Here is a 144179-nt window from a genome sequence, read left to right on the forward strand (position 1 = left end):
AAGGAAGTTGAGCAAAGTTTCAAACATATCACATATATGCTACCCCAGATAATCAGAAAAATACTTTATTGAATTACATTACTTAATTATTTCACCAAGAAAAAAGTACAATTGCATTTGCTGCCTAACATATCCATCCTGGTGGGCTGGCTGAGGAACTAGAAGACCAAAAGATCATCTTTCGTGTGTAAATCCCCCAAGGTAAGCAGGTCCTACAGGAAGCATCGAGGGTCATAATAAAAAGACGTTAACTTTGTCTTTGAAATGACTTCAGAATTTTATACTGTTGAAGAAATCAAGAATGCAAATGCCAAATAAAAAAAATAAGTTGGGGGAAAAGAGTTCATTACTTTAAATATATATATTTTAAAATTCAGATATCCTACAAATCCTTTTATAAAGTGTTATTAATATATTTAAGTCATAATTTAAAAATCTATAACAAATATAAAAATGAGAATTATTGAATTTCTAAACTACTAAAGAAATACAATTCTCAAGAATATTTAAAGTTTTGTGTCTGCCCTTGTCACACACAGTTAAAAATTTTATCCAAGACAGGCATTTACTTTTCAAAGTTGGCTGAGCACTTGCCTAAATACTGCCTCTGCAGCAGGCCCGAGATGCTGATTGGCGGCCTGGGGGCCGGGGCTTGGGAGGGTGGCCCGGCCTGGGAGCTTCTGAGGCTGGGAGAGCCCCCTCTTCCCACACTACCTGGAAACTGAGATGCTGGACTTTGTGACAGTCCCTTGTAGGGGATCTGCAGCGGTGGAACCCTGATAAATTCAACAAACACGAAATCATGAATGCTTTAAATGTCCTTAGTGACATGGTAACTGCATTATTCTGTGCTGTTTTACAGTTTTCAAGGCTGTCTGTTGATTCGGAAGCACCTTCTGAGTGCCCGGGCTGAGCAAGGCCCGTCCGTGCCCCTGCCAGGCAGACTCTCTTCCGGAGGCCTTCTCTGGGCGGAGATGCCTGCCTGTTACCAGTACTGCACTCCCCACTGGACCCCTCCTTTGTGCGGTGTTGACAACAGTTAAGAGGTACAATCCATAGCTTTTCCCAGGGTCAACATTAATAAGCTAAGCAGAAACAACAGGGGCAGGAGTCCAGGGTCTCGTGATCGCCTGCACTGCCAAGACCGACTTCAGCCCGGGGCCCATAGGCCGTGGCCACTGTTCTACCCAGTCCCCAACCCTCTGGCTTGCTGAGTGAGTCCAGCACCTTCTCACCATGTGGCCCCATGTGGTCCTCCTCAGTCCCAGCCTGCAGCTTGCCCTCTGGTCATCCCTTAACCTCGGGGTCCTTTCAGGTCCTACCCTGAGGACTCTGACGGTCTGGAAGCTCCCGTGGCAAGTCTACTCATCCTCACGCTTTGGCCATGCCCTCCAGGTGACGACTCCTGAATCTTGGGTCCAGCCCACACCAGCCTGCAGGCTCCACCCAGGGCTGTGGTTTTACTTGTCAATTGGATTTCTCTACTATATTAGACTGTTTTTTGATTATCTGTATTTTATAATGGCTTGACATCTTGGGGCCTTGCTAGTCTTGGAGACACTGCTCCTCCCTGAGCCAGGAATTCCTAGAGATGGTGGACCACCTGTCTGTGTGCAGGCCTTTCATATGCAAAACCACCAATCCAAAGCCCAAATCCTCAACCACTTCCTTATCAACTCTCACACCCCAAGCCAATGTTCCCCAGGCCTATACATATAGCACAATAGGGGACAGGCCCCATAGCCCAGAGTCAATGGAAATTATTCAAACTGGCCCACCCTAGGTTACCTGTGCTGCCCAAGCTTCTGCAGAAACAGTATGGTGCCTCCTCATTCCCCTGGCTCCCTCTGCCTCTCTTGGGAACTGTAATAAACTCTCCTTTCAAGGCAGTGGTCTCTGTGCTGTCACCCTACTGCACCTGATTACAAGAAAACCGGGTACTGTTTTTTTTTTTTTTTTGAGACAGAGTCTTGCTCTGTCACCTGGGCTGGAGTGCAGTAGCATGATCATAGCTCACTGCAGCCTTGAACTCCTGGGCTTGAGCAATCCTTCTGCCTCAGCCTCCCAAGTAGCTGGGACTACAGGCATGCACCATCATGCCTGGCTAATTTTAAAACAATTTTTTGCAGAGAAGGGGGGTCTCGCTATGTTGCTCAGACTGGTCTCAAACTCCTGACTTCAAGTGATCCTCCTGCCTCAGCCTCCCAAAGTGCTGGGATTACAGGTGTGAGCCACCATACCAGGCCAACCACGGGTACATTTTAAAACATCTCAGACAGCTTTGCATACAACCAAGCTCATTTTCTTTGCCTTGCCAAGACCCGCCCTGCTTGCACTGTCTGTCTGTCCATGCAGTGGCCAGAGGAGAGGCAGAGAGTGGGGTGGGGGTGTAGTGACAACATACACCCTGCCCTAGGGGACATGAAAGCAGGCAAGTGGATGAGGTGGGGCAGATATTTGGGGGGTTTCACAGGTCCTACTGCAGGAGCCTCGCCAGGCAGATGCTGGGATGGCCTCCAGATGTGAGGGGCAGCATACACAGCATGGCAGGTTGGGGGAGCTGGAGGTGTGTGAGAGGATGCTGGAGGCTTGTGGGTGGCCAAGGGCAGACTTGACCACACGCATCGGAAACTGTTCAAGGACTCTGAGTAAGGGGCCAACAGGGAGAGTCTGCCTTTTAGAGAGACCACCTGACCTTTCAACACTTTGATAATGAGCTCTGTGTACGGAGACATCGGTGTGTGCTTAACTCCACAACAGAGAGTGGGGGCTGCCTAAAGGCCTAAGGAGAAGCAGGTGAGGTGAACTAGGGTCTGTCCAGGGGCTGGCAAACCACAGCCATGGCCACCTCCAGCCCCTGCCGTGGTAGATGCAGTTTCACTGGGCACAAGCCACGCCCCTCTGTTGACACACTGCCCACCACTCCTTCTCAATACAAAGACAGTGCTGAGTAGTTGTTCAAAAAGCCAAAGATATTTACTAACTGCCCTTTACAGAAAACACTGGCCGACCTCTGTCTATTCCTGTGATAAAATATCATGCAGCCATTCCATGGTTCTTTTAGAATTTTAGCAACAGGACAAATGCCTAAGTTATGTTTTAGCTTCAAAAAAACAAAATATATACAGTGATATATACAATATAACCTCACTCAAAACATGTAAAAATAGGATTAGAAAGCAATAAAGTAGCATTTTAACAATAGTTATTTCTAGTGAGTTAGATTATGAGTAAGTTTTACATTGTTTATATTTTCCTTTTTACATATTGTTAAGAAGTCACACACAGGACACTACCTGAGAGCCTTTGCCGAGCTTTGACTTGGCGTCAGGCCGAGGTTCTGGGGACCTCGGTAGGAGATGCTGCCTGTGGTGGGAGGGAACAGAACATGTGTTGTTTATGTTAACACATCACAGCACTTGGAAGAAGAAGACCAAACAAACCTGCTATGTTTCCCGGTAGCTGTCACTCTCTCCCCATTAGTAACGGGTTGAACCGCATAAACGCACAGAGCGAGTTCTCTGGCTGCTACACAACTCTAAGCATCCACAACGATCCCCCTGAGAGAGTTCTTCCCAACTCCACAGAAGCATCCACATGAGGGGAGTGCCAATGTTTTACATATTAATCTTTTTACCTTTTTGCACCTTTGCAACATAGAGAATATTTAAACCATCTGAAAAAATTGGCAGTTTAACATCAAGACCTGGAAACCAGGACTGGTCAGTCTGGCTGACTTTTAGCCTCACACAAGAGCTCTTAGGCTATGGCTTCTACCTCTGCCGGCCCGGGGGCCCAGCCGGGGAGGGCCTGCCTGTGCACCAGGCAGCTGTGGGCACACAGTGCGTGCCGGTGCACAGGAGCACTCCCCAGATGTCTGGAGACTTGACTTCCCTCCACATGCTGAAGTCTTGACTGCTGTTACTCTGGGAACTGCTGGAAGAGCAAATGTACTTCCAGAAGTTCTTTGGCTCCTTCTACATGGGAGTCTGACCTGAGTTTCACTCCCTCCATTTCCCTGGTAACATGAAAAGGGGGTATGACAACTCTGTTCTGGGGCAACACCACGCATGGTCAAATTGACCCTGCTGGGAAACCCACCTGGTGGGGGAGCCTGAGCCGTGCACTCCCCTGAACTCTCGGACTGGCCGGTGCCCTGCACATCATGGAATGTTAGGGGGTGCTGGTCTGTGGGGCCAAAGGCCCTGAGCAAAAGGCAGCCTCTGCATCCCTGATGGGAGTTTTTCTCTGCCCCTGGGTGGTGGGGACTGAGGGAGGACACTGCCTGCTGGCAGCACCACAATGCTCCTCAGTCTGCAGGTGACCCCCAGAAGGCACTGAAAATGGCTGAGAACCAGGGAGGCCGTGGGGATCTTGTCTTTAAATTTTCTGTGTTTTATGGCCGGGTGCGGTGGCTCACACCTGTAATCCTACCACCCTGGGAGGCCAAGGTGGGAGGAGCCCTTGAGCTCAGGAGTTCGAGGCAGCCTGAGCAAGAGCGAGACGCTGTCTCTACAAAACATTTAAAAATTAGCCAGCTGTGGTGGTGGCGCCTGTGGTCCCAGCTACTTGGGAGGCTGAGGCAGGAGGATCGCTTGAGCCCAGGAGTTTGAGGCGGTTGATATTGCTGGGGTGAAGCCTGAAGAGAAAAGGAGTACCCATGTCATCGCGGACTGTCTCTCCGTAAGATATGCATCCGTTATGGGGGACGTAATGACTGTAGTGGAGAAACCTGGTAGATGCCAGTGTGGTCAGGTAACTGAGGTTAATGTCCTCATGGAGGGACCAGGTGACCACAGTTAATATCTCTGAGGTAGATCAGGCCAACTTCGTGTGCCCTGATGTGATGTGCTGAGAAGAGCAGTAGCATTTCTGGGGCCTTCCTGCCAAGAGAGGGCGGTCTGTTCTCACAGGGAAACACCAGATGACCCAGGTATGGGTCACCCTTCAGAATTTAATGTCTATATTCTTTAAAACTATTGAGGACAAGAAACGGGAAATATGAGGGAATGGCCAGTCCGAAGGAGATGAAGAGACGTTACAAATAGACGCAGCTTGTCCTACATGGGAATCCGGACTGGAGAAGAAAAGAGACTGTGGGGACGGCTGCTGGGACAGAGAGCTGCCGCCATGGACGCCAGGCATGAGCTGTGGGTGGTCCGCAGAAGAGTGCTCTCGTTCTCTCAGGGGCACTGGGGCACCGTGTCTGGAACATGCTCTTGGTGGTTCAGGGAAGCACCGATGGCAACGGGCAGGGAGCAAATCTGGCAAAATGTTAATAGCTGGGGAATCTGGGTGAGGGAGACAGAGGAGTTTTTCGCACCGTTCTTACAATTTTTCTGTGTGTTCTTACTATTTCCAAAATACATTATTTAAAAAAATAAGTTGGATAGTCAGCCTAGAATATACCTCAAGATAAACTCCAAAGAACTTGGAAAAAGGTAAACATTAAAAACTAGAAAAATTCTGCTCTGTGAAAGACAATGTCAAGAGAATGAGAAGACAAGCCACAGACTGGAGAAAATATTTGCCAAAGACACCTGATAAAATACACACAGAACTCTTACAACTCAACAATAACAAACAACCTGATTAAAAAAATAGGCCAAAGACCTGAGCAGACAATTCGGCAAAGAAGATACACAGATGACAAATAAACGCACAGAAAGATGCTCAGAATCATGTGTTATCAGCAAGATGCAAATTCCAACAGCGAGATACCACTACACACCTATTAGAATGGCCCAGATCCACAGCACAGACAAAGCCACACGCTGGTGAGAGTGTGGAGCAACAGGAGCTCTCAGTTCCTGCGGGTGGGAATGCAAAAGGCCATAGCCTCTTTGGAAGACAGTTTGGCAATTTCTTTCAACACTAAACACACTCTCACCATATGATCCAGCAATCACACTCCTTAGTATTTACCCAAAGGAGGTGAAAACATGTGCACACAAAAACCTGCCCATGGACATCTACAGCAGCTTCACTCATAATTGCAAAAACTCAGAAGCAACCACAATGCCCTTCAGTAGGTGACTAGGTAAATAAACTAGGATATATCCAGACAATGGAATATTATTATTCAGCAACTAAAACATGAGCTAGGCAAGCCATGAAGAGACATGGAGGAAGCTTAAGTGCATAGTACTAAGTGAAAGGCGCCAATCTGAAAAAGCTACAGACTGCATGACTCTAACTATATGACATTCTGGAAAAGGCGAAAGTATGGAGACAGTAAAAGATCAGTGGTTGCCAAGGGCTGGGAGAGAGTGGGAGAAGGGATGAACAGGGGGTTTTTAGGGCAGTGACACTGCTCTGTATGATACTGCAATAGTAGACACATGTCATCATGTATTTGTTCAAGCCTCCAGAATGTACCACACCAAGAGAGAGCCCTAATGTAAATTGTGAGCTCTGAGTGATAATGATGTATCAATGTGGGTTTATCAGTTTTAACAAATGGACCCCTCTGGTGGGAGGTGTTGACAGTGGAGGAGGCTGTGCATGTGTGGGGATGGGGGGATCTGGGAAATCTCTGTAGTTTCTTCTCTATTTTAATGCGAACCTAAAACTGTTCTAAAAAAATAAAGTCTACAAGAAAAAAAAAAAAAAAACTAAACTGAGTGATTTAGGCATGTTAAAAAACCTACCTAACCATGAAAACCATGAAATAAAAAGGATAATAGATTTGAGCACATAAAAATATTAAGGTTCTAAAACTCCAAAGTTAAATACAAAATTACAAAGCAAATTGGATAAAATGTCAAATCCTTCATATTGAAGATTTCATAAACATAAAGGACAAACGGCAAAACAGATAATTCCTAGCAAAACATAAGTAAGGAATAAAAACACTTGGAATCATTAACAGTAACAGAAATGAAAATCAAAATGATGACCTTTCCTTTCAGACTGGCAGAAAGGTGGCACAACAGACATGGTGCTGCTGACAAGGATATCCGGGGCACTCTCAGCCTGCTAGCAGAAGGGAAAGAGGGTGGCCCTTTTTTAACTTATCCACATACATTGCAAGCTACGAGAGTTCATGTGTTTCCTGTGGCCTTCTAGAAATGTACGCTAATAGGAGAATCCAGTGAAGACAAAAGTCTATGCACAAAAACGGTGAACCTCTGAACCATAACACACATGGGGACAGCGAGGTTAGGCACAGCCAGTCCATGGCATGGAACAGAAAGCAGCTGTGGGAAAGTGTGGCTGGCACAGTGTCGGGAAGACAGCCTGCACAGTCTGAGGTCAAGGTGTTCAATGTATATGCCCCACATACAGGGCAGAGCAGGGGGTTCTTCTCAGGGCTCCCCACTCCCACAGCCAGCACGCGAGACAAGGCTAGAGGCTCCAGAGCCGCTTCTCCTAGTGAGGAGGGGTGAGCCAGAGGCCTTGTGATTCACGGGAGCGCTGGGCACAGGGGCGAGAGCCAATGACAGGGGACCTTCCAGGCCAAGGTGGAGAAGGGCAGAACCAGAGCAGGGTTGGGGGCTTGCTTTGGAAACAGACCAGCAATCCAAAGCCAAGTACCAGTAAGCAAACCCAGTAACACTGTTTTTGTTTAAAACCAAGGGGAGACAGAATGCAAAGGAACCAGTTTTCTTCTGAGACTCGTTCAGTAGTAAGCACAAGAGCTTCTCCCTGAAAGATTCAACAGCTGCACCATTTTGGTGAGTGTATAGTCCCGTGCTGACTTGGTTGAAGGACAACACTCACCTGGGCAATTCTGATGGCTTTGATTCAACGTGACTTTTCAGGGAACATATTTTAACCCATGTATGGATCGATCTGGAGTGAGGTTACAGGCACTTTTACTTACCCATGCGTCCAGCTTGGGGTGGACTAATCAACGAGATCCTTGCAGGGCCAGCTGCTACCTCAGGCTAAGTATGCAAAAAGAAAATAACTGATAAAACTCCCAAACTGCCATTTATGAGATTCAGAATCTCATTATTTCTTTTTTACCTTTTTTTTTTTTTTTTTAGAGACAGGGTCTTGCTCTGTCACCCAGGCTGGAGTGCAGTGGCATCATCATAGCTCACTATAACCTCAAACTGCTAGGCTAAAGCAATCCTCCTACCTTGGCCTCCTGAGTAGCTCGGACTACAGGTGCGCACCACCGCACCTGGCTAATTTAAAAAAATTTTTTTTGTGGAGATGGGGTTTCACTACATTGCCCAGGCTGGTCTCAAATTCCTGGGCTCAAACAATGTTCCTTCCTTGGTGTCCCAAAGTGCTGGGATTATAGGTGTGAGCCATGTACCTTGCCTCATTGTTTATTAAGAACATATTTCTGGGAGCTCTGTCTCCTTAGGTTTTTTTTTTTTTTTTTGAGACAGAGTCTTGCTCTGTTGCCCAGGCTAGAGTGAGTGCCGTGGCGTCAGCCTAGCTCACAGCAACCTCAAACTGCTGGGCTTAAGCAATCCTCCTGCCTCAGCCTCCCGGGTAGCTGGGACTACAGGCATGCGCCACCACGCCCAGCTAATTTTTTCTATATATATTTTTAGTTGGCCAGATAATTTCTTTTTATTTTTAGTAGAGATGGGGTCTCGCTCTTGCTCAGGCTGGTCTCGAACTCCTGACCTTGAGCGATCCACGTGCCTTGGCCTCCCAGAGTGCTAGGATTACAGGCTTGAGCCACCGCGCCCGGCTGTCTCCTTAGTCTTTATCACCCTCTGACAAATTCCTGGCTGGCATGGTTCTGTGTTTACCTCCAGCTCCTGCCTGCTGGAATGCTGGCCCCATGAGGCTGGCAGGAGTGGGTGGGAGCTCTGATCCACCAGGACCTAAAACAGTGAATGGATCAAGGACATCACTAAGTGTTTTTAAGAATTTTAGGAGAGACAAAAGTAAACAAAGGTCTCGGCTGACATTGGAAAATGTAAAATCCTGGGGAAATCCTCATCTTGGGTGCATAACTTTGTCACCTTGAAATCCAGGTGCTGCCAGACAGGGTGGAGGCAACACTCATGGAGCTGTGTGTGCCAGGCCCCAATGTGCCAGCCTCCCCCCAACCCAACAACCGCAGGTGCTGCCACCTCTCTGCCTGACGCATAGGAAGCTGAGAGCCAAGGCTGTTAGCCCAGGAGGCTGGTAGTGGAGGCCACTCCTGCTGCTTGGTGTTACCTGGGGGTGTTAGCAGGGTGCTATGTGCAGCCTCCTTCCTGGGGTCCCTCCTCCAGCTGCCAGGCCCCTCCCCTCACCTGTGAGTCCCAAGGCTCTGCTGTCACCGGCTGTACCCTACTGAGACATAGCTACCCATCTTCCTGGCTCCCGCACACTGGCACACCCACCACACAGACCCTTTGATCCACAGGCACTTCTGACCCATCACAGAAGCCCGTGTCCTCGGCCTCTCCATCAGTGCAGGGCAGGCCTCACTCCAGGGGCACCCTCAACCCCGCCTTGCCTGTCCTCCACTCTCGCTTGCTGGCAAGACTACAGCCGTGGAGGGACCAGCCCTTCAGCTTCAATGGCCCTCTGTGCTGCCCGCAGGCCAGCTCTCCCACAGAGCCATGCACTCAGCATGCTCCCATCCACCCAAGCTGATGGCTGCACTCACACCCCAACCAGACAGAACCCTGGGAAATCGCAGCCTCTGCCTCATCAGGGCAGGCTCCAGGTACTTCTCACCTGCCAGGAGTGCTCTGATCCCTTCCTTTCTGGATCCTTCCATCAGCTATGATACCTTCAGTGTGTAGTGCATCTTAAGAATCCCAACATCACCTCCCCTTGGAGCTGTGCTCCATCTGGAGTAATCTGTAGTGTCCTCCCAGGCCACCTGCCCAGGTGCCCATGGTTCACTGTGCACCATGGTGTCTCCAGCAGGCCTGGGCACCGTCAGGACCAGAGCCCCCACTGCCCGCCAAGGCAGATGCTATTCCCCCTGTCCCTTTGAGCCTCATCTCACCACCAGGCTCGAGGTTCTCATGAACTTTATGATACATTATTTGAAACTTCAACAGAGAAAATTATCACCACACACTAAGGACAAAATTACTAATGCATCTAGCATCTAATAAGAAAGGATTTTTGCTGGGTGCATTGGCTCACGCCTGTAATCCTAACACTCTGGGAGGTTGAGGCAGGAGGATTGTTTGAGCTCAGGAGTTCGAGACCAGCCTGAGCAAGAACGAGACCCCTTGTCTACTAAAAATAGAAAGAAATTATAGCTGGACAACTAAAAATATACAGAAAAAATTAGCCAGGCATGGTGGCACATGCCTGTAGTCCCAGCTACTTGGGAGGCTGAGGCAGAAGGATTGTTTGAGCCCAGGAGTTTGAGGTTGCTGTGAGCTGGGCTGATGCCACGGCACTCTAGCCCGGGCAACACAGTGAGACTCGGTCTCAGAAACAAAAAAGAGAAAGGATTTTTGTTTGTTGGGTCAGTTATTGAGTCCTCTGTTTAGGGGGAAGTCTAGTAATTGCTGAAGCAAAAAGAATCTTAAAAGGCCGGAATGCCCAGGCTTCTGGCCTGCGACAGAGGCCCAGGGTGGGCGCTGGGGAGGGGCTGGTCAGACACCGTGGTGAGCACCTGCCATGCTTCACGGCCTCTTGGCTTCCACTAGGCTTCCCGGGATGAGACATGCCAAGCCTGGAGCACGCCTGGGAGCTGCCAGCGAGGACTCGGATGTCGGCAGCTGCGCTCGCTGCACTCAGATCCCGACAGTGTAGACCGGACCAGGCGCACGTTTCTCCTGTGACTGCCCGGCAGAAAGCAGGCCCAGACCCGGCCTGGACAGTTCTGGGAACGACACCAGACAGCCAAGAGGCCTCAGGGAGGTGTCCCAAACATCAGGCTGCCATTCTGGGGAGTGTGCCTTCCAGAGTGGAGGCCTCCACACGGCAAGCTTGGAATTCACGGGAAAAACAAGACCCCCACACTGCCCCTTTAAGTTAGCCCAGAACACCAAGAGGAGCAGCAGCAGGCCTTTCAAATCCTCTCCTCCCACGATGCCTTCACAGGCATTTCCGTAAAGATGGCAGAGGGACGCCCTGAGCTCTCCCCCGCTGGGACTCCGTGTCACCCCAACACCTGCCCAGTTGTGTGTGATGGGCACCACGTGTGGGCTCGGCCCATGGGATGCAGTCGAAACGTGCTACCTTGTCCCCCTTGGTCTGTTCATACCTTACCTAGCGGAGGGTTTTCCTGCCAGAGAATAAACACTTGGTAAAGCTCAGGTCACTCCTGATGTCAGAAAAAAGTGTGAAAGATCCTACGGGGCCTGTGTCTTTCCTTGTCCTGGCACTGTCTTCCAGCTGTGAGCTGCAGAAGACATTGGCACCCATGTTTTTGTCCATGGGCTGTGGTGGGCTCGGTCCCGCTACGTGGGAAGGCTGTGCCTCCATCAGCCGTAGGGCCGCAGTCCTGGCCGCCCACACGTGTGTTTGCTCTTGGATTCTCCTTCAAACTAGTTTTCACATTTTACTGGTGTCCCTCATTAACTCATGAGTTAAAGTCAATGAACTTGAAATAATACCAACACATAGAAATGATAAACACTCAAGGTGATGGACACCCCATACCCTGACGTGACTGTTACATAGTAACAAGTAGCAAACATTTACATGGATGCCAGAAATATGTACAATAAATATCAATTAAAAAATTTAAAAAATAGCAAGGGCATATTATCAATAAAAAAGTATGCAAGAGGTGTTTATGTTTGTGAGTCACGATTTTACCTTTTAAAAAAATCTCCACTAACACTGGTCAACCATACGCAGTAGAAAGTCCTGTGCTCATCCAAGGTTAACAGCCTGAAATCATCTGGCCCAGTCTGACACCCTCTCCAGGGGAAGGCAGACTTCCCCTCACCTCCTCCATCACCAGCAGCTCCAGGGCCCCAGGCCTGGTGCAGTGAGGCAGGAAGAAGAGGGAAGAGACAGGCTGGTCCAGGCTGTGCCCAGGCGTCCCCATGGGAGGCATGGCCCCTCCTCGCCTGGCTGCTAGCTGCGCTGGCCTGTGCTTCTCGAGTCCACCCTGAGAGACTCCTGTGCTATGGCCCTCTCCTTCAACGAGCCTTTGGGGCAGGAATGCCACCAAGATCACCCTAGATGACACTCCTTCCTGGGGGGCCCCAAGTAGGTGTGGGGTGTTCACCAGACAGTAGGAACCCAGTCCACACAGGCATCTGAGTGGTCTCCCAGAACCTCTGCTCAGCCTGGACTTACTAGAAACCCCCTTACTCTACCCCACTTGGGGTGCAAAGCCGCTTTCTCTAAAGAAGCCTCTACATACATCCACTCCAGTGTGACAAGGAGTTTCAGGAGGTACACTAGTTTTCAATATTTTTCTTGAAAATTTGCATTCTGCTGTAGCACAGGGGTTGGCAGACTGTGGCCCACATCCTATTTTTGTTAATAAAGTTTCACTGGAACACAGCCATGCCCGTTTACTTCCACACTGGCCGCTGCCTCTTCCATTTACTACTACGGCTGCTTCTGCGAGTCAATGGCAGCTGAGTAGCTGCGACGGAGACTTTCCAGTCTGCAAAGTCCAAATTATTTACTATCTAGCCCTTTACAGAAAATGTCAGCCCATGCCTGGTCTAGCACCTCACTTTGGAATTTTGATTGCATTCTGGTCTTTCAGCTGCCATCTGCAACGTAACACCCAATGAGGTGTGAATCAACTTTGCCTGTCAGTCTTGAGTATTCCCTATGCTCATCTGACCACCCGAATGCTATGGAAAAGCAGGACACTGACTTGACAGGAGAGAATTCTCCCCCTGTAAGCTGTGGGGACTTGGAGGCCATGAGCTCATCCCTGAAACAAGGCCATGAGTGTACCAAAGGACAGACAGAAGTGGGCATCCAGCCTTGGAGGCATTGGTGGGGATCTGTTGGGGAGGCCCCAGGAGAGGTGCGGCCACATGGGAGTGTCTCCTGTCTGGAAGTCTGGAAGCGAAGCGTCAGCAGGGTGAGTGTGGGCGTGGACGGCAAGTGTTGGGGAGGTGAGCTGGGTTAGGGAGAGAAGGCTCATGCTCCAACCAGCTGCCAAGGAACTAGGGTTTCTCCTCCACCAAAGCTACGAATGGCTCTTCATTCCCTATTAAATAAAGCCTACCTTCTTATCCTGGAATCCAGGTCCCTCCACAATTTGGTTCCGTGTGGTTCCCTTAGAGACAAGCACTGTTGCTCAGTAAGAAGTCTGCAGGGCAGAGTCCACCTCACAGTCTACTGGGAGACTGAGGTCCTGTTCACAGTGCTCAGCACAGTATGTGCAAACGAGCAGCATAGGTGACACCACCTCCAGCAACACACATATCAAGTAAGTAATAGGAATAAATAAATGTGCACCAACCAATGCACTCGCTCCACTGTCCTGCCTGTGCTCCCTGACCCCACCTGCTCTCCCACCCCATGCCTGCCCCAGCTGCAGCCCACCCTCCCGGGTCCTCCTGACATGCTGCCGGCTCCCTCTCTGCTTGGAGCCACCTGTGCTTGGCTGAGGGCGTGTCTGAGTCCCACACTGCCTGGCTGGGCAGATGACGGGGAGCTGAGCTGGAGTGTCCTTGAGTTTTGGAGAGGTTTCTTCTAGTCTTGTTTCTCTCGAATTTGAAGCTGTTTTCTGTTTTTCAGAGTCCTTCAAATTTCTGACCCACTTATTTTCCTGGGCTGCCAGGACCTACTGTTTTTTTTCTTTAGCATTGTCTCTGTCACTTCTTGAGACTGTAGGCAAAGGCAGGTAAAGCGCAGGGCCACCAGCCCCACTGCCACCTGTCCTGGACACCAGCACGGGACCAGCAGGGGCCAACACGGGAACAGCCCAGGACCAGCATGGGACCCTGCTGCCCTCCCCACCTGCTTTCTTTCCTCCAGATCTAACTGCAGTCTCAAGCGTTCAGGCTGAATGGGAGAGTCTGTGACAGTCCTACCACAACCCAATGCATGTCCCCGGGGCCAGCGCACAGTGCAGAGGCACCATGAGAGGTCAGTCTACTATTAAATGAAGTTTAACTAGTGCTGAGAGAAGTTGGAAATACTAGATATCTGGTGTATGGGAAACCAGCAACACAGTAGGACAGATGTACTTACTTTTCTCATTGGGGAAGGAGTAAGATCAACTTCCATCGATTCCACTCTGTTAAACACATAGTGAAAGGCATTAATTGAGCCCAAGACTAGTCTGTAATTACATAACATCAATTAAACACACATATAACAAGACCACATACACATATCTAAATCTTCGTCTAGTTCCATGGTGCAGTAATAGCTAGTCAATCACAGATCTGATCACTGTCATTTCCCTTCCTAAAACTCTCCACGCCCACCCACTGTCTGTAAATCGAATGCAGCCTCCCCACAGAACACTGAAGCCCCCTGCCTGGGCCCTGGCTGAGCTCTTCCTCATGCTGCACTTGCAGCTGCATCTCCCCCACTCTCCCTGAAGCGTCTGCTCCAGCGGCTCTGTACACACCACCTCTGCCTCCAGACTGTCCCCGCTCTGAGCTCTGCTAACACCTGCCTGGAGCCTGCTGTACTGGAACCTCCTGAGTGGGGAATGTCTCCCTGACTTTGCTAACACTTGCTCCCTGGCCCACACGTTACATCATTGATGCTCAATACATGCTAGTTCCTTCATTAGCCCAGAGGCTGATAGGGAAACATCACTTGGATTTGTTTTCAAGCTGGCCCTCCCCTAGCCTTGCCATCCTTATGGCTAGTGACCTCAGAGGAAAGAGAGTCACTGTCCTGACAGTGCTAGCAGGAGTCCCAGCCATGATGTTCATTGGTCAAGCCTGGATGTACTGAATTCTTATACTTTTATGTTGTCTTGGGATCCATCTTCAATGCAAGTTTAACTGTCTCATACCACGGCAGAGCTCAGTAACCCATGAGCCCCCAGTTCTACACTCCCACCCCCAGTTCTCAATGTGGACGACCAGGTATCTGCCTTATACAACTTCTTCCTGGTGACCAAATCCCTGTGGGGCAGCCAGATACAACCTACTGGACTGGACCTGCGGCCCCCACACCCTGCACAGCCTGTGCAGACCTGCCACAGTGACCGCCTCTCAGTCACAGCAGGACCCGTGGGACTCACGCCTGCTTGCTCTAACCTCCCCAGTTAAAACCCCCATGGGAACCCTGTCTGGGCAATGCCCTGGACACAACAAAGGTGCTGGCCCAGGGGCCCCTCTCTCTGCCAGAACCTTCACTCCAGCCTCCTGTGACCGGGATGGATGGAGGATGCCCTCCCATCTCATGGTGCCCTCCCTGCCAGAATCTATAGGTAATAAATTTTTGAACCTGTTTCCTACTGTGCTGGTGTAATGAAATTGCACCTTCCACGTGAAGAACCAGGGGTTGGCCCAGGCCCGGATCCCCCAAGGATGCCGATGGGGATGCAAGGCTGGGCTCTCAGTTTCAGAGTGATGGTCAGGCAGGCACAACTGGACACGGGTCAGCCGAGAGCCACAGGGACACCCTCCAGTGTAAGCAAGCTCCCCAGGCAGGGGCCCAGGTTCAGCCCCCTTCGTGTGCCATGAGGGTAGGCTACCAGCCGCTCTAGCAATGGAATCCCAATTCAGCTCCCAAGATACCACGTCACGTGATCACCCCAAAACCAACAGCTATAGCTGCAGGGCTGGGGTGCGCTGGAGCACACACTTGCCTTGGGACACAATGTAAGCACCAGAGGGAGCTGGGCAGCCAGTACACTGTCCAGCATTGGGATCTGCAGTATTTGTGGCTTGGAGGGGGAAGGGATGGAAGAGAAATGCAGAAGTGTCCACAGGAAGCACCTGTGGGCCCTGACTTTCACAGGCTCCACCCCATCCCACCAGACCACACACCTGTCTGGGGCTGATGAGCGAGGTGGCTGCAGCGGATGAACACGCGGCTTTGCTGGAAGAGCAGTGAAGAGAAAGCCTCAGCGCAAATGCACATTTAGTGTGATTCGGCATCTTTATTTTCCCTTTCTGACATTATTTTACTTACTTGAAACTGAATTTTTTAGTGTGCTGAAAGCTGCCTGTTGTGACGATCTCATACTAAACAGATAGAGAAAAGGTATTGAATTAAATAATGGAAATTTACTTCCCACTAAGTCATTCCAATTGAAAGTATAAGAAGGCTTTGAATCACCTAAATATTCTTATGAAATTGCAAAGGGCACTTCCTGTGAATTTGACAGTTGTCCAAAATGTTCTACTCGTCCAGCTGCCCTGCTCCTTCCTCCCCAACCCCAGGAGCAAAATGAAATCAACACTCGTTACCATTTAAGTAACTGGCTTTTGCAGCTGCAACTGATACTGGACAATGGCCAGTGACAGGAGCTACAGGTATGAAATTAAGACATGGCAACAGGAGTTACTACCACATCAGTTTTTTTGTTTTTTTTTTAGAGACAGAGTCTCGCTCTGTCGCTTGGGCTGGAGTGCAGTGGCGTCATCATAGGTCATTGCAACCTCAAACTCCTGGGCTCAAGTGATCCTCCCTCCTCAGCCTCCCAGAGTGCTGGGATTACAGGTCTGAGCCACTGTGCCCAGCCCGTATCAGTTTTTAAAAGCTGGCGAGAGAAATGTGGACAAGTTACTTGGCCATTTTTCTGATCTAACAAAGCCCTGGATTTATCTCCATGGCAGCAGGTAGCAGAGACAGCAGGCGTCCTGTAACTTCCGATCACAAGAAGGCTGCCACTCACGGGGCCTCCCTATCTCACGGGCCCCGGGCCCTCTGGAAGTGGGTGGAGCACACCTGTTTCCCCAGACACACCGAGGGGCGTGGACGATGCCCTAAGCACCCATCTATGCTGACTGTCTGGGCTGGGAACCCCCCACCCCCAACCCCGCCGCCCCAGAGTCATTTGTCCCAATCCATTTTCTACCTCCCCTTCCTTAAACAGACATCCCCTGAGGACAGGCACTTGGCTTGTTTGGCTCACTCTGAATCACCAAAGCCCAGAGCAACACGGAGAACACACAAGGTGCCCAATAAAGACCTCTGCACGAGTGGCTGGCCACAGCGGGTAAAAGCACCTTGACTTCTGAGTCTGGGAGGGCTGTGGCCTGGGTCCTCTGAAGGGCACACACTCCTGCTTCCAGATGCCTCTAAAATGCATTTTGTTATGTCTGGGGCTCGGAGGAAGGTGAGTCTCCAAGCCCCCTGCCAAAAAGACAACAGAAAGGAGCACGGAGACCACCATAACGATGCCACACTGATAGCCCATCCTCAGGCAGGGCAAGGCCGGGGGCGGGCAGAGCGTCTGAGGTGAGCGGGCCTAGCTGGGAGAATATGCAGAATCCTCTCTGGAGGACAATGCAGGCGATACCAAGGGTGCGTAGAGTGGGATCAACCCACGCAGCCTCACCCAAGACCACCAACCACACCAGAAAGGACCTCCTCAAGTGAGAGCAGAGGCAAGAGGTGGATGTGGATTCCTGAGGTTATCAGGCATGGAAAACAGACTGCCTATGAAATGCCTAAAGATGGACAAACAACAATGAGCAAATCCTATTTTCCAAATAGTACAAATGAGCAGGAATGTTCTAGAAATGTTAAATATTAATAGAATAGAATAATAACTCAGTGGAGAAGTAGCTGTAGTGCTGAGCAGATCAGGGAGTGGAAGAAGTAACCCAGGATGTGTCCAAATGACCTAAGAAGATGGATCGTGACACAAGGTGCCGAGGCACAGACGGCAGGGACTGCACAGGGCAAGATTTGAAAAGGTAATGGCCAGGAATTTTACAGAATTAACAAAACACTTCAAAAGTCCACAGAAAGAAAGCAAATTATACCCCAAGGAGAAAAAAAAGTAATCCCACACTTCGATACATGGTGAATATCTGTCTTTCCTTTTGTGATACTGAATTTGAAGCAGGCTTTACAATAACATCTCTGCAGAGTAGCTAGTAAATGCAGAAGGCTGTGTTGGCCACATAACAAAATGCGTTTTAGAGGCATCTGGAAGCAGGAGTGCGTGCCCTTCAGAGGACCCAGGCCACAGCCCTGCCAGACTTAGGAGTCAAGATGCTTTTACTCATGGTGGTCAGCCACTCATGCAAAAGTCTTTATTGGGCACCTTGTGTGTTCGCTGAGTTGTTTTGGGCTTTGGTGATTCAGAGTGAGCTGAACAAGCCAAGTGACTGTCCTATGTTGCAATGTGTTTACAATCCTTTAAAAATGCAAAAGCTGTTCTCAGCTTGAGAGTGATACGAAAATATACTTGGGGCTGGACTTGGCCTGGAGTTTGCTGATCCCTGGAATATACCCATCAAAAAACAAGCACATGGCAACTCTTATAATCCAAAATAGTGACAGCTAACCAAGGCCCTTTTCACCCCAGACAGAGGCAAAGCAGAACCTCATATCAGGAGTGGGGCCACCAATCAGTGTGACAGGCACCGCAGCTTCCTCCCTGGCCCGTGGCTCCAGGTCAGCCACGCTCAGCTGCCCAACACTACAGGGAGGCAGGCATCTTCATGCACACTGGGTGGCTTGTGCCTGGACACACTGCCCATGGGGGACAGGAGCACCCATAGGGTCATCGGGTCCTCAACCTCCAAATCAATGTGCGATCACCACATGGGGACTTGCAACTATCCAACATGTCACAACATTCAACAGGAAACTGTACTGTGTTTCACAAAATCTAAGACACCATTGTATATAAGATGCACTACATCTAGGTATTGCTGTATTAATTGAACTATGGCATGTCACTGATTCCAAATTTTAGGGACATTAAATGCAAAAAAGTGCATTCAGAACAGATCAATGTGGTAAAGGCACTGATTAGTGAAAATGGAAAAAAACAAGAATTTTAAGTGGCTAGGTTTTCCAGATATTGAAATGTAATACTTTCAGTCACCGTTTTTTGGTTAATTCTATTAATAGTAACTCTGGATGTGTCCTTCTGAAACGCATCCGCCACTCCCCACAGAGCCTTTATAAACAACAGGCCACATGTATTTGCTGTGATCCTGGCAGAAAGGAGGCCACCAAGCACTCTTGGGGGTCTGCATGCACCACCCTCCCTGGGCCCTCCCGATGCCCCAGGAACCACTGTGGGGTTCATCCCCAAGGGGAACCAGCCACTTTTTTTCCACTTTCTTGTCTCCCTGATCTTCCCTTTGGCTTCCCATGGCATGTTCTGCTTTGACAGAAGTTTCTAGTACATGAAAGTGCTCCTTCCTCCATTCCCTGGGTTACAACTGAGGTTGCACCTGCAGTCATCTCTCTTTCCAGATCTTAGAGAGCAGACGACCAAGTATACAGCGGCAGCCTGTGGCCCCGTTTGCGTACTCACAAGGGACCTTACCTTTGCAGCTGTTCTATTTGCAGCACTGCCTTCCTGAGGGATTCTTCCAACTTAGAAATCTAAACATAATTAGATAACTTTTTATTATCAGACAAGCTATATCAAGTGACAGCTCAAAGAAGACATTTTGACCTTTTAAATTTCTTAAACCATGAATCAGAATGTGAGTTACTCCACATGGAAGTTGCCTTCATACAATTTGAAGTCAATCTGCGCTGGGTCTGATTCATCAGGTACTTGGGAAATTGGCACTGGGACCATCAGTGCAGAGCTAAGTGCAGCCAAGCCCAGGAGATGCACTGCAGTCCAGCACCCCCACACCTGCGCAACGCCGAGACAGGTGGGCAGAGCCCCAGGGAGCGTCAGCCGGGCACCTGAGAGTGCTCTGGCCTCAAAGGCTAAGACACAGCCGCCCTGTGCTCTAGGTTGCTCCACAAGCACAGTCTCCGCCGTTATGTCAGCGGTGAGACCCTGGCCCTGCCACATGGTGGCTACCAGACCTCGAGGTATTAATGTCAATTCTCCTGTCCTAGGGTTGGGTATGTAAATGTGGTTAATACCACCCATCCTTGAGGTTTGTTTCAGGATTATAATAGCGTACACTGAACGCTTAGCCGGGGCTGGGCACCTGCCAGAAGCCTCTGGGCAGGACTCTGGGTAGCAGTGGGGAGTGTTGGGCAGGTGTGTGTGGGTGAGGGTGGGGGTGTGGTGTGGGGGTGTTGAGTGGAGGTGGGGGTATGGGGCAGGGTGGGGGTGTTGAGTGGAGGTGGGGGTATGGGGCAGAGTGGGGGTGTTGAGTGGAGGTGGGGGTATGGGGCAGGGTGGGGGTGTCGAGTGGAGGTGGGGGTATGGGGCAGAGTGGGGGTGTCGAGTGGAGGTGGGGGTATGGGGCAGAGTGGGGGTGTTGAGTGGAGGTAGGGGTGTCAGGAAGGGCAGGGCTATGGGGTGAGGTGGGAGTGTCAAGTGGAGGTAGGGGTGTCGGGAGGTGAGGGGAGTGGGATGGGGGGGTGTGGAGTGGAGGTGGGGTGTCAGGAGGGTGGGGAGTGGTGGGAGCGGGTGGGGGTGTGAGTGGGTGACAGTCTCCTTGGCCAGGCTGTGCGCAGAAGCCTGCTGCCCCTCAAGCTTCCTGTGGCTGCAGGGCCCCCAGTCAGCTTCTGGACTCTGAAGAGGAGTCTGTCATTTGGTGGCTTTAACATTGGGTTATTTATTTTACCTACTGCATAACCTTCAAAGTTGTTTTTAAAAGGACTTTTATTAGAAAACAAGATGGTTGAGCAGAAAAGCCTCCAGTCACCTCCAGGGCCCCAAGGCCCCAACATAGCCTGGCCAGGGAGGTGGCAATGGGTTCCCCAGGTGGGTAGCGGCCTGGAGAACTGCAGGCAGGTATTGGGCACAGGCTGACTGTCAGAAGGAGCCAGCGAATGTGTCCCCACAGCTGGACAAGCAAAAAAAAAAACAGATCTCACATCTAGTCACCCACCCTCTTTAAGAGCAATGTGTTAATTAACAAGTCTGACATTTAAATCAAAAGGTCACAAAATTCAAGAGGCAGGGATTTGATTTACCTTTTCTCTGTAGAAGGCTAATAATCTCTTCCTGTGTTTTTCTTGAAATTCTGAAATCTGAGAAGATAACACAGTTCAGTTGCTGACAGTGGTGCGTGGTCTCTGAGTACAACGCCTTGTCACAGGGAAGCAGGAGGCTGGGGCAGGGTGGGGGACCTCAAGTGCAATCTCCTCCCCCAGACGCAGTTCCACAGGGTCAGGGGCCGCTACAGGGTAAATGCTCAGTGTAGATGTCTGAGGGCAGAGTGACGCCTGCAGGCACGGTCACATGCAAGCACGAGTGGGGTTAATGGGCTCAGGCCTGTCTGTCCAAGGGGCTTAAGTGGTGCTCTTGACCTGGTAACGGGACAGGACATATGACCCACCCTGGGGTGTCCACTGGACAGTGGTGACTGGTTAGAGGAATAGCCTCCTGACCAAACAGTGCCACCAGAGAACATCCTGAAACTGACATGTGGACCTCTGGCTGGGAGGGTGCAGAGAACAAAGCCACACAAGACGGGCAGAGCTGGCAGATACCAATGGCCTGGTGGCCTTGTGGGAACTCCCAGAGCCAGCCATGCCTGAAACAGTCCTGTCCCTGGCTGTCCCATTTAATGAGGCCCAGACCGCACGTTTGTTGTATATACAGCTTGAACTGGGTTTCTGAGAGCACCAACATAAATGAGAAAATAGTGGTCTGTGATTTACTCAGAGGAAGGCGGAACTATTTTATGAGTAAGTTTTCAGACAATGGTGCCTGCCCTCTTAGAATACTAAGCAGTCATTACTTCAGGCTAATCCTTGTCACTACTCAATGCACCCCCGATAAACAATAGGGCCAAACCGTGGGTTACACTGATATGTAAAGTCAGCATCCTATAAATCTATCACCCACCTCCCTCCATCCTAGCAATCTCAATCTACTCCTAATACTAGAGACAGTTTGCATCTGCCTCATGGCTCGCTGGTCTAGGGAAACAGAAGGGTAAGATTCTGCTGGGGAACATCACCCAGCGCGCCAGGCCTCACTCCCACCCTCTCTGAGGAGAGGCCGTCTCCAGGAGATGGGACTGCTCGCGGAACCCTACTCCAGGCCAGGAGGGACAGCATCCTCCTCACTATCTCCTGTGTTCTTGGAGCAGCTCACTAAGGAGGGGAAGATGGTCCCAGGTGCTGCCACACAGACCATGAGGACGAGTGCACAAAGGGCCTCCTGAGGCCATCCTGGCAGAAATTTTCATGCACATCACAGGCTGTGGCCCAGAGCACCTCCCGATTGTGCCGAGGGTTCTCAAATCCTCTCACTGGTCAGGTCAACGTCCACACCTACCCCTCAAATCCCAGCTCAGGTGCACTTGTGTCATGTAGCTTCTCGAAGCACCCTCAGCAGGAACAGCCATGTCCCTGCAGATGAGGGGCCCCTGTTCCTCTTGCTTCAGGCACTCATGGAGGGACACAGTATCAGACATGCCTGAATGTGCCCCGGTCTCGCTTCTGGACTTGGTGAAGCTCCCCATGTGCTCTAGGACAGCTGGGGCTCTGCGCTTTCTCCCCTCTCCCCCTCAGACACATGTACAGCAGGAAAGGCAGGGCCGTAGCCACGTTTCCCAAGTGCTGCAGCAATGCTGCACCGCCAGCTTGCCTGTCTCCTCTGTCTGATTCCTCAACAGGCTCCATGCCCTGGCAGGGCAGAGGAATGCAGATCCCTAACTACCTGTCTTGGTGCAGGGCCTGGAGATCTGAGGAACAAACAGCGCTAGCACTTGGGGAACAGCCACGGGATGGAAGTTCCTGGAGCATGTGTCTACACCAGGGTCAATCCGAGGGCTCTTGATCCAGGTGGACGCTGGGGCCCAGCAAGGCCTGCAGGCAGGTAAATGCTTGTTCTTACTCTGGCAGGGCTGGTTTTAGACACAGACTGTGGAGAGACCTTGGCCAGTCTGTGGCCACCCTGGTTTGGTGAGACAGGCATGGCCGCAGCACAGATAGGGCTGCAGGGAAAGCTCCCTAAGGGGACCTGAGTGGGGGGGGGGGCTGTCCTGCGGAGTGAGGAGTCCGGAGAGCTGCTCATGAGCTTGGGGGGCAGCCAAGACCCACTGGCCTGTAACTCACTGTGTCGGCACCAGGACCAGGACCCACCTCTGGGACTCCCTCGGGGGAGGTGCCTGGGCCTGCAACCAGCTGCTGCCACTGGGTTTGTCTGGCCCGGACTCTGACAGGCTGCTGTGCTCCAGAGACCTGAGACACTGGCTGTGGCCTCAGAAGGGGGTAGATTTCATTAACAAAAACAGTATGAAGGGGTTTGTGAATGTTTATCTTGTAGAGAACACACCTCTCCAATTGAGACAGAGAAGCAAGTCAATAAAGGACTGCAGCCCCCGGGGCTGAGGCTGAGGCTGCTCGGGGGGCCAGGGAAGAGCTGCCAGTGTTCACACCTGCTTTGCCCACACCCTGTGGATTGGCAAAAGAATGAGAGGGAACAAAGAGGCTGGAGGCAGAGTGCAGTTTCCTCAAGAGGAATCTCAGGGTTTGGGAGTGGCGCAAGCCAGCGAGGTGTCTGTGCCAAGAGATCAGGAATGGGGCCCCTCGTCCTGAGCCCAGCCTCAGTCTACTACCTTGCTGTCCACCAGGGGTGGCAGGTGCCTCTGCATGTGGACACAAGCTCCTGATCTTGCTGGGACTCGCATGGGGTTTACAGACCTAACGCTGATGAACCCTGTCTCAGAGCAGAGGCTGGGCAGACAGAAAGGATCTCAGAAGGGTCATCAGGAAAAGGAAGATGTTTAATTGTCACAAACTAGATCAAGAAGGGCACACAGCACCCAAAGACCTCTAACGAGTAGTAGCCAAGGGGATCCTCTCACACTGTCCTAGGGCAGGTTCCTGGGCCTGAGCCACTGGCGCTCAGAGTTTTGGTCTCAGGCCGATTTTATACTCTTAAAAGTTACTGAGGACCCCAAAGAGCTTTTTTTATGTGGGCTTTATCTGTCAATATTTACCCTATTAGAAATTAAGACTGAGAGACATTTAAAATATTTATTAATTCATTTAAAGATAACAATGGACCCATTCTGTATTATCATAAATAACACGTTGTGATATGTCACACAGCCTTTGGAAAACTCCGCTTCACACCCTGAGAGACAGGAGTGAAAAAGGCAAACACTGCCTCAGTACAACTACAAGACAGAAGGGCCTGGGAGGTGTGGATGCCCACAGCCCACCCTCGAAGCCCACCAGGCATTCGAGGCACAGCGCAGGGGCTGGCCTGCTTGGTCTTCTTCTGAGACGTCCAGCCTCTGCAGAAGCTGCCCTGGGAAGGCCACTGTACTTGGCAAAGCCATCCTAGGAGCAGTGTGGCCCGTTGTTCTGATTCTATGATAACCTAAATGTTTTATAAACTCAGGCAACTTGTGGCCCAGTGGGGTCTTGGCCTGAGTAAGGGACCCGCTGGGGCTGAACAGGAGGGCAGGCAGGTGTGTCTTGTGTTGTGCTTCTGTGGGACTCTGCCGGGCTCCTGGATGGTCAGTGTCCTGGTCTGGCGCTCACTTTGTGCTGACCCTGCATTCCTGGGCATCTCTGGCTGCCACGTGGCTTCTGTGTATCCAGCTTCTGGGCATTTCCCTGAAGAATGTGGCTGGGCATAATCTGAGATGGGAACAGCATGGGGATGTTCCGTGATACTGTGGGTGATCTGGGCTGTTTCAGAGCCAAGAAGCCTTGGTGCAGGAGGACAGCCTCCCAGAGGACAGAGAGGACTGTCTTGGTGGCCTGGCTGACCATGGCCTGAAGGTACAAGCCCATGGGGGAGAATGACACACTGAAGTCCATCCTTGGCTTCCTGCCTCAGGTAGGGGGCACCTCCCAGCTGTCCCCCACCTGGCCTCTTCCCTCCAGGGCAGGTGCCAGGTGGCCAACACTGGGAGCAGCAGCGTTAACAGAAGATGGAAAGGAGGGCAGGCTGGGGCCAGGGAGAGGACCCCTCCCCTCCTGGACAGCTTCCCCTGCAGACCAGTGGGCTGGAGGCTGTCCAGTGATGTCCAGGGAGGTCAGCATGCGGGGGTCAGAGAGGACACTGACCTGCTTAGAAGCTGGGGGTGGGGAGGGTGTACAAAGGCTGCAGAGGGCACAGTGTGGAGGTACATGGTGACGCACGGTGATGTGGAAAATGGTTAGGAAGAAACAGGTGGAGAAAGGATAAGCTGCAAGTGAGAGGAATGTCACAGCAGCCAGGAAAGCACATCAGGAGGGGAAGGGCCGTGGAGCCAAATACCAGGGGCTTAGCAGGTGTTCATGGGTCTGGCGGGCAGAGGGCCCTGTTACTGTCAGAAAAGGACAACCTTAAGAATAAACCTGTTGCCCTAAATCCAGAGAGCCCTGACCTGGGGCAGGGGGGCTTCCAAACCCGAAATTCCAAGGTACATCTAACTGTGAACATGGGGTGGAGGCGTCCTGCCGAAAGGACCCCAGAACTGAACTGAGATCACTTCTGTCTCAATGGGACACCAAAAGAACAAACCACAAAATGGATCAAATGGACTTTGCTGAAATTAAAAGCTTTTTTGCTACAAATGTTTCACCATCAAAAAAGTAAAAAGACAACTCACAGAAATATTCTGGCAGAAAATATTTGCTGGCCAGGCATGGTGGTTCACGCCTGTAATCCTAGCACTCTGGGAGGCCGAGGTGGGTGGATTGCTCAAGGTCAGGAATTTGAGACCAGCCTGAGCAAGAGTGAGACCCTGTCTCTACTAAAAATAGAAAGAAATTAGCTGGACAACTAAAATAAATAAATAAATAAATAAATAAATAAATAAATAAATAAATAAATATATATATAAAATTAGCTGGGCATGGTGGCACATGCCTGTAGTCCCAGCTACTCGGGAGGCTGAGGCAGTAGGATCGCTTAAGCCCAGGAGTTTGAGGTTGCTGTGAGCTAGGCTGACGCCATGGCACTCACTCTAGCCCGGGCAACAGAGTGAGACTGTCTCAAAAAAAAAAAAAAAAAGAAAGAAAAGAAAATATTTACTGATTACATATCTTTGAAGAGACTTGCCTCCAAAACATGTCAAATGCAGGGTCTCTTTGAGACAGTGTGCCTGGGCCACCTCAAGACCCACAACTCACCTGGGAGGTTTCTCTGGAGTATTTCTTACACAGACCATCTATGCCCACAAAGAAGGCCTGGATGTCTGAGTCAGTCTGAAAGAGAAAGAGAAAGAAAATGACTCTACACTTATTGCTTCTAATAAATGCTTCTGGCCACTAGTTTAAAAATTGTACTTCAAGATCTAGAATTAATCACAGATGACACAAATGACTAGCACATCACAACATCTGACTGGCATGCCAGGTACCCTGGGAGGAGCAGCAGCCCCCATCAGCAGGACGGCCACACCTGCCGCTGCCCTGGGCGTCTTTGCAGTGAGGGCCCGGAGGCAGAGTGGCCTGGCAGCGGCTGAGCCCCTCTTGGCTATACGTCATTATCTGTGAGGCAAAAAGACACGTCTCTACGCCAAAGGCTCATGTCAAGGGTTAAGGTCAATGTGAAGGAAGGCCTGGAGAGCGGGGCACAGCACTCAATGGAAATGTACTAAAATCAAGAATGATACACCCTGACGAGCATAACTAATAACTATGTAGTCACAAGTGCATGTTGAGATATTTAAAAAGCAAACCAAAGGGACTTAAGAAAAAATAAGGGTTTAAGAAACAATGTCCTTAAAGCATACACTCCCAACCTCCTTCTAAAGTCTCTATAACAGGCGCTGCCCTGCCTCCCCCACCTCCCCTCACCCAGGACCGTGTCAGCACAGGATGCCGGGGTGACAGCCACCCCAGGCATGCATGGAATCGCGGGAGAAATACAGGAATCCCTGGATAAGGACACACCAGACTGAAGAGAGATGCAGGAAGGGCCTCAGCCTCCCTCCTGCTGTCCCATGGTTCGAGATGGCATGTGTGGACCAGGGTTGCGATGGTCATCTGAGCCCACCCCCACACCTCCTCCCCAAATCCCACTGAAGGGACAGTAAAATTAAATGTAGGTAAAATACCAGAATAGTGACAGAAAATAGGAACTAATACCTTGAATGGCCCTTTAAAGAATCCGGAAGACAGAGTGCAGACGGGCTCAGGTGAGGGCACCGGCTCTGATACGGAGGGCTGGGCGCAGGTGAAGAGGCCCTGTGATCCAGCCCAGCGTCCACTCCTGGGCCGCTCAGGGCAGTGGCCAAGCAGGGCCTCAGACCCAACAGAAGGGAGACCAGGCTCCATGGAGGAGAGTGGGAGTTCCTGGACACGCCAAGCTGTAAAAGCACGGGCAATGTGCCCTGTGGGCTGGGGGCAGGGGCTGGCTTTGCACACTTGCCCTGTGACCCTGGGTCGTCACCCAGCCTCTCTGCTCCCTGCTCCCCATGTGCAAAACTGGAACATAAACAATGCCCTCCCCCAACCCGCTGGCATGATGGCACCAGGTAGCACAAAATGGGGAAGCACATGAGACCGAGCTTGGCCCCGGCTGGCTGCTCAGCAAGCAGTGACAACCACTGTCATCTAAAGATAGACTATCAATCCACAGACCCCTCAAAAACAAGACAAGGAACTCTGTGGACCAGGAATGGCAGCGGCTGACGAGTCCGTCAGACCCCTCTAGCTACAGGCCTTCTGGGTGGGGGAACTGAGTCATTCACACATGACAGAGACCTAGATAGGACAGGAGGCGAGTGTGGAGATGGGGCAGCCAACATGTGATGCCACAGCACAGACTCAGGGCCTCAGCGAAGCCTGGGCGGGAGAAACATGATGCCGACTACCACAGCCACATGGGCAAAGTTGAAGACAAAGCAGGAAGTGAGATTTTCAAAGTGCTAAAAAGTATTCATTTGTAACAAAGAATTCTAAACTCTGTGAAAATATGCTTCAAAAACAAAGGCAAAAGAAAAAAAGAGGCATTTTTTTCCAGATAAACAAAAACTGACAGAATTTGTCACCAACAGCTCAGTACTGAAAGAAATAATAAAAGGAATTCCCTATAGGTAGGAGAAATAATCCCTGATTTGGGAGGAAGCAAGGAGCACGAGAAAACGGGGAAATGTGGGAAAACCTAGGTGAATGTCCACTGTGTGGGGCCAGCCACACTGTGGCCACAGGGCATGGCGAGGGAGCTGAGTGAGAGTGGCCTGAGGCCCCTCGTGCGTCAGGAAACCTGATCCATGTGAGACTGAAAAGTCAAGACTGCAATCTCCAGGATAACCGTCAACTAATGCTTTCTTTTTGAAACTTTTTCTTTTTTCAAAGAATTAATTGTATTTAATTTTTTAAGAGTGCGGAGGGTGTGACCCACAAATAATATAGTAATGAGGACGCACAATTAAACCCCATAGCATGACAAGGCTTTCAGTGTTTGATGTCATCATGACAGAAGGCATAAACAGTGGTGTAAATCGATGCGGAGACAGTCGTCCGATGCAGTCCATTAGGCAAGATGGCACAAGAGATCGTTTAAGTGCCCCACCCTTACCTAAACGGCCAGCAGACACGGATAACACCACAGCGATGAATCCACAGAGCTTTCTCCACGTGGCTAGAGAAACATGCTGTCAAATGGCACACTGTCAAATGCAGGAAAGGGCACCACAGCAACCTCTCTCTTTTATAAGCACGAATGCTAGATTAAGCTATTTCAATTAAGCAGCAAGTGGGTTCTTCTGCTAGGAATGCCAACCCTAATCCACTCTGTCTTGAAATATAGACAGATTGTTTGTATATATTTTCCTTGGGATGCCAGGCTGTACGAAGGATTTTCTTGTTGAAGTCTAGGCTGTCAACACTTATTTCATCTTTCTTTCCCTTGTTGATTGCAGACTTTTTGTGGCTTCAGTACTGTGCGAGGCTTACTGTTTCCCTGGGATGCTTCTAGGCTCATGTCTCGGTTTTTGTTCCTGTCAAACTTTCTGAAGAAATTATTGTGAGATCTAGTCAGGACAACACTGTCAGATTCGTTCCAACAACATTCAAATCTGTCAAACATGCAGTCATTTTCATACCAAGAACGAAGTGTACTTCTGAGGTATTCGTGCACCTGGTATATCTCCACAGGCATGTTTTCCATGGTTAAGTCCCAAATTCTGACTGACAAATAGTCTCTAGTCATCATATATCGACCACTATGGCTGAATTTTACATCATAAATAGAAGAGATAATTTTGGGGAAAAAATGACCTGTTACTGGAATCTTCAGGTTCTTCACACAGTTTAAAATACCTATCACCGAGGGCAGGTGCTCTCATGTCACATGACCCAGTAGTTTCTTCATTGCTGCTCTACACAAACTTGTTATAACTGTTTGGATAAAAATCTGCTGCTGTAATCACCTCTGCTAGCTCTTCCATATCCACAATGTTAAAACTCCTGTCTATAATTTCCAGATGCCAAAGATTAACGTGCAAATCATCTGCAGATAAATGTTCCATAATCGCCATTAATACAAACTGGCAAATATTCTTCATGGACTAGACTGGCCATTAACCCCACGGACCTGAAGATTGGCCCTGCGAGTGTAGTATCTGTGGGAGGATCTCCATACCTTCCCCTTCCTCTTCCAAGTTACATACTTCTGCTCTTCTGTCCCTTTCACTAATTTTCCATAATTTTATTGTTTTATCATTGGTAGAAAACGGAGCAGCATCTTTCTGGGGTAACCACCTAATTTTGTTGATCTTTTTTTCTTCTCTTCTTTAATTTTTCAAGTAGTCAAACTTTGGTTCATGGCTCTGAAAGGTGCTATAAACATGACATTCTCCTCTGCTATGTGACTGGATTTTGTTCTCCTGCTCCTGTTGAAAGATGGCAACTCTTAACACTTTTATTTCCTGTTGCCCGTAATTCTCTGGAATGATTAAATTCTACTATAGAAATTACATCTGCTTCTGCCTCATAATCATTTACTGCTCTTTTCACCGGGAAAACACCACTGAATATCATTCCCTTATCCAGCTCCCACAAGAGGGGGGACCACATATGTTCCCACTATATTTTAACTTGTAAAGCACCCCTCCTTCTCAGTGCAAAATATATTTGTATATACACTCAAGAAGGCTCGCAGCAGGTGGCTGAACTGATGTTTTTTTTTGATCTGAATGTTAGTTATGTTCTGATTGTGAGAAATTCACTGTGCTGTATATTTATAATTTGTATACTACCCTATGTATTATACTTCAATAAAAGTTAATAGAAATGATAACTAAAAATTCCCAAACATTTAGAAATTAATCAATATACTTCTAGATAACACCTGATTCCTACAAGAAACCAAGTAGAAATTTCAAACTGAAAGATAATGAAAATATAACATTGCCAAATATATACATTGCAGGCAAAAATGAACATGAAAAGTTATGGGCCTATAATATAAATATTAGAAAGGAAAGATTGAAACTTGATGTTAAGCAAACATCTTAAAAAACAAATTAAAACCAAAGAAAAAAGAAAAAAGGAAATTATAAAGAGAATTAACAAAACAGAAAACAAACATAAAATGGAGAAGATCAACAGAGCCAAAAATTAGTTTTTTGAAAATACAGTCATCCCTTGGTATACAAGGGGGGTTGGTTCCAGGAATCCTGAGTATACCAAAATCTGCACATACTCAAGTCCCTCAGTCAGCCCTGTAGAACCCACATGTATGAAAAGTCAGCCCTCCATATGCTCAGGTTTCATATCCTACAAATACTGTATTTTTGATCCAAGTGTGACTGAAAACATCCATGGAAAAGCACACCTGTGCAGTTCAAACCCGTGTCATTCAAGAGTCAACAGTACTAATAAAAATCAAACATTTGGCAATACTGGTCAAGAAAAAAAGAGAAGTCACAATACCTACTTGTAAAGAAAGAAAAAAAAATTTTAGGATCATGTGCTCAACTCCTTATGCAAAAGGGAAGGCCAAGCCTGGAGGCTGAGTCCTGCAACACCTGCTTCCACAGGAGCAGCTGGTACTAACATTTTGCATCAGCCAGGTTCCCACGGAAAGGTAAAGGCCTCAGAGTCCACTCATAAAGAAATTTCTTGTTGGCTTCTCATAAACAAGGACATGCAAATTGTAACTTTAGGTCTTCAGGATAGTCTAGCTCCTAAAACTAAAGTCTGTTTGATTCCACATTAATAATGCCCATTACAAGTTTATCTCCCCAGATACAGAACAGAGATAACAGAAGATCGTTCATTCTTCCACCTACCCAGAGACATCTGCATAATGGATTCTTCTTTCACTCTTTTTCTCTTCCAACATTCACCTTATATTATGTAAAATGTGGACTTCTTGGGTTTCACAAGAATGTAACCATTTGCCTCACTGCCCACACCCTCCTTTTTCTTTTTGTATGCCCCCTCCCCTTAATTACTGAGTTCCCAAATCCCTCTTTGGAGAGCACAGGCCATAGATGCATCTGTGGTTTGTGTTTTTCCCAGTCATGTCCTCAGACTTTGGCTTAAAAAACCTCCAATGATTGAGATCTTTGCCTCAGTCACTTATTTTGGGTTGTCACATTATTAAAATGAAAAAGGGACATCATCACAGATCTTACAGACATTAGAAATACAAGAGAACTACAAACACACTGATTGATCACAAGAGATCTGAAAATTTAGATGAAATGCACAAATTCCTAGAAAAATACCCAAGAAGAACTAGGAACTTTAAATAGTTCCATATCTAATAAAGAAATTAAATCCCCAGTTAAAAACCTTTCTCCCCCAAAAAACCTATTAGGCCCAAACAATGTCTCTCCAGAACTCTACTAAATATTTTCAGAAATAACTCCAATCTTACAAAAATTTTTCCAGAGAAGAGAAAAAGAAAAATAATTTACAATTCCTTTTATGAAGCCAGAATAACCCCGATTTACCAAAACTTGAAAAGAGCATTACAAGAAAGGAAAATTACAGGTTCAGCTCTCACATGAACAGAGGTGCAAACACCCCAAGCAAGAGTAAGTAGCAAACTGCATTGACCTATGTATACAAGTTATGCTGCATCACCATAAAGTTGTATTTATTCCTGGAATCTAATGTGGGTCTAAAATAAAAAAATAAATGCAATTCACCATATTAACAAAATAAAGTAGAAAAATTAAATGATAATCTCAACAGTTAGAGAAAAAGCATTAATAAAATTCAACACCATTCATGATTTTTAAAAAAGCCCTTAGCAAAAAAACTTAGTGCACACATAATACTTGGTGGTGAAATAATGAAAACTCAAGCCTGAAATCAGGAAAAGGACAAGGGTGCTTGCTACTGCACTGTTTCTACTCAGCATTGCACTGCAGGTCCTAGACAGTACAGTAAAGAAAAAGAAAGGGCTTGGGTGTGAGAAAGGCAGAACTAAAACCATCCTTGTTCAAAGATGACATGATTGTGTGTACACTAATAGTCTCAAAGAAACTACACATAAACCAATACAATTATCAAGTCAATTTACAAGGTTACTAGTATAAGTTAATAAACAAAACCAATTGCATTTTTACATACGAGCAATAAGTACTTACGAAATTTTTTAAAACGACGAGTAGCATCCCAAATCATCAAATACCTAAGAATAATGCTAACCGTGGTGCACAAAGTCTCTCTAAAACCAAACTAAGTGCAAAATAAAAATCCCAACAGGATTTTGTGTGTGTAGAAATTGACAAGTTGATTCCAAAATATACATGGACACACAGACTAAAGTAGGCCAACTGGTGTATCAGACAACCCCCAAATCTCAGTCGCTTGTCGTGAGGCATGTGTTTCCCGCCCATACACAATTCAAGACCATGCTCTGTGTGCGGCCTTCCAATGGCAGAGCTCTGCGCTGCTCTTCTGGGCTCTAGGCAACAGCAATGGAGGGGAGGCAGGGCTGAGGGCTGCCCAGGCCTGGAAGTGGCCCTCATTGCTCCTGCCTGCATTCCATCATGGGAAGGCAGGTGAGGAGAGTGAGTCTAGCCAGGAGCCCAGGAAAAAAGGGAAAAGGTCCAGAGGACAACCCCCCAGCCTGGCCTTCGTCTGTCATTCTGGTTATTGGTTATTCACTTTACTCTTCCCCTACACAGAAAGTCACTCTCTTGCAGTGGTACAACCCAGACACCACCGTCACTGTGTCCACATCACAGCTCAGGTTCTTGGGTGATGTTTGGGCTTCTCCCTCGGGTCCTGATTTGGTCTGCAACCTACCAACTGGAAAGATAAGTGATGTCTCTGCACTCTCACTGTGACACAATGTCTAATGGGGGCTTAAGAGCAGGACAACCAAGAAAAACTCTCAACGGCACAGAGGAAGAGGGGAGAACACAGATCCATGTGAGGAGGAACAAGGTGTCACAGGGCTCCTCCTCCTCGGGGAAAGCCTTGGTTAGACTGCCACTCTGCCTTCTGGGGGAACTCTCTGGTCTGCCTGCCTCCAGCCCCTAGTTCTGCTCGCTGGGGGTGCTGCCAAGGTAAGTGAGGCAAGGTGCCCTGCCTCGGTGTTCAGGGCCTTCATCATTCGAGATTTATCTCTTACCATTTGGAGTCCAAAAGCAACTGGCTTGTCCAATCCTAGAGGGCATTCTTGTCCTTCATCTACTTGCTGCAGCTACTTCTTCCTATGTCTGCATGAAAACCAGCTAATTCTGGCCTAAACTCTTCCTCCTTGGGGAGGCAGATATGGTGGTCTGCACACCCATCTGCTCTGCTCTGCGCTCTCCAGAGGCTTCCCTCTTAGAGGCCCAGCTGCCTCCTGTGCCCAGCAGGCACTGGCTAGTCTGCCCTGCTCCCTTGCCAACTACCCCCTATTTTGTGTGTACAACAGTAACAGCTCATTTGAATGACAAACAAATTGACACATAAATACATGTCAGGTGGTGACACATGCTGTGAAGCAGCATAGAGCACGTGAAAGGACAGCATGAGAAGACACCTTTGTATGGTGGTGTCTATCACGACGAAGTCAGGGGAAACCAGCTTACAACATGTTTTATTTTAAGGAAAGAAAACAGGTCAGGATAGAAACCATCAGACCACTCACTGAACTTAGTGAGGATAAGCATTATTTTGTGAAACTTGTTTCATGGCTGTGCACACACACAGATACCTCTACATACAAAGGCACACACATTGTGCCCTAATATAGATGTCCTTTCTACTGAAGGTCACAGTCAAAGAAGCTGTTACACAGAGCTGTCGGGACGGTCTCCTGAGGACATGACATTCTGCAGAGACCTAAAGCCTGTGGGCGCAGAGCCTGTGGCTGTCTGAGAGAACATTCCAGTCAGAGGGAACAGGAAGGGCCAAGCACTGAGATGGAAACAGCTGGCTCAAGGAGGGCAGCAGGCCAGGGTCACCTGCCTGGGGACCAGGAGTCTGCCAGCGGCCAGGCCACAGAGCCTACTGACACGAGGGGACGTTGGGGTTTACTCCTGGGAAGCTGGGACTCATGAAGGCATGGATCTGACTGAGCAGATCCCTCTGGCTGTAGGGTGCAGAACAGGCTCCAGGAAGCCAGAGAGAGAGGAGGAAGAACCAGCAGCTTCTGTGGCGGGGAGCAATGGGGAAGGCAGAGCCCACAGAGTCCGCTGACGGGCCAGAGTGTGGTTGGAGAGAAAGAGAAGCAGAACAACTTCAACATTCTGAGCTACATCATGCACTCACACATACACTCATACACAGAGGACAAAAGAATATACATTTTTGCTAACACCAATGAATATTAATAATTACCATGTATTAAACCACAACGAAAATCTTGATAATTAAAAAAAACCCCATACAGCCACATTCTCTGATCACAATGCCATAAACCTAAAAATTGACTATACAAATGACAGTAGAGCTAAGATCTAAGCACTTACAAATTAAAAATATTCTTTCAAATAATTCTGGAGTAAAAAGATATAAAAAGATTAGAGACTATTTAGAAGTGATACAGAAAAGCAGTACTTTAAGTGATATAGAATGGTACTTCACAGAAGGAAATGGATTGTCTCAAATATATCTATTAGGAAACAAGAAAGAAAATAAATGACCTGAACATTCAACCCAAGAAGCTAGAGAAAGGCTCCAGGGCCCTATCCACTATCCTTAAGCCTGATCACGTGACAGGGCTCAGTGTGAGGCGGCAGAGCAAGGAGCAAAAATGGGCTCTGTCACTAAGAGTTTAAACTGCCACATATTTGGAGGAAAGCAAAGTTCTTTCTATTAAAAATTTAAACATTTAAATCTTTTGCCCTTGCCTTTTCACTTTAGGAATTTGTGCCACAGAAATATTCTTAAAAGTGTGGAGAGATATTAGTAAAAAATGTTCACTATAAGGTTGTTTGAAATAGTGAAAAACTGAAAAAACCCAAAGGCTCACCAACAGGAAAATACTAAAATATCATATCAACTGAGAAAACATCATTTTGTAAAAAGATAAATCACAACAACACACACAGAACAGGTACCAAACTCCTGGCCATTGTCATCGTTGGGAAACAGGATTTGGGAACTTTCACATTTACCATATGATTTTCTGTATTTGAATTTTGCATAACTTTGTACTACATTTCTAATCAGAAAAAACAATTATGATATTTTAAAACATCAGACCCAATGCACAATCATTTGTAACTAAGTTTATACCAAAACCAAGTTAAACTGACATATTTTATAGATAGAACAAAAGGCATTGTTTTAAGCCTACTGCAGCAGTAATTGATTTTTAAACTTACTTTATGAACAACTCTCTTAATTATATATGACCACTCTGAAAAATCAAACTCTATCACCCTCTTAAGGAGCTTGTATTGTGCTGAAGAAATCTATTTAACCCATTTTCATTTCCAGGAACACAAGCATAATTCAACAAACTACAAATAAGGTCAATGTATGGCTAAGAAAAAAAGTTGTACTGATGTTTTAAAAACCAAATCCTAAACCGTACTTTGATTATTCAGCAATCTTGTAAGAACCAGCCAACCTAGAACAATGAATGAAAATATTAGATACCACAAATGACTAAAAATTAAATCTCAAATTTAAAACAAAATACTACTGTGATTAATATTCAGATACTACAGATTTCAACTTACATGCTTTGAAAGTAAAACTGTACGACAAGGAACTTTACAAATCAAGCATTCATCCTTTTTACCTATAAAACAAAAACAAATTTTATTATATACTGACTAATGCTTTTAAACATGTATAAATGAAGACTTTAAATTACAAAGCTTCTTCAAGAAATATACAGGATTATAGCACTTAAATGTCTTCATGTTCAGAAAAATGATGAGGCTGTGGGTATGGATACAGTTGGAATTATTTTTACAACTAATATTCTTTTTTTTTCTTGCTTTGCAAATATGCCCCAAAACGTGATCAAAAAGATCAACAATGCTTAAGGTTAAATTTATCCCAATATTTATTACAATTAGGTTCTATAGCAATATTTTAATCTAAAATTTGTAACTATTCCAAATGAAAATAGCTCCTCCTGCTCCCCAAACATGAAATGAGTTTGTTCTGTCCCTCTTGCTCTCACCTCTACAGCACTGCACAATGTACCCAATGTTCAGGACAGACCACCCCTCCACTCCCTAGATACATACTGCACTGAGCTCCTGCTACCTGTAAGCCAGCGCTAGGGACTAAGAATGAAAGGTTCAAGTGTCCCACCTGCTACAATCCTGCTAATTCACCTGCCCAATCTCCAGGGTCTGGGCCTTAAATGTACCATCTTCCTCTCCATGAAATTCTAATCATTTCCCTGGAAAACTTGGACTTCCATGTGGCTGGGTATGAACATCAGCCTTGCAGTTCTCCACTGGCCCTCCTTGGTGATATCCATGTACCCACATCAGCACCTGCTGCCACAACCACGCCCTGGGCCCCCACAGCATCCACAGTGTCATCATAAGGACTCAGAACTCTGCCCTAGCCTTCCAATTCCTTCTCTGGGAGCACCGAGTCCTCTCATCTCAGGCCAGGCATTTCCTCGTGCCCTTGGGCTTGATTTCTTCACTAGCCAGCTTGGAGCCCAGGGTTGACAAGTCACTACCAAAGCCTCCATGTTCCTCATCCTTCCAGGGAGCACGTCTGGCCCAGAGCTGGATAAGTCCAACTGCTTTTTTCTCCCCTCTTCCAGGCCAACACAGCTAAATACTGGGGGAAAAAAATCTCTTTGCCAAGCGGTAGATTCACAGATTTGTGGATTCCAGCATTGCTGAGTCTGTGACCCTGCTGGGTAATCCTTCTGCTTTTCTTGGGTCTCTCCCATTCCCTATTGGGAGGGTGTTCAAACAAGCCTCCTTATATCATCTACTGAGAAGAAAGAAGTGCCTGCAGATGGCCTACCTCAGTTTCCCTGCCCTCTCCTCTAGGTGTACCTGCTATACAACCCAATTCACTCTGCCTCCTTCCTGTCTGCCTTGAAGCAGGTATCTCCTCCAGCCCAAGTCTAAGCCCAAGGCTTCATCTGTGTGTTCACACTCATCGCAGCGTCCACAGAACTTAGTGCACAGAATGGTGCCCTGGTGTGGAATGAGTAGTCATCTTCTAATAGCCTCCAGGGTTGTCTCCTTTCCTCTCTTCTTACAAACATGTTCAAGTTGCCCCCATCCTAAAAACAGTCACCTTCAACAGTATGTTCCCACCCTTCTATATCTTTGGCTGAAAATTTTGGAGCAAGGAAATTCCTCTTATGTACCATGATAGCCAGAAGCCATGCAGTAAAAGATTAACAGAGCTGACTCGTAAACATCTAGAAGTTCTGATGGAGGAGGAGGAGTAAAAGACATGACAGAGAAGAAATCATATGCAGCTAACTGATGGACAAAGTGGCTGACACTTGATATATAAATAGTGCTTATAAGTCAATTAAAAAAGAAATGCTCCAATTAAAGGCTGTGAAGGGACCCAAATGAGCAATCAGCAAAAGTGCAAATAGCACAAAAGTGAGCATTCTGTATGGTTGTATGATTCCATCTACTTAACGTTCAAATCAGTCTAAGGCCATCTACATGGATGGAAGTCAGGTTAGTGGTCATCCTTGCCAGGGCTTTAGAGGGGCTGGTGATGTCCTGTTTCTTAATCTGAGAGCTGATTTCACAGGTAAGTTCACTTTGTAAAAATTCATTGTGCTTTGCGTTTATGCTTTTTTTTTTTCCTGTATAAACTTTACTTCAACAAAAAGTTTTCATTAAAAATAAATAAATAAATCCATATCTGATCACGTGACTACCCTGCTTATAAACAATGGCTTTGCATGGCCCACTAAACAGGGCCAGAGTCCTTTGTAGGCATGCTTTGGCCTACTTCTCCAGGCTGCACTCCAGCTTTTCTGGAATTTTTTTTTTTTTTTGACAGAGTCTCACTGTGGTGCCTAGGCTAGAGTGCCATGGCGTCAGCCTTGCTCACAGCAACCTCAAACTCCTGGGCCCAAGCAATCCTTCTGCCTCAGCCTCCTGAGTAGCTGGGACTACAGGCATGCGCCACCATGCCCAGCTAATTTTTTCTATATATTTTTAGTTGTCTAGCTAATTTCTTCCTATTGTTTTAGTGGAGACGGGGTCTTCCTCTTGCTCAGGCTGGTCTCCAACTCCTGAGCTCAAACGATCCTCCCACCTCGGCCTCCCAGAGTGCTAGGATTACAGGTGAGAGTCACCGTGCCCGACCCCTTTCTGGAATTCTTCCACTTCCTCCGGCCTCTCCACACTTCCTTCCACCTTGGGGTCTCTGCACTTGCCTCTGCTGCCTGGGAGCCCCGCTGTGGGCCCCGCTGCCCCCAGGGGACTCTCATACCCCTTCTGGCTCTGGCTTCACCGTAGTGGCACTTGTCTTTCATAGCATCCTCCCGACAGGGTCTAGTGTAGTGTCTGCCTGCTCCACGGTGCAGGGAAGGCCACACTTCCAGCGCCAAGGTGAGACGCTGGAGTCGGTCAGCTCCCCAGGTCACCACCATCACTCCAGGTGCCCTGCTCCCTTGGTCTATGCTGAAAGGACGAGGTGCCATGGGACAGGGACCCTGCAGGCCTCCCCTCTGACCCTAGTATTCCCCCTACCCCCAGCCCTCCTCCTCCTGCTGCCTCCCCTCTCCCACAGGCCTCCTCTCCGTCCCCAGCCGGGGCCTAGGCCTGCTGAGGCCGCTCACCTTTGCCGAGGCAAGTGTTGCAGTACACGTGCCCGCAGTTGGTCAGGCTGAAGCACGACGTCCCGTGGGGCGGCTGGAAGCAGCGATTACAGAACACCCAAGCGGCCATGCCGGGCTGGGGAGCGATGCCGCCGTCGCAGGCCCCAGCGAAGCCCACGCGCGCTCAGGCTGCTCCGCGCTTGCGCAAACCGAAGGCGTCCGAGCGCCTGCGCACTAGCGCCTGCCCTGCTCCCGCCAAGCCCGCGGTGGGCTCAAACGGCTGCGAGGCCGCGAGTTGTGTTTTCCCCTCGCAGGTCGGTTTGGCGGGAGTGTGGGGGCGCGGGAAGCCCTCATCCCGCCCTTGCAGCCCTAGGCGTTCTCCTTTGGAGCAGCCACTTTGCGAGGCTGCTGAGCGGAGGACACGGAGGACGGGTGAGGCTGTCCAGAGGGGGTCCGGGGGTCCGGAAAGGGGGCAGCCGGGGAGGCCGGGGAGGGAGCTGGAGGAACGGGGACAGGGCTGGGGTGGGGCAGAGGGGGCCGGGAGCACCGGGCCCTGGGGGACGAGGAGAGGGACGAGGAGAGGGCCTCGGGAGGGGGCTGAGGGGGCCTGGCGGCGGGGTCTTGGGGCCGGGGCAGGGCCTGGGCTGGGGACCAGAGGTCTGGCGGGGGGCGGGGGCGCCAGGGGACGGGGAGGGGCCTGCCAGGTCCGGCCAACTACGGCGGGCTGAGCCCTTGGTGCCCACCGTCAAGGAGGTGGATGGGGCCGGGGAGGGGTGGCCCGGGCCGGGCCCGCTGTAGCCACGACGATGGGGGTGGTGTGGATGGGCGGTCACGGCGACTGGGAGGAGGACTGCAGGGTCGGGACTGGAGGACTGGAGCCGCCTGACTGGACCGCGGGATAGAAGCGGACCAGGCCAGGGCCAAGGCCGCTTCTTGCCTCTGACATACACACGTGAAAGGACTTGACCTAGGCAGAATATTTCCCTTTTAAAAATAATCGATGGGGAAAGTTGGGGGAAGAGACTGTATTATTTTTCAATTTCTAGTGATATTATAATTATTGCAAAATTAAAAGTTAAAAAATAGATTAAAGTTTTTTATAAAAGTTATCTTCTTACATGGTGCTGGATCTCCTCCATGGCTTGGAAGAGCAGAGTTTCCATCCGTGTGCAGATTATGGATCATACAGTTTCCAAGGTCTGGTGGGGACCGTGTGAGATAACTTGGTTCAGAGAAAGCTTCTGAACCATTTACTTGTGTGGAAAAAAGTTACTGTCTTTCAGAGAAACAGAGAAAAAGACAGATTAAGAGAGACTGTTTCTGAGTGGAATGCAGTAGGGAAAGGGTGTACTTGCTCTGTGCAGTATTGGAGGTGTGAGCCTCCTGTGACCATTGATCCCTTGAAATGTGGCTGGTTCAAATTGAGATGTGCTGGCCGGGCGCGGTGGCTCACGCCTGTAATCCTAGCCCTCTGGGAGGCCGAGGCAGGTGGATTGCTCGAGGTCAGGAGTTCGAGACCAGCCTGAGCAAGAGCGAGACCCCGTCTCTACTAAAAATAGAAAGAAATTATCTGGTCAACTAAAAAATATATATAGAAAAAAATTAGCTGGGCATGATGGCGCATGCCTGTAGTCCCAGCTACTGGGAAGGCTGAGGCAGTAGGATCGCTTAGGCCCAGGAGTTTGAGGTTGCTGTGAGCTAGGCTGACACCACGGCACTCACTCTAGCCCAGGCAACACAGCAAGACTCTGTCTCAAAAAAAAACACAAAAAAACAAATTGAGATATGCTGAGTGTAAAATACAACTGGGGTTTCTAAGACTTTGGGTGGAAAAAATAATGTAAAAATCTTAATAATTTTGTATTGATTACATGTGTTGAAATGATAATATTTTTGCTATATTGGGTTACATATATGTCACTAGGGTTAATTTTACCCTTAAAAAAAGCTTTTTAATGTGGAGACCAGAAAACAGAATTACATATGTAGCTCACATTTTATTTCTCTTGAACAGTGCTGATCTATACCAAATTTAAAATAAGAATAAGATGATGTGCTTATGCTATCAAATTCAGAAGATACATTGTTCAGGTAACATTTTATTAATGTTACAATGCTATAAAATTAATTTCAACCTCTGATAGCTTTGAGATCATAAAAGTAATATACATTGATGCAGGTATTTTGATTTATATTATGCTAATTATTTGGCTTTATTGATAATTTTTTAAACAAGCTTCTTAGCTATAAAGAAGTCTTTAAGGTACTTCATTTGGAAAATTCCAACTGAAATAAAGATTAATGTTTGTGCAAAAGCCCACCATAAAACATTGGTATTTGTATCTTCACTGGTCATTCGAAAATTTTCTTCACGGTCCTATGCAGAAGAGAAATAAACAAATTTAGATTCATAAAGTACTTATGATTTTGACGGGAAGGTTGCTGTATGCATTCAGAGTATTTAATATTCCCCAATTAATATCTTATGCCAGGCTGGGTGCAGTGCCTCACATCTGTGGTCCCAGCACTTTTGGAGGCTGAGGTAGAAGGATTGCTTGAGGCCAGGAGTTTGAGACCAACCTGAGCAACATAGCGAGACCCCATCTCAACAAAAAATAGAAAAGTTAATGGAGTGTGGTGGTGGGCATCTGTGGTCACAGCTATTCAGGAGGCTGGGGCAGGAGGATTGCTTGAGCCCAGGAGTTTGAGGTTGTAGTGAGTGATGATGATGCCATTGCACTCTAGCTCAGGCAACAGAGCAAGAAGCTGTCGGGGGGATGGATATGTATTTCTTATGCCAAAGTGCAATATCTGATTTTCTAAGCCAGAATTTGTTTTTTAGCCAAGCCTAAGGAGTAAAAATAAATCTTAAAAAACATTTTTGTATTTTGGTGTAAAATATCATGAATTTGATCCATTACTTTATACATCTTATTTGCTACCATCAGGCAAAGTGAACATTACCCAATAGTGATAGATTTAATCATTTGAGTCCTTTATGCCAAATACTTGTTGCCTCATCTAATTATCATACCTGTCCTTATCTTATTTTCCATATAAGGAAACTGAAGCTTAGAGATGGCACAAGGTAGTGAGTGGTAGAGCAGATTAGACCCCATGTCTGATCAGCATCCACTGAGCACAATGACTCAGAAAACACGTAATGCCACAAGAACAAAACTGTAATTTAGAAAGTGAGCATACTTCAGCCTCTACAAATATCTGGGGTGCTTTTGGAAGCATTTATTCATTCTGTAAGCTCACACTCTATGCTGCTGGGCGCTTTGCTGGGCACGGAGGATAAAAAGGCAAATGAGCTGCAGTCCCCTTTCCTAGAGGGGCTCCTGGTCTAGCAGAGTGAAGAAAAATTACTCTCTCCCTGCTCCCTGGGTGTCCACACAGTTCTAGCTCAGAAAGATTGAGTAACAGGCAGTTCATTCTTTCCTTGGTCCAGGGGCTTTGCATTGAGAAATGTATTCCTGGCAGGAAGAGATAAAAATAAGCTGAATAGGCAGACTGACCCTTTGATAGTTTTGTTCTTTTACTATTTGCTCAATTTGTTCAATTAGATGTTCAAGCTTGAAGGTAACTTCATTAACTTTGTCCTTTGCTTGAGCAATAGCTGTATCAAGGTCGTGTTCTCCAACTCGAATATCTAAATGGATCCGCTGTACAAACAGTAAAAAAAGGAAGAAACAGCACGTTTTAAAAACAGCTCCACTTTTTTCTTTTACTTTCCCACTCTTTTGTGTCCTCCCATTTCTTTCTTCCTCCTTTCTCTGCGTCCTTTTCATTAGTGGGGCACTACTTCATTCTTTCTGTCTCTTTTTTCTCTTACTGCCATTCTATTCCTCATTTTACTCAGTATTTCTTGTAATAGTAATGCATTAAGTGATAACCTGCTGACCTGAAAGTATATTTATATGTTCCTGAACATCAAATTTACTATTACATAAATGCCTTTGATGCTGAGAAAATTTGATTAATGGTCTCAGGAAAATTTTCTTTACATATAACTTTCTTCTGCTGATGTACCAATTCTCTTCATACATTCTCAACACATTTAGAAAATAGCCAATCACCATCTACCATGTAGAAATTTTATTTATTAGAATTCCATTATTAATTCACCCTTCAGCCTTCACTTGTTTTCAAGCCTGAATAATCACAATTCTTATAACCTTCCCTCACAGCTCTTATTTTTCAAACCCTTTAATCAACTTCACGGCTCTCCTTTGAACCCCTTCCAAGCTCTCCAGCTCCCTCTTTGGTTGCTGCACTGAGATCTGGGGACAGAACTTTAATAAGTTTCTAGCTAATCTGAGTGTAATGGTTCTGCATACCAATGTCATGCTTGAATAGTACTGATGCTGTGTTCATCAACAAGGACTCGGGAAGCACATACTCACCAGCTTACTCCCTCCAAATGACACAAGCCTTGTAGAATTAGATTCTAAGCAAATGAGGTGTTCACCAGGTGAAGCTGAAGTAAAATAGAATGTTCCTTGTGGGCCATATAACTTTGACAATAATACCTAGGATTGAGGATTTCCATAGTTTAGGTTTATTATTCTCTACTTTTCATTCTTAAAAATAAATCTCCCCTATATAATCTAGTAAAAAATTGTACAGTTTCTAAAGAAGAAATGAAATGGCTAATAAACATGAAAAATATTCATCCTTCCTAGTAATAAAAAAATTCAGACTATAGTAAGATAAACACTTGTTCATTGTCAGATTAGCAAAGATTTAAAACTACCCAGGGATAGTATGGAGAAATAAACACTCTCCCAATACTGTTGGTAGGAATGTAAATTGAACAGCCATTTTGGTGAACAGTTTGGTAACATGTACTCACCAGCAAATTGGTTTCCCTGATCATCACCTAAGTGCACATTTGGGAATAACACCAACTGGGTGTCAGGCAGATGTGGGCGGGGGGGCGGGGAGGGGATGGGTGTATACCTACATAATGAGTGTGATGTGCACTGTCTGGAGAATGGACACACTTGAAGCTCTGACTCGGGTGGGGTGGGGGGGCATGGGCAATATACATAACCTAAACTTTTGTACCCCCATAATATGCTGAAATAAAATAAATAAATAAATAAATAAATAAATAATATCCATCAGTCAAAAAAAATTAAAATGTATATAATCACTCACCCAGCAATTCTACCTACAGAAGCTTATTCTATGGAAATGCACAAGTAGGCAGAGTTATATGTAAAAGGATATTCAGTGTGATGTAGTAGAAAATTGCATATTTGAAATAACCTTAATACCTTTCAGTAGGAGATTGACCAAATAAAATTAAGTAAACCTAAGTCAAGGAAAGTTACATAGCAGTCAAAGAGAGAATTAGACACATATCTATTCTAATGATGTCCATGATATTCTATGGTGCAGCAATCCGTATTAGATACTATTTTTGTTAAAAGTATAGTTTGTAAAAATATACCTGCATATATGTGTTTCTAGATGCTTATAAAAAGATTCCAAAGAATACTTACAAGCTGTTGATAGTGGTTATATTTTTGCAGGAACTTTGATTTTCTGCTTAGGATGTTCTATATTGTTTGGGATTTTAAAACAAGTGTAAGACTTCTGGTATGACTTCTAAGGAGCTTGAAAGTTATCCTAACAACAAGTGAAAAAGCTGAGCAAACTGAAAATCAACCGTCCTTCTTAGATATATCAGAGAATCGAGATCATAAGACAGACTGCTGCACCTGAGATTGGAGATACAGACGGATACAAAGAATCACAACTTACCAGAGCATAAACCCACAAGCAAAAACCTCTATGGGAATCAGTACCAACTACCTTTTACTCAGCACATAATGTCTGACTTTCAACAGAAAAATTGCAAAGCATACTAAAAGGCAAAGAAAAAAAAAACCCAAATTTGAAAAGAAAGAGCAAGCATCGGAACTATATTCAGGTATGGCAGGGATGTTGGAATTATTAGATCAGGAAATTTTTAACAACTATTAATATGATTACTATGCTAAGGTTGTAATGGAAAAAAAAGACAACATGCAAGGAAAAAATGGGTAAGGTCAACAGAGAGAAGGAATTTCTAAGAATAAAAAAGAAATGCAAGTGATAAAAAAAAACACTGTAACAGAGATGAAGAATGCTCTCATTTCTGCTAATGAGATGAGCTTATTAGTAAACTGAACACAGCTGAGGCAAGAATCCCTGCATTTGAGGATATGTCAGTAGAAACTTCCAAAACTGAAAGGAAAAAAGAAAAAAGACTGAAAAAAAGTGGAACAGAATATCCAAGAATGGTAGGACAACTACAAAAGTGTAACTTAACACGTAAGGGGAATGTAGGAGGGAGAAGAATGAAAAGAAAAAAAGAAATGTTTGAAGCAATCTGATTGAGAATTTCCCCCAAATTAATGTTAGATACCAAGCCACAGATTCAGGAAGCTCAGAGAGTACCAACCAGCATAATGCCCCCCCCAAGTACCCCAAAACACAACAAAAAACTATGCCTAAGCATATCATATTAAAATTGCAGAAAGTCAAAAGATAAAGAAAAATAAAAGGAGCCAAAGGAAAAAAGCCTTACCTATGAAAAGCAAAGATAAGAATTACATCTGATTTCTCCTCTGAAACCATGAGAGCAAGAAGAGAGTGGAGTGAAATATTTAATGTATTGAGAGAAAAACCTACCAATCTAGACTTTGGTATCCTGCAAAATTATCCTTTAACAGTTAAGGATAAGGCTGGGGTTGGCGGTTTATGCCTATAATCTCAGCACTTTGAGAATCTGAGGTGATATCCCTTGAGGCCAGGAGTTCAAGACCAGCCTGCCAACCTAGTGAGATGCCAGCTCTACAAAAAAATAAAAAAAATAATTAGCTAGGTATGGTAGTGTATACCTGTAGTCCCAGCTTCTCAGGAGGCTGAGGTGGGAGGACTGCTGAGACCAGGAGTTCAAGGCTGCAGTGAGTTATGATCACACCACTGTAATGCAGCCTGGGTGGCAGAGTAAGGTCCCGCCTCTTAAATGATTTAAGGAGAATTAAAGACTTTCTCAGATAAACAAACCTTGAAGAAATTTGTTGCTGGTAGACCTGCCTTGCAAGAAATTTTAAAAGAAGTTCTTCAGAAGGAAGGAAAATTACATAGGTCAGAAACTCAAATATGCATAAACGAAGGAAGAGCATTAAAGAAGGAATAAGCAGTTACAGCTCTTTTAGAATTTGTCTAGCAGGTTTTCTGGTCCTCACAAGAAGACCCAAATAAAAAATATAAAAAAAGAAGGAATAAGTGGAGTTAAAATAATTTTTTTCCTTTTTCTTATTCTTAACTGATCTAACAAATAACAGTTTGTTCAAAATGTACTGTTGTTCAAAAGGGACAGGAGGGAAGAATTAGGAATACTTTGTCATTATAAGGCACATGCACTACCTTTGAAGCGGTATAGTGTCATTTGAAAGTAGACTTGAATTAGCTGTAAAACATATGGCAAACTCTAGGACAGCCACTACAAAAAGAAGTATACTTGATATGCTAAGAAAGGAGAGAGATTCAAATCATAGAAGATGCTCAATTAAAATCACAAAAGTCAGGAAAAAGAGTGGAAGCCAAAAATTGGAACAAAGAACAAGGGCAATGACTAGAAAATAGTAACAAATATGGCAGATATTAATCCAACTATGTCAATAATCTCTTCAAATGTCAGTGGTCTAAATATAGCAGTTAAAAGACAGTGTGTGTCAAAAAACAAGACCCAACTGTAGTCTACAAGAAAATCACTTTAAATACAAAGACACATACAGATAAAAAGTGAAGGGTTAGAGAAAGATATGCCATGGTAACCTTAATCAAAAGAAAGCTGGAGTACCTATATTAATTTAAGAAAGTAGATTTTAGAAGCAGGGAAAATTATCAACATTACATAATGATAGAGGGATCTTTTTCAAGATGACATAACAATCCTCAATATGTTTGCACCTGATAATAGAGCATAAAATATGTGAAGCAAAAACTGTAAGGACTACAAGGAAAAGTAGATGAATCCTCTATTATAGTTGGAGATTTCAACACTCTTCTAACAGAAATGGGCAGAAAATCAGTAAGGACGTAGTTGAACTTAATAGCACAGTCAATTGACTGGATATAATTGACATTTATAGACTCTCCAGCAGCAGCAGAATGCACACTTTTCTCAAGCTCACATAGAACATTGAACAAGATAGACTGCATTTTGGGCCATCTACCATACCTCAATGAATTTAAAAGAATAGAAATCATATAATGTATGGTCTCAGGCCACAAGGGAATTAAAGTAGAAATCAATAACAGAAAGATAGCTGGAAAATCCCCAAATACTTGGGGATTTAACACATTTCTAATTAACACATGAGTCAAAGAAGAAATCTCAAGAGAAATTTTAAAATATTTTGACTAAGTGAAAATACAACATTGAAATCTGGGTTACAACAAAAGCAGTGTTTAGAGGGAAAGTTAAAGCATTGAATGCATGTACAGTTGGCCCTCTGCATCCATGGGTTCCACATTCATGGATAAGAACACCTGGGGATCAAAAATATTTGAGAAAACACTTTAGAAGCAATATAACAATAAAAATACAAATAAACAATACAATGTAGCAACTATTTACATATCATTTACATTGTATTAGGTATTATAAGTAACCTGGAGAGGGTTTAAATTACACGGGAGGCTATGCATGGGTTCCATGCAAATACTTTGCCATTTTATATAAGGGACTTGAGCATCTTCAGATTTTGGTATCCTTGGGGGTTCCTGGAACCATTCCCCCATGAATACCAAGAAACAACTACATTAGGAAAGAAGAAAGATCCAAAATCAATTATCTATGCTTCTACCTTAGGGAACTAGAGAAAGAAGAGCAAATTAAATGCAAATTAAGCAGTTGAAGAAAAATAATAAAAATTGGAGCAGAAATCAATGAAATTAAAAGCAGAAATTAGAGAAAAATCAATGAAACAAAAAGCTGGTTATTTGGAAAGATCAGTAAGCTTCTAGCCAAACTAAGAAAAAAGAGGAGACAAATTACTAATATCAGAAACAAATGAGGGGACATCACTATAGATCCCATGGACATTAAAAGGATAGTAAAGGAATACTGTGAACAACTCTATGCTCACAAGTTTGAAAACCTAGAAGAAATGGACCAATTCCTTGAAATATACAATCTAATAAATATAAGAAGAAATAGACAATCTGAATAGGCCTATATCTAGTAAAGAAATTAAATCAATAATTAATAACCTTCCAAAGCAGAAAGCTTCAGGCCCAGGTGGTTTCAATGGTGAATTCTACAAAACATTTAAGGAAGAAATTGTACCAGTTCTCTACAATCTTTTCCATAAGGTTGAAGCAGACGGAATACTTCCTAATTCATTTTATGAGGCCAGCATTACCCAAAACCAGACAAAGATATTACAAGAAAAGAAAACTCATACTAGTACCTCTCATGAACATAGATGAAAAAAATCCTTAATAAAATATTAGAAAATCAAAATCCAATAATATGGAAAAAGAATTATATACCACACCAAGTGGGATGTATTCAGATCTACAAGTCTGGTTTAACATTCAAAAATCAGTGTAATCCATCACATCAATGGATTAAAGAAGAAAAATCACATGATCCTATCAATAGATGCAGAAAAAGCATTTGATAAAATTCAACACCCATTTGTGATAAAAACTCATCAAACTAGGAGTAGAGGGGAACCTACTGAATTTGATGAAGAACATCTACAAAAAACCTACAGCTGAAAAAACTAGAAGTCTTCACATTAAGATCAGGAACGAGGTAAGGATGTCCCTCTCATCACTCCTTTTACCATCATACTAGAAGTCCTGGCTAATGCAATAAAAGGAAATAATGATAAACAGATTGTTCACAGATGGCAGGATTATCTTTATAGAATATCCAAAAGAATTGACAAACTGCTGGAACTAATAAGTGATTATAGCAAGGTTGTAGGGTACAAGGTTAATATGAGAAACTGAATTGCTTTCCTATATACCAATAATGTGCAAATAGAATGTGAAATAAAAAACAGCACCATTTACGTTAGTGGCATCTCAAAAATGAAATATTTGTAAATCTAACAAAGTATGTACAAGATCTATATGAGGAAAATTATAAAACTGTGTTGAAGGAAACCAAAGAACTAAATAAATGGAGGGAAGTCCATGTTGATGGATAGGAAAACTCAATATTGTCAAAATGTAAGTTCTTCCCAACTTGATCTATAGATTCAACACAATCCCAATAAAGTCGTAGCAAATTATTTCATGAATATTGACAAGGAGATTTTAATGTTTATATAGAGTGGCAAAACACACACAATAGCCATCACAATATAGAGGGAGAAGAACAAAGCCAGAGGCCTGAAACTACCCAATTTTAAGACTTACTATAAAGCTATGTAATCAGACAGTGCAATATTGGCAAAAGAATAGAAAAATAGATCAGTAGAACAGAATAGAGAGTGCAGAAATAGATCCACATAAATGTAGTCAACTGATCTTTGACAAAGAAGTAAAGGCAAAGCAATGGAGAAAAGGTAGTCTTTTCAAGAGATGGTGCTAGAACAACTAGACATCCATATGCAAAAAAAGGGAAAAAAAGAAGAAAAGAAAAAAGAAAGAAAGAAATCTAGACAGAGCCCTTACACCTTTCATAAGAATTAACTCAAAATCCATCACAGACCTATATGTAAAATGGAAAACTATAGGACTCGTAGAAGATTTAGTAGGAGAAAATCTAAATGACCTTGGGTTTGGTGATGATTTTTTAGATATAACACCAAAGGCACAGTCTGTGAAGGAAAGAATTGATAAGCTGGACTTAAAAAGTTAAAAACTAATGCTCTATGACAGACATTGTTAAGAGAATGAGAAGACAAGCTGCAGAGTAGGAGAAAATATTTTTGAAAGATCTATCTGAAAAGGACTGTCATCCAAAAATATACAAAGAACTATTAAAACTGAACAAAAGAGACCAGACATGGTGGTGTGCACCCAAGTCCCACCAACTTGGAAGGCTGAGTTAGGAGGAGCACTTGAGCCCAGGAGTTTGAGACCATCTTGGGCAAGATAGTGATACCCTGTCTCTAAAAACAAAACAACTCCAACAACCCTCAACAATAAGAAAACAATCAATTCAATTTAAAAATAGAGATACTTCCAAAATGGTGACATAGAAGCAAGCTGGCTTCACTCCCCTTCCTCCTCCCCTCACCAAAAAAAAAGGAAAACAAAAATACAGTGCCAAAATTATCACCTAAAATACCCCAGAACTCAAATATAAAGATGAGACAGTTCCCAGCGCCATAGAGAAGTGAGTAAACTCCAAGCAGATGGTAAGAGAATTGGACTTACATATCCATGACACCCCTCCCCCATTCTGCCTGGCACCAAGTGCAGGGAAAATTTTTCTCCCAACTCACTGTTTCTACCCTGGAAAAAGTGAGATCAAGGTAGACAACCAGCTTCCTACCACCTTGGGTTCCCTGGCAGGAGACCTGTCCCTACCTTAATTCATGGGAAGCATCATGAGTATCTGAAGGGAGAAATATCCCTGAGGATAGGCAGAGACAAAGGGGGAAGGTGGAACTACCATCCCCTGCCATGGGAACTCTACTCTGTAACTTGGCCAAAAGAGACACCAAATCAAAGTGGCTGTTTAGCAGCACCACACTATAGGAAGTTCATCCCCCAGGTACCCTAGGCACAAACGCTTAGCCAACCTTCTCACACTGCCAGGATATCCCATTTGGGACTTCCCCCATTTGGGAATGACAGCACTCCAATCATTTACTGAAGCCAAGGTGAATCTGGGCTTAAGTCGCCATCTAGAGCTAAAAAGGAGGCAGCGACCTAGTGGTAAAGAACCTATAAGCAAATATACCCAGTAAAAACCAAAACAAGCCAGACAGAGAAGATTGGAATAAATAATCCTTCAATGCAAAGACATATATGCACATCTATAAGAAACAACAGCCAATGGGGAACCATGATCTCCCTAACAGACAAAGCAAGAAACCAATAACTGATCCTAATGACATGGCAGTTTGTGATCTCTCTGATGAGGAATTCAAAATAATAGTTTTAACAAAACTCAGTGATCTCCAAGATAACACAGAAAAACAGTTCAGAAATTCATTAGAGAAATTTAACAAAGAAATTGAAATAATTAATCAAACAAATGGAACTGAAAATTACATTTGCTGAACTGAAAAAGTCATTAGAGGCTCTCAGTAGCAGAATGGATCAAACAGAGGAAAGAATCAGTGAGTGTGAAGACAGGCTATTTGTAAATACACAGATGAGAAAAAAAAGAAAAGCAATGAAGATCACCTGTAGGATATAGAAAATTACCTTAAAAGACCAAATCTAAGAATTATTGGTGTTCAAGAGGGAGCTGAGTAAGAGCAAGGAGTAGAAAGCTTACTTAAGGAAATAACAGAAAACATTCCAAAACTTGAGAAGGATAAATATCTAGGTACAGGAAGATCAGAGAACACCAAACATATTTGGCCCAAATATGACTACCCCAAGGCATATAATAAACTCTCAATGGTCAAGGACAAAAAGAAAATCTTAAAAATAGCAAGAGAAAAGAAGCAAATGACATATAAAGGAGCTCCAATTCATTTGGCAACAAACTTCTCAACCGAAGCAATAGAGGCCAGGAGAGAGTGGAATGACATTTTCAAAGTGGTAAATGACAAAAACTGCCATCCAAGAATATTGTGTCCAGCAAAGGTATCCTTCAAATATGAAGGAGACATAGTCTTTCCCAGAGAAACAAAAGCTGAGAGAATTCACGACCACCAGACCTGCCTTGCAAGAAATGCTAAAAAGAATTCTTCAATCTGAAGGAAAAACAAAAAACCAAAAACCAACCAACCAACCAAACAAAAATGTCTTTTAAAGGTATAATGCCCACTGGTAAAATTAAGTACATGGACAAATGCAGAATATTCTAATAATGTAATAATGTCATTATGGCATGAAATCCACTCATAACTCTAGTGGATTTCTAGTATGAAGCACAAAAGACAAATCTATCAAAAACAATAATAACTGTGGCAACTTATTAAGAGATAGGTAATATAAAAATAGGTAAATTAATTCAAACTCAAAATGTGAGGGAATGAATTAAAGTGTAGACTTTTTTCATTTTTTTCTTTGTTTCTATTCTTTGTGATCTAAGATAAGTTGTCATTGCTTGAAAATAATCTGTTATATCTATAGGATGTTTTTTGTAAGCCTCATGATAACCACAATGTAAAAACCTAGAATGTAGATTCACTAAAAATAAAAAAGCAATTAATGAAAATATACTACCAGAGGAAAAAAATCACTGAAGCATGAAGGAAGATAGGAAGAAAGGAAGAGAAGAGTTACAAAACAATGAGAAAACAAGTGACAAAATGGCAGTAGTAAGTCCTTATTAATACCACTGAATGTAAATGGACTCACTTCTCCAATTAAAAGGCATAGAGTGACTGAGCGGATAAAGACACAAGACCCAACTATATGCTGCCTATAAGAAACCCAGTAGGCTTATACAGACACACATACATTGAAAGTGAAGGAGTGGAAAAAAACATTCCATGCACCTGAAAACCAAAAAAGAGCAGGAGTAGCTATCTGTTTATCAGATAAAATAGAGTACAAATCAAAGACTAGAAAGAGACAAGGAAAGTCACTATATAATGATAAAAGAATCAATTCAGCAAGAGGACATAACAATTATAAATATCTATGCACCCAACACCAGAGCTCCCAAGTATATAAAGCAAACATTAATAGATCTAAAGGGATAGACTGCAATACAAGTAGGGGACTTTAACACCCCTCTCAGTAATGGATAGATCAGACAGACAGAAAATCAACAAAGCAATGCCAGTGTTAAACTATATACTAGACCTAATAGGCCTAACAGATATTTACAGAATATTTCACCCAAATGCTGCAGAATACACACTCTTTTCATCATCACATGGAATATTCTTCAGAATAGATCATATCTTAGGCCACACAACAAGTCTCAGCAAATTCAAAGTAGAAATATCAAGTATCTTTTCTGACCACAATGGGATAAAACTACAAATCAATGACAAGAGGAACCTTGGAAACTTCACAAACACATAGAAATTAAACAACATGATCCTGAAATGGGTTAATGAAAAAATTAAGGAAATTTAAAAATTTCTTGAAACTAATGAAATTGGAAGTACAACATACCAAAATCTATGGTACAGTAAAAGCAGTACCAAGAGGGAAGTAATAGCAATAAATGCTTATATTGAAAAAGTAGAATGACTTTTAATAAAAAAACCTAATGATGCACCTCAAGGAACTAGAAAAGTAAGAACAAACTAAACCCAAAATTAATAAAAGGAATGAAATAATAAAGGTGAGAGGAGAAATAAATGAAATGGAAACTAAAAAACAATACAGAAGATCAATGAAACAAAACATTGGTCTTTTGTAAAAAGGCTGGGCATGGTGGCTCATACCTGTAATCCCAACACTTTGGAAGGCCAAGGTGGGAGGATTTCTTGAGCCCAGGAGTTTGAGACCAGCCTGGGAAACATAGCAAGAACTTGTCTTTACAGAAAATTTAAAGAATAGCTGGGTGTGGTGGTATGCACCTATTGTCCCAGCTACTCAGGAGGCTGAGGCAGGAGGATCACTTGAGCCCAGGAGTTCAAGACTGCACTGAGCTATGATTGCACCCCTGCACTCCAGTCTGGGCAACATAGCAAGATGCTGTCTCTAAAAAATAAGAATGAAAAGTTGGTTTTTTGAAATAATAAATGAAATTGACAAAGCTTTGGCAAGTCTAAGAAAAAAATAGAGAAGACCCAAATAGATAAAATGAGAGATGAAAAAGGAGACATAACAACTGAGACCTCAGAAATACAAAGAATCATTAGAGACTATTATGAACAGCTGTATGTCAACAAACTTCAAAACCTAGAAGAAATGGGTAATTCCTGGACACATAAAACCTACCAAGATTGAACCATGAAGAAATAGAAAACCTCAATAATCCAGTAACAACTAAAGAGATCAAAATTGTAATAAAGTCCCACATCAAAGAAAAGCCCAGGACCTGATGACTTTACTGCTGAATTATACCAAACATTTAGAGAAGAACTAATGCCAATTCTACTCAAACTCTTCAAAATAATTGAAGAGGAGGGAATACTTCCAAATTCATTTAACAAGGCCAGCATTACCCTCATACCAAAACCAAATAAGGATACAACAAAACAAGAAAACCATAGGCCAATATCACTGATGAATATAGATGCAAAAATTCTCAACAAAATACTGGCAAATCAAATTCAACAACACATTAAAAAGATCATTCATCATGATTGTATGGGATTCATCCCAAGGATGCAAGGATGATTCAACATGCATAAATCAATAAACGTGATACATCACATTAACAGAACCAACAACAAAAACCATGTGATTATTTCAAGAGATGCTGAAAAGGCATTTGATAAAATTATATCCATTTATGATAAAAACCCTTGTCAAATTGGGTATATAAGGAACATACCTCAAAATAATAGAGGCCATATGTGACAAACCCACAGCTAACGTTGTACTGAATGGAGAAAAATTGAAAGCCTTTCCTCTAAGATCTGGAGCAAGAAAAAGATGCCCACTTTCACCACTTTTATTCAGTATAGTACTGGAAGACCTGGCCGGAGCAATTAGGCAAGAGAAAGAAACAAAGGGTATCCAAATTAGAAAGAAAGATGTCAAATTAACCTTGTTGACAGATGACATGATCTAATACTTAGAAAAATCTAAAGACTCCACCAAAACTTATTAGAATTGATAAATGAATTCAGTAAAGTTGCAGGATACAAAATCAACATAAAAAATCAGTAGCATTTATATATGCCAACAGCAAACAATCTGAAAAGAAATTAAGAAAGCAATCTCATTTACAATAGCTACAAAGAATATAAAATACCTAGGAATATATATATATATATGGAAAACGATTTTTTAAAACACTGATGAAAGAAATTGAAGAGAACACACAAAAAAATGGAAAGGTATTCCATGCTTATAGATCGAAAGAATTAATATTGTTAAAAAGACAATACTACCGAAAGCAATTTATAGATTCATTGCAATCCCTGTCATAATACCAAGGACATTCTTCACATAGATTTAAAAAACTCTAAAATTTATATGAAACCACAAAAGACCCCAAAGTAGCCAAAGCAATCCTGAGCAAAAAGAACAAAGCTAGAGGCATCATACTACCAGACTTCAACATTTATTATAATACAAAGCTGTAGTGACCAAATCAGCATGGTACTGGCATAAAAACAGACACATAGACCAATGGAACTGAATAGAGAACCCAAATATAAATCCATGTGTTTACAGCCATCTCATCTTTGACAAAGGCACTAAGAACATACAATGGGGAAAGGACACTCTCTTCAATAAATGGTGCTGGGAAAACCGGATAACCGTGCAGAAGAATTAAACTAGACTACTATTTTTCACCATACACAAAAATCAAATCAAAATGGATTAAATACTTAAATCTAAGACTTGAAACTGAAATTGCTAAAAGAAAACATTGGACAATGCTCCAGGACATTGGTCTGGGCAAAGATCTTTTGTGTAAGATCTCAACAGCATAGGTAACCAAAGCAAAAATAGACAAGTGGGATTACATTAAGCTAAAAACCTTCTGCACAGTAAAGGAAACCATCAACGAAGACACTCAACCAACCTCCTTTAAACTGAAATACCAGATCTTCCTGGTTCTTCAGACTGACGGTCTTTGAATTGGGAATATACCATAGACTCTTATGTAGCTACAACTTGTAGACTCACCTTGCTGATCTCAGGACTTGTTAAACTCCATAATCATAGTGTACTCCTTCTACTTAAAAGAAAAAGTGAACTGTAAATAGCCTCAGGCAGTCCTTCAGGAGATATTCCAGAAGGAGGTATTGTTATCATAGGAGATGACAGCTCTATGCATATTCTTGCCCCTGAAGACCTTCCAATGGGACAAGATGTGGAAGTGAAAGACAGTGATATTGATGATCTGGGCCCTGTATAGGCCTAGGTCAATGTGTGTGTTTGTGTCTTAGTTTTTAACAAAAAAAGTGCTTTTCAGTCCCACTGAAGCTTTGCAAAGCCTTTCAGGCTCCTGTAATCCAGCTATGATTTGTCTTGCTCCTCCCTCCAACTCAGGGGGAGTAGAGAGCATGCAAACCCCTGGGAGCTACAGGATCCCTCCTAAAGCTTGGGGCATTCGTATGCCCCACCTGGGGGACCAGAGCTTACAATGGTCCCCAGCAGCTGGCTTTTCCATACAAACATCAATCAATGATAGGGGAACAACTCATAGCTAAGCATAGAGCCTCCCAACTCAAGCAAACAGGGAGTGGCTGATAACGTACTCACAAGTACTACCCATCATCACCAAGATTAAGCTGGGGGACCTAACTCACTACACACTGTTGGGAAGAGGTGAAGACAGCAGGTCATGGGTAACCCAAGAGGTACACTAAACGTGCTAGAACACCCCACAGGCAGCTTAGGATACCACTCCTGTCCCTGGCATGCTCTGGGATTGATCTTTGAGGACCCAGAGACAGGCACATAAGCCATGCCTAGTATCTTCAAGTCTCGGCCAAGAGGCCAGGTGAGAAAGAATCAGTGAAAGAACTCCAGAAACGTGAAAAATCAGAGCAAAAGGACACCCCCAAAAGAAAATAACAAACCCTTACTAATGGATACCAACCAAAATGAAAAGATAGAAATGACAGATGAAATATTTAGAATATGGGCCGGGCACGGTGGCTCACGCCTGTAATCCTAGCTCTGGGAGGCCGAGGCGGGTGGATTGCTCAAGGTCAGGAGTTCGAGACCAGCCTGAGCAAGAGTGAGACCCCGTCTCTACTAAAGATAGAAAGAAATTATCTGGCCAACTAAAAAATATATATACAAAAAAAATTAGCCGGGCATGGTGGCTCATGCCTGTAGTCCCAGCTACTCGGGAGGCTGAGGCAGTAGGATCGCTTAAGCCCAGGAGTCTGAGGTTGCTGTGAGCCAGGCTGATGCCACGGCACTCACTCTAGCCCGGGCAACAGAGCGAGACTCTGTCTCAAAAAAAAAAAAAAAAAAAAAAAAAAAAGAAATATTTAGAATATGGATTGTAAGGAAGCTCAATGAAATACAAGAAAAAATGGAAATCCAACACAAAAAAACCACGAAAACAATGCAGGAAATGAATGAAAAATTTACTAAGAAAATAAAATATTTTTAAAAAATCAAACAGAGCTTCTGCAAATGAAAAATTCATTCAAGGAAATGCAAAACATGGTAGAAAGCCTTAAGAATTGGCTATATCAGGCAGAAGAAAGAATCTCAGATCTTGAAGACAATACCTACTAATTAAACAAATCAGTCAAAGAGAAAGAACTGAGAAGTGAGAGGAACAAAACCTACAAGATATATAGGATTATGTAAAGAAGCTTAATCATAAGAATCACAAGCATCCCTGAGGGCAAAGAAGAAAATACACAATTCTTGGAAAACCCATTTGTGGAAATAATTGAGGAAAATTTCCCTGGCCTTGCTAGAAATCTAGATATCCAGGTGCAAGGAGATCAAAGGACCCTTGGGAGATTCATTGGAAAGAGGCAATCACTACAACACATAGTCATCTTACTTGCCAAAATAAACATGAAAGAGGCACTCCTATGAGCTGTAAGGCAAAAGCAACAGGTAACTTGTAAGGGAAAACCCATCAGACTAACTGCAGACTTCTCAACTGAGACTTTACAAGCCAGAAGGGACTGGGGCCCCATTCTCAGTCTTCTCAAACAGAATAATGGCCAGCCTAGAAAGTTTTATTCTATAAAATTAAGTTTCTTATATGAGGGAGAAATAAAGACTTTCTCAGACAAGCAAACACTGAGGAAATCTGTCAAGACCAGACCTGCCCAGCAGGAAGTACTGAAGTGCATTATACATGGATCATAACAGTAGTCACCCACCAGTGTAAAATCACCCAAAAGCTAAAGCTCAGCGCCCATACCATAATGCCTCAAGTGGTAAAACAAAGCAATAAAGTTCTACCCAACAGGATGAATAGATATTTACTCCACTTATCAGTTCTTTCAATAAATGGGAATGCTTTGAACTCCCCACTCAAGAGAGATAGGCTGGCTGAATATATAAAAAAAATACAAGCCAAGAATCTTCTATCTCCAGGAAACACATCTAACCTACAAGGACTCATTCAGATTCAAGATGAAGGGATGGAAAACAATATTCCATGCAAATGGAAACTGAAAGAAAGCTGATGTAACCATTCTCATATCCAATAACAGACTTCAAATCAGCAAAAGTAAAGAAAGACAAAGATGGTCATTATATAATGGTGAAGGGAACAATTCAACAAGAAGACATAACAATACTAAATATTTAGGCACCTAACACAGGTGCACCTAGATGCATAAAGCAAACCCTACTTGATCTAAACAAAAATGATAAACAGCAGTATCATAATATCTGGGGACTTCAACACCCCACTGACAGAATGGGACAGATCCTCCAAGCAGAAAGTAAGCAAAGAAACAATGGACTTAAATGGAACTCTAGGACAAATGGGCCTAACAGACATTTACAGAGTATTCTACCCAAAACCCACTGAATATACATTCTTCTCATCAGCTCATGGAACATTCTCTAAGATTGATCACATCCTAGGCCACAAAGCATGTCTCAAACATTAAAAAAATAAGATAGAAATTATACCATGTACCTTGTCAGACCAAAGTGGAATAAAATTAGAAATTGAAAGACTTAAACAGGGAGCACTGCGAAACACTGAGGAAGGAAATCGCAGAGGATGTAAACAAATGGAGAAACATATCATGCTCATGGATCAGTAGAATCAACATTGTTAAAATGTCTATGCTACCCAAAGTGATTTACATATTCAATGCAATCCCCACTGAAACACCAATGGCAGTTTTTAAAGACCTAGAAAAAATAATTCTGTGCTTTGTATGGGACCAGAAAACCCCCTGAATATCCAAAGCAACCTTAAGCAAAAAGAACAAATTGGGAGTCATCACTTTACCAGACCACAAGCTGTACTACAAGACTATGGTAACCAAAACAACATGGTACCTGGCACAAGAACAGAGACCTAGATCAATGGATCAGAACAGAGAACCCAAATATAAAACCATCCTCATATTGCCATCTGACCTTTCACAAAGCAGACAAAAACATACGCTGGGGAAAAGAATCCTTATTCAATAAATGATCCTGGGAAAATTGGATAGCCACATGTAGAAGACTGAAATACGATCCAAACCTGTCACCACTCACAAAAATTAATTCACAATGGATAACAGACTTAAAGCTAAGGCATGAAGCTATACGAATTCTAGAAGAGGTTGGAAAAACTCTTCTAGATATCAGCCTAGGCAAAGAATTTATGAAGAAGACCCCAAAGGCAATCACAGCAACAATAAAAATAAATAAATGGGACCTGATTAGATTAAAAAGTTTCTGCATAGCCAAGGAAACAATCAATAGGGCAAATAGACAACCTACAAAATGGGAGAAAATATTTATATGCTATACATCTGATAAAGGGCTAATAACCAGATTTACAGAGAACTCAAGAAAATCAGCAAGAAAACATAAAACAACACCATTAAAAAGTGGGCAAAGGACATGAACAGAAGATTTTCAAAAGAAGTTAGACTAAGGGCCAATAAACATATGAAAAAGTGCTCAATGTCTCTAATCATCAGGGAAATGCAAATCAAAACCACAATGACATATCACCTGACTCCAGTGAGAATGGCTTTAATCAAAACGTCCCAAAACAACAGATGCTGGCATGAATGCAGAAAGAAAGGAATACTGATACACTGATGGTGGGACTGCAAACTAGTATAACCTCTATGACAAGTAGTATGGAGATACCTCAAAGAACTAAAAGTAGACCTACCATTTGATCCAGAAATCCCACTACTGGGTATTTACCCAAAGAATAAAAAGACATTATAAAATGTCTTTTTAAATAAAAAAGACACTTGCACTTGAATGTTTATAGCAGCACAATTCACAATTGCAAAGATGTGGAAACAACTCAAGTGCTCATCAATACATGAGTGGATTAATAAAATGTGGTATGTATATACCATGGAGTATTACTCAGTCATAAAAAAATGGTGAACTAACACCTTTTGTAACAATCTGGACGGAACTAGAGACCATCATTTTAAGTGAAGTATTGCAAGAATGGAAAAACAAAAACCACATGGATTCACTACTGAATTGGAACTAATAGGTCAACATTCATGTCCACATATGGTAGTAAAATTCAACGGAAATCGAGCAGGTGGGATGGGTGAGGAGGGGGTGAGTAAATTCACACCTAACAAGCACAATGCACACTACCTGAGTGATGGACACACTTATAACTTTGACTCAAACTGTACAAAAGCAATTCATGTAACCAAAATGTTTGTAACCCCATGATATTCTGAAATTTTTAAAAAAGTGAAAAAACAACCCACAGAATGGGAGAAAATATTTGCAAACTACCTATCTAACAAGGGATTAATAACCAGATTATATAAGCAACCTAAACAACTCAATAGCAAAAAACCCAAATAATCCAATTAAAAATTGGACAAAAGACCTGAATAGATGCTACTCAAAAGAAGACATACAAATGACCAGTAGGTTTATGAAAAAATGGTCAATATCACTAATCATCAGAGAGATGCAAATCAAAGCTATAATAAGATATTATCTCACCCCACTTATACTGACTTTAATCAAAAAGACAGGCAATAATTGGATGCTCACAAGGATGTGAGGAAAGGGTAACCCTTGTTCACTGTTGATGGGAATGTAAACTACTACAGCTACTATGGAGAACAGTTATAGAGGTTCCTCGAAAAACTAAAAATAGAACTACTATATGATTCAGCAATTTCATTACTGAGTATATATGCAGAAGAATGGAAATCAGTATATTGAAAAGACAGCTGCACTTCCATGTTTGTTGCAGCACTGTGTACAATAGCCAAAATACGAAATTAACCCAAGTGCCCATCAATGGATGAATGGATAAAGAAAATGTGGTGTATATACACAATGGAATATTATTCAGACATAAAAAAAGATTGAAATTCTTTTTCATTCTTTTCATTCATGTAATTTGTAGTAACATGGATGGAACTGGAGGTTATTATATTTAGTGAAATAAGGCAAGCACAGAAAGATAAATATCACATGTTCTCACTCATATGTGGGAGCTATAAAAATAGATCTCATGAAGATAGAGAGTAGATTGGTGGTTAACAGAGGCCAGGAAGTGGGGGGCAGGATGAAGAGAAGTTGATTAATGGGTATAAATATGTGGGTCAACAGAAGAAGTTAGACTTAGTATTAGATGATTAGGATGGGTATAGTTTACAACAATGTGTTTTATGTTTCAAAATAGCTAGAAGAGAGAATTGGAATGGTTCTGGCATAAGGAAAAGACAACTATTTAAGGTGATGGATATCCCAAGTACACTGATTTGATCTTTAGAAATTATATAAATGTATTAAATAATCACATGCACCCCAAAACTGTGTATATCTATTAGGTATCAATAAAAAATAAATATTTTTTAAAAATGAGCAGAAATCTGAACAGGTCACCAAAGAAGACATACAGATGGCAAATAAGCATATAAAAAGGTGCCCAATGCCATATGTCATTAGGGAACTGAAAATTAAAACAACCATGAGACACGACTATACACCTATTAGAATGGTCAAAGTCCAAAATGCTGAAAACACCAAATGATGGCAAGAATGTGGAGCAACAGGAACTCTCATTCATGTTGGTGTGAATGCAAAATAGTACAGCTACTTTTGAAAACAGTTTGGTAGTTTCTTTGAAAACTAAACATATTCTTACCACATGATCCAGCAATGTGCTTCTTGGTATTTACCTACATGATATGAAAACTTAGGTCCACACAGAATCTTGCACATGAATATTTATAGCAACTTGCCAAAACATGGAAGAAATGAAGATGTTGTTTTGTAGGTGACTATATAAACTGTGGTACGTCCTGACCATGGAGTATTATTTAGCACTAAAAATAAATGAGCTAGCAAGCCACTGAAAGTCATGGAGGAACCTTAAATGCATATTACTAAGTGAAAGACACCAATCTGAAAAGACCACTACTGTATGATTCCAACTTTATGAGAGTCTGGGAAAAGGCAAAACTATGGAAACATTAAAAAGATTAGTGGTTGCCAAGAGTTGGAGAGAGGGAGGGATGAATAGGCAGATTTTTAGTGAATAGCACAGAGGTTTTTTAGGTAGTGAAACTATTCTGTATGGTACTCTAATGGTGGGTAAATGTCATTACCCATAGAATACATAAACCCATTCATCCAAACCCATAGAATGTACAAAACCAAGAATACTATACTGTAGTGTAAGCTATGGACTTTGGGTGATAATGAGTGTCAATATAGGTTCATCAACTATAAAAAATGTATCATTCTGGTGGGGCATGTTGATAGTAGGGGAGGCTTTGAGTATGTGGGGAAGAGGGAATATGGGAACTCTATACTTCCTACTCAATTTGCAGTGAACCTAAAACTGCTCTAAAAAAAATAAGTCTATTAAATCATTTTTTTAAAAAAACCAAGTATATATTATACACATGGTAAAATGCAATATTTTCCTTTTTTAAAAGTCTTTCAATTTTGATTTGACTAAAATTAAAGAATCTTGTCTTGTACTTAATTTCCTTCAATAGACCATTAGAGGGGAAATTTTGTAAAATAAAACTGCATTCAAGGGTCAGGTTTTATAATTTATTTCTATTTTTGCATGAATAACAAAGAATACTTCCCTGAAAAATATATTCAGTGACTAGTTATTACCTACTAAATTATATTTCTGAAATTTAATTTCATATTCAAGCTCTACATAGAAGACTATGTAGAGAAGTTCCAGTGAATATTCAAGTCAGCAAACATTTTTTTGAATGCATGTTAGCTTGAGATGTTGGAAAAAATTAGTTGAGTTTAAATCTCAGTGTTTGTTGCCAATTGTTGATGATATGACCTTGTATAAATCATTTAACCTCAGAACCACAGTTTCTTCTACAAAGTGGGATAGGAATATTGGAAATGCAAAATGGAACACAGAATGCATAGGTTTGTATGGCAGATATCTATGGTTATTATTTGCCTTGCCCACCCCATCAGCCATTTTATTCCCTGTGCTGTCAATCACACACCATAAGGCACATGATCAAAGTTGGCAACTTAGAGTAATCTGTGCTCCTGGACACATTGACCACAGTAGGAACAGAGCACTTGTGCAGTACTGACAAGGATCTTGAAAGGGCTCTTTTGTAGGAAATGTTGAAACTAAAGCTGTTTCTTGTCCTCGAACCTTCAGATGGAGAGAGCCTCTCTGAGAATAAGGCCTATGGAGTGAGAATTTTCTCTCTCTCCTGGGCCAAGAAAAGGGCTAGGAATATAATTTTATCTCTCCTAAGCTAAGAAGCAAGCTGGGTATATATTAGGCCCATAATATATATTTGTTGAATGTTTTCAGAAGGAATGAAAACACTTCTCCCTTTTAGAAGGGAACATTGTTTCAGGCAATTGTGTTTTTTGAAGAATGAGCCTTCTCCAACTTTTAAAAACAGTGAACAGATTTTAATGTGACAATTTTTAGCCCAATTTAAAATTTGGGCTCTGGGTTTAATAACATTTGGAGACATTTTCAGATTGATCATAAAGGATTACTGGGGAAGAACAGAAGAGAATTGGATTTTGGTATAACAAGGAACATAATACAGGCAAGGAGCATAGGAGACAGGGTATAGGGAGGAGAAGGTAGCTGTCTTAACAGGCACCTGGTGCTAGGAAAATAGTCCCAATGGAACTACTGTCAGTGAGGTGCCAAATGTGCCAAGAGAAAACTGTTAAACAGCCAAGAATCAAGTGTCCAGTAGTCTAATTGAATTGGAGTCTTGAACAGCACAGCTCCCTGTCTCCGCATGAGTGGGGGGTGTCCAAATGTCTATCCTGAGTTTGGGCCAATTGATCATCCAGTTTTCGTGAGAATAGGAACTCTTCCTTGTCTACTTCAAGCACCCTTTCCTTGCCAGCTAGGAAGATACCTGTTCTGTTCTCCAAGGCTTTGATCTACTGCCATCATGCTACTCCATGAGCATAGCTCCAGGACAACCAGGTTTGAGTTAATGGATGAGCAATTCAGAGTACCTCAGGCTGGCATGGTGGGGGATGGACATCTCTGTTATATCTATTGTATAGATGAGAAAACTGAGGATCAAAGCAATCAAATAAGCTGCCCAAGGTTTTAGCTTGTGTATGACAATCTATGCTTGAACTTGGCTCTTACTCCAAAATCCACATTCTTTCCACTTGACCTGGTGACTTTTCTGCTCCTCTGCTAATTCCCAATGAGGAAGACGTCTGTAAGACCAGAGAGACCCAGAGGCTGCTGCATTACTAGAGAAAGCCCCTGCAAAAATGGGAGGAGGGAGGAGGTCACTTATCTGACCCTTGTGCTTGGGTGAGGCTACAGCACCTGCAAAGCAGGTACTGGCCCATGCAAAACCAGACGGATGCTTTGGCCCTAATGGTCCCCTCTGCCCAGCAAGATCAGCAAACCTCAAGATTACAAATATGAGGCTCACCATTTGATTTTTTAAATTTTATGTTAAGAAATTTGTCTCTGCTTCTCAGCTAAATTATAGGCTCATTGAGGGCAGGAACTTTCTACAGTTTTGTGTCATGCTTTTATTCAGGGCTACATACATTAAAAATTATTAATGATGGTTAATGAGTGCTTTTAAAACTTCTTAGGCTATTTGGCCCATAAATTTTTAGCAAATAAAGAACTTTAGTAACATAAAGAATATTTTACCTCATCACTGTAAGTTGTAACAGTCACAAACATTCCTAATCCAGGAGCAGACTCAAGGAAATCATGTCTGTCTATGTCCCATTGCTGTATTTTGAAAGTCCCTGTTTCGAAAATACAAGATAAGACATTATTATAAAATGCAATAAACAGTAATAGATGATTATTGATCAATTAAATGAATTTACCTTTTTCAATCTATCTAAGTTACAAACTACTTTTAGTTTGAACAGCTACATCTTGGTAGTTAGGTCAACTAACAGAATAGAAAGACTTTGGAATAGAGAGGAAGGCTTGGGTTCTTGGTCTGGTTCTCTTGATGATTAAGTGACTTGACAAGTTACTTCACCACTCTAAGCCTCAGTTCCCTATTCAGAAAAATGGGGATAATACTGTTGAAAATAAGCATATGAAAGATTTCCACCTAGAATGTAAACTCGGATTGTAAACTCCATGTGGGTCAGGACTAAGTGATATAAATCCTGGACCTTTTCCAACATCTCCCTAATAGTTCTCCTGCCTTTAATTTTTTCTTCCCATAATTTAATCCCATACACTTCTGTTAGAATTCCTTCCTAAGACATAGGTGTGGTCATGTCGAATCTTCCATTTCATTGTCTCCAGAGGCTCTTACTAAAGGTTTGATCACTGAAAGAGCCTCCAACTTTCTCCTTTTAGTACATGGTAGCTATCATATAGCTTATCTTCACCTTTTTACCTTTGAAAGGTACAATGGAAATGAAAACATAGCAAACATTTATTGAGCCCTTATTATATGCCAGGTACTGTGTTAAGCACTTAACATGCATCATCTCATTTAATTCTCAGATTGTGTTCTGAGAACAGAGTATTTTTATTCATTGATTCACCCAGTCATTTGACAAGTATATAATGACCACCTTCCACATAGCACTGTTCTGGGAGCAGAGGATAGAAGCTAACAAAATAGACAGTGTCCTTGCTCCCATGGAGCTTTCATGCAGACAGAAACAGACACTGAACAAATTAACATAATGTGAAAGGTGTTAAGAATGCTATAAGAAAAGCAAGTAATAGGGATAGTTAGTGCCCAGGAGACTTTGAAGTATTATGTGGGGAAGTTGGGAAAGGCTTCTCTGACACTGGAGCAAAGACCTGAAGGAATGGAAGCATGAAAGACATATATTTATATATTCATATATTAATATAATGTCTATGAATAATGTATAAGTGTAAATATAAAATTTCACAAGGATAAGGGAAAAGGCAGTACGCTGCCTGGGTTTGAATCCTGAATCTGCTACTTGCTAGCTATGTGACTAAGGGCTAATTAATTTTTCTATGCTTTAGTCTCAGCATATCTAAAATCATTATAAAAATAGTATTTACCTACATGATATTGTTGTCATGAAGATTCACATATGTGTAAATTGCTTAGTGAGAATTGTGCTTGGAACATAATTAGCACTGAATAAACATATACATTATGTATATATTTATAATACATACATATAAGTATTCTAAGATCATATATACAGATATACAATCATGCCTCAGTATCCATGGAGCATTGGTTCCAAGACCTCCCGAGAACACTAACATCCGCAGATGCCCAAGTCCCTTATATAAAATGGCATAGTATTTGCATATAACCTATGTATATCATCCTATATACTTTATTTTTTATTTATTTATTTTTTTTGAGACAGAGTCTCACTCTGTTGCCCGGGCTAGAGTGCCATGGCATCAGTCTTGCTCTCAGCAACCTCAAACTCCTGGGCTCAAGCAATCCTCCTGCCTCAGCCTCCTGAGTAGCTGGGACTACAGGCATGCACCACCATGCCTGGCTAATTTTTCTATATATATTTTTAGCTGTTCATATAATTTCTTTCTATTTTTAGTAGAGACGGGGTCTCGCTCTTGCTCAGGCTGGTCTCGAACTCCTAAGCTCAAACAATCCGCCCGCCTCGGCCTCCCAAAGTGCTAGGTTCCCATATACTTTAAATCATCTCTAGCTTACTTACAGTACCTAATACAATGTAAATGCTATGTAAATAGTTGTTATACTACTTTTTTGTGTTTGTTGTTTTTGTTTTTTTTATTTCGTTTTTTTTTTTTTTTATTTTTTGAGGCAGAGTCCCGCTCTGTTACCCTGGCTAGCGTGCCGTGGTGTCAGCCTAGCTCATAGCAAGCTCAAACTCCTGGGCTCAAGCAATCTTTCTGCCTCAGCCTCTCAAGAAGCTGGGACTACAGGCATGCGCCACCATGCCCGGCTAAGTTTGTCTATATATTTTTAGTTGTCTAGCTAATTTCTCTTTATTTTTCATTAGAGATGGGGTCTTGCTCTTGCTCAGGCTGGTTTCGAACTCCTGAGCTCAAATGATCCTCCCGCCTTGGCCTCCCAGAGTGCTAGGATTACAGGCGTTAGCCGCCGCACCTGGCCTGTTTTTTTGTTTGTTTGTTTGTTTTTTAAAGGATAGGTTCTCATTATGTTGCTTAGGCTGGTCTTGAACTCCTGGCCTCAAGTGATCTTCCTGCCTCAGACCCCTGAGTAGCTGGGACTACAGGAATGAGCCACTGCACCTAGTATGTATTGTTTTTATTTGTATTTTACTATTTTTTTAAAGTTGTTTTTTAAATAATATTTTTGTTCTATGGTTGACTGAATCTGCTGATGCAGAACTTGTGGCTATAGAGGGCCAACTGTGTGTGTGTGTGTGTGTGTGTGTGTGTGTGTGTGTGTGTGTTGCATACACACACATTCATTCTGGTAACTGAGGTACAGGTTCCCTTACCACCACATTATGCTGTCTCTATCTGGGGAAAGGCCCCAGGGCAGAAGCATGCTTGGGATATTTAGGGAACAATAGAATAGCTGGAGTGGAGTTGGCGGGGAGAGAATGGTAGGATGTGAGGTTGAAGGGGCCGTGGGGGCCAGGTCATGGGGGGTTCACAAGTTTACCGTAAGGGAAGCAGCAGGGTGGGAGAGTGACATGATGTGACTTTCCTTTAAATTTTTTATTCCTGCTGTTGTGTGGAGAAAAGGGCGAAGAAGGGTCAAGGGGGGAAGCATTGAGGCTCTTGTAATCTAAGCAGCTTAGCCCAGGTGATAGTGTTAGAGGTTGTAAAAAGTGTTGGATTCTATACTATTGTCCCAATTTTAGAGGTTGGTAACTGGATCTCAGAGAGATAAAGTCACATAGCTAAGAAGCTCCAGAGGCAGAATTAGAATGAAGGCAGTCTGATTCCAAAGCCTGGAACTACTGACTTCAATACCACAGTGCCTTCCTGAAAGGCAAGAGAGAAAAGCCCCTGATGGGAGTTTCCCTGGACACTGCTGTGAAGTACCTTTGGGGAACTCCTAGAGGAAACCTTTCCTGGAATGGGGAGGCTTCAGCTACCTCTCAAGGGCTGCCTAAATATGGTGACTTCAGTCTTAGGTGTCTTTTGAATAGGACTGGCCTATTCCCCCACAAGTTTTGTTAACTATACATATAATGTATATTCAATTCTTTTTTGTATGGTCCATCTCAAGAAGGCCTTTAATACGGTATCATTGGTGGTTCTGGAAGAGATGGAATAGGGCTGTTCCACCCTATTCCTCTTGCTAGTTACAACTATTATAAAAATCCTGGGCAAGAGGTATAAAGCAATGACCAGGAGACTCTGAAAGGTGGAGAAAAGAAGGTAGACTGGCTAAGGACCTCGGGACTCAAAGCATAGCTCAGCAATGTGTTACCTGCTCATTCACCCCTCCGATGTATCCTGGTTTGGGTGCTACAGCAATCTGCCACCTACAACTGCAGAGCCAATTTTTTAAAAAAGAGAATTTGCTCAAGAAAAACCTAATGTCTGTAACTAAAGGATTTGGAACAGGAAGCCCTGTAAGGTGAAACCCCTTTGGCTATACTTGCCGTACTCCAGATGAACACCATGGAAGAAGCCACAACTCTCCTGATAAATGCTAGAGACTAAAGAATGGCACCTGTCGACATGCCCACTTGCACTAAGCAAGGGAAAAGAAAGAGTCAGTGCCTTTCCTCTATACCAGAGAATCGGGGAGGACGGCAGAGAGGAGGGAACTGGAGAAAAAGATTTTTAAATCTGTGTATAAAGTTCGGAGTAGCCCATGCATGAGACTGACTGGAATCAATACACATTGATTTGCATTTGAGAGTCCAACTATGGCGTGGAATGTTGCCCCTGTTTCATGTTGGCCTCCAGGTAACACACAAGCAGGGCAGACCAGAATAGAAGCACAAAGTCTCAGAAAACTACATAAGCATTGGGATGTGTGTTCTGAATCTGAATGGGTTGACTACCTGCTAAAATAGAATATATTAATTAAATAGGAACCAGAGTCATAACATAATACTCAAAATGTCTAGGTTACAATCCAAAATTGCTCACAACACCAAGAATCAGGAAGATTTCAACTTGAATGAGAAAAGGCAGTTGACAGACACCAATACCAAGATGATATCAATGTTGGAATTATCTGACAAGAATTTTAAAGTAGCCATCACAAATATGCTTCAATAAGCTGTATGAACACCCTTGAAATAAATGGGAAACTAAAATAGAAAATATAAAAAGAACAAAATGGACACATCAGAACAGGAAAAACATACTATTTAAGAATAAAATACAAAAAACATTTTAAAAACTCATTATTGATTGGACTCAATAAAAAAATGGAGATGACAGAGGAAAGATTCAGCAAAATTGATAAATAGAAATAATCCAGTCTGGAAAATGGAGAGAAAATAGCTTTAAACAAAGCCTCATGGGCCTGTGGGACAATAATCAAAGGTCTTGAATCTTTGACACTGGAGCCTCAGAGGAGAGAAGAAAAGGTTGGAGGAAATAATGTCTGGCTAAAAACTTCCCAAATTTGGTAAAGGACATAAACCTACAGATTCAAAAAGCTTAGTATATCCCAAATAGGATAACTGCCCCCTGCATCCTTCCCCACATATATCACAATCAAATTTCTCAAAATTGAAGACAAGAAAAAAATCTAGAAAACAGCCAGAGAGAAGTGATGCATTACTGATTGTGCAACAGCACTTTGAATGGCAGCAGATTTCTCACCAGAAACATGGATGCCAGCAGGCAGAGGCTCATTTTTTAAGTAATGAAAGAAAATAATAATCAAATGGAACTCTATATCCATCAAAAATATCTTTGAGGAATGAAGGTGAAATATTCTTAGATCAAGTAAGACTAAGACAATTTTTTTTTAGCAGAACATCTGCTTTAAAAGAATTACAGAAGCACACGTGCATGGCTTCTTGCCAGCATTCTGCTTTCCAACCTGTTGGAATGGCTGCCCAACAGGCTGCTGTCCTTTATGAGAAATAAAGCTCTCCTTTTCCAAAATAAAATGAAATATCAAATAAGATAAAAATAGCTAAATGAAGTTCTTCAAACAGAAAGGATATGATTATGGAAGGAAACATGGAACACAGGGAATGAAGGAAGAACAATGAAAAGGGTAAATATCTGGGGAAACTATAATAGACTATTATCCTCTATTTTTAAAATCGTTTGACAGTTTAAGAATGTTTAACAGTTGAATGGAGAAATAATAACATTGTCTGATGCGCTTTTCAATGTATGTAGACACAATTATATTATAAAGGGGAAGGGCAAAGGGACTTAAATGGTGTTAAGATTTCTAAATTTCTCTTGAGATAGTAAAATACTAACTAGTAGATTGATAAATATGTGTATGGTAATCTCTAGAACAACTACTAATAAAAAGTATAAAAAGTGATAAAGTGAAAAGCACTATGGATAAAGCAAAATGGAATATTACAGAATGGTTAAGTGACCCACAGGAAGTCAAGAAATAGAAAATGGGAACAAGAAACAGGAGTGACCAAAAAGAAAACGATAAAATGGCAAGCCTAAATCCTGACATCAATATTTACATTACATGTAAATGGTCTAAACAGAGATTAGACAAAGATAGTCAGAATGGATTTTTAAAATGACCCAATTATAATTCAGTCTATAAGAAAATCACTTTGAATATAGCCTATAGGTAGGTTAAAAGTAAAAGGATGAAAAAAGACATACCATTCTGAAATAAATTTTTTAAAAGCTTAAGTGGTTTCAGAGCAAAGAAAATGTTCTAGTAGTTCCCCTTTTCATTCTGAGGGACAAAATGAGACATACGTAATAATAAAGATGTCAGTTCACCAAGAAGATATAACCACCCAAAATTGACCAAACAACAGAGCTTCAAAATTCATGGAGTAAAGCTGACAGAACTTAAAGGAGAAATACACAAATTCCTACTTATAGTTAGTACTTCAACACTCCTCTCTGAGTATTTGATACAACTACTATACAGAAAACCAGCAAGGATATAGAAAAACTGAACAGGACCTTCTTGACATTTATAGAACATTCTCTCCAACAGCAGATTACACATCTATTTTAAAGTGCACATGGAACTCTTTAAACACTTTAGGGCAACAAAGCCCTAAAGGTGGTTAAGCACCTTTGCTGAAGCAGCTGAATGTTCAGGGACAAAAGCACACAGCCAGGCTGACTGATCACTTTCCAAATTTATGACCACCTAGAAAGCTCTGTCATGCATGTGTACCATTCTCTACAACTGGTTCATGCTGTGTCTTTCCTCCTGAGCCTCTTCCAGCACCTCCCACTCTGACCCTCACCCCTCAGATGGTTACCTTGCCTCGTATGGAAACAGTAAGGGTCTCCATCTGTTAGGGTTTGAATGTCCCCTCCAAAACTCATGTTGAGATTTAATTGCCATTGTACCAATATTAAGAGCTAGGGCCTTTAAGAGGTAATTAGGTCCTGAGGGCTCCACCCTCATGAAAGGATTAATGCCATTATCCAGGGAGTGGGTTTCTCATAAACAAGAGGAGTTTGGCCTACTTCTCTGTCTCGTGTGCTCACTTGCCCTTCCAACATGGGATGACCCTCACCAAATGCCAGCACCATGCTCTTGGACTTCCCAGCCTCCAGAACTATGAGCTGAATAAAGTTCTTTTCTTTATAAATTACTCAGTCTGTGGTATCCCGGTATACCAGTAGAAAACAGACACTGTCTGTCTTACCACCATCAAGTGTCCTAACCTCCTGACACTTACCCTTTCTGCCTTTCTCTTGTTGGGATGTTGGGGGTTCTGCCTTATTTTTCTAGGACTTTACTCTGGTTGCTGGCCCCCACTTGCTCACACTGGGCTATTCTTGTCAGCATGCCAACATGTTCCCTTTTTTACATACTGGGAGTTATTAGAGAGCAGGATATATTTTTATTCCTTTCTTTGGATCTCTGGAGCCTGGCAATAAGCCAGGGCAGTGTTTGGCTCTGCTATAGAAGCCTATTAAATATTTGTATAATAGAATGAATGAAAGTATGTCCCATAGTACATGTTCAATAAGTGATTTTGAATAAAAGAGTGCCAGTTGGGCCCCATTAAAACTCCATTGTTCCTGGAATACTGCCTAATTTGCCATAATGAACGAGGGTAATTTCTCTCTTTTTTATATCTCGTTTTTTTAATTTATTTCACCAATCAGTTCTGACGCGACAGTAATTTCTGCTTGATTTTTGCCATGATCCTCCAGCCTTAAATACGTGTTCCTCCCCCTCTGTCGAGAGAAAGATGGAGGGAGGTGTCATGGCCGGTGGCTGCCACCAGGTGGCAGAAGAGAAGCATTGCTCCTGGGCCGAACCAGCGAGAGCGCGTCAGGATGTGTGCATGAAACGGGCATGGGACAGAGGTGTCTACTCAGAGTGTAGACGCTCACAGGACAAGGTGCCTTGTCATCTCCCCACTTCATGGGGGAAGAGCTGGCGGGGTTCACTGGCTAGGAACAGAGATTCAGCTTCCTAGCTGTGACGCCTTGGGCAAGACACTAAACCACTCAGTTCCTGTTTCCCCATCAGTAAAGCAAGGATGAGGATGGTATATCTCTGGGGGCATGGAGAATAATGAGTTAATATTTGTACAGTATCTAATACAGAGCTGAGGACATTGTAAGTTCTATGCAAGTACCTGATAAATAATTTACATTATTATTCAGCTTTTAATGTGCAAAGCATTTTTCTATCAGCTCTCTCATTTAATCCCACATACAACCCTGTAAAGTAGGCATAATACCCAGTTTTACAGATCAGGAACCTGAGGCCTGAAGAGGCTAAGTGACTTATCTAAAATCATCCAGAATCAAGATTAAAGTTTCTCAGGAGTTGATTCCCAAACCACTGGCCACCACAAACTATACTACCACTTGCTCCACAGACTTGGATGGAGTGTGTGTGCGCATGTTTTAAACCAACCCCAAATGTAGTTCTTGCAGAGCCTCTGGGCAAAGACCTCACTCTGAAGGTCCCCTTCCTTCTAGGTGTCCAATTTGATAAACTCTGTGGGCCTGTGGGGTGCCAGGGGCATGCTGGGTGCTGTGGGAGGTGGGCTGCCCCATAGGCAGGCTCTCTCAGGGGGCACCTCTCCTGGTCTCCAGGGACCCTGTGCATATCCCTGATAAGGCAGTCAGCCCCTCCCTGTGGCTATCCCATCGCTCCAGACTATGTGTCCTTGAGGCTGGAACCGTGGGTTGTTTGGATTGGTATTAGAAAAATAAAACACATTCATTATAGGAATTTTAGGAAGTAAAATCTCCTTTAAAAGTAGTCTTCTGTATTATCCTTCTAGCCTTTTCTTGTAAGTACATATTATCTATTTTATAAAAAACGAGATCAAACTGTACATACTATCTGTAGCTTGATTTTTCCACCTAATTTTTTGTGACAATCTTTCCATGTCTTAAATATTGTTCTGTAACCTAGACTGAGGTCTATGCAGGGGGCTGAAGAAAGGTCCAACATCATTTGCCCAGTTCTGAGTACAGAGGTTGGCAGACATGAGCTGGTGATCCATGTTTGATGCAAGAGTTAAAGGAGGCCCTGTGATATGGTGGTTTAAGACCAAATTGTCTGATTGACCCCTGGCTCTGGCTGCACATTCACAAGCTGTGTAGCCTTGGGCGAGTTTACAGAACCTCCAGAAGTAAGCGGAGCATCCAGCAGGCCCTATCTCTTAGGGTGGTTGTGAGATAAAATGAGTTTGAACACTCAGTGAGAACACTGGCCCAGCGTAATCACCTAAATGTGCTACCCATAATTAGTTAGTTCTACATAAGGCAGAGTGGGGTGAGTGACAGCAGAGGCATTTACTTAAAATCTTCAGTGGCTCTTTATGGCTCTTAGGATGAACTCAAATTTACTGCTGGGCTCCTGAGGCCACCAGGGTTTGCCCTTTACCCCATTGATCAGGCTGCCTGCCCCTATTCTGGGAATAACATTTAGATGCAGACTCCTAGGCTGGGGGAGAGGGGTCTGTAAACTCCCACTGTCCTGTGGGTGGAAAGATCATCTGGTGGTTCCTGAAGTTGGCTGCACATTGGAGGCATCTGGGGACCTTCAGATGCTGCTGGCACCTGGCTTTCACCCAAGATTTTCTGACTTAGTTGATGGGGGTCAACCTGGGCATAGAAAGCAATGCTTTTGAGAGTAGCTATGAATGGTGTCATCTCTTCTAGAATGTTCCAGCTTCCTGGGAGGACCTTCTGTTTCCCTATGGCCTTTTTGAGGGTTTCCATAGAGGGAGCATGTCACTGACAAGGGGTGCATAGGTCATCAGTGTACAGTACAACCTGGACCACCCTGGTCAGGACACCATCAGACCTCAGAAGTCCCCATGCTCCTGGTCACTCACATGCCCCCCAGGGTAACCACTAGTCTGGCTTCTAAAGACAGATTATTTTTCTCTGTTTTTGTACTTTGTATAAATATGTGTACTCTCTTGTCTGGCTTCTTTTAATCAACACTATGTCTGTGAGATTGATCTATGTTGTTATGTGCCGGTCATTCATTGTCACTGCTGTTTAATATTCCATTTTTTAAGTAGTCAACTCTTTTCTCATTTGTCTATCGATGGGCATTTGGGCAGTGTCCAGTTTTTGGCTATTACAAATATTGCTACTGTGATGATTCCCATGTATGTCTTTTGGTGAACAAATGCAAGTCTTTCAGTTGGATATTCCCTGCTTCCCTGGCCATAGGGTGTGCCTGTGTTCAAACTCAGTAAGATACCAAAATGGCAGTGCCTGTTGATAGCCCAAAAGGTGTAAGAGCTCCACACCTGCTTCTACACTTGTTATGTTCCATCTCTCTCATTTTGGCGCTTGGTGGGTACGTAGTAGCATCTCAGTGGCTTTGCTTTGTGTCTTCCTGATGATTAACAAACTCTCTACTTCCCAGCCGCTCTGGACTCCTCTCCTATACAGCATCTGTTAACCTTTCGCCCATTTTTCTAGTCTGTGAACACAGGATAGCCCTCTATTGCTGGTTTGTTGTTTTTAGTTTGTGTACATGTTTACCTTTACATTTTTGCCTAGGTATTTGTCATTTTTTCATCACCAAGGAGAAAGAATTAAAAGGGCACTTTTCTCAGGCTAGCATCTTTAGAAACCATAGGTATTTGCAAAGGGTCTGTGGCAAGGCTCGGTGTCTACAGAAATCAGTAGCACTCCTGAGGTAGAAACAGATTTCCTTGGCCACAGGGAAGACGGCTGCCACCATCCCTGCTCACACGACTATGGTAGGCACTGTCGATCCCCGGTCCTGCTCTGTGTGCCCACCCTGGTGTGGCATGCTTGGCTGTGGCCTGCGACCTTAGAGGGTTGCCTCAGCCCTTGGAGCCAGGTTCCCTCACAGAGACCACGGAGAGTCTGTGCCTGAGAACTGGCTCCCCTCCTGAGCCAATAGCCAATGAATGGTGTGCGCGAACAGATGCCCAGCTCCTCTGCCAGAGGAGGGACAAACTCTGTGGTATATCTTACCTGATCATTTTTTTAAAATGTTTTAGAAAATTATGGTAAAATATACATAATGTAAATTTTACCACTTTAACTGTTTTAAGTGTACAATTCAGTGACCTTAAGTATATTCACATTGTTGTGCCACAATCACTACCGTCCATTTCCAGAATGTTTTCATCTTCCCAAATAGAAGCTCTGTATCCACTTAAGCAGTAGCTCCCCAGCTCCTGATATCCCGTATTCCACTTTTTGTCTCTATGAATTTGACTATTTGAGGTACCTTGTATAAGTGGAATCATACAATATTACGTTTTGCGTCTGGCTTATTTCACTCAGCATGATATTTTCAAGGTTAATCCATGTTGTAGCATGTAACAGAATTTCCTTCCTTTTATGGGTGAATAATATTCCACTGTGTGTCTATACCACGTTTTGTTTATCCATTCATCTACTGATGCACGCTTGGGTTGTTTCCACCTTTTGGCTGTAGTAAATAATGCTGCTATGAACACTGGTATACAATTATCTGTTTGAGTCCCTGCTTTCAATTCTTTTGGCTATTGATCTAGGAAAGGAATTGCTGGATCATATGTCTGTAGTTATCTCATGCTCCTGAGCTCACCCAGGCCTTAGGATGCATCTGGGGTTAACCTGAAATCAAACCATCGCCTGGCTTCTTCCCCTTTCCTTCTCCTAGGAGCATTGCCTTGGCAAATCACTTGCACTTGAATGCTTGGCTCAGAGTCTGTTTTGGAGAGCACCCAACCCAACCCAGCCCAAGAGGTCTGCCATGCAGACATGAATGGGATGTTTGCGCCAGCGGAATGATGAGTGAGATGATACCCATTTAACTTGGTACCTTCCTCTTCTAATCTCTAACAAGACTTGTACTTTGAAAAACAAACAAGACAGACAACCAAAACCATGGGTACTTTGGCAAAGTACTTGAGTCACATCAGGGAACCCTTTGAAAGGGACCATCCAGGAGCAGATTTGTCTTTGCTTATTGGTTTTGAATTCTAAATGTTTTCTTTTAGTGAACAGTCTCCCACTTTACAACCGCTATGCTTCATGGCAGTTCTCCCTTTTTATCAGTTCCTTATAAAGGAACTGACAGCCTTGTTTAAAACAAAATACTCCAAGGACCAGAAAGTAAGTTGTTGTCAACTCACTAGGTGGGCAGTAGTGATGTGCACAGTTGCCACTACTGTTTTCCCTGTGTCTCTTTTCTTCACCACCACCACCCCCCGCCCCCACTGCCGCCGGCAACATACCATCAAAGATGCTTTATCACTTTTTTATTCAAGACAATCTGGAATTTACTATTAAGAAGAACTAAGAGAAATAAGGTAAAAAATACAGAATATATTTGGCTTAAAAGTTTCCAAGCAAGTTTATAGAGCAAGGATTTTGTATCCTGGGTTTGGCTACAGTGCCCTTGACTGGCACAGTTTATAGGTGCACAAGTCCTATATTGTCTTTCTTTCAGCTTCCAGTCAGGGAACACAAGCCTCTCTGCTTCTCAGGCAATTTCTCTTCCTTGCAGGGTGGGGTTTGAGCCTGAGTGAGAGCCACACCTGCTTCTCCAGCAGGCTTTGCGCACATACTCAGAGGCCAAGCTAACAAGGCTAGACAGAGTCCACAAGGGTGGGAACTAACATTGATAGAGCACCTGCAGTATGTCAAGGACATGCCAAGTGCTTTGCTGCTCCAAGGCAGATATTATCTGTAGTTTACAAGTAAAGAAATAGAGCTCAATGTCAGCCAGCTATTGGGCAATACAGGCAGATTTCAAAGCCTGTTTCTTTGTCTCCAAAGCCTATTCTCTACTCTTCTACAGTTCTCTGAGATACCTCCACTTGGGGAAGACAGAGGCCAATTTCTCAAATTCCTTGCAGACTATTTTTAGTTGTAATGAGAAAAAGCAAACTTTTAGGTAGATTTTGCTGACCTACTCTGAGGTCATTCCTCTTGAACTTTCTAGACAGATATTTTGTTGGACTCTGTTGGTCCTAAGAATCATGAAGGGAGAAACAGGACATAGCTGGTGTGTGCTGTTCCTGAAGTAGAGATTTGGTAGTCTCAGGTCCCCACAAATTCCCAAATTTTTTTAATTTGTTTTTTCAGATTAATAATGATTTAAAAATTAAATATAAGCATGTTCTTAATTAGCACTTCTTAACTAAGTAGTGTTTGACACTTGCACTAAGTGTGCACTAAGTAAAAGGCAACAGCTATCACAGGCAGCTGAAGGTTTTTCAATAGTTCAGTGAGTCAGGGAGGTGAAAACACAGAGCTGTTTGTTGACACAGGCAACACAGGTGTGCCAAGCTCCAAAGAACCTGCCCCACAGCAGTCGTAACATATTCACATTGTAACCCAATGAATGGAGCCAGGTCCTGGCTTTTGACATAGGGACTTGCAGCATATCATGAACAAAAAAAGTATAAATATGTGATGAAATTTTTCCATTAAAGAAATTTTTTAAAATAAATGTTTAAGAATTATATTTTGGAGTATGTTATTACATTATTTGGCACATCAAAGTAACGACTGATGATTAAAGATACAGTCATAGTTAAAAGGAAAAATATTGACAAGAATAGAAAATTAATTGATGGTCCACCATGCTCAAAATTCTTTTAAATGGCCAGGCTGACACAGCGAGACTGTCTCAAAAAAAAAAAATTCATTTAAATGAAGTTCATAACAGTTGAGTAGAAAACACCCCCAAAACATCTTTCTATTATTAAACCTAACGTTGGTGATTTGGGTACCACTTTAACTCCAGTAGCATTTATTTGCTTAAAGTTTACTTTTACTATATTGTCTTTCTATTTGTCCGTATATGCATGATATGTCATTATTTTACTTTCAGTCTTTTCTTATATTTTAAATTTTCTTTTGGAAACAGCATATAGTTGTTTTTTAAAATCCAGTCTGACAATGTTGGCCTTTTTAATGGAATGTTTTTCTATTTACACTTTATATAATGTAGAATAGAGTTTGGTTTAAACCTACTGTATTACTATTTGCTTTTCATTTGTCTTATTTTTTCCGTTTCTTTATTCCTCTTTTTTGCCTTTTTTGGATTAATCAAGTATTTTGTTTTTCTATTTTTTTCTGTATTAGCATATTAGTTTTACATTCTTTTAGTACAGAATTCTTTTATTGATTGCCTTAGTGATAAAAATATGTATCCTTATATTACATTCTTCAAATTAGTATATTTATTTTGAAGCGATGGGCCTTAAGAGAAAAAAATAGATTAGTATATTTATCACTTGCTGAACATTTCAAGAATCTTTCAACAGTTTAACTTCATTTACCCACTCTCTCCTTTGTGCTATTGTTGTCATATATCTTACTTCTACATATGCTGTAAACTCCACAAGTCAATTGTGTTATTAATTTTTGATTTTTTTCTTCATTTCCTTTCATCTTGAAGAGCTCTCTTCAGTATTTTGGTAGTGCAGATGTGCTGTTGACATAATCTCTGAGCTTTTGCATGTGTAAAAACAACTTTATTTCACACTCATCTCTGAAGGATATGTTCACTGAGTACAGAAATCTAGAAATCTAGGTTTGTATTTCCTTTCTTTTTAAAAACCTTTATTAATTTATTTTATTATGGTAATAACACTTGAGATCTATGGTCTCAACACAATTTTAAGTGTACAATACAGTATTGTTGACTATAGGTATGATGTTGTACAACAGACCTCTAGAACTTATTTATCTTATGCTTGTTATTTAGTAAATCTTCATTTTCCTCTCCATTTAGCCCCTGAAAACCACCCTTGCACTCTTTGATTCTATGAATTTGACTATTTTAGATAACCACCTTGTAAGTGGAATCATGCAATATTTGTTTTTCTATAACTGGCTATTTCACTTAGCATAGTATCCTTAAGTTTCATCCATGTTGTTTAAGATCACAAATTTCCTCTCTTAAAAGCTAAATAATATTCCATTGACTTCATTTTATGTATATGCCACATGTTTTATTCATACATCTGTTGATGGACATATAGGTTATTTCCACATCTTTATTATTACAAATAGTGCTGCTATGAACATGGCGGGGTGCTAATATCTCTTTGACATCTTGATTTCAATTTCCTTGGGATAAATACCCAGAGTGAGATTGCTGGATCATATGGTAGTTCTGTTTTTAAGTTTTGGAGGAAGTTCCGTGCTGTTTTCCAGAGCAGCTGCACCAGTTTGCATTCCCACCAGCAGTGTACAAGTGTTCCAGTTTCTCCACATCCTCACCAATTCCTTTTTTTAAAATAATAGCCACCCTAAAAAATAAGAGGTGATCTTTCATTGTGGTTTTGATTTGCATTTTCCTATGGTTAGTGGCATTGAGCAATTTTTTTTTCATGTACCTGCTGATCATTTGCATATCTTCTTTAGAGAAATGTCTATTCAAGTCCTTAGCCCATTTTTAAATTGGGTTATTAGTTTTTTTGCTATTGAATTTTAGGAATTCCTTATATATTTTGGAGCTTCACCCCTTGTCAGATATATGGTTTGCAAATATTGTCTCCTATTCTATTGGTTTCACTGTGTTGATTGTTTCCTTTGCTATGCAGAAGACTTTTGGTTTGATGTAGTCTCATGTCTCAATTTTTGCTTTTGTTGCCTGTGGTTTTGGTAACATATCCATGAAATTATTACCAAAACTAATGTCATGAAGCTTTTTCTTATGTTTTCTTCTAGAAGTTTTACAGTTTCAGATCTTACATTTAAGTCTTTACTCTATTTTCAGTTGGGTTTTGTGTAGGTTGTGAAGTAAGGGTCTAGTTTCATTCTCTTACATGTGGATGTCCAGTTTTCCCAACACCATATGTTGAAGAGACTGTCCTTTCCCCCATGTGTGTTGTTATCACCTTTGTCAAAGATCAATTGACCACGTATGTGTGGATTTATTTCTGGGTTCCTTATTCTGTTCCATTGGTCTATCTGTCTGTATGCTAGTACCATACTGTTTTGATTTCTGTAGCTTTGTGATGTGTCTTGAAATCAGGAAGTCTAGACTAAGAAAAAAGAGAGAGCACTCAAATAAAATCAGAATGAAAGAGGACACATTAAAGCTGATGCCATAGAAATAAAAATGACCATGAAAGACTAAAATGAATAATTACATGCCAACAAAGTAAATAACTTAGAAGAAATGGATAAATTCCTAGAAGCTGCAATCTACTAAGACTGAATCATGACAAAATAGAAAGTCTGAACAGACCCTTAACTAATATAGAGACTGAATCAGTAATCAAACACCTCCCAATTAAAAAAAAGCCCCGGACCATATGGCTTCTTCAACCAAACATTTATAGAAGAATTATCACCAATCCTTCTCAAGCTTTTTCAAAAAATTGAAGAGAAGGGAACACTTCCAAATTCATTTTATATCTATTACCCTGATACCAAAGCCAGACAAAGACACTACAAGAAAAGAAAACTATAGGCTAATATTACTTTTTTTTTGGAAACAGGGTCTCACTTTGTTGCCCAGGCATGAGAGCAGTGGCATGATCATAGCTCACTGCAACCTCAAATTCCTAGGCTCAAGTGATCCTCCTTCCTCAGCCTCCTGAGTGGCTGGGACTATAGGTGTGTACCACCACATCTGGCTAATTTTTCTATTTTTTTGTAGAGATGGGGTCTCGCTATGTTGCTCAGGCTAGTCTCAAACTCTTGACCTCAAGCAATCCTTCTGCCTCAGCCTCCCAAAGTGCTAGGATTACAGGCATGAGCTACTGCACCCAGCTTAATATTCTTGATGAATATAGGTGCAAAAATCATCAACAAAATGCTAGCAAAACAAATGGAAAGGCGCATTAAAAGGATCATACACCATAACCAGGTGGGATTTATCCCTCGGATGCAAGAATAGTTTGACATACAAAATTCAATTAATATGATATAGCACATTAACAGAATAAAGGAGAAAAATCACATGATTGTATCAATAGATGTAGAAAAAGTATTTGACAAAATTCAACATCATTTCATGACAAAAATTCTCAACAAACTAGTAATAGTAGGAAAGTATTTCAACATAATAAAGGCAATCTATGAAATGTCCACAGCTGACATTGTGTTCATTAATGAAAAACAAAGCTTATCCTCTAAGATCAGGAATAAGGCAAGGATGCCTGCTTTTACCCCTTTTATCCAACATAACACTGGAAGTCCTAGCCAGAGCAATTAGGCAAGAAAAAGAGTGACTTTTTAATAAAAAAATGCATCCAAATAGGAATAGAAGTAAAATTGTCCTTGTTTGCAGATGACATGATTTTATAGAAAGAAAACCTTAAAGACTACATGAAAACCTTAAAGGCTGTGTAAAAAACTTAAAACCAATAAATGAGTTCAGTAAAGTTGCAGGATACAAAATCAACATAAAAAATCAGATGCATTTCTATACACTAACAATGAACTATTAGAAAAGGAAATAAGGAAAAGAATCCCATTTACAATAACACCAAAAGGTATAAAATACTTAGGAATAGACTTAATGAAGGATGTGAAAGACTACTTTGCTAAAACTACAGAACATTGATGAAAGAAATTAAAGAAGACACAAATAAAAAGAAAGATATCTTGTGTTCATGGATTGGAAGGCTTAATATAGTTAAAATGTCTATGCTACCCAATGTAATCTACAAATTCAATGCAATTGCTATCGAAATTCCTGTGATTTTTTTTATAGAAATGAAAAACAATCCTAAAATTCATCTGGAACCACAGAAGACCACAAATAGTCAAATCAGTCTTGAGAAAGAAGAGCAGAGGAGGGGCAAGATGATGGACAAGAAAAACCGCCAGCCAGAGTATCTCTGCAAGAGAAACAGATTTTAGAAGAAAGTGAAAAAAATAAACAGGCAGACAAACATATATCGGACAAGGGTTGGAAGGAAGGGTGCCTGAAACTACAGGAGACTCCATGGGAAGAAGTTGCGGAGGAGAGCTGGAAGAGAAAGGCCCCTGAGAGGCTTGGAGACCAGCAACAAGCGTAGGTGAAGCAGTTAAATTTCCCCTCCCTTGCATCTCAGACTGCGGGTGGGCTCCTCAGCAGTTGGAGAGACCTGCCAACATCAGCCCAAAGACGGCCATCGCCAGTGAGTGGTGAGCCTCTTGTGGACAGGGCACCAGGCTCCCAGCTCCCTCCAGGCGCTTCTCAGCCTGCAGACCGAAGCTGATCAGCAGGCTCCATATTGCTTCATTCTCCCCTTCCCCTTCCTTATCCATGCTGCCAAGAGAGACAATTTAGCCACCACCCAGAGGCATTTGCAGGGAATGGGACCTTTCCTTTTGGGGCCCTATAGCAAACTGAGGGGTACTCAGAATGTGAGCTTCCTACCTGCCAGCCCTCCCAGGTGCTGTCTGCCTGGTGACTCCAAGAGAGTGGGGCAAATCCCAAAGAGGAGAGACATCCATCCAGCTTCGGCACCCTCTGGGTGACTTGAGACCAGCACTCCTCTCACTGGCAGGGTCAGGGATTGATCTCCAGGGCCCAGGGGACAGGCCTGCAGACCAGATCCCGTACATCAAGGTCTTGATCACAATGCCCTGGGGCACAGAAGGGATATTTGTGAAGGAGCCTACTGAAGTGTGTGTGCCTTCAGGAACAAATCAGCATGCTTGAGGGACAACCCTCCTCCCACAGGAAGGCCGTGCACCCGGCCCAGGCTGCGATCCTGGGCAGGGAACCTCCAGGCCTGCATCATAGCCAGGGAAGATCCACTGGCTTGAGGTCCTGCCTGCTGGCAGAGGCCTGGGAGAAACTGTGGAATAGGGGAGGGTGAAAAGGAGCAAGGCCTGCTCCGGACTACAGGTCTCAGACAGCTCCACCCACACATGCAGACTTTTTGGCCAAGTGGGGCCATTTCAGCTCCTCCCTGGCAGCTTTGCCCAGAAGCAGAGAACAGACCTTTGACCTTTGCTAATAGCATTTGTGGAGCTTGAGGGAAGGCTTACCCAACCCAGCTCTACCCAGACTCACTCCCCCACCTGCCTCCACTGAGGTGGACAGTACAGGCACATCTAGAAGTCTCAGGGCCACAAACACCACCGGAGGCACTAGAATGCCTCTCCAGAGGAATAAGAGCTGGTTACAGGACCCCAAAACAACACTGCAGCCTGCTCCTTCCAGCAAGTGCCACTTACTGACAGGGAGATCATTCTGCACACACTTTTACTGCATCTACTGACTCATCACAAAGGGTGTGGTCGAATCTCACCCACAAACACCACCTACTGGCTCAGAGACTAAACAGGACATGTCATTATCCAAATGAAAATCTAAAGGTAAGAAGCAACAGCTGATCCAGATGGGAAGGAATCAGCAAAAGAACTCTGGAAGTATGAAGAATCAAACGGAAAGCACACCCCCAAAGGGGGACACCAGCTCTCTAGCAATGGACATCAACCAAATTCAGAACACTAAAGTGACAGAAGAATTTCGAACATGGATTGTAAGAAAACTAAATGATATGCAAGAAAAAATGGATAACCAACACAAAGAAACCACAAAAAAAAAAAAAAAAATTCCAGAACTTGGAAGAAAAATTCACTAAAGAAATTGAAATATTAAAGAAAAATCAAACCAAACTCCTGGAAATGAAGACTTTATTCAAGGAATTACAAAACGCAGTGGAAAGCCTCAAGAACAGGATAGATCAAACAGAAGAAAGAATCTCAGAGACTGAAGATAACACCTTTCAATTAAATAAGCAGAGAAATGAGAGAAAAGAGCAAAGCCTACAAGAAATGTGGGATTATGTGAAGAAGCCTAATGTGAGAATCATAGGCATCCCTGAGGGTGAAGAAGAAAATACACAAGGGTTGGATAAGCTATTTGAGGATATAATAGAGGAAAATTTCCAAGGCCTTGCTAGAAATCCAGATATCCAGGTATAAGAAGCTGAAAGGACTCCTGGGAGACTCATGACAAACAGGAAGACACCACAATACCCAGTCATCAGACTGACCAAAATAACCACCAAAGAGGCCCTCCTATGATCTGTAAGGTGAAAGAAGCAGGTAACCTACAAAAGAAAACCCATCTGATAACAGCAGACTTCTCAACTGAGGCCTTACAAGCAAGAAGAGACTGGGGCCCTATTCTCACTCTTCTCAAACAGAATAATACCCAACCTAGAACCTTGTACCCCGCAAAACTATGTTTTGTATATCAAGGAGCAATAAAGACCTTCTCAGACAAGCAAAGACTGAGGGAATTCGTCAAGACAAGACCTGCCCTCCAGGAAGTACTCAAAACAGTTTTACACATGGATCAGCACTATAAACACTCATGAATATAAAATCATCCAAAAGCTAAAGGTCAAAGGCCAGATACCAGAATGGCTCAAGATAGAAAACAAAGCAACAAAGTTCAGCTCAACAGGATGAGCAGAAATCTAACCCACTTATCAATTCTCTTAATACCTGTGAATGGCTTGAATTGTCCACTAAAGAGACATAGGCTGGGCAAATGGATAAATACACATAAGCCAAGTATCTGTCATCTTCAGGAAACACATCTAACCCACAAGGATGCATTCAGACTCAAGGTGAAAGAATGGAAAACAATATTTCAAGCAAACAGAACCCAAAAGAAAGCTGACGTGGTGGTTCTGATTTCAGATAACTTAGTCTTCAAATCAACAAAAGTGATGAAAGACAAAGAGGGTCACTATATAATGGTGAAGGATATAATTCAATAAGAAGACATAACAATTCTAAATGTTTATGCACCTAACTCAAGTGCATCCAGATTCATAAAACAAATCCTACTTGATCTAAACAAAATGATAAACAGTAACACCATAATAACTAGAGACTTCAACATTCCTCTGACAGAACAGGACAGATCCTCCAAACAGAAAATAAACAAACAATGGACTTAAACAAAACTCTAGAACAAATGGGCCTGACTGACATTTACAGAACATTATACCCCAAAACCACTGAGTATACGTTTTTCTCATCAGCTCATCGGACATTCTCTAAGATTGACCATATCCTGGGCCACAAAGCATGTCTCAAAAAATTTTAAAAAATAGAAATTATACCATGCATCTTCTCAGACCACAGTGGAATAAAATTAGGAATCAACTCTAACAGAAACTCTCATCTCTACACTAAGTCATGGAAGCTAAACAACCTTTTGCTGAACAATTATTTCATTAAGGAGGAAATTTAGTTGGAAATCAAAAGATTCTTTGAACCAAATGACAAAGGGGACACAAGTTATCAAAATCTGTGAGACACAGCTAAAGCAGTCCTGAGAGGAAAATTTATATCCATCAATGCCTACATCCAAAAGACAGAAAGATCAGAAATAAACAATCTAATTAATCATTTCAAAGAACTGGAAAAGGATGAGCAAACCAACCCCAAATCCAGCAGAAGAAAATAAATAACAAAGATCAGAGTAGAACTAAATGAAATTGATAATAAAAAAAACTATACAGAAGATTAATAAAACAAAAAGTTGGTTCTTTGAAAAAATAAACAAAATTGACACCCCTCTGGCTAGATTAATGAGAAGCAGAAAAGAAAGAACTCTAATAAGCTATATCAGGAATGAGAAGGAGAAATTACAACTGATGCCACAGAAATACAAAATATCATTTTTGAACACTATAAAAAACCTCTATGCACATAAACTGGAAAATGTAGAGGAAATGGACAAATTCTTAGAAACACACAGCCTCCCTAGGCTCAATCAGGAAGAAATAGAATTCCTGGACAGACCAACGTCAAGTACCAAAATTGAAACTGCAATAAAAAACCTTCCTAAGAAGAAAAGTCTCAGACCAGATGGTTTCACACCCAAATTTTACCAGACCTACAAAGAAGAACTGGTGCCTATCCTGAAGAAATTATTCCACAAGATTGAGAAGGAAGGAATCCTCCCCAACACATTTTATGCAGCCAACATCACCCTGATATCAAAACCAGGAAAGTCTGCAAAAAAAAAAAAAAAAGAAAGAAAACTACAGACCGATATCCCTTATGATTATAGATGCAAAAATTCTCAGTAAAATCCTAGCAAACCGAATTCAGATGCTTATCAAAAAAATAATCCATCATGACCAAATGGGCTTCATCCCAGAGATGCAGGGATGGTTCAACATATGCAAATCTATAAATGTAATTCACCACATAAATAGAAGCAAAAACAAAGACCATATGATCCTCTCAATAGACACAGAAAAAGCATTCAACAAAATTCAACATCCTTTTATGATAAAAATGCTTAACAAAATAGACATAGACAGGACTTACCTAAAAATGGTACAAGCCACATATGACGAACCCACAGCCAACATCATAGTGAATGGGGAAAAATTGAAAGCATTCCCACTTAGAACTGGAACCAGACAAGGTTGACCTCTACCATCGCTTCTATTCAACATAGTGTTGGAAGTCCTAGCCAGAGCATTCAGACAAGAGAAGGAAATCAAAGGCATCCAAATGGGGGCAGAAAAGGTCAAACTATCTCTCTTTGCTGACGATATGATCTTATATCTAGAAAACCCCAAAGATTCTGCCATGAGACTACTGGAATTGATAAACAAATTGAGCGAAGTCTCAGGTAACAAAATGAATGTACAGAAATCAGTAGCATTCCTTTATGCCAACAACAGTCAAACTGGGAACCAAATCAAAGACTCAATACCCTTCACAATAGCAACAAAGAAAATAAAGTACCTAGGAATATATTTAACTAAGGAGGTAAAAGACCTCTACAGGGAGAGCTACGAAACACTGAGGAAGGAAATAGCAGAGGATGTAAACAGGTGGAAAACTATACCATGCTCATGGGTCAGCAGAATCAATTGGTTAAAATGTCTATGCTACCCAAAGTAACCTACAGATTCAATGCTATCCCTATGAAAACATCAACATCATTTTTTGCAGATCCAGAAAAAATAATTCTATGCTTCATATGGAACAAGAGAAGACCCTGTATAGCAAAAGTGAGCTTAAGCAAAAAGAACAAATTGGGAGGCATCAATTTGCCAGACTTCAAGCTATACTACAAGGCTATAGTAACTAAAACAGCATGGTACTGGCACAAGAACAGAGACATAGACCAGTGGAACAGAACTGAGAACACAGATATAAAACCATCCTCATATAGCCATCTAATCTTTGACAAAGCAGACAAAAGCATACACTGGGGAAAAGAATCCTTATTCAATAAATCATGCTGGGAAAACTGGATAGCCACATGTAGAAGACTGAAACAGGATCCACACTTTTCACCTCTCACAAAAATCAACTCATGGTGGATAACAGACTTAAACCTAAGGCATGAAACTATAAGAATTCTAGAAGAAAATGTTGGAAAAACTCTTATGGACATTGGCCTAGGCAAAGAATTTATGAAAAAGACCCCAAAGGCAAACACAGCAACAACAAAAATAAATAAATGGGACCTGATCAAATTAAAAAGCTTCTGCACAGCCAAGGAAACTATCACGAGAGCAAACAGACAATCTACAGAATGGGAGAAAATATTCACATGTTTCACATCCGATAAAGGGCTGATGACTAGAATCTATGTAGAACTCAGGAAAATCAGCAAGAAAAAAATCAAACAACTCTATTAAAAAGTGGGCAAAGGACATGAACAGAAACTTTTCGAAAGAAGATAGACTAATGGCTAACAAACATATGAAAAAATGCTCAACATCTCTAATCATCAGGGAAATGCAAATCAAAACCACAATGAGATATCACTTATCTTCAGTGAGAATGGCCTTTATCAAAAAGTCCCAAAACAATAAATGTTGGTGTGGTTGTGGAGAGATAGGAATACTCATACACTGCTAGTGGGACTGCAAACTTGTACAACCTCTGTGGAAAGCAATATGGACATACCTCAAAGAGATACAAGTAGAACTACCATTTGATCCAGCAATCCCATTACTGGGCATCTGCCCAAAAGAACAAAAGACATTCTATAAAAAAGATATCTGCACTCTAATGTTTATAGCAGCACAATTCACTATTGCAAAGATGTAGAAACAACTCAAGTGTCCATCAATGCATGAGTGGATCAATAAGATGTGGTATATGTATACCATGGAGTTCTACTCAGCTACAAAAACAATGGTGATATAGCACCTCTTGTATTATCCTGGATAGAGCTGGAACCCATTCTACTAAGTGAAGTATCTCAAGAGTGGAAAAACAAGCACCACATGTACTCACCATCAAATTGGTTTTAACTTATCAACACTTAAGTGCACGTATAGTGGTAACATTCACTGGGTGTCTGGCAGATTGGAGGGGGAGGAGGGGATGGGTATATACACATGTAATGGGTGCGGTGCGCACCATCTGGAGGATGGACAGGTTTGAAGCTCTGACTCAGGTGGGGCAAGGGCAATATATGTAACCTAAACATTTATACCCCCGTAATATGCTGAAATAAAAAAAAATTAAGAAAAATAATTTAAAAAAAGAAGAGCAAAACTGGGGATATCACACCTCCTGATTGCAAAATATATTGCAAAGGTACAGTAATTTTTTTTCCTTTCCTTTCAGCATCTTTGAAGATGCATAGTTTCTGTTGAGAAGTTGTCATTCTTACTGCCCCTGAAGTAATAGTGTCTTTTTTCCCCTTTGGCTATTTTAAATTATTTTCTCTCTGTGTTTGGGTTTCAGTAGTGTGCCAATGATGTAGCTAGATGTATTTTTCCTTATATTTATCCTCATTTGAGATACTCTGAGTTCCTTGAATCTCTGGGTTGATGTCTTTTATCAATTTTCAAAAATTTTTGGACACTATATCTTTGAATGTTGCCTTTCCTCCATTCTCTCTCATTTCTTCTTCTGGGGCTGCAGTTACATATATGTTAGATCATTTGTCTCCCTCTTGTCTCTTACATTCTTTTCTGGTCTTTTCATTCTTTTTTTCCATTGAGGTCTCTTTTAGTTCATAGATCCAGGCTCCTTCACTAATCTCCTTTTTCCAGTGTTTTGTTGAATCCACACAATGAGTTCTTAATTTCAGATATTATATTTTTCAGTTCCAAAATGTCCACTTGGTTTTTAAAAGGAGATCCCAATTGTTGAGATTCTATCTTCTCTTCTGTCTTGCCCATCCATTTCTCTATTCTCTTTAACATAGTAACAATGATTTTAGAGTCTCTCTCTGAATCACCTATGTATCTCTTTCTATTGCCTGTTTTAGCTTTTGGTTTCTAATCATTCAGTCTTCTTTTAAAGCCTACCTCATAATTTTGATTGAATGCTGAATATTGTACAGGCTTTGGATGATGTTCCCTGTGTCCCAGGAGGGCTGTTTTGCCCTAGCAAGCAGGGTGGATCTGCCACCATTTGTCCTTACTCCTAGAATATAACCATGCCTAGGATGTGGTCCTCTTTCCTGGGCCTGATCTTATTCCTGGAGTGTGGCCCTCACAGGGCTTTGCCTGAATGTCCAGGGTGTTTCCCAAGGTCCCTTCACCTTGTTGGGTCTTCACCTTCCCCCAGATCCACACAGCCAATGAAACCTCTGTCCAGTTCTTTGGCTTCCCAGTTGCTATTTTCTGCTAATTGTTTTAGTTTGTTTGTTTTGAGTCTCTCTGTCTACTTTCACAGGGCTTAGGCATCAACTGATTATTTGAGATTTTGTGCAGATCTTTAGGTTCCCTATTCCTGCTTTCTCCTTCATTTCCTAGTCTCTCTGGTAGTCTTGGACTCTGACTTCTCTTTCCTTAGTGCTTTCTCTCACACTTTGTTACCCTAATCTACAATTTGGAATTCTGAATGGAAAACATCAGGATGATTATGGAGCTCAGGGGTGTCATTCCCTTCTCCAAGGGTCCCACCTGTGTTGACTGTACTCCAGAGCCTCCAAATGGCTGCTGTACAAATCCATCATTACTGGACTTCCCAGCCTCCAGAATTGTGAGAAATGAATTTCTTTTCTAAACTACCCAGTCTGTGGTATTCTGTTATAGGAGCACAAAATGGACTAGGCAGATGCCCACAGGCAGCCAGATTTAATCATCCAGGAATGAACTCCTAACTCTAACCCTCACCATGACCTACAGTCTTCTCCTTAAACTCTTCTTCCAGTTACCTAGGCCCCAAAACCTGGGGTCATATTTACTCCTCTCTTTTTAAATCCCAATTCCACCTATGGAACATCTCCTTCTGACAATAGCTCCCCAATCCAAGCCCCATCCTCTTTCCTGGATGATGACAGGAGCTCCCCAACCCCAATTTCTCTACTTCTGCCTTCTGCCCTGACCCCACTACTGGCTTTTCTCAACACTGCAGCCTTGAGAGCCATGTAAGTGTTGATTGTACTAAAAGCCTTCCTAAGGTTTTTTATCTCACTCAGAGTCAGAGCCAAAGTCTACATGTACCATTGACCAAGGCCCTAAGACCCTGCCCCTCCACCTTCACTTTCTAGCATTTTCCTCCAGCTGGCTCCAGCTTCACTGAGCCTCCTGTTTCCTCAGACACACCTCTGGGCCTCCCATGACCCATAGGTCTTGGCCCTGATGGTACTTTTCAGCGAGGCCTTTTCTGTCTGCGCTGGTGGCTTCCTGTGCCCTGCCTGCTATAACAGTCTCCGGTGCACTCAACCCTGGGATGGCACATAACTTGCTCACTTATTAGGGTGCTGTCTTTTTCTCTCCACCAGAATATAAGCACCCTAAAGGCAATACTCTGTTACTTTGTTTCAATTTTGAACCCCTAGAGTCTAGAACAAGGACTCAAAGGTGATCAATAGATACTTGCTAAATATGGAGGTAAAGGCAGATGGGAAGAGAAGGAAGAAGAGAGAAAGGGAGATGACCTTTAAAAGAAAAAGAGTGGAATAAACATGAGTGAAAAAGCAACCTTCAGTTGTCAAGGGAGCTTGAAATTAAGTTCTGGGCAACTACCAGACTGTTTCTGAGTGCTAAGAAAGGACAGCAGTGAGCTTCACGACTTCGCAAAGAGCAAGTTGTGCCACACAAGTTTTAATCTGCTTTTTGTTAGGGAAGGCTACACTGGTAGAACTTAGAAACACTGTGGATATTATGGAAATGGACTTCAGAAAGAGTTTTTTGTTATATTTTTCAGCCAAGTCAAGAAGTTAGATGAATCTACATCTGGTTGCATGATTATAATTGAAGACCAATTAATGGATCCATCTCAGCATGGGTAGACATCTCAAAAACCACAGCTTTATCCTGAAACCGGTCAATTCAGTTCAGATCAGAAGCAGCATTCCCCTGTGCCAGGGCCTGTAGCAGCCTTGGGAAAACAAAGGTGGAAAGCACAGAATTTGTGCCTTCAAAGAGCTGCTTCTTCTGCCCTACACATTTAAATCAGTAGCGTCCATGCTAACACAGCCAAATGGCCACATGTGTGAGTGACATGAAACTGGAAAGGGGGCCCAGGATGCCCTCCTACCCACAGGCCCCCATCCCTTGGGCCCCCACAGGGCCCAAGCCCCAGCGGCCTGCTGGTCGACCACAGTAGCCAGGAAGAAGCTGAGTCCTGGCTCTCCCCACCATGCTCCTTCCCACTCCAATCCATGGAAAGTTGTGTCCCATTTTAGTTAGCATCCTATTTGGGCCACAACTTAACTTGTGGTTGTTTGTTTAATTGGCCTTGATGAGTTTGGTTTGCTTTTCTCTCCTTATACTATTTGCCCATATTATGTCCTCAGTTTTTCCATATCTGAATGATAATCTTCTATTCTTTTATGCACCCCTGTTTTTCCAGATCCTTCCCCATCCTGCCTCAGTTGCTTTTTCCGTAGGCCTCCTCACGGCTGGTGCCTGGATCAGCCAGCAATGCCTTCTTCTTTCTGGGGTTATGTGCTTGCGCCGTGGTCCACTGTCTTCTCTGCTGACTGGAGCCAGGAGCAGGTTCAGAAACCTCGCCTGTCCTGCACCTGCTGGGTCTCTCGTCCTCAGCTCAGAGCCTGCCCAGACTAGACACTGCATCAATGCATGTTGCACAAGAAGACTTGAAGCCATGCTCTCTGCAGTTAGGAAAGTGAGCCTGGAAAAGCGAACTCTGGGGTGGGTGGGATCACTGACTTCAAAGTTATGAAAGACTTTTAGGTGAAAAAAATTTAGATTTATTTTGAGTTGACCCAGATGACAGAGCACAGATGAGTGGATAAAAGTTGTGGGAATGTACTTCCTGCACCATGGACAGTGGTGGGCTGTGCTGTTCTGGGAGGATGGGGTGATTGGCCTGCAGGGCATGAGTGCAGAGGCACAGGAGCAGTCAGGCAGTGCAAGGGCTCGACCCACAAGAGGCCAGACCCACAAGACTACTTCCAAGACCAGAGTCTGCTGTCCTTTTTTAAAGAAAAAACATGTGAACTGACGTTTTTTCCAGAGTTTTCCTGTAACAGTAAATTTTAAGTAGCTAATCTCTGAATCTAAACAATTGCCTGGGGGTGATGGCTAGGGAGAGGGCAGAGTGGGAAGAGCAGAGACCGAGGCTGTGGGGCACAATGGGAATCAGGGAAGGACAGGACAGGGATGGAGGAGGGAGGAAATGGAAGGCAGTGTCCAAGGGGGCATGCACTGTGGCAGTGGCAGGGGAGGAGGCGCCTCGGGGGCCCAGGCTTCCAGCCTGACTAGACTGAGCCCCTCCTCAACACGGCTGTCAGATCACTGACCAGCTGCATTTGCCTTCCTGCCCCAGACACCACCAGTGGCTCAGGTGACTCTGCAGCTCACCGAGACGTCCCAGTGGGTCCAGGCCACGTCAGTCTAGCTGATGAGTTATGAGGCAGCAGGCCACTCTCTTCCATCTTCCCCTTCCTCTGCCCCTTCAAATGCAGGCTGTAAAATTCCCAAGTTACTAGAAAAACAGCCAGCTGCAACAGGGCTATTCACCCAGGAGGCCAAGCTTCCCCTGGGGTGATGCAGTTAGGCTCAGGGCACATATTGAGCAAGCACAGTACTTTCTGTGTGCTGGGTCAGGTTCTAAAAGCTTTATGAATATTAATTTGTTATCATAAACAAAATAAATAAGTGTTATTGTCATTATTATCATCACATTTTACAAATGAAGAAACAGAAAGGTTAAGTAGTTGCCCAAAGGTACACAGTTATCAGGTGGCAGAGCTGGGGTTTGGATTCAGGCAGTCTTGTTCAGACGCCACAGTCTCAGTTTCTGGTACCACTCAGTCCTCCTCCATGTGCTTTTTCCCATTGTACTCATCCTAAAACTCTATCTCACTTTCTCTTTGCCCCCATGCTGGCTGCCTTTATTTGATTTTTTTGCAAGATGAGTCATTACTTTTTGTGATAGAATACTCAAATGTAATGGCCAAGACAAAATGAAAGGAGAATTCAACACTGTGAGATTAAATAGAATATAAAAATATGTAATCTGCACTTATAGAGAATACCACTAGATTTAGATTCTTCCTCTTTTTTTTTTTTTCCTTTTTGAGGCAGACTCTTGCTCTGTTACACAGGCTAGAGTACAGTGGTATCATCGTAGATCATTGCAACCTCAAACTACTGAGCTCAAGCGATCCTCCTGCCTTAGCCTCCTGAGTAGCTGGTACTACAGGAGTGTGCCACTGCACCTGGCTAATTTTTTTTCTAATTTTTTTTTTAGTACAGATGGGGTTTCACTCTTGCTCAGGCTGGTCTCAAACTCCATACCTCAAGCAATCCTCCTGCCTCAGCCTCCCAGAGTGCTAGGATTACAGGCGTGAACCACTGCGCCCAGCCCTTCCTCTTCTTGTTTTGCTTTGAAATCGGGAAGTTAGATGTTGATGTTGACTTGAAGGTTAAATATCATACTGGATTTTCCATGCAATTCTGAAACCATGGACACTTGTTTCTTTGTCAGAAGGTGAGTTAAGCACAGCTCCGTGGGGACGTGCTTGGTAGCAGTGCGGGAAATGCGCAGAAGTCACTGTGGTGGTAGCAGGTTTTCTGGGCAGTTTGCCTGGGGAGGAGTCTCAGGTCTGCACTTGCATGCTTCCCTTCAGCGCTCTTCCCCACGCGGCCTGTGGGGCTTCAGGAGGCTGAGGTTCAGAAGACACCACAACTCGTGCTGTGCATGTTTTTAGTGTTCAACCACAAAACAAATCAAGCTTGGATTCTGGGGTGTCATGTCCAGGTTCCCTGTTCTATTCACTCTTAAGGCTTTTTTCATATTAAGTTTGTATAACTTGATAAACTATCAAGAGAAAACTCTACAGCATTATACTCACTGCCAGATAATACATACTTCAAGAGATTAGCATAATACCATAAAATGACATCTTGAGTTCAACATTCAACAGAGTTCATTTTACCTACCTGTTATCAATGTGTCACTTGGAATGTCTTCTATTATGCATTTCTCCTCTCGTTCTCCTACATGGAAATAAAAAGCAGTTGAAAATGAAAAACCAAAACATAAAAGAAATGTTAACATTTGCATTTCTGTTGCTTTGGCCACTCCTGGTGGTACTTTCTCTGAAATGGATCAGTTGCAAGTGACGCTGCTTATTGAGTGTTTGTATTTCATTGGATTTTTGTAAAATTGATTTTTGTGAGAAGTGACATATGGCATCTGCACCTGGGCAGGTATTTGCAGTAAATCCCAGTGAACAAGATAAAAAGGCATCTGAACCTTGGGGCCTTTCCAAGCATGATGACATCAAAGTTCCTTCTGATCTGGCCCTTTTTAAAGACTTTGAAGTGTTCTGATGGGATGACTGACCTTAGAGCCCAGGGAGAAGCTCCGGAGGAAACCCCGAAGCACCAAGCACAGCAGATGCCAGTGCTGGAGAGTGCTGGCTGTGCCTCTGTGACCAAGCGGAAATGGCTGTTTATCTGGTGGTTTCCACTGCTTGGCAGGAGGTGAGAGTGGATGAAAAATGAGGGGTGGCCTAGAGGAGGGGGACTTGTGTGGGAAGGAGGAAGAGGCAGCGAGCTTCTGGACTAGGAAGAGGCAAGAGCGCTGATGGGAGTCTCCACATCTCAGTTTCCCCAAGAAAAGGGGAGTTAAAATCACTTACTGTTCCATTTGGTCCTTTCAGCTCTGGCATCTAGTGTTTTCTTTTTAAACTTTTTATGTTGAAATATTTGCAGACTCACAAAAAGTTGCAAAAATAGTACAGAAAGGGCCTGTGCACCTGTCACCCAGCTTCCCCCATGGAACATCTCACATAGCTAAGATGACTGTGTGACTGGCAGAGTTCAACTAACTAGACTGCAGCCTTACGTGGGCTTCACCAGTTTTTGCAAACATTCTTTTTATTTTTTTTGACAAATGTGTACTATCATGGGAATGCTTCGATAAGCAATCATGAACACTCTTGAAACGTGGAAAAGTAGAAAAAATGCGTCATAATGGCTTGGAGCAAGAGATTGGCATCCTCAGGCCAGGGTGGTTGGACTATATTGCTTTTTACTGGTGTGGGTATGGACAGGTGAGCAGGCCTCAAGGCTGCCACCTATAAAGCAGGGAAGTGATGGCAGCACACCCCCACAGCATTGCTGTAGGGACTGGATGACATAGAGGGGAAGTCCTTGGCTCTGTGCATTTAGTACAGGGTGCAGCTTTTGGCTTTCCTGGTGCTGCTGGAGCTGCGACTGGATGCAGTCCTAGTACCTGCAGAGGGTCAGCAGGCACATGGCCTTCTGCAGCTGTCTCTATCCGTGGCCTGCCCTTAGGCCTCCCTCCTGCCTATATCTGACCCTGCCTTTGGAGTTCCTTCTCATTCCTCCTCAGAAGCTTCTGTCCCTTCCTACGAGCTCATCCCTCCGCCCCAGCCTCCCTGTCCATGGAGACTTTCCTCTCAAGACACCCAGCAGCATGACATTTACAAGCCTAGACTCTGGGGCCACAGTCTGCCTCACCTCCTCTGCCACTTACCTCCTTTGGGACCCTGGACCAGTTCCTTAATTGCTCTCTGACTCAGTTTCCTCATCTATAAAACTGAGATAATAATAGAACCTACCTTACCGAGTGGTTGTAAAGATCAAATGATAGGTGTAAAGTGCTAAGAACAGCGCCTGGCACATAGTAGTACGCACTATCTAAATATTTATATTGTTACTCTGTAGCCTGGCATCTTGAGAGGGTGGCCAGAGGTGCTGTCTCCACTTACAGTACTAACTATCTAAGTGTTTTCCATTATTACGCTGTAGCCTGACATCTTGAAGGGGCATCCAGATGTGCTGTCTACACTTATCTCCACTCACAGCTAAAGCAATTCTGTTATTATAGAAAATTTTGAGCACACAAAACTAGAGAATTGTGTGATGAAACCCAAACTTGTTTCATTTAACCAATGCACACTTTCTTTTCCCCCTGGAGTATGTTAAAGCAGATTCTGGATCTGAGGTCATTTTCGCCTCTCAGTACTTCAATATGCATCTCTAACTGGTGAGGGTTTTGTTTTTAAAACAACCACCAAGCTGTTGTGTCACCTAACAAAATTAATAACAATTCCTTACCATCATTTAACACCCAGTTCATAGTCACATTTCTCTGATTGCCTTAAAAAGTCTTTTTACAGTTGATGTATTTGAATCAGTATGTAATCAGGACTCACACATGGCATTGGCTGTGATATCTGTTAAATCTCTCTTCCCCGCACCAGACTTCATTATCCCAGTAATTTGTTAGCAACATTGGGTCATTGGCTTATGGTGACCTACATGGCAGGTGTAGCAGAAAGCACCCTCAGGTGTGGTTGATTCAGCCAGCTTGCTCACCAAGGCTAGGGTGGACGTGTGTGATGCTACTGCAGGGACCACACTGCCAGTGGCAAGGGGCTCGCTGCTTCTTCCTCGTGTTTCCCTGACACTGGGTTGTGGAGCTAGGGGTTTAGCTGGCTCAGATTTCCATGCTAGAGTAACTGGCATGTGTGTCCTATTGCCTCACAACAGAAATCAGTGTCTACTTGTCCTGCTTGGAGTGACCAAGGCTCCACTTATGCTCTCTCCCTTAATCTACTACTTCGTTAGTAGTTGCTGCAAAGAAAATTTTGTCTCATTAACTGGTTGGTTATCCCGAAATAATTTGTACAGGAAAAGCAGGCTACATGCTGATTCTTTCCCTAGAATTAACCAGTTTTCAAAGTTAGTATGTTAGTGCCCTAATAACCTCCTGCAGGTTTCTTTAAAGTATCATTATGAATTCATGAATTGTTATATATTTAATGTTCTTCTGATATATTGCAGTCATTATTCTCTTTCTTTCTCTCTTTTTTCTTTTTAATTTTCTTTTTCTTGTTTTTTTTTTCAGACAAGCTCTCACTCTGTTACCTAGGCTAGAGTGCAGTGGCATCATCATAGCTCACTGCAGCCTCGAACTCCTAGGCTCAAGAGATCCTCCTGCCTTAGCCTCCCGAGTAGCTGGGACTACAGGCATGCACCACCATGCCTGGCTAATATTTTTTTCTTTTGTAGGTACAAGAGTTTCTCTATGTTTCCCAGGCTAGTCTCAAACTCCTGGCCTCAAACAATCCTCCTGCCTTGGCCTCCCAGAGTGCTAGGATTATCGGTGTGAGCCACCATGCCTAGCCTGGAAGTATTTTTTTATTTGCTTATTTTTCAATTAAAATATGAGTTCATATTCTTATTTCTAATTGAAATTTAAGACTAAAGAGTTTTATTTAATTTCTTTGATTATATAATTTTATTTCCTTTATGCTAAAAAATCTATTCTTAATGGCATTCACATAATTACTCATTTCCTTTATCCTTCAATATACCTATACAGGCACACCTTGGAGATACTGCAGGTTCAGTTCCAGACCACCACAATAAAGCGAATATTGTGATAAAGCTTGTCACATGAATTTTTTGTTTTCCCAGTTCATATAAAAGTTATGTTTACTCTGTGCTGTAGTCTGTTAAGTGTACAATAATAGCATTACATCTACAAGAACAATGTATATACCTTAATGAAAAATACTTTATTGCTAAAAATGCTAATGACCATCTGAGCCTCCAGGGAATCATAATCTTTTTTGCTGGCCAAGAGTCTTGCCTCAGTGTTGATGGCTGCTGACTGATCAGGGTGGTGGTTGCTGAAGATTGGGGTGGCTGTGGCAATTCCTTAAAATAAGACAACAGTGGGATTTGCCCCATCGATTTACTCTTCTTTGCATGAAAAATTTCTCTGTGGCATTCAATGCTGTTTGATGGCATTTTACCTACAGTAGAACTTCTTTCGAAATTGGAGATGATCCTCTCAAACCCTGCCAATTCTTTATCAACTAAGTTTATGTAATATTTTAAATCCTTTATTGTCATTTCAACAACATTCAATGCATCTTCACCTGGAATGAATTCCATCTCAAGAAACCATTTTCTTTGCTCATCAGTAAGAAGCAACTCTTCGTCCATTCAAGTTCAATCAAGAATTAGCAGCAATTCAGTCACACCCTCAGGCTCCACTTCTAATTCCTTATTATCTTGCTATTTCCACCACATCTAAAGTTACTTCCTCCACTAAAGTCTTGCACCCTCAAAGTTATTCCTGAGGACTGGAATTTACTTCTTTCAAACTCCTGTTAATGTTGATAATTTGATGTCCTTCCATGAATCACAAATATTCTTTTTGTTTGTTTTTTTGGAGGCAGAGTCTTGCTCTGTCACCCAGGCTAGAGTGTGGTGGCATCATCATAACTCACAGCAACCTCAAACTCCTGGGCTCAAGTGATCCTCCTGCCTCAGCCTCTCAAGTAGCTGGGATTACAGGTGTGTGCCACCACACCTGGCTAACTTTTCTTCTATTTTTTGTAGAGATGGGTCTCACTCTTCTTTAGGCTGGTCTCAAACTCCTGAGCTCAAGCAATACTCATGCCTTGGGCTCCCAGAGTGCTAGGATTACAGGTGTGAGCCACCATGCCCATCTTACAAATATTCTTAATGGCATCTAGAATATTGAATTCATTCCAGAAGGTTTTCAATTTACTTTGCCCAGATCCATCAGAGGAATCAGTATCTATGGCAGCTATAGCCTTACAATATGAACTTCTTAAAAGACTTGAAAGTTGAAATTACTTCTGATCTGTGGGCTACAGAATGGGTATGGTGTTAGCAGGCATGAAAGCAACATTAATCTCTTTGTACAACTCCATCAAAGCTCTTAGGTGATCAGGTGCATTGTCAATGAGAAGTAGTATTTTGAAAGGAATCTTTTTCTCCTGAGCAGTAGGTCTCAATAGTGGGCTTAAAATAGTCAGTGAACCATGCTATAAACAAATGTGCTGTCATCCAGGTTTTGTTGTTCCATGCATAGAGCACAGGCAGAGTAGATTTAGTGTAATTCTTAAGAGCCCTATGGTTTTTGAAATGGGAGAGGAACATTGACTTCAACTTCCGGTTACCAGCTGCATCAGCCCCTAATAAGAGTCAGCCTATCCTTTGAAGCTTTGAAGGCAGGCATTGACTTCTCTTCTCTAGCTATGAAAGTCCTAGATGGCATCTTCTTCCAATATAAGGCTGTGTTGTCTATGTTGAAAATCTGTTATTTGGTTTAGCCAACCTCCATCATTGATCTTAGTTGGAACTTCTGGGTAACTTGCTGTAGCTTCTCCATTAGCACTTGCTGCTTCACCTTGCACTTTTATGTTATGGAGATGGCTTCTTCCCTTAAACCTCATGAACCAACCTCTGCTATCTTTTAACTTCTCTTCTGCAGCTTCCTCCCCTCTCTCAGAATTGAAGAGAGTCAGGGCCTTGCTCTGGATTAGGCTTTGGCTTAAGAGAATGTTATGGCTGGTTTGATTTTCTATCCAGACCACTAACCCTTTCTTCATATCAGCAATAAGGCTGATTCACTTTCTTATCATTCAGGTGTTCACTGGAGTAGCACTTTTAATTTCCTTCAAGAACTATTCCTTTGCATTCACAACTTGGCTAAATGCTTGGTACAAGACACTTAGCTTTTGGCCTACCTCAGCTTTTAACATGCCTTCCTCACCAACCTTCATCATTTCTAGCTTTTGATTTAAAGGGAGAGACATGCAACTCTTCCATTCATTTGAACCCTTACAGACCATTATAAGGTTCATAATTGGCATAATTTCAATATTGTTGTATCTCAGGGAATAGGGAGGCCTGAGGAGAGGGAGAGATGAGGCAATGGCCGGTCAATGGAACAGTGAGAACACACCTTTATTGATTAAGTTTGCTGTCTTATATGGTCACAATTCATGGTGCCCCCAAATAATTACAATAGTAACCACAAATATCACTGACCACAGATCACCATAACAGATATAATAATAATGAAGTCTGAAATATGTAATAATTACCAAAATGTACACAGAGACATGAAGTAAGCACATGCTGTTGGAAAAATAGTGCCAACAGACTTGATCAATGCAGAGTTGCCACAAACTTTCAATTTGTAAAAAATGCAATATTTGTGAGGTGCAATAAAGCAAAGCACAATAAAATGGAGTGTGCCTGTAATAGTTTCCACAGAACCATACCAATATTGCTAATATCAAAAAGACTACTAAGTGCCATCTAAGATTTCTTTGTCATTTTCTTTATCTTTAGTATTTCACCAGGGATATATGCACAAAAATATCATTTAAACTTACTGAAGTAATTATTTTCTTTTCTTAAAAAGTATGGCTCATTTGTATCAGTTTGTTTTCAATATTTAGGGTTTGGTCATTCTGTCTCTTTGTTTTAGTTCAGTTTATTTTTATTTTTTGATTATGTAAAACATTTGCATGGCTCTAAATAAAATCATATGCAAGAGAAGAAACAAAGAACAGATGGGGCAAATAGAATAAAAATGAAAATGGTAGATTTACACCTAACTATATTGATAGGTCCATTAAATGTAAGTGATGTAAAAGGCATAGATTATCAGATGGGTAAAAAACCAATACCCAACAAAATGTTATTTACAAGAAATGAGCTTTAAATATAAAGACAAGATAGGTTAAAAGTAAAAGAATGGAAAAAGATATGCCACATAAACTCTAATCCAAGAAATTGGAGTGTGTATATTATTATAATATCAGACAAAGTAGACTTCCAAATAAAGAATATTACTGGAGATACACATTTAATAAAGATAAAAGGGAATCATCTTAAATGTGTATGTAGCTATAAATAAAACTTACAAATTCATGAAACAAAAATTGCCAGAACTGAAGGAGAAAAGAGATAAACCTGCAATTATAGTGGGAGATTTCAACACTCTTCTGTTAATAATAGAAGAAATAAGGAAAATGAGTAAGGACAGAGGAGACCTGAACAACACTGTCAACCAATGTGACCCATCTTGACCCAACTAACATTAATGGAACAGAGCACTCAGCCATGACAAAATGCACAATCTTTTCTAATGCACATGGAATATTTGCCAAGATAGGCCTTATCCTGGGCTATAAAAAAGTATCAATAAATTTAAAAGTGTTGAAATCATACAGAATATATTCCTGATCATAACTTAATTGAAATAGAAATCAGTAACAAAATATATGAAAAAATTCCAAATATTTGGAAATTAAACACATTTTAATATAAACTATGCATCAAAGAAATCACAGGAAATATAGGAAGTATTTTAACTGAACTACAATCAAAATGTATTTCATTTGTGGTATCCAGCTAAAGCAATTTTTAAAGGGAAACTTATACCTTTAAATGCTTATATTAGAAAAGAAGAAAAGTTTAAAATTCATGACCTAAGCTTCCACCCTAGTAAACCATAAAAAGAAAAGCAAATTAAACCCAAAGTAAGAAGAAGGAAGGAAATATTAAAGATTAAAGGAATAAATTATTAAAGTAACATTAAAATGTGGAAATCATTGAAACAAAATGAACAAACGTTAAAGAAAGCTAATCAGACCAAAACTGGTTCTTTGAAAGATCAACACTCTTCGCTGATGATGATGTTATATCTGGAAAACCCCAAGGATTCAACCAAGAAACTCCTGGAATTAATTAATGAATTCAGTAAAGTCTCAGGTTACAAAATCAATACACACAAATCAGAGGCATTCATATATGCCAATAACATTCAATCGGAGAACCAAATTAAAGACTCAATACCCTTCAAAATAGCAACAAAGAAAATAAAATATCTAGGAATATATTTAACTAAAGAGGTAAAGGACCTCTATAGGGAGAACTATGAAACACTGAGGAAGGAAATTGCAGAACATGTAAATAGGTGGAAAACCATACCATGCTCATGGATCGGAAGAATCAACATTGTTAAAATGTCTATACTACCCAAAGTAATCTACAGATTCAATGCAATCCCTATTAAATTACCAACATCATTTTTCACAGATTTAGAAAAAATAATTATACACTTTGTATGGAATCAGAGAAGACCCCGTATAGCAAAAGCAATTTGAAGCAATAAAAACAAAATGGGAGGTATTAATTTGCCAGACTTCAAACTATACTACAAGGCTGTGGTTCTTAAAACTGCCTGGTATTGGCACAAGGGCAGGGACACAGACCAGTGGAACAGAACAGAAAATCCAAATATAAAACCATCCTCATATAGCCATCTAATCTTTGACAAGATAGACAAAAACATACTCTGCGGACAAGAATCCCTATTCAATAAATGGTGCTGGGAAAACTGGATAGCCACATGTAGAAGACTGAAACAGGACCCATAGATTTCACCTCTCACAAAAATCAAATGACGGTGGATAACAGATTTAAACCTTAAGTGGGAAATGATTAGAATTCTAGAAGAAAATGTAGGAAAGACTCTTACAGACATTGGTCTAGGCAAAGAATTTATGAAGAAGACCCCTAAGGCAATCACAGCAACAATCAAAATAAACGAATGGGACCTGATTAAATTAAAAAGCTTCTGCACAGCCAAATAAACAGTCACGAAAATAAACAGACAGCCTACAGAATGGGAAAAAATTTTCGCATACTACACATCAGATAAAGGACTGATAACAAGAATCTATTTAGAACTCAGGAAAATCAGCAAGAAAAAAATCAAACAACCCTATCAAAAACTGGGCAAATGACATGAATAGAAATTTTTCAAAAGAAGATATAAGAATGGCTAACAAACATATGAAAAAATGCTCAACATCCCTAATCATCAGGGAAATGCAAATCAAAACCACAATGAGATATCACTTAACTCCGGTGAGAATGGCCTGTATCAAAAAGTCCCAAAACAACACACGTTGGCGTGGATGCGGAGAGACTGGAACACTCATACACTGCTGGTGGGACTGCAAACTAGTGCAACCCCTGTGGAAAGCATTATGGAGATACCTTAAACAGATTCAAGTAGACCTACCATTCGATCCAGCAATCCCATTATTGGGCATCTACCCAAAGGAACAAAAGTCATTCTATAACAAAGATACCTGTACCCGAATGTTTATAGCAGCACAATTCACAATTGCAAAGATGTGGAAACAACCCAAATGCCCATCAATCCACGAATGGATTAATAAACTGTGGTATATGTATACCATGGAGTATTACTCAGCTATAAGAAATAACGGTGATACGACATCTCTTTGGTTCTCCTGGAGAGAGTTGGAACCCATTATATTAAGTGAAGTATCCAAAGAATGGAAAAACAAGCATCACATGTGCTCACCAGAAAATTGGTTTCCCTGATCATCACCTAAATGTACATCGGGGAAGGATACCAATTGGATATCAGACTGAGACGGGGGGTTGGGGGAGGAGATGGGTGTATGCCTACATGATGAGTGCGTTGTGCACCGTCTGGGGAATGGTCATGCTTGAAGGTGCTGACTTGGGGAGGTGGGGGGTGGGGGGAGGGTATGGAGGTATGACTACATGGTGAGTGCCAGGCGCACTGTCTGGAGAATGGACACGCTTGAGGCTCTGACTCAGGGGGATGGGCGGGACATGGACAATGTATATAACCTGAGCTTTTGTATCCCCATGATGAGCTGAAATTAAAAAAAAAAAATTGATAAAGTCTTGGCTGTACTGATCAAGGAAAAAGGATAAAAAATACAAATTGCCAATATCAGAATGAAAGAAGGGATATGACTATAAATTCTACAAACATGAAAAGATGATAAAGGAATTTTATTATTCAGTGCAGTTCTCTTGGCATTAAGCTCTTTTTGTTAATCTGAAAATGTCTGTTCTACCCTCATTCTTGACAGCATGAGTTATGCCAGTAAATTTGACAATTTAGGTGAAATTGACAAATTACTTGAAAGCACAAATTACCAAAACTTTCACAGCAAAAAATTGAACATCTGAATAGCAATATATCTAGTAAACAAATTGTAAAAACTCCTCCCACAAAAAAAACTGTGGAGCCAATGGCCTCATTGGTGAATTCTATAAAATATTCTATAAAACATTTAAGGAAAAGTTAATGTCACTTTTTCACAAGTCTTTCAGAGGAGAAGGAAACACAGGGATTCATTTTATGAGGTCAGCATTATCCTATAACAAAATCATACAAAGATATTGTAAAATCTAGTAACAAATGTTAGTATTTGGAACTGCCAATTCCTTGAGCTTTTAAAGATTCTCAGTTCTTTGTATTTGCAAACCTAAACTTCCAGGTTAGGATTTTTTTTCCTCAGACCTGTCAATCAGTTGTCATTTTCAGCATCTCAAATTTTGCTTTTATTTTTCTCCATCCTTAGGAAATTTGTGCTTTTATTATTTGAAACTTTTTTTTTAATGCATTACTGTTCCTTGTATCTCAGATCATCCTTCTGGGATAATTTTACTTCATCCTGAAGCACATCCTTTAGAGGTTTTCTCAGTGCAGTTCTCTTGGTATTAAGCTCTTGTTAATCTGAAAATGTCTGTTTTGCCCTCATTCTTTTTTTTTTTTTTTTTTTTGTGAGACAGAGTCTCACTCTGTTGCCCGGGCTAGAGTGAGTGCCGTGGCATCAGCCTAGCTCACAGCAACCTCAAACTCCTGGGCTTAAGTGATCCTCCTGCCTCAGCCTCCCGAGTAGCTGGGACTACAGGCACGTGCCACCATGGCCGGCTAATTTTTTCTATATATATTTTTAGTTGTCCAGATAATTTTTATTTCTATTTTTAGTAGAGACGGGGTCTTGCTCAGGCTGGTCTCGAACTCCTGACCTCCAGCAATCCACCCGCCTCGGCCTCCCAGAGGGCTAGGATTACAGGCGTGAGCCACCGCGCCCAGCCTTTGCCCTCATTCTTGACAGATGTTGCTGAGTTCATAACTCTGGGTTGACAGTTAATTTCTGTCAAAATTAAAAATTAAAAAGTCAAAATTAAAAACCTGTTATCTGACTGTGTCCTACTCCCTTTGCTACTGTTTAGAAGCTGCTGTCATTCAATACAACAGGTTCCTTTATAGGCACCTGTTCTTTTCCTCGGGGTCCTTTGAGGGTCTTCTCTTTGTGTTTGGTGTTTATCAGTTTCAATATGCTGTACATGGCCATGAATTACTTTTATTTTTCCTTTTTGGGATATATATTGTGCTTTCTATTTCCAGAGATACCTTTTTATTTTATCCAGTTCTGTAAATTTGAACTCTTTTCTCTTTAAAGATTATCTCTTCTCCATTCTGTTATCTCCTTTAGAGTCTCTGATTTAAAACACTTAGAACTTTTCATTTTATCTTGCATATCTTTTTGAAATGTTCTGTCTTCTTGTCTCTCTGTGCTGCAGTCGGGGTGATACCTTCAGCTATGTCTTCCAGCTCACTAATTCTGTCTCCAGCTATGCTAATTAGCTCTTTAACTAACCCACTAAGGATTTGTCATTTTGTAGTTTTTCCTTTCTGAATTTATCTGTTTCTATTAATAATTGTCCCTTATTGATTGGTCATTTTTGTTCTACCTGTTCTGTATTCTGTTTCTGACAAGATCTGTGATCTTGGATGTCTGAATCTGTTCGATTTTTTCCTGCTGACTTGCAATTATAGTAACTTGTTTTCTTATTTATTTGATCTTTGTGTTGTGTTCACAGCTTGATTTTGATTGTTGGGGGTTGGGTGGCACTGGGGCTCACATTAGTGGTTGGGAAGCTTCCTGAAGGGAACATTGCTTCTGGACTTCCCACTGAGAAGGGGCACCTCCCACCTTGAGGTTCCTACTCAGCGTGGGGTACCAGGCTCACCTCTGCCTATGCTGCTGGCCCACGCTGGCAGCAGCCCTCGGGAGCCCTGCCTCTGTCAGCTGCTCTTGAGCTTGTTTTCTTTGGCCTGGTCCCAGCTCCTCCTTGTTCCAGTCTCAGTTCAGTGTTTTTGTTTGCTTATTTTTACAAGTGGGGGGAGGAAGGAAGAGTCCTTCCCTACATCTTATGAAAAGGACAGTGTCTCAGATGGCATGTCTATCCAGAGTTCAGAGTCCGGGAAGAGGCAAAGGGGAAGCCATGTGAGATCTGCTGGTGAGCACCTGGGGCAGGGGCCTGGCTGTGTGGAGCCACAGCCCCGAGTCCTGTGCACCCTCTGCTCAGATGTGGGCTTGTCACTGGGTGTGCAAGCCACCTTCCTAAGAGTACAACAGCATTCTGTCCCCTCTCCTCGAGGGCACCAGCTAGATTCCTGACATAAATTGCTTCATTGGTTTACTTTCACCATCTTTCTCCCTCAAATCTCAGTGCCTAACACAACAGCACAGTCCTCCAGATGTGGGCCCTGGTGACGTCCGTGAAGGCACCTCCATGTCAATGTGCGAGTAGCTGGGACTACAGGCCCATGCCACCATGCCCAGCTAATTTTTGTAATTTTTGTAGAGATGGGATCTCACTATGTTGTCCAGGCTGGTCTCGAATTCCTGGCCTCAAGAGATCCTCCCACCTCAAACTCCCAATATGCTGGGATTTCAGGTGTGAGCCATTGCATCTGGCCACCTTTTAGTGTTATTAAGAGATGTTACATACAGGCTCTGTGACAGCACAGGGTCTTGTGAATCTGGTCTCACAGTCTTTGTAATTTGACTGGAGTGTCCAGTCCAGCTGTTCACGTTTGACTCCATTATCTGTGTGTTGCTCTGGCACACTTTGGTTTTTGCACTCCTGGTTGGGTTAACACAGTCAGCCTGCTCCCCCAGATCCCGTGCCTAATCACCCCAACTTCGATGGCTCAGTGAGTCTGATTTGTAGTTTGCAAACTCCACAGATTTAGGGGTATCAGAGCTGGTGTTACGTGTGTTTGGAGGGTTCTGATGGTGAGTTCATTTCCTGGGGAACCCTGTGAGTCCTGAGTGCACAGTGTGATCTTCAGGCAGGATTGAGGGTCCTTTCTTCCATGTGCCTCAGCACCACTGGTCCAGAAAATGTTAGGAAAATTTTTAATCAGAGGTTTTTCAGATCTTCACATAACCTCAGAACTCATACACTTGTGAGCTTGGGCTTATGCTCAGGAGTTTTCAAGAGTAGTGGGAGGGGATGGACGCAGGGTGGTGGGAGGTGGGCTTGGGGTCTGAGGGAATGCAGGTGGTGGGATCTGGGCCTGGGATCTGATTCTAGAATCATCGGGGCTGGAGAGTCTTAGCCTTCAGGAGGAAGGGTACTTTGCCAGGGTCCCCTTGGAGCGAGGAGCTGAGTTGTTGGTAGGGGGCTGGGGAGAAGAGCCATCCCCTGCACATCTGTTTTCAAACTGCACAGCCCAGGCTGGTCGCTGGGACTCTGAGGACCTCGCCCTCTGCCAATGGCCACTCATATCAAAGTGGGCCCCTTAGGAGTGTCTGGAGGCTGGCCCAAGCTCAGGTCCCCAAGAGGCATCTGCTGCAGGCTGGTCACCAGGGCTCTGGGTCTCAGTGGCTGCAAGGCAGAACTGCTCCCTCGCAGAGGGCACCAAGAGGGTTTGCCTGGCTGTGCCTCTGAGCTTCTCGCTTGCTCCTGGGGCCTCACTGTGGACACTAGGCCTGGGGGGTGCGCCTGCTCCCCCTGTATTGTCCTGATGGCGTGTGGTGTCTCCTGACACCCACGAAGCTCACGCTGGCCCATTGTGGGGACAGTGCATCCGTTCCCCCTTGCCCAGCATTGCCAGGTGCCTAGCGAATGTGCGTCCCCTGTTAACGCCCACTCAAAGAGAGAGGCTCGAGGACACTGGTGACATTTGTCAGGAACAGATAGTCTTTATTCAAACACAAAGAGATCAGTAACATGAAAATGCCAAGTGAGGTTCCCGAAACTGCCCCCACTGTGTTTGCTTCTCGCTCTGTTGCCCTGCTCAGATGCTGGTGCCGGGTCTGAGGTATCTCGCAGCCGTGTGGGTGCCAGCTCCTGCACCAGAGAAGTCGTATTACCTGGGTGCTGGTGCAGGTGCCGTCTGCACAAAAGACAGCCGCCCCGAGCAGCAATAAATTACAGTGGGACCAAGTTTGGAGTAGAGCCTCGTGAGGAGTCTGAGTGCGCAGGGTAGGGTGCCCCAAGAGGAGAGACAGAGCAAGGAGCCTGTTTCCAGATTTCCCTTCCCTGCCGCCAGAGGGCACTTCCTGAGTCCTCAGCCACCTGCACGCTCAAGCCTGCATGGAGCCCCCTGCGTCCCTGACCTGAGCACCCCAAGATTCAAGGGGGCCCCAGGGGCGGCAGGACTCTGGTCTTAGACACAGTTATCAGGGACACACTCAGCCTCTTCTTCAAGCTCGGGGCAGGGGGTCCCGTTGTTGGCAGGCTGCACGCGGACATAGCGAGTTCTGGTCTTGGCTCCCAGCTTCCCGCAGGGGCCTGTGCACAGCCCCCAGGACGACCACAGGGAGACCTCGCAGTCCAGCGGCGTCTCTGGACCTGCAGCAAGCACAAGAGAGACCGACGTGTGACATGTGAACACCCGTGGAGGAGGCTCTTGGTGGAAACAGAGGGGACTCCCCCAAGGACTGCCACCCTCCAGAGCTCAAAGAGACACAACCACAGAGGAAGCCACAGGTCGGAGGTCACCACATGCAACTGCCTACAAACAACCAATGCTTCGAGTCATGTGGGTCTGCAGCGAGAGCTGGATCCGTTGCCCAATCTGGGGTCTTGGGCTTTGGGACACTGACCCCAGGAAGAGTGGAAGAAGCTCCTGTGCAGACCCTGACTGACAAGAGACCCCGCCTGCTGCATTTATGCTAATACAGGTGGCTTCTGAAGATGTGTCGGGCACTGGGCTGAGCTGTTTGGTTGTGGGATCTTGTCCCTCTGTGAAGCTCGTTTTCAGTATCGTCATTCTTGTTTTCCTGTGTCCGATCTGTTTCCATCAATTTAAATATCATCAATTTTGCCCCTGCTGTGCACATGAGGACAGAGTGATGTCTTTGGTCAGCAACAGGGCAGTGGCTCCACTGGACTCTCCTCACGCACCCTGCCAGCTCCTGTGACCATCTCTGTGGCAGCTGAAGAATGAGACTCCTACAAACAAGTCACAGGTGCTTGGGGAATTCAGGAAGGAAGAGTGCAGCGGAGGGGCCAGGGCGCCTGGAACAAGGTGGGGCAGGTCTGCAAGGACCCCAGAAGGGAGGGCAGCCAGCCTGGGAGGGGACAGTTGAGCCCCCAGTGCCATGTGGTAGCTGGGAGGCCCCGAGCCACGTCCCAGCTCCCTGGCCACACGTAGCAGTGGAGACCCTCGTGGGCAGTAGCACCGGTTCCCTCCCCACATTGAGGCTATGGTGGTGCTGGGGAGAAAGCTGCCAGGCACAGGACAGCGGAGCAGGCAGGGAGCTCAGAGTGCCTGGGGTGCATGCGGCACAGGGGCGCGTGTGGTGTAGTGCCCCTCAGACCTCCAGAGTGCTGCGTAGACAAAGGGCCTGGCTCTACTCTGCCCGGCTGGTGCCAGCTCTTTGGTTGGTATTCTCACCATAAGGTCCCCGGCCAGCACAGCCAGCACAGCCAGCTCTGTGTGCCTCTTGCCCTCTCCTCTCCACATCCTGTCCCCCACTCAGCTCAGGGCACTGTCCCCCACACTCTCGCCCTGCAGCACCCTTCCTGCTTGGCCACAGCTGACTTTATCCATCTCCCAGCCAAGGTGCTGGCCACATGCTCCCCTGCCCACTGTGGCTGGGAGCCCCCTGGAACGGGACAGATGTCACCTCTCTGGACCATCTGCCCACAAGTAGTTCTTCCCGCCAGACTGTGTCTTGTCTGTGGCACGTGTCTAGTGCTCAGAAGTGTTTGTCCATTGGATGAAAGAGTCGTGTGTGTCCACCTGGAATGGCGCATCCACTCAGACAATTGAGCAAGGACATGCTGCCCAAGCTGGGCAGGGGCAGCACTGCCATCCAGGGCCTGCAGAGAGGCCAGCTCTGACTCCGACGAGGAAGAAGGACCCTGTGCTGGGCACAGACTCTGGCCTGGAGTGTGGTTCCCGCCAGCCGTGAGGAGCTCGCTGCCTCCCGCCTAACCTGACCCTGGAGTCCAGCTGAGGCCCGCCTGAGAGGCTGGTGGTGTGTGAGGTGGCCCTGAGCATCCCTGAACTCCAGCCAGCAAGGCAGAAGACAGCTGGGCCCATCGCTAACGAGCCTCCTTGGCCTGCTAGGTTTTGGTTGACTCCAATTCTTCCACAGGAGACATTTGTGTAGCCTTTTGAATTAAGTCCTCTCATCTTGGGGGCCTCTCTGCAGACAGGAAGCTCATCCTGCCCCTCCAGTGTCTGCAGCAGGTGAGACCGGGAGACCCAGTGCCAAGGAGCACTGTCCCAGGACCCAGGAGACTCCAGGAGCTGCAGGTGGGTGCTTGGGAGCCGGTGGCTGTCACTCAGCCGTGGCAGTACTGCTAGATAGTACTCCTGGGGTACCCCTACGCCAAGGCGCCTGTTAGCAGAACCCCCAGCTGGCTGTGGTGGGATTGGGTTCGAGACCCACCACAGGAGCCCCTGCAGCACAGCTTTCACCCTGTGGGCACTGGTGCCTCCGCCAGTAATCTCTGCTCTCTCTACAGGAGGGGACATACAGGATCTGCTTTAGCGAACGTCCTCACCTCTGTCCCTGTTGGCTGTGACATACAGGTTACCTGCGGGCACATTTCTGATGGGACATTGCCCTCAGATACTCTGGGCTCTTTTCATTATTCACTTCTAGGCTGTCGTAATGTAAGATGCTTCCAACTGCAAATAGTGTGGCAGTTAAATCCTCAGTTCAGTGTTTGAGTCAACCACCCTAAATCTTTTAAATTATCTTGCGGCAAATGCTGTGAATCTCCCATTTGAAGTTGCTCAGAGACTTGGGTCCATGTGACCCACACAGTGACATCCTCCTCAGAGGGACTATGTTGAGGATAAGACTCACCTGCACACCGCAAAGTGCCTGTCACAGAGGAGGGTCACCGTGTGTGCTGCCACAGGGGGTGTCTGAGCCAGGGCTGGGGGGCCACCCCGTGCTACCAGGGGACATGTGCCCCACAGGGCAGGACACACAATTCTGAGCTGTGGCTTCTCCCCCACAAGACGTGGCTGGAGGTACATCGAGTTTCCCTCCGAATCCGAGTGCCTTGGGCCCTGGCATCATGGGTGTGGTGGGCTCGGGGCGCCTTCTGAGCCCCCAAGAGTCATCAGTGGTGGGGGGTCGGGGCACCTTGCAGGCCTCCTGGGCCTGCCCCTCCCCATCACCAGTGTCCTGGGCTAGCCCCTGCAGTGTGGGGGTGGGAAGCTTGGCAGTTACCTGAGAGGCTGTCAACAATCTCGTTGTCCCTGCTGGCAAGGCCTGGGGCTGGGGGGATGAAGGTCCTGGGGCCCTGCCGGAGCCGCACCAGGGTCACCCTGGCGATGGGAGGGAGGGACTTCAGCCTCGGGTAATAGAAGGAGTTCGCCGGGTGACTGGGCGAGGAGGACGTTATCTGGGGTGGAGGAAGAGGGGCTTGGTACCGGGGTCTGAGAAGCCCACCTTCTTGTGTGTGCTGTCCCCACTGGGGCCAGTACCCAATGTCCAGCAGGGCAGTGCCAGAAAGCAGCCCCCAACCTGGGCTCCTCTGAGTGACACACAAACCCGCACAGCCCTAGGGGTGGGCTGGCCACGCCCTCTGCCTGGTGTGTGGCATCACAGGGTTAGCTGATACATCCATGAGGACGGCACTCACGTGCCAGGCATGGTCACATGCACACCTTAATGCAGCCCCAGAAATGTGAGCTTGAAACTGAGGCAGTAAAAGTCAAGACCCCCCATGATGGGCTCCTGCCTGTGATAGGGCAGGACTGCAGCCCTGCTCACTGCCGGGCACCAGAAGCAGAGCCACCTCTGCCAGGCAGAGGCGCTTGGCTCCGGTCTTCCCAGAGTGGGCAGTGTCAGGCACAGCACAAGTGACCGAAGGTGGCGGGGGCTGTCAGTCACTCACCTCAGTTACTGTGTCCTGTGGAATGGTCGCAAAGTTGGGGGAGGAGAAAGTGAAGCCGCTGTCTGTCCCAGCGTCATGTGGGTAAAGGTCTACGGCCACCTGCTCCTTCCAGCGGCCTCCCTCGCACAGGTCCAGACTGTCGATGCCCACAAACCAGTCAGGGCTGGGGACTATGCGCACCACGAAGGACACCTGAGTGCAGCCACAGCTCAGCCACTTGCCCAGGCCACGCCCCCAGGGACCGCCCACCCCTGCTGGACTGCACTCACCAGCGAGTGCCTGGAGTGGACCTCCAGCTCCGTGGAGGTCTGCCCGGTGCCGCTGGGGACGGCGGGGGCCGAGAACACCCCGTGCACGCTCTGGAGCTTCTCCCCAGCGGCCTCAATCTCCCTCATCAGGGCCCAGGCCTCCCCTCGCTCTGCGAAGTCCCGCATCCCATTGCTGACATACTCGTTCTTCCTCCACATGCTGTAGTCAGAGCTGTGGGCAGCCCCTGTGGGACGACCAGGCCGAGTGAGCAGCCAAAAGTGAGAAGCAGCAGGGCCCCAGGCTCGGATCCCGGCTGGCCACCCTGAGCGGACACCACATGCCTCCTTCCCAGAGCTCCCTTGGCTGCAAGGCAGGGAAACCCGTCCATCCCTGGCAGATGCAGACTGTGACATCTTGTGGCTGCACACTGCCTAGATACCTGCTGGTGTGACCAGTGTCCAGCCAGGCTTCCCCAGACTCTACCACCCTGCCCCCAGCACATCGCCAGAGCCCAGAACATCACCAGCCCGCGTGCAGTAGGCACTTAGCAAGTATTTCTTGCATTGATGCCTCTTTGATGTGAGTGCCCTCCAAACTGCAGAGTGCTGTGCAGCTGCTGGAGTGAAAATGTCCCCATGCTGCAGCCTCCTGGGTGGAGTAGGGTCACTGCTGAACATGCCCTGAACTGGGGGTGGGGGAGGGGCTTCACTTACCCAGCAGAGAAGACCACTGAGCAGGGGGCCGGAACAGCGGGTACTGCTTGGGGAAGGCCGTCTGGCTCCACTTGCCCGTGAAGGTTATGCTGTATTTGGCCAGGGGCCTGGCCGTGCAGACGGACTCTCCCCCAAAAGGCTGGCCAGTGGTGGAGCTGAGTGTGGCCAGGAGGAGAGTCCAGAGAGCCCTGCCCAGGGTGGAGGCCAGGCTTGGGTTTTCCATCACCTAGGAGCAGAGGGGGAGAGCGGCAACGCGCTGGCACCCTCTCCAGACGCTCCCTGCGACGCGCCAGTCCCCGGGGTTGAGACCAGAAACGGCTCCCAGGCGGCACTGTGGGTGCTGGGAGCTCTGAGGGTGGTCCCGAGGTGCCTGCACATCCCTCCCTGCTCTGCAAAACTTACCTGCTGAGATCTGGAGACCCCCATCCTGGGGAAGTGAAGGCTAGATTTGCCCATCTGCCTGCAAGAACCAAAGGGTGACTGGCAGGGTTACAGGCTGGAGGATCACTGCGCACCCGAGCAAGCGGCAGCGGCCGAGGCACGGAGCTGGCAGCCTTACAGCTCTCTGGGCTGGGCTGGGCACGGCTGGGGAGGCTCTCCACTGTGCCTCTGCCCTGGAGGGAACGAGGGCCCTAGCGGGTAAACTTGAGCAACTAGCTGTGCCCGGGACTAGATTAGCAAAGCTTGGGGTGTGGCCAGTCCCAGGGTGGGTCTCCCTCGTGGGGTGTTGCAGGTTTCTGGCCCAGAGGAAAGCGCCAGGAGGCCCCGACCCTCTCTGGGTCTGTGCACCCAGGGGAGGAAGACCACGCTGTACTCACCAGGCAGGAGCAGCAGGAGGGCAGGCAGTGGAGGGTTGGGGGCAGCTGGCCGGTCCCAGCTGTCCCAGTGAGAGGCTCCAGCTCTTCCTGGCAGGGTGCTCCACTGCCTGGCCTCAAGAGAGGGGCCCACAGGACGTGGGAGGAAGGAAGAGAAGGGAGGTCTGCCCCAGTGCGGATCACTCTCGCCTCCCAGCAACTCTGACTGCAGAGCTAACATTCTCCCAGGCTGGATCACCCCTCCCCTCCCGCCACTGCCGCACCCCTTTCTTTGTCCGTCAGTCCCTCCCTCCACACTCCTCCCTCCTCTATCTCCCTCCCTCTTCCTCTCTCTCTCCTTTTCTCTCAAGCCCCTTCCTGGTGTCCCCCCCTCCCCTTGGTGCTAAAGGAAGCTCTGTGCTCCTAGACAGGGGAACAGCCCAGGGCATGGGGGCTGCAGGGTTCTTGTTTGCACCTTATCTGAATTAAAGCCAGCGCTACACCTTCCTGGGCAGGGAGTGGCCCTGACCTGTGTCAGCAGTGGGCTGGGGAAGCCCTGGGGCTTCCAGCTAGGGCACCTCTGGCCCCTGGGGCCCTGTGTTTCAGCCTCTTTCCCTTCGTGGCCTAAAACTGCACAGAGCAGCAGAGTGGTCTGCCCTGTGAGCCAGCCAGACGGCATCTGCAGGCCATCCCTCCCAGATGGGGAGGCAGAGTGGGCTGTGCTCAGGGAGGCAGGGGCCACCCTCTCCAGGACCCCAGGCAGGGCTAGCACAGCCCTCTCCACCAGCAGTTGCCCTTCTCAGCCCAGGGAGGGGGCTCCGGCCCCTGCCTGTCTTTGGGACATGCTAACGGATTCTGAAGTTTATCCGGCTCAATGGCAGGAGAATATTTATAGAGCCCCAGTCATGGGATCTGGAAACCAGGAGGGAGGAAAGAGAGTGGAGACCGTCTTACTCAATCATTCCCAGGCCTCTGCTCAGCCGAATTACCCAGGGAGCTTCTAAGCTTACACAAAATACATTTTGATTTGGGGAACCCTGTTAATGTTTCACATATTCAGAGAGAGGGAAAATGAATAGAATCAAAAAGGTAGAATGTAAACAAAAACAAATGACCTAACCTATATTTCAAATAAACAGCACAACCACAGAGAGGTAGCTCTGAATACAGTATTTAGACTCCAGGTCCTCAGGCCAAAGGCAAATTCCAACTCAGCACTTCGCAAACGTTTTGGTCTGAGGATTCCTTCACACCCTTAAAAGGCATTGAGGACCCCAAGAACTTTTTTTTGTATAGGTTATACCTGTCGATACTTACCCTATTCTAAATCATAACAGAAATGTCCAGAAAACTTATTCACTTAAAAATAGCAAATAAGGCTATTACATGTTAACATAAATAGCATAATGTTTTATGGAAAACAACTATATTTTTCAAAATAAAAAACCTTAGGGAGAAAAGTGGCAATGGTTCTCCATTTCTGCAAATCTTTTTATTGTCTGGCTTAGTAGAAGCTGGGGTCTCATATCTGTGTCTGCGTTTAACCTGATGAAATGTATCATGTTAGCTGAAGTGTATGAGGAGAATTCAGCTTTACATGGCTATGTGGTTGGAAAAGGGAGGCGTCCTTGACAGCCTTGTCAGAAAACTGTGGCTGTGGCCCGCAGCCTCTGAAAACTGCACCGTATACCCATCAGAGCATGAGAGTAAAAGGGAGCTCTTACGGAAATGGCTTTGACCTCACCACCCCCTCGAAGGACCTCCAGGGGTCCCCACAGCACACGTGGGCAACTGCTGTTCCAAACAGACACAGGACCCTGATTCACAGGCTCTTTTCGCACAGAGGCATGGGTTAACAGATCTGCAACTGCTCCGTGTGTTCTAGGAACGAACCGTGCGTGCCCGTGGGTCACAGGAGCCAAGTTTCTCGCCGTTGAAGATGGAGTTACAGACGAGGGAAAGGGCAGGCGCGGTGAGCTGTGCATTGTTGCAGAGGAACTGCAGGTCAGTGCGAGCTGGTGCTTTCCAAGTTAGATGGTGATGTATGTGCGTGTGCATGTGAGGATGTACACCATCCTTCCCTAGCTGTGTCAGCTGAAAGAGCCTAGAAGCAGCGACACACTCATAGCGGTGAGTATGCCTGGCCCCAGACCTCGGTTTCTAAGCACCACTCCCCACTGAAAGGCACTTGGGCTCCTTGGAGACATGGCTGATTCTGAGTTGGAGGAAAGGAAGTAGATGGGCTGGGAAAATCTTGTGCTGGGGAGCCAGAGATGCTGCAGGCCGCTCTGTGCTATGGTTCACTCAGGTGCAGTCTGGATCTCACCCCAGTTCCAGCAGTGACAGCAATCTCAGGGCTCACCTCACTTTACAGGAGGCCAAGGATAGCTTAAACACAGCCTGAGTGTCATCTGGAATCTCCCTCCTCTTAGCCCCCACCCCTCACACCCACCTCAGGGAGGCTTTGCAACCCGGGCTCCAGCTATGATGTGCAGCTGGTGGAGATTGCAGGCCTGGGGCACCCATGGGCAGGGCCACAGCTGATTTGCCTGGGGCTGCCCCAGGAGGGTGCTGGGCTGGTTGGAGGGCCAGACAGGAGAGTGGCCAGGGAGGAACTTCCTGTGGTGGTGGGAGTGCCCCCCCCCCAAAAGTAAGCCTGAGAAGTTTTGTGGGAATAGGAAGGGTTCTTTGCCCTGTGCAGAGAGGGGCAGAGAGGGCGGCCTGAGGAAAGGTGGGCTTAATTTCTGGATCCTACAGCCCCTTGTGTTGTGTTGGGCTGGGGTCTCAGGTGGAGCTGTTTCTGCGCTCAGGCAAGGACCCCAACCAGTTAAGGAGTCAGTCAGCTTGCTTGAGTCCATGCTTTTATGGACTCACTGGGAACCTCTCTGACCCTCAGACTCCTCCTCTTTAAATTTGGATGCTGTGTCCTATCCCCTGCTGAGGATCACATGAGGTAGCACTCTACAAGGTATTCCCCCACACAGAAAGGTTTCTGTGTGTACACAGGAAGGAGTGCTCCCACAGTACCTTCACCCATTCATTAAACACGTGGTGAACACCTCTTGCATCTCATAGATGGGGCCAAAGAAGTGACCCCAATAGACCTGAGGCTACAGTGGGCTGGAGGTGGACAGAATACATTGTGTAGACTGGACTCTGTTACTCAATAAGTGTTTAGTTAGTTGGTTGACACTGGTGTCCTCACTAGAGAACACTCAGTGTCCTCTGAGGACAAGGCCTTCCTGGAGGTCACTCCTAGCCATTCACCCCAAGGTGGTTTTCAGGGGAGTGTGGCACAGGGCTGTGGCTACAGCCGGCACAGCAGTCCTGTCCACGCCCAGCCCCTGTCTCCAATGGCCCCGCAGGCCTCCCCTAGTCACTGACTAGTCCCTGACTGGCCCATGCCTGCTGTAGCTCAGGCTAGTGGAGAGGACAGTGTGAGTAATGGATGGGCCCAGCACTCCCAGGGTGTTGGCAATTTTTAAAAGGTGTCTGTTAACCAAAATGAGTTGCTAATGTTGGACTTTTGGATGACCACAAGGTGCTATAAAGTTCCCTTCCCAAATGGGAATGGGAGGTTGGAGTTTGTGCTGCTTAAATTGGATCTGAGCAGGCGGGTGTGGGGTTTCCATGAGTCTGTCTGTGAGCTGCTCAGAGAAGGCGGCACACAGGCATGCTCGGTGAGTGCTCCCGGCCTCCCAGCCATACCCTGTTCCACCCCCAGAACCCATGATGCCCCCAGAGTGCTGGGGTTCCAGCTAGGAGGGGGAAGGCCTTCTTTGCCGCTTGGTTCTAGCTACCCGAGGGGGCCCTCTAGGTCTGGCATAACAACAGCTCCTTCAGGGCTTGCCTGTGCCCCTCCCTGGGGTGTGACACAGGACCCCAGGCCTGATGGGGCAGAGCCAAGGCTCCCAGCCACATCTGCTGACTCAGACTGAGAGTTCCCACCCGTGGGGCAGGCTGTTTCCTCCAGAACAAACGCCAGACATCGGTATCTGGCTCCCCAAGGGGACCTTGCCACAAATTTAAAAACTCACATGCAGTTACCCACATATGCCAGCCTATACAGGCACAACTCATCTGTGCTCATCCACAGACATGTACCAAAGGGCCTCACTCCTGCCAGACACCACAGTCTCTGCACACCCCTGCTTTCTACAGGCTGCTTCAATCTTTGAGCTGTGGTGTTCTCAGAAATGGAGCTAGGCAACCCCTGGCTCTCCCTAGCCCACTCCCCTTCCTCTTCAGCACCTCACTATGCTCCCTGTGCTGGGATACCCCACTTTTCTCATACCCCATGGCCTTGCCCTTGCAGCGGCCTCTTCCTAAATAATAACTCTTCCCAGTTGGCGTCTTCCAGTCCTACAGGTCTCAGGGAGAATACCCCCAGGCCCCTAGCCAGAGGAGCACCTGCCACGTCATGGCTTCATTTTCAATCAGGGCTCCTGGAGAGAAAAATATCTACTCTAACTACTATAAGCAGACAGGGATTTATGACAGGGTGTTAAGTGGCTTATAGAATTGTGAGGAGGGTTGAAGAAAGACTCTGCCCTGCACTTCCAAGGACAACTTCCAAAACTGCACAGCAGGACTGGCTGCTGGTCCTGCTCAGGAGCTGCCACCCACAGTAGCAAACAGCTGCCTTGCACTGGCCCCCTCCCTCCTGCTTACCTCCATTCCAGGATCAGGTTTCTCTGAGCACTCCTGGTGGGCAGAGCCTGAATCAGGTTAGGGTTTCTAAGGTCTTGGGCTCAGCTTTGCAGCCTCTGCAGTCCAGGGAGGTACCTGGAAGGGGGGTGGGAACAGGTGCTGAGCCACAGCCCAATACAGTGCCCACTCCCACTTGATCCTCCCCAACTTACTGAGCTAATGCTGAGCAGGGACCTTGCATGGCCAGCTCACCCTCTGGAAGCAAGACCACTGCATCACGACTGGCTTGAAGGAGGGTCCTGAATGCAGCACTCCCACCAAGTATCACAGTAAATCCTCCAGTTGCACATTAGAGAGGAGGCCTGGCCACAACTGGTGGGCCACAGAGCTGGGAAAAGAATCCATTGCTACCATCTGGCTATACATACTGATTTTTTCCTCCTCTGTGTGCAACAGTCCACCTGTCTTAAATATGGGCCTATTCATTTTCAGTAGCATTTTCCAAAGTGTCTTTATTCATCCAAATTAGGATACCAGGACCTCAGCAAAAATGGCAAAGGAAGGACCTCTGAAAACTCTCTTCATCAAAGCAGTGAGAAAACTGGCAAAAATGTCAGAGTAAACTTTTTCAGTACTCTTGAAATTAACCAAAGTCTCACAGCAATCTATGGAGAGCTATTTTACTTTATCAAGAAAACAGGCTGAACCTTGATAAGAACAGCAAACTTTGTGGTGTTTTAAATTGCCCTAGGCCCATCTCCCACTCTCCAGTTCTGTAGTAGCCTTGAGAATTAACAGCCTACATTCATGGCAAAAACCAATAGCCTGGCAGCCACTGGGTTGAACAGAATGGGGCAGGGGCTCTTTCAAAGCCTCATTTCCAGAAAGTTGTCATTATTTGACCTAGCTGGTGGTTCCCTAGAAGACCCCACTTGCAAAACTGTTTGTACTTGACTGGATTCAGAGCTCACCTAGTGTGAAAGGCCTTTCCCCTGGGATTATTGTTGAAAACAATTGCAGTTAACTGATGAACTTTGCAGTTGCCCAAAGTGGTAGCTAATTGTTGGAGCAAATCATAGATTAACCAAAAACATTTAAAAGAAAAAGGTGGGAAACGGGATGTCCACAGGGAGCTGTGAAAAATTCCAACATATTCCTGGGAATCTAGAAGGCCACACAGATTCCCAGAGCTGTGCACATGCTCAAGAAAGACCCAAGAAGGCCCTAAGCTCTTACCTCCAACTGACACTGAGGTTCTGTGCAAGCAGGGAGTGAGAGCTAATGCAGAGTTGTTAACTGCCTCACTAAGTTGAAAGCATGCCCCAACACATTGACAGAGCCCCAAAACAAAAATCAGGAGACTAACTAGTTCTGGGCATTTTAAGGAAATCTCTGTCCAGTTATTAACTGACCACTTAGCTATTAATAACTGAGGAGAGACTTAATGGCCACACATGGCAAAGAATAGAGATTTTACAGAATTAATTCAGAAAAGTTACTAAACAAACTACAGCAAGCATCAAGAGCAGCAAACCCTGAGGAGGTGGGAGAATCTGATTTCCAAAGTTGCCACATTATATTATTTAAAATGTCCATTTTTCAACAAAAATTATGAGACACACAAAAACACAAGAAAGTATGCCCCATACGTGTGGAATAAAGCAATCAATAGTAACTGTCACTGAGGAAGCCCAGATGCTGGACATACTAGACAAAGACTTTAAATTAACTGTCTTAAATATGTTCAAGGAACTAAAGAAAAACATATCTAAATAATTAAAGTATGAGAGTGATGTTTCACCAAATAGAGAATATCAGTAAAGGATAGAAATTATAGAGGAGAACAAAATATATATTCTGGAGTTGAAAAGTATAATAACTAAATTTAAAAATTCACTAGATTGTCTCAGACCAAAAATATTTGAGCAGAAGGAATAAAAAGTAAGTAAAAAGGAAATAGATCAGTTGAAATTATCCAGTCAGAGAAAGAATATTGAAAGCAGCAAGAGAGAAGAAATTCATCACATATAGGGCAGCCTCAGCTAGATTAACACCTGACTTTTCACCAGAAACCATGGAGGCCAGTAGGCAGTGGGATGACATACTCAAAGTGTGGGGGTGGGGGGATGGGAGGGAATACTGTCAACCAAGCAGTCTATAATGAAAAGAGTATCCTCTGTAACAAAGGAGAAATTAAGACATTCTCAAGTAATCAAAACGAAAATTTATCACTAGGAACCTGCCCTTCAAGAAATATTAAAGGGAATACTTTAGACTGAAGTGAAAGGACACAAGACAGTAACTTAAAACCACATGAAGGAATAAAGAGCACTGGTAAAGGCAATGACATAGGTATAAAAGACAGACAGTATAGGAAGATTGTGGGAAGATGGTGGAGTGGGAAGCATCAGGAATCTGTCTACCTACCAAGACAACAATTGCACTGGCAGAATGTAACTATTTTGGAGTCTACTGAAGGATTACAACTTCCAGGAAAGCTTGGATGATAAAGTACAGTTATTTTTGGCACAGTAGCAACTGCCAACCACCACCACCCCAGCCTGAAGGCAGGCAGCTGTACTTATGTTCCTGGAGCAGTTTGCACACAGTTTGCAGAAGCCAGGGCGGCAAAAACAGACCCTGTCCTTCAGATATTTTGGGTCTGTGTTCTTATCACTGATTGTTATTCTGATAACAGGTGTAAACAAAGAGGCAGGTGGCCATTGTTTCATTTCTCCCATTGTTGCAAGCCCTCCCCCCACTGCCCCAGCTGAAGTGATTTCCAAGGGATTTAAAGGGCCTGTGCCCTCCCCAACTGAATTTGTCTCTTTTTCCCTTTTGGGGAGCTTAGTCTTAAAGACTAAGACATTAAAAAATGACTGCATACACAGGGAAAATCAGAAAGTGATATCAAATGCCAGGGAAAGGCACAGGCTCAGAAAAGACCTAAGGAGACCTTAAATTTGCACTAAAGTCTGCTCCTTGGCACAGAGAAAGCATACAAAAATAACAACAAAACCAATAACAAAAATAACAAAACTTGTGGATGGGGGAGAACCTGATTACCAGGGTTATGATATTATTAGATTCAAATATCCAGTTTTCAAGAAAAAAATCACAAGGCATACAAAAAAACAGGAAAGTATGGTCCATTTAAAGGAAAAAAAAGTAAATCAACAGAAACTGTCTCTAAAAAAGACCTGATGAAAGATCTACTAGACAAAGACTTTAAAGTAACTACCTGAAAGACGCTCGGAGGACTAGAGAAAGATGTGGAGAAAGTCAATAAAATGATGAATGAATAAAATGGAAATATCAATAAAGACATATAAAACCTAAAAAGAAACCACAAAGAAATTCTGGAGCTGAAAAGTACAATAATGGAAATAAAATTTACTAGAGGGATTCAAAGGCAGATTTGAGTAGGTAGAAGAAAAAAAATCAGTGAACTTAATATAGGATAATGGAAATTACTGAGTCTAAGAAACAGAAAAAGTACTGAACAACAGTGAACAAAGCCTTTATGGTGACTTGTGGACACCATAAAGAAGACCAAGATATGCATGTGGGAGTCCAGAAGGAGAAGAGAGACAGAAAGGAGAAGGAGAACATTTGAAAAAATAGTATCTGAAAGCTTCCCAAATCTGATGAAAGACATGTATATTAACATCCAAGAAGTTCAAAGAACCCCAAGTATGATGAACTCACAGACACCCATACAAAGACATATTATAATCAAACTTTTGAAAGACAGATAAGACAGAATCCTGAGAGCAGTAAGAGCAGTGACCCATCACATACAAGAGATTGTCAATAAGACTATCAGCAGATATCTTGTAAAAAAAAAAAAAAAAAAAAACAACTTTGGAAGCCAGAAGGCAGTGGGCTGATATATTCTGACTGCTTAGGAACAAAACTGTCAACCAGCAAAACTGTTCTTCAAAAGTGAGAGAGAAATTAAGATATTAAATAAACAATGGGTGAGGGAGTTTATTACCATTAGGTCTGCCCTGCAAGAAATGCTCAAGGATGTGCTACAGGGTGAAATGAAAAGACACTGGACGGTAACTTGAAGTCGTATAAAGAAATAAAGAATTCAATAAAAGTAAATACATCAGCAATTATAAAAGTTAATATTATAGTAGTGATGGCTTATAACTCCACTTTTTTGTTTTCCAAATGATTTAAGAGAATAAACAAAAATAGAAAAATAATTGAAAAAATCAATGAAAACAAAAGTCAATTCTTTGACAAGATCAAGAAAATTGAACAGCTAGATCAAGAAAAAAAAAGAAAGAAGACTCAAATTACTAAAGTCAGGAATGAAATAGGAGACATTACTAAATAACCTCCCAAACAAAAAGATTTGTGAGAGAATCCTAGGAACAACTAGATACCCACAAATTAGATAATCTAGACGAAATGGACAAGTTCCTAGGGCACAAGCTATTGAAATTGACTCAAGAAGAAATAGAAAATGTGAATAGAGCTAATACAAACACAAAGATTGAAGTAGCAATTATAAATCAAAAAAACTTTCCACAAAAAAAAGCCCAGGTTCAGATAGATTCACTGGTGAATTTTACCAAGTGTTTGGAGGAGAATTAACATAAATCCTTCTTAAACTCTTCCAAAAAAATAGAAAAAGGAATAGTTCCTAACTCACTTTATGAGGCCAATATTACCCTGATACCAAAACTAGACAAAATCATCGCAAGGAATGAAACCTAAGACCAATATGTCTTACAAATATAGATACAAAAATGTTCAACAAAACATTAGCAAACTGAATCCAACAATATTTTTTTAAAAAGATTATAAGCAATGATGCAGGTTTGGTTCAACATGAAAAACAATCAACATAATACACCAGATTAATAAATAAAAGATAAATCTACATGATCATTTGAATAAAGGCAGAAGCATTTGATGAAATTCAACATTCTTTAATTACAAAACTACTTAGCAAACTAAGAGTAGAAAGGAACTTTCTCAACCTGATAAAGGGCATCTATGAGAAAAAACCACAGCTAACATCATACTTAATGGTGAAAGATTGAAAGTTTCCCCCTAAGGTCAGCAATAAGACAAGGATGCCGGCTCCCATGATGCCTATTCAACACTATGCTGGATGTCTCTGAGCCACAGCGATTATTAATCAAGAAAATGAAATTAAAGGCAGCCATGTTAGTAAGGAAGAAGTAAAACTATTTCTATTTGCAGATGACATGATTTCATACATACAAATCCTAAGAAATCCATACAAAAAATATTGGCACTAATAAATGAGTTTAGCAAGGCTGCAGATACAAGGTTAACATATAAAAATCAGTTGTATTTCCATACACTAACAATGATCAAACTGGAAATGAAATTGGGAAAACAATTCCATATGATAGCATCAAAAAGAATAAAATACTTAGGAATAAATTTAACCAAAGAAGTGCAAGACTTGTACGCTAAAAACTACAAAACATTGTTAGAAGAAATTAAAGAAGACATGAATAAATGGAAAGACATTTTGTGTTCATCAATTAAAAGAATTAATATTGTTAAGATGGCAATATTCCCCAAATTCATCTACAGATCTGATGCAGTCCTTATCAAAATTCCAAATGCTTTTTTTTTTTAGAAATGAAATGGCCGATTCTAAAATTAACATGGTATTGCAGTTAGCAAAAACTGCCTTATATATATTTTTTTTTTTTTTGAGACAGAGTCTCACTCTGTTGCCCGGGCTAGAGTGCCATGGTTTCAGCCTAGCTCACAGCAACCTCAAACTCCTGGGCTTAAGTGATCCTACTGCCTCAGCCTCCTGAGTAGCTGGGACTACAGGCTTGCGCCACCATGCCTGGCTAATTTTTTCTATATATATTTTTTTAGATTTCCATATAATTTCTTTCTATTTTTAGTAGAGATGAGGTCTCACTCTTGCTCAGGCTGGTCTTGAACTCCTGAGCTCAAATGATCTGCCTGCCTCAGCCTCCCAGAGGGCTAGGATTACAGGCGTGAGCCACCGCGCCCGGCCGCAAAAACTGCCTTATAAAAGAAGAATTAAGTTGGAGGATTCACACTTACCAATTTCAAAAATGACTTCAAAGCTACAGTAATCAAGACAGCGTGGCTTAGGGATAGACATATAGACCAATGGAATAGAATTCAGAGTCTAGAAATAAACCCCTACATTTATGGTCAATTAGTTTCAACAAAGGTGCCAAGATCACTGGAGGAAAGAATAGCCTCTTTAACAAATGGTGCTGAGACAACTGGATATCCACCTGGAAAAGAATGAATTCAGATCCTACCTCACACCATATACAAAAATTAACTCAAAATTTATCCAAGACCTAAAAGTAAAAGCCATGGGTTTTGGCCCACAGGGGTAGACAGACCTGGCTGAAGCGTTGGCCTCTCAGCCATTTTTTTTTTTTTTTTTTTTTTTTTTTTTAGTGAAACAGTCTCGCTCTGTCACCCAGGCTACAGTGCAATGGTGTCATCATAGCTCACTGCAACCTCAAACTCCTGGGCTCAAGTGATCCTCTGGCCTTGGTCTCCGAAAGTGCTAGGGCCCAGAGATGTTATTTACCTGACATCTGTGCCTGGAGTGCCTCCTCCGAGGGGTGAGGGCACCCCTCCTCTTACACCCTCTGGGATCCCATCAGATAGAGCTTGGTGTCTTGGAACCCAACTCTGAAATCCACTGGGAAGGTGTGGGGGCAGGAGAGAGCTCTGCGAGGAGAGAGGCCACCCTGGGCTGTGTACACACTGCCTGGAGGGGATGCAGAAGCCACAGTTCCAAGGCTTCCCTGACATACGTTATAGGTAGAGATTTGGATCCCGGTGGATGGAGGGTGCAGGAAGCTCCCACAAGTCACCAAGGTTTGCAGCAATTCCTACATTCTGCATCCCGGGTACAGGGGCTCCCAAGACAGCCAACCCTTCCCTGTGGGCCTTTGCACCTGGGCCTCCAAGCAACCCCAGGCTGGGGCCCCTGTTTCCAGGGCTCTCACGGGGCAGAGAGGTGCCACGTGGGCACTCCCTGTCTGCTTCTCCTCGGTGAGGATGGCCAGAGGGAGCCCTGAGCCAGAGTCAGGGGTGAGAATTCTAGGCCCTTCTGCAGCTCCCTGTGTGCATGATCCTGTATGGGCCACACCCTCTCAAGGTCTCAGTTTCTCCCTCTGTGGAATGTGGGATGGGGCAGGGCTCCCCAGATGGCCCTCAGCCCCGACATGCTTTAGCACAGAGATAATCCCTCTCCTCGTGACCCTGCAGGCCAGCCAGGCGGCTTTGCTGAGCACGGGACTCCATCCAAGCTCTGAGTCAGCCCCCAGGGTCCAGCTTTGGCAGCCCCTCGCTGGCTGGTGGGGTTGGCTGTGGGTCCCAGGAAGGGGATTCATAATTTAGGGGTTATGCTTTAATTTTCAGAGTTTCTTCTTCCCAGTGGATTTTCTTGCTCTTGTTCTCCAAGATGCTATTATTGCATCTCCAAGATGCAAAAAAGTCCTTTGCTGCAAATGGGCCCGAGCTGCAGTTTGTGGATATGCATTAGGGTGAGGAGGCTGACGAACCTCTGCCCAGGGTGGCCAGGGGGAGCTAGCAAAGGGGGCAAAGCAGGAGGCACCCCCAGGGCGGAGGGGATCAAGCTTGGAACGCACCTCGCTTCCTTCCTAATCTCTTTCACACAGACTTACAGCCTGGATACTGGGGAAGGGGGGTTGGTGGCACAGCTCTCCCCTTGAGAGCCTCTGCTCCTGGGCCAGCCCCATCCCATTCCGTCCAGCACTTGCCCTCACAGACGCTGTCAGCAGGGAGATGCCACTTGGGAGGGAGGCTTGCCCAGGCTGCAGCTGGGACTCCAGCCCTCAGGCTGGGCTCTGCCACCAGCCTGATGCCTTTGGGGCAGGGCCAGCCCCACTGGGGCCCAGCACTGTGTGGAGGTGCAGAGGCTGCTGGGGTCTCTTCTCTGCTCCCACCTCATCTGGCACAGAGGGGCACGGGATGGAGACATCTGGGCACGCACCAGGCCCTGACACACCCAAATACGTGCACACACGTGCACACATGTGACATGCATGTTCACAGTGCCATGCACACACCCCACACACAGGTGCGCACATGCCATGCCCAGTGCATGCAGGCGTGCACACCTGCGGTACACTCATGGCCTGTGTCCAAGGAGGACCCACAGCTGCTCTTGAGGTTGCATCAACTAATGGTGGCCCCAGGTTCTGCAGAGAGTGCCCGACCTGCCTGTCTGTTCAGCAGCTCGGTGGGTACTGGAAGCCGTGGCAGCCTCTCATCAGCCCTGCCCAAGCCCACCCCGTGCCCCTCATCCCACACCCTCATCACTCCATGCCCCTCCCATCCATCCTCCACCCAGCTATTCTGCAGGGGGGGCCTGGCCTTCTCCTCAGAGCCCCCATTTTGGGTTGGGAGAGTGGCAGGAGCGGACAGAGGGGAGGACGTGAGAGTGGCTGGCTCCCTCTTCAGGGAGAGAGGCTGATGTGCTCCCCCCAAGTCTGCATCCCCAGAACTTACCAGCAGCAGCGTGGACCCTCCTCTCATGGGACCTGCCCCACCCTGGTGATGGGGCAAGTATGAGGGCAGCAGCATGGCCATTGCCCCTGCCTCCTGCGGACGGAGCCTGGGTAGCTCCCGGGGCCCGAGCCGCTGTTCTACATCCTCACACACCCTGCACCTGTGAGCACCAGGGTGGACTTGTTGGCCCCTTGGGGAATCTTGGGGACAAGAAACAGCTGGGGCCCTGAAGCCTGGGCTGCCACCGGCCTCCCCCTCTCCAACCCCAGGAAGGTGGACGGGGCCCTTCCAGGGTCTTCAGTGCAGTGCAGTGTCTAGGGCTGTCCCAGGCCTGTGTCTTTGGGGAGGTGGTGCGGCCTCCCCAGTATCAGTCAGGGTGCACGAAAAAGGATCAACTCAGAGGGTTCAGCTGGAGGGTCCCCAACAAAGGGGCCACTTTCAAAGGTGGTTAAAGGAGACAACCCCGAGGGCAGGGGGCCCAGAACCAGCCCCAGTAGGAAGAGAAGCCCGGAAAGGCCAGGCAGGGAGCAGAGCAGCCCAGCAGGAGTGCCGGGGAAGGGGCACACAGAGCACCCCTCCCCCTCCTCAATCCTCCCCCGACACCCCAGCTCCCCTCCTCCTGCTGGCAGAGTCTGCCCAGCCCCCCTGCCGGCCCAGCCAGGCCAGAGCACTGAGGGAGGCCTCCCTCCCTCCCGTCCAGGACCTGCTTCCCAGCCTGGAAAATGTGAGCAGGCCCCCAGCCTGGGCCCAGATGCCCTGGCTCCAGCCGCGCTGGCGGCCTACTTTCCGCTGGGTGCAGGGGGAATGTAGGTCAGCGTTTGCCTGCCTGGCCTGAGCCAGAGCCGTGGAAGGAAAAACACTCAGCCCGGGCTGCTGGGAAGAGGCTCAAGGCTGTGGGGAGGACGTTCCAGCTACCAGCTCCTGCTCAGCGGGCGGGGAGGGAGCCCTGGACATAGCCCAGTCCCTGGATGTCTCTGAGGCCAGCTCCAGGGACTGCCCAGTAGTTCATTCTCCCAGTCTGTCACTTGGTTCCAGCTGCGATCCCAGGACCAGGTCAGGCTGGTGTGTGGTCCGTCCCAGAGAAGGTGCTTCAATCTCCCCTGCTCATTTCTTCCCCAGAGGCAACTGGACCGAGCCTGCCAGCCTCTTGGTGGGCGCCCCAACAGACCACACACAGCTTGGCGGACCTGGCAGCCCCTTGCCTCTCAGACGGTGAGAAGCCCACGACTGCCTGTCAGCGCCTGCACCTCCCAGAGCCCTCCCCCGCTCAGGCTGCAGGTGCCCAATCTCCCCCACCCCTGCAGGTTCCAGGCATCACTCCAGTGGCTCCAAATGCGAAGGGCATTCCTGGAGCTGTGCACTGTGCAGGACCCTGGTGGCCATGGACAGCAGGGCTGAAGGGTGGGCTCTGAGCAGAATCACTATGGCAGTGCCCAGCAGGCAGAGGGGGTAAAGACTGGACGGGACCCCAGGCCCAGGACACCCGTGTGGCAGCTGTTGACACACTGTACTTGGTGGGGCACCGACTCCCCTTCCTACTAGGAATTTCTAAAGGAAGTTTTAAAGCATAGAAAATAAGTTTTGTTCTTAATGACTTCAGAAAAGCTCTCCCTCCCACCTCAACCGCCTAAAAGGGAGAATGAGGGAGGGGTGCCCACCCCCAGACTGTCTCCTCTGGCTGTGCAGGGATGGGGCCTGTGTCAGGACAAGGCCAGGTGGCACCCTCAGCCCCGCGTGGTGAGTGGCCCCCCTTGGTAAGCTGAGGTGGGCTCAGGCGTCTTCTGGGCAGAGCCAAGCAGCAGAGGAGGGTGCCCGCCAGCCGGGAGGGTCTCCAGGGACAAGGCTCCCACAAACAGATCCCAAACACTGCATCCCCAACCAACTCTACCGCCAAGATGCTTTAAAAAAAATTATTTCTGAAATTATTTTAGACTTTAAAAAGTTGCAAAATTAGTAGAATTCCCATATATGCTTCACTCAGCTTCCTCCAGTGTTAACACTTTAGTCCCAGTGCAATGGTCAAAACCAGGGTATGAACACTGGTACCGTATTATGAAGGAAGCTCCAGGCCTCACTCAGATTTCAGCAGTTCTTCCACTAACGGCCTGGTCCGGGACCTGTCACCCCCTGAGTCTGGCACAGGTCCTTGGGCTTTGCCAGTCCTTTGTGACCTTAAGGGTCAGGCCTGGTGTGGGATGTCCTAAGGCTTGGGTTTGCTGTTTCCCCACAGCTGCAGTGACGAAGGACGCTGGTCCTTCTCAGGGGTCACATCAGAAGCCACGTTGTGGCTGTGTCTGCACCCAACAGGCCTGGGAGATGTCATTCCCAAGATTGGCCCCCTGGGGAGGGGAGACACCCTGTCCACCCCCACCGCAGGGAGTCCCACCCTCTGTAGGGGAAGGGTGGGCTTGGGAGCCAACAGGATGCTACATCTAGGACATCCCTGGCCACAGAGTCATCAGGTCCCATGAGCCTGGGAGGGGAGGGGCTTCTGTTCCTTTGGTCCTGTTCCAGCACCCTCACCATCCTTCCCACCCTGCAGGGATCACTTTCCAGGGGAAGCAGGGCTGGGCCGGCACAGTGCTGGGTCCAGCTGGTCTGGCACTGGAGGGGCCCTCCACCCCACTTGTTGCAGTCAGTGGTTCCCCCCTCACTATGGTGGCCTGAACTGGGGTCCTGTGACCCATGCAATAAGAGAGGGATGTGAGGCGTTCCTAGCGCCCTCGCCCCTGAGGAGGCACGTGGAGGCTGGAGGCTGCCCATGCTCAAGCTACCCTATCCCCTCCTCCCCGACTCGCCTCCGCCTCCTTGTCTGTGACCATGAATCATGTCTATCAGGGTGCCCAGCGCTCAGCAGGGCTCCGCCAGGGTTGTTGGGAAGGCACAGCCTTCTCTAACTTCTCTTACTGGGCACACCCAGAGGAGGCCTTGAGTTCTGGGGTCAGAGGGACCAGGAGAAATCCCAGCCTGTCACAGCTGTGTGTCCTCCATTGATAGCACAGGGGTCTAGGGCCATGTGCGCTCAGTGGGAACTTCTCACCTCTGCCATTAGACTGTGAAAATAGCTGTGGGAAAGGGCACAGGAGGGCGCACAGCTGAGCCATCCAAGACCCATGAGCCCTTGAGAGCATGCCAAGGGTGCGCTGAGCAGAGCGCCACTGCTGTTGCCACAGCTGCTGGCTGCCATGCAGCCCGTTTGGGCCCCTGCCCGTCTCCTCACCTGCTAAACCCCACGGGTGGGTGGTGCGGCCAGGTGCAAAGATGTGTGTGTGTGCTTGCTGGCAGAAAGAGCATGTTACTTCCAGAGAGAACATGTTAATGAGGCCTGGAGTTCTCAACTGCACCCCAAGAAGCAGGGGATAGTGAAATGTCACCCATGGATCATGGAGGGAGAAGACTCCACCCTAGGCAGCCCATGCCAGCCCAGAAATGCCACCTGTGAGCATGAAAGCAGATACTAGAGCATGTGGTGTCCATATACCCTATCCAGCGAAAATGCTGGAAAAAACAGCCAACTGACCATGACCAAAACAGAGGATATGGGACTGATGCAACCTGAGGCTGGGAGGAGAGGAAGCGGGGCTGAGACGGGGCAGCCGGTTGCTGGGAATGACCAGGATGTAAGTCACAAACCTCTGCGTGCCACACAACACAGGAGCTAACACACGAAGCTGACTGAAAGTTAATACACAGGGGACTTGAGGAACGCGCAGCTGCAGGAGCACTCGCTGTCTCTTCACAGCTGGGTCTGTGGCAACAGAAAAATGCAAACAGACGTAGACTTGATCTTCACATTCCTCATAGAGGAAAGACAGCACTTTTTATAAGTCCGTGTCTGTTATGTATTGGCTGCTAAGAAAACCTCCATGAACTAAAAAGTAGAGTAATTTAAATGAGTTTATTATAATCCAAAAAAATTTAAAATAAATAAAAAATGCCATCCCTTCCTCTTAACCACTCAGAAACTCAGGAACATATTCCCGGTAGCCCTTAGGTAGACAGGGAATCAAATCTGCACGTGGCTCTCTGAAAGCCGTGAGAATATAAATGTCTAGCCAGAGCTGGGGGCTCAGCCAGCGCAGTGCTCAGAGCCTCCAACGCATCTGTTACTTTCACAGGAAAGAACAAACACGAGGTTGTGTCCGTCTTAAGAAAGTAGAATGAAAGCAATAAAATACATTTTAAGAAGTAGAAAGGGAATTATGAAGATAAAGCCAGAAATTAATGAAGTATAATAGAAAACAAGTAAAAAGGAAAAATGATTGTTTCTTCTAAAATGAATAAAATAGACATGACTATTTCGATTTAGAATTTGAGTACTTTGAAATTTAGAAACCCACAGATGATTAGGAATAAGAAGGGAGACCCACGTAAGGGAAAGAGTCATGACACCACTCAATCTGGGCAGCTGTTTGGATCCTGAAGCAAACAGGTAATTTTCTAGTGGATATAAATTGCCAAAATAACTTCAAATGAGAGGAAAACATGAATATGTGGTTACAAGACACTGGAAAACTGATTAAAAATGAACAAATAAAGGAAAACACCAGGAACAGATGTTCACAGCTGAGTATGATCTAATTTTAAGTTGGGAAAAAAGTCATCCCAGTGTTATTTTAACCTTTCCAAGGCATAAAAATATGGAAAACTCTGTAATTCATCTCATGAAACCAGTATAATTTAATGTAAAAACCTGATGTAGAACAAAAAGAGAAAACTATAGACAAATATCACTTTTAAATGAAAATGTAAAAAATATCTAAATAAGAATTAGCAAATAGAACCCAATAAAATATCTGCAGAATTGTGTATTATGACCAAGTAGATGTAGAGAAGCTCAATGATTAAGTCATTTCATTATCAAATAAGCACAGAAAATTCAGAAAACCAAAGCAATAGACACAGAACTTTGACCAAGTCCAGCAATCATTATTAATAACAACACTAATTAAAATAGAAAAAAATATGAAAGGCCCTGCGTGTAACAGTGGCCAAGATCATTCTACATGGAAAACAAACTGTTTTAACAAATGCAGGAATGACTAATGATACCTGCCATTGTCATTATTATTCAACATTGTCACTGAGGTTCTAGCAAATACAATAAGATAAGAAAATCAAATAATGATATAAGCATCAGAAAAAATAGATAAAATGATTTATTTTTGCTGATGACATGATTATAAACCTAGATACTCCCCTATACCTGAGTTTAAAAACTAAAAATCAGTAAGAAAATTTAATACAAGATGAATATACAAAAATTAGCAACTTTCCACTCCTCTAGCAATAAGCACCTGGAAATAAAAACAGTAAAACTATTCCATGCCCCACAGCGACTCTGTGGTGAGGGTGCAGGCTGAGAGCTGTACCGCCCAGCTCCATGGTCCGGGACCACAGGAACACGGGGTGGGAGGCAGACAGCTGGGTGGGTGCTCTTGTTGCCACATGTTTTGGGACCAGGTTGCTTCCACCTCACTTCCCCTCCAGCCTTTAGGGGAATCGTTGCTGGCTGCAGGGTAAGCTGGGCTGCAGAAATGCCCACACCCAGCCCTCAAGAGGGGCAAAGAGTGGGAGAGGCAGGTGCCACATTTCCTAAGACCACATCTTAAGTGGCCCCTGTTGCCCCATTTGCATTCTCGTGGTTGGCACTTGGTCAGGGTCTGGCCTGACTGGAATGCCATCTCCCACGTGCATGGGGAGGGCACCATTACCACAGGAGAAGGGACCAGGCCTGGTCTTCCCATGATGGGAAAAAACCATACAATACTTTTGACAAAACAGATGGGGATGTGACTTGAGAAGAACCATGAACTCAGCACATGTCAAACAGAAAGGCTGAAAAAGTGGAGGCTCTGCATGTTCTTGGAAGGACTGAACTCTATAGATGTTCGTTCGCCTGATGAGGGAGTGTGCACTTCCAGTTAGAATCCCCTTTCAAATTTGATGAAATCACCTTAAAGTTGCTGTGGAAGAGTAGATGCATAGTATGTGAAAAGTGAGAAAGAGGGTCGGCATGGGCCCTGGTTCAAATCCTGGCTCTGCCAGTTACCAGTGACCTTGAACAGTGACTTAGCCTCTCTGGGCCTCAGTTTCCACTTCTGGCAATGGGGATGTTGGGAGTGAGTTAACATGAGAAGTGCCCACCACGGCAGCGGGTGCCTGGTAAGCACGGAGGATGTTGGCTGCTTCAAGAGTGCTCTTCCCAGGCATCACCACATACTTACCACCAGGGAGGCCCAATCCCTGTGCCGCTGACAGGGATTGTAAATCATCCAGCACCCCGGATCAGAGTCCAGAACCCGGAGGAGCTTATGAATTACAAAGGTGGAATTTAAAGTCAGTGGGGAGCTGGTGTTTGATTAGGTTGTAAGTGGATGACGCATCCTGGAGTGAGCAGAGCCAGAGGGGGTCTGGGAGCCGCGTGGCCCCTGCTAGGAGGGGGCTCAACCATAGAGCGAGCAGCCCTGGGTGTCCAGAGCCCAAATGGCCCCAAGGGCCCCGAGGGAAGCTTCTAGCGTGGGCAGGGGTGGCTCCGCGCCCCTGAGGACCAACCGTCCAGCTCTGAGCTCTCATGACATGGCAGGAATGTGTAAACCATGAGCTAACTGCTCTGGGAATGTGCTTCCCCAGGCGGCCCTGTGCCAGCTGCTCCCCCTCACAGCTGAGCTGCCACGGCTCCTTCCTTTCCAGCAGGCAGCCAGGGCTACAGCTGCTGCAGCCAGGTGTGGACACCCCCACCTGCTGTGTGGACATCGCCAAGAAGGAGCAGGGTGGGGAGGGGCACCCCTCAAAGGCTCTTGACCCCTCTGGTGTCTGCTTCTGCGGTGACCCTCAGCTCCCCGGGCAGATCCTCAGTGCCACCAGCCAGGCATGGACACCTCCCTCACACTAATCTAAGCCCCAGGTGATGCTTCTGCCCTGGACTGAGGTGTCCCAGCTCCTTCTTGGTGGGTCCATGAAGGGGGTCTCCTCCATGACTGGGTCCCGCCAGTCATGCATCTGCACGCCCGATATTCTGGAAGGTTCCAATCCCTCCTGCATGGCCTGTCCCAGCCCTGCCTGGCCCCCAGACTGAGGCTTGTGGCCACCTCTGCAAGGTCTGCCTGGGAGGCCGTATGGATGTCTCTGCCTCCCACAGCAGCTGGACCCAGGCTCCCCACCAGCCACATGCAGGCCACCAGCCCACCACACCCCCTCAGGATGTGGCCAGTGGACGAAGGATGGGGCTCCTTCGGGGGCAGCAGCCACTCAGGCCGGGGCAGCAGGCGACTCACTGTCTCCACCTAGGGATGTCTGAGGTGGGCCAGGACTGGGGGATGCTGGGGCTCCGCTCCTCACCCCACTGGCCTTCTGCAGTGTGGACCACTCTTGCCCGCTAGAGCACCCCTTCCCCCAGCTGCGTGAAAGACCCCGGCAGCTCCCAGCCCACTTGCTTCCGGCGCTGCCCAGCCCTAGGCGCAGCCCTCTGGACGGGGCCGCGTGGGCTCGCAGTCCAGGTGGGCGCTCATGACCAGAGGTCAGCAACAGCCCAGCAACACACACGGGAGGGAGGACGCCCTGAGAGAGCAGGTGGTGACAGGAGGAAGGGCAGAGGAACCCCACGGTCACCGGGGAGACTGCCCTGCCCCACCCTCCCCGGGGAGGGTCTGCCTCACTGGGGACCCGCACACTTTCCGTTTTCCTGGTGTGGCTTTCCCCAGGCCTCCACAGCTGCCGCCAAGAGAGACACGGGAAGCACACTGGCTGTTCTGAAAAAATAGCTTTATCGAGATATAATTCATATGCCATAAAAGTCACCCTTTTAAAGTTCAGAGGTTTTTAGTAGATTAACAATGTCATACAATCACCATTGTCTCATTCCAGAACATTCTCATCGCCCCCAAAAGAAACCCTGTGCCTGTTGGCAGCCACTCCCTGCTATGGTTTGAATAAATGTGCCTCGTTTGTTTCGTGCTGCTGTAACAGAACACCACAGGCAGTCATCTACAAACAGAAATTTGTTTTCCCCCTTTCTCGAGGCTGGGAAGTCTAAGTCCCTGGCAGGGTCGGTGTTGGGCGAGGCCATCCTCCTCTTCCTCCACGATGACACCTTGCACACCGGCACAACCCTTTTCACTGTGGCATCGATCCCTTCCTGAGGTCCCATTAGGCCCCACCTCCCTGCACTGTTGCTTTGGGGACTGAGTTTCCACGTGAGTCTTGGAGGGGACAAAAGCATTCAAAGCACAGCATTGCACCCTGGCCCCCAAAATGCATGTCCGTCTCACTCACTAAACACATTCACCATCCCAGTAGCCCCAAGAGTCTCCCCTCATCCCAGTACCACCTCGGAAGTCCAAGTCCAGTCTGCCCTGGGTCAGATGCAGGTGAGACTCAAGGCAGCTCCGTCTCCAGGTAACTCCCCTCCAGTCACGCATTCCGAGATGCAGTGGCGGGACAGGATAGGATAGATGTTCCCCTTCCGAAGAGAGAACTAGGCAAGGAGAAAGGGCACCTGGTCCCAGGTAAGCCTGAAGCCCCACAGGTCAGATGACAGCAAGTCCTAGGCCTGGGGGATCATCTTCCTTGACTCCAAGTCCCACCTTCCAGACGCTCTGGAGCCGGGTGGCCCCAAGGCCCCGGGCAGCCCCACCACGGGCTCTGCTGGGCTCAGCCCACCCAGCAGCTCTCACGGGCTGGGGCCTCGCTGTGGTTCTGCAGTCCTGGGGTCTCAGGGGTCCCCACTCCCACAGCTCCACTAGGCATTGCCCTGATGAGGACTCTGCAACAGCTCTGCCCTTGTGGCAATTCCTGGCCTAGGCCCCAGGGCTGTTGGTGACATCCTTTGAAATCTGGGTGGAGGCCACCATGGCCTCAAACTTGCGCACTCTGTGTGTCTGTGGAATTAGTGCCACGTGGATGCCGCCATGGCTTACTGCTTGCACCCTCTGGAGCTGCAGGTCAAGCCACACCTGGGCCTGCTTGAGCTGAGTGGTGCTGGGAGCGAAGACCCAGGCAGGCAGGGAGCCCTGGGGTCCCAAGGCTGCCCCGAGGGCCCATCCCCTGAAATTATTCTGCCCTCAAGCCCCTTATAAAAGGGCTGGAGGGAACTGCTAGACCCTTTGCCCTTCTGCCTTCGCCAGGTGAGGTGGCCACAGCAAGAAAACTTGCCTGATGGAGCAGGCCTCACCAGCTGGCACCTTGATCTGGGGCTCCCAGCCTCCAGAACCATGAGCAGATGTCTGTTGTTTATACGTTACCCAGTCCACAGCATTTTGTTACAGCATCAGGAACAGACTAAGACTCTCCCCGTTCCCCCACCTCCTGGCCTCCTTCCCGTGTCTGTGAAGTTGCCTGCTGGACGTTTGATCATGTGATATGCGCCCTTCCCTGTCGGCTTCTTTAACTCAGCATGTTTTCAAGGCTCATCCACTTTGTAGCCTGAGTCAGAACTTCATTCCTTTCTATGGATGAATAATATCCCATTGTATGGAAAAGCCACAGTTTGTTTATCTGTGGACATCAGCTGTGTCCACTTTTTGGCTATTGTGAACAATGCTGCTGTGGACATTTGCATATAAGTTTTTGTGTAGACATGTTTTTGATTCTCTTGGGCACTACCTAGGGGTGGAATTGCTGGTTGTGTGGCAATTCCGTTTAACCCTGGAAGAGTTGCCACTCATTCCCACCAGCAGCACACCGGGGCTCCAGTTTCTCCTCCCCGACACTGGTTGTTTTGGGGTGTGAAGTGGCGTGTTGTTGTGGTTTCAATTGCGCTCCCTGATGGCTGACGTTGAGCACCCTTCATGAGCTTGTTGGCCTGTTGTATAAATTCTTTGAAAAAAAGTCTGTTCAAATCCTTGCTCATTTTAAATTCAGTTGTTTGTCTTTTCACTGTTGAGCTGTGAGAGTCCTTAAGCATGTTGGTTTTTACTGGCCCCCCTGTGGATGGGACACATCACTTCCGCTCACTGTCATGGGCCAGAATTAACCACATGGCCTACCCCGCTGTGAAGGGAGTGTCTGGAGTGTCTGATGGGCACCAGCCACCTCTGCCACAGGCTGTCGGTACAGACCTAAGAGTGGGTGGCCTCGTACTATTTATTTAACTACGTACCCTTCCCCTACAGATTGGAAATGTCACCTTCACAGTGACATCATGCCTTGTGAACGCAAGTCTACTTACCCTCTGTCCACACCCCAGCACCGCACAGGGGTGGCCAGTGGTGGCGTCTCAGTATATGTTAAGATCTGGTAGAGATAGTTTCCCTTATTGCTCTTTTATTCCAGAATTTCCTTAGCTTTCTTACTTGTTTATGGCTCCACATTAAACTTACAATCAATTTACCTAGTTATGGAGAAGTTCTTGGGTGTCTCCGTTTGCCCTGCGGTGTCAATAGGCTGGCTCAGGCTGGGATGGTGCCGTGGTGCAGTGGAGTGTCCCACCCAAGCGGGACGAGCTGTTGTGATGCTGGGGCTCAGGGCTGACCACACAGCTCTGGCTGTCTGCTCCTACACAGCTGTGCCTGTGTTGTAGACGGGGCCTTGTCTTCTCCAGCTCTTCTGATTGGTAGTGTTTGAATTTGAAAGATACCAATTTCTGGATGTCAATTTTGTGCATAGCCCCCCCTCCTAAATCCACCTTTGTCTTCTAATAGTTTTTCTGAGGCCTGCTTAAAGTGGTAGCAGCATGTGTCTTCCTGGGGCTCTTGCAGGTGACACCTGCCCTGCCACTGGGGCTAAGGCAGGGCCCCAGTGTCCCCCAGTGCTGCCTGGGCCGTGCTCTGGGCATAGCCCCTGGGGGCACACGGACTGCTGACACCGTGATGGAGACAGCAGCAGCTCCGGCTGAGGTCCTAGGGAAAGGGCCACACTCTGGGCACCTGCATACAGGAGGTCGTGCTGGGCTCGCCGTGGGGGCACCTCCGAGTTGGGGCCTTCTCTGAGAAGCTCCACCCCTGGGCCAATGCCTGCTCCCTAGGTCCATGTCTTTACCAAAACTTCGGTGCTCCCTGTGGAGCTGTGGGGTTTGTTTTTGGGGGTTTTTTTGAGACAGAGTCTCGCTCTTTTGCCCGGCCTAGAGTGCCGTGGCGTCAGCCTCGCTCATAGCAACCTCAAACTCCTGGGCTCAAGCAATCCTCCTGCCTCAGCCTCCCGAGTAGCTGGGACTACAGGCATGCGCCACCATGCCTGGCTAATTTTTTCTATATAGTTTTAGTTGTCCATCTAATTTCTTTTTTTTTTTTGAGACAGAGTCTCGCTTTGTTGCCCAGGCTAGAATGAGTGCCGTGGCGTCAGCCCAGCTCACAACAACCTCAGACTCCTCGGCTTAAGCGATCCTACTGCCTCAGCCTCCAGAGTAGCTGGGACTACAGGTATGTGCCACCATGCCCGGCTAATTTTTTCTATATAGATTTTTAGTTGGCCAGATAATTTCTTTCTATTTTTAGTAGAGACGGGGTCTCGCTGTTGCTCAGGCTGGTCTTGAACTCCTGACCTCGAGCGATCCACCCGCCTTGGCCTCCCAGAGTGCTAGGATTACAGGCGTGAGCCACCGCGCCTGGCCTGATTTCTTTCTATTTATTTTAGTAGAGACAGGGTCTTGCTCTTGCTCAGGCTGGTCTCGAACTCCTGACCTCGAGTGATCCTCCCGCCTTGGCCTCCCAGAGTGCTAGGGTTACAGGCGTGAGCCACCACGCCCGGCAGAGCTGTGGGTTTTGTCGAGACAGCATGGCACCTGGCACCTGGCACCTGGGGGTACTCAGTGGGTGGTGGGATTCAGGGTCTCACTTGGGGAGCCCAGCCCCCAGCACCCACTATCCCTAGAGGCTTGGTTGGAGCTGACTCATCTCCAGCCCCCGAGGTATTTGCCGGCGGTGCCTGTGGGATGGCGCCTCCGAGAGGGTGGGGTGCTGGTCAGGGGACATCTGGTGTTAATCAGGGAGACACTGGCGTCTCTGTGCCACCAGCCCCTCCCGGCATGCCTGGCCCTGCTCACCAGGACGCCCCACCCACAAACGCCCACCCAGGTCCCTGGGCCAGCAGAGCCCCTCAGCTGACAACTCGGCATCCTCCATCTGATGGCGTGGAAGGCTCAGGGATTGGGGTCTCCAAGGGGAGTGGGGTCCCTGATGCAGGAAGTAACACTCCACCCCCGACTCCCCAGCCCCCAGCTTTCCTGGACCCCTCCCGGCCTCTGTCTCCCTCCGGCTGGGAGGAGGGGGCAGCGGGGCCTGTGCCTGCGGGGCGGGGAGGTCTGCGCCCAGCCTATGGCTCACTCTGGGGTGTCGGCTCCTCCTGCCCACATTCCTCCCCCAGCACGGGGGTGGGGTGTCAGGGTGGCCCTACCCTTCCCCAGGCCAGCATGGGCCATGAGTGAGAGGATGCCTGCTTTCCACCTCGGGAGCCAGAGGGCAGTGGCCAGTCCTCGGCCACCTCTCAGGGCACCCAGGGCTGAGGGCTGGGCTGGTCCAGCCTCCAGGACTAGACAGGGCTCTGCCCAGGCTTGGTTAGTGCCAGTCACTCCTTTCTCCCCTGGAGCACCGGGCTATGTGTCCTCCCTGCCCACTGGTCACCCCTTCCTGGCCAGGGCTGTCACCCAGCCTTGTCCCCCAACAGCTTGCCAGGGCAGAGGCCAGCAGCCACGTCACTGGGCTGGTGCATGGCCCCAGATGTGAGGTACAGCTGATATGAGGACACCCTTACCGCTGGGCACCAGGCAGGCCTGATCCATCCCCACTCACCTGTTCCTCACTCTTGCCTCCCAGATCAGCAGTGTGGGGTGCCTGGAGGTGGGGGACATAGACATGAACACGCAGACCAAAGTGCCCTCCCTGGACACCATGTTCCGGTCACGGGGGCAGAGACCAGCAGATGGGAAGGGCTGTGGAAGAGATGGAAGGGGGCCGGGGGCCCCGGGGCACAGACTTACTGCACCATCAGCAAATGCATCCCTGGGTGGTCTGAGACATGTCCAGTCCCCTGCAGGAGGGCTGGGTGTGCCCAGTGGAGGGCAGCAGGCTCAGCAGGGGACAGTGACCTGCAGGCCCAGTGAGGCCCTTGGAAGAGAAGGGGCTTCCTCTGGGCTCAGCGTGGTGCTGACCACTGTGCAGACACTGGGCACCACGGGGGTGTGTGGTCACACACTGCACAGATGGGTCGCCTGGGTCAGTCGAAGACCGTGTTCTTCTCCTGTGTGGACCCAGACGGGCCTGGGGGCCCTGAGGCAGGCGCAGTCTTGGGGGACCAGGGGCAGCACGAATGATGGACGAACCCCAGGCCATGCAGCTTCAGGGTAAGGGGAGGCCCGGGGCAAGGGTGGGGGTGCCAGGGCCCGGTGTCCCCTAGACAGCTGGGCTGCTCTGTGCCAAGGCGCCCAGAACAATGCATCTGGCCGCCCAGAGCGAGAATGGTGGTCCCTGGGCCTGGGCCCCAGGAGAGCTCCCAGCCTCTTGGCCCCTCTGCCCTGTTGTTCCTCTGCACCTGCCATGGTGGGGATGTGACATGTTAAAACCCAAGTGCTCATGCATCGAGACCATACCACCCCAGGTCCCCTACAAGGGATAGAGGCCAGAGAGCTGTGGGTGTGGGGTCTGCAGGGCCCCCCGCACCATCAGGGGCTGGGCTTCCATCAAGCACTGCACCCTCCCCGTCACCAGCCAAGGCTGAGGGTGACAGTGTGACCCCCTGGGGCCTTGGCTCACTGGTCACTTCATCCTACGTATGAAGCCCTTGGGCTGCTGTCGGAAAGTTGGGGGCAGGCGGTGGCCGTGCCATCCAGGCGTGGTCAGGGAGCAGTGGTGGACTTACCAGGCGCTGGCACCGGGCAGGCCAACCCATCCTGCTCAGGCTGCCAGCGAGGCGGCCGGGGCTCCGTGCTGAGTGGGACGGGCAGAGGCCCGGGGGCCTGCGGGGGGTGGGGGCGGTGCTGGCCAGAGGGGCCAGAGGGCCTCCTCCAGGCGCCGGGCTTGAGGCCCAGTGGCCAGATGGTTTTCTTTGCTGTGGGGAGCGCCAGCAGCAGGGGGAGAAGGCCCAGAAGAGACTGTGCAGCTGGCCGGCCTTTCGAGTCTTCTCTGCTGATGTTGTTTTTTGCTGGAAAACCAATTCTGCAAGTCCAGCTGGGCTCCGGCCGAGAGCAGCCAAGGGCAGGGGCAGCAGGTGCTTCCCAGCCTCCCTGGGGCCCATCCTGGGCCTGCAGTGGGGGGCGGGGGCCATCCTGGGGTGGGCCCAGGAGGGCCTGGCTCCGCCCTGTCCCCTGCCCAGAGGGAGGACTTCGGGAAGCCACAGCTCAGGTGTCTGCCGGCCGCCAGCGGGGAGGACATCTCCAGCAGCACAGTGGCCCGAGGGTGGGCCTGCCGTGGGGCTCTCCCAGCCCCAGCCCTGCCCCAGGCCTGGAGCCTCCTCTTCAGCCCTGCTCCAGGGGCTCAGCCTTGTCCGTGCCGACCACAGGACCTGAGCACGGCTAGAGGGCTGCGCCCTGCGGTGCAGCCGTCTCAGTCCTAGCTGCCGGCCTCTCTTGAGACACAGCCACGGCACGAGCCTGAGTCCTTTTTTGGCCTCCTGGTTTGTGCTTTTGCCATCCTGTTGAATGAGCCATCGGCCTCTGGCACTGCCTCGTGCACACCAGCTCGTGTCCCCCACCAAAGGGTGCAGGGCTGGATCTGTGCCCCCCAGCCACACCCTAAGTCCACACACGCAGGCCAACATCCCCTTACACGCGCATCACGCACCGGCCCGCTCTGCTCCTCAGCCCAACCACCTCCCGGTCCACCTCCACGTCAGAACCAGACTGCTGTCACTGTGCCTTAGTTTTATAAGCGCTTTGTTGTTCCATGTAAATTTGGGGGTAAAACTGTTGAATTTGTTAAAAATAAACTGCTGGAATTCTAACTGGGATTATGATGAAATTCTAAGTTAATTTGGAGAAAATGTGTGTTGTACAATGCGGACACCCCCAGCCACAAACCCAACCGTGTCGTCGCTCTGATGGCCCCGCTCAGAGCTCAGCACCCGGTCTGCTGCCCCCAGGCTGCTCCCCGCGCCTGCTGCTGGGCTGGGGTACCAGGCCCTGGCCCATTGCATCCATTCGTTTTGGAGTCAGCGTACGGGTCACACCCCGTGTCTTATGCAAAGGAACGGAAGATGGGTGTGGGGGACAGAAGAGAGCAGGGCACGTTCCAGTGCCCTGCGGTCACTGGGTAAAGCAGTTTGCAGCTCCTGGCCCAGGTGCTTGTGCAACGCAGCCTTGCCAGTCTTCTGATTTGTTCTAGTCGTTTGCTGATTTTGTTGGGTTTTCTGTACAGATGACGATATTCAAACCTCTTACTCCGTTCTTGCCTTACAGGTTTGGCCACACTCTCCGGTATGTTAGACTCTGGGGAGACAAACTTTGATGCCCATTTCACAGAGGAGGAGACCAAGGCTGAAGCGGGGAGCCTCGCCTCTGCCTCCCGCTGACCCCTGCCCCGAGCACCCTCCGGGGGGCCTTGCGGGTGGGGCCCCTCCCAGGACAGCCCCGCCTTCAAACAGTGGAGGAGGCGCCAATGGAAGACTCATGTTCCGGCTCAGAACACTGTTCTGACGGCTTTTTTTGTCCTTACATCTTGATTCACAGCCATACTTGGGTGTCAGGCTCCCTGGCCGCCTGCCTCTCCTCAGGGGAAAGTAAACGTCTGACTTGGAAACACTGAGACTCAGTGTGAGGCCTCGGGCCTGTGTCCAGAGCACATTCCTGGTGCCCCTGCCTGGCCTGGCGCGAGGGTGGGGCTGGGAGGGCGCCCAGCTCCAAGGGGAGGGAGGCCAGCTCCCCGCTGCTGTCCTGAGGGCAGACCAGGGCCTGGGACCCTCCCCAGGGCTCAGGCCAGAGGTCAGGGTGGAACTCCTGGTCTTCCCGTGGCCCCTCCACAGCCATCCTTCCAGCCTGTGACCCTGGGAGTCACCTCTCACACCCACACCCGAGCCGGCAAGGCCGGGCTGAGCTATTAATACAACAGGCACCCAGAGCCCGCCCTTCTCCCCCAGCCTGGGCCACCTCGGGGCAGAGACGGGCTGGTTGTGTCTGTCGGGCAGCGGCACCCACCTGCTGGGTGGGGCAGAGGCCTTGGCCACAGTGCAGGGGGGCTGCCCTCGGGGCTGGCCGCCTGGGACTGGGGCCAGCGGCCACGCCTGACAGAGCACCCCACCTTCTCT

At 45.4% G+C, this 144179-nt stretch overlaps 2 protein-coding genes, 1 long non-coding RNA gene, 1 other non-coding gene and 1 pseudogene across 6 annotated transcripts; 1 reads left to right on the plus strand and 4 right to left on the minus strand.

Annotated features, from left to right (window-relative positions):
* Positions 1-565: 565 nt before the first annotated feature.
* RNF212 (ring finger protein 212) lies at positions 566-39127 on the minus strand. Its single transcript, XM_045528408.1, has 11 exons — positions 38975-39127; positions 35916-35977; positions 25957-26031; positions 20845-20901; positions 19280-19338; positions 15955-16007; positions 15810-15861; positions 14047-14092; positions 7826-7889; positions 3297-3366; positions 566-776 (listed from the first exon to the last, which is right to left on the minus strand). The coding sequence occupies exons 1-11, from the start codon at positions 39081-39083 to the stop codon at positions 566-568; spliced, it is 858 nt and encodes a 285-aa protein (XP_045384364.1). The 5' UTR covers positions 39084-39127.
* On the minus strand, positions 28557-31083 carry LOC123622465 (annotated as a pseudogene).
* Positions 39128-41127: 2000 nt separating the features above from the next.
* On the minus strand, positions 41128-65053 carry LOC123622166. Its single transcript, XR_006729427.1, has 4 exons — positions 65007-65053; positions 43363-43488; positions 42475-42621; positions 41128-41330 (listed from the first exon to the last, which is right to left on the minus strand). It is a non-coding gene; the product is annotated as an uncharacterized LOC123622166 (long non-coding RNA).
* LOC123622941 lies at positions 46151-46212 on the plus strand. The gene has a single exon (XR_006729680.1). It is a non-coding gene; the product is annotated as a U7 small nuclear RNA (small nuclear RNA).
* A 43819-nt stretch (positions 65054-108872) lies between the features above and the next one.
* Positions 108873-115080, minus strand: SPON2 (spondin 2). Of its 3 annotated transcripts, none has more exons than XM_045528323.1 (7): positions 114846-115080; positions 114430-114487; positions 114028-114253; positions 113335-113558; positions 113066-113257; positions 109390-109549; positions 108873-109045 (listed from the first exon to the last, which is right to left on the minus strand). In XM_045528323.1, exons 2-7 carry the CDS (start codon positions 114481-114483, stop codon positions 108993-108995), a joined length of 909 nt encoding a protein of 302 aa, XP_045384279.1. In that variant the 5' UTR covers positions 114484-114487; positions 114846-115080; the 3' UTR covers positions 108873-108992. The 3 variants fall into 3 exon arrangements, with proteins under 3 accessions (XP_045384279.1, XP_045384277.1, XP_045384278.1); XM_045528321.1 differs by adding an exon at positions 112396-112570 and having other exon boundaries at positions 108873-109549; XM_045528322.1 differs by having other exon boundaries at positions 108873-109549.
* Between the last annotated feature and the right edge of the window lie 29099 nt (positions 115081-144179).

Source organism: Lemur catta, chromosome 17 (genome assembly GCF_020740605.2).
Source record: "Lemur catta isolate mLemCat1 chromosome 17, mLemCat1.pri, whole genome shotgun sequence".
NCBI classification, from domain to species: Eukaryota; Metazoa; Chordata; class Mammalia; order Primates; family Lemuridae; genus Lemur; species Lemur catta.

What these genes read in the sequence shown, in the direction of transcription:
- RNF212 (XM_045528408.1), bottom strand. Translation starts at nt 39,083, where the DNA reads ATGGCCGCTTGGGTGTTCTGTAATCGCTGCTTCCAGCCGCCCCACGGG. An exon ending in TAGCCTTCTACAGAGAAAAG is followed by an intron (nt 19,339 to 20,844) that starts GTAAATCAAATC and finishes AATTATGTTTAG; the next exon opens with ATTTCTAAGTTGGAAGAATC. An exon ending in AGCTCGGCAAAGGCTCTCAG is followed by an intron (nt 777 to 3,296) that starts GTAGTGTCCTGT and finishes TGAATTTATCAG; the next exon opens with GGTTCCACCGCTGCAGATCC.
- SPON2 (XM_045528321.1), bottom strand. Translation starts at nt 114,483, where the DNA reads ATGGGCAAATCTAGCCTTCACTTCCCCAGGATGGGGGTCTCCAGATCT. An exon ending in GGGTCTCCAGATCTCAGCAG is followed by an intron (nt 114,254 to 114,429) that starts GTAAGTTTTGCA and finishes CTCTGCTCCTAG; the next exon opens with GTGATGGAAAACCCAAGCCT. An exon ending in CACAGGACACAGTAACTGAG is followed by an intron (nt 112,571 to 113,065) that starts GTGAGTGACTGA and finishes CCTCCACCCCAG; the next exon opens with ATAACGTCCTCCTCGCCCAG.